Genomic DNA, 144,179 nt, shown 5'->3' with positions numbered 1-144,179 from the left:
TCATTAGTTTACGTGTGCCACAAGATGAACAAGGTTGAAAATCACTGCTTTATATGGAAAGTACATCAGAGGTGTCAGCATCTCTCTGGGTGGGACCGGTTATTGTCAGCATGTACCCCTTTTTCAGTCCTTAACATTTGGGCTACTACATACACCTCTTGGGTGGTTGTTGATCTTTGGTATAGCTCCTTCTGAGGGAGGGGTGACAACATGCAGGAGGGTTCCAAGGAGCATAAACGTGTTCCAATATTATAAATACTGGAAGTCTTTATTTGCCAAACACACTTCTCACTAACAGTTCAGTCTCCTACCCTAAACAACTGAACTAATGTAGCAACTTTGGAAATAATCTGGGAACGAGGCGACCAGGCCCATGTCAGATGGAGACAGTGGGAGGCGGGGGGCGGCATGGATGGACCCACTGCAGGACTGGTCCAGGAAGGTGCAGCCCCACAGAACCGGTCCAACAGCTAGGCTACGGAGCTTTGTCCCCTCCGGGGCAGACTCCAGCCTCTGGGCAGCGGCCGAAAGCCCCACATTGCGCCTGCGCGCAAAGCCTCTGAGCAAGGCGAGAAACTGACAGGTTAAATAGGCCGGGTTAGGACCAAGGCTGCTTTATGAGTCTGCGCAGGCGCAAGCCGCCTACGGACACTGGTTGGTGCGCAGGCGCCCTTCCTAGTTGCTCTTTAAGTCCTGTAAACAGAGGGGCCCACTGGTGACAACTTCTGCTTCCGGGTCACAATTTGACAGCGGCTCTCAGGACCCTGCCCAACCCCACGGTTCGGTGAGTGTGGCCATCCAGGTTCCTTAACCGGGGGCACCATGCCCAGTAACGCTTCCTCCACTCCCCGCTCGAGGTCCGCTAGCTCTCGAGCCTGAGACACCGTCCCGGCCTTGGGGAGATCTGGGAGGGGCTTGGTCCGCATCTGGGGCTCCCGTAGCGCAGGTGCGCGACTCTCTTAAAATACGGGCTCTGGGAGACCGGCTGGGGTTGCTGCAATCTTTGGGGAGCCCACATGGAAAGTGACACCACACGTCTCGCATTTCGTGCCCCCACCCTCCGCCCCGTAACCTCTGCGAGGCAAGGCTGCCGCCAGCCCTCCCCCAGCGGGTGCGGTGGGGGTTGGGGACAACTCTGGCCAGGCCGAGGGTCTTCCCAACTGGGCGGGAGCCGAAGCGTTCCAAGCACCAGAGCTGTTGAATGTCGCCTCTCTCCCATTTTGCTTCTAGCTTCACAATAAAAACCTCTTGGTGTTTTCTCTGGTTTTGAAGCGAAAGAAAACAGGGAACAGAGGGCTTTCAGCTCCAGCAGATGAAGGGGGTCACTTGGAGGTCGTTTAGATTACCTTGACCCTTCCTAACAGTGAATGTTGTCGATGTGCCCCGGAGCTTCACTCTTCACCAGGAATTTGGAGGCAGCAGCAGAGGACCTCTGATCATATTCTGAGTTAGGAGTTAGTCCCAAGAGCGCAGCAAAAATGATTGCAGGGTTTATTTAGCATCTTCAGATTATCATGACCCAGAATCAGTTAATAGAACCACTTCAGTCCAAGCCTTCCACTTTAAATGCCCTGTCTTCTGCCCCCACTCTTGGGATCGCAGACTTAAAGGCCCCCCTCTGCTTTCCCTTTTTCCTTACAACAGAAAGTATAAGATGCAGACCCTTGTCTCTGAGGAGTTTAGCATCTGTTGGAGAAATTTTGCCAATTCTAAACTATCTAGAAAATTTCAGAGACATATAAATAAGTGTGTAAGCTTATTCATAATAAAATAGGGGAGAAGAATTCCCAGTTGTAATTATTGATACCTATGAATTGAGTATTTTTAACTTGCATTCTAGTAATTAGTACTGTCTATATTTTAAACAGGTAAATGGCTAGTGATTAGAAAAATAAAAACTATTAGAGTTAATAGTATGTTACTTAATGTATGAGGGGATATGCTCTCACAAAAGGCAAAAATTACATAGTATTAAATGACCAAAATAATTTTAGGACTTTTCCCTTGGTAATCATCATATGCATAACATGTTTAATAACAAGTCTGGAATTTTTTAAGACCCAAAGTGATAAGCTTTACATTGGTTCAACAAATATTTATTGAGAACCTGCCATGTGCCAGGCACTTTTGAAAATAACACTATGCTTAACCCTAAGGAACTTATAGTTTAATAAGAACATGGGCTCTAAAGAGTTACACATAGAGAGCTGATACTACATACCGTATTTTCTGTACAATTTTTGATATATGTGGTCTGTCTGGGAAAAGTCCAGCCATTATTAATATAATAGAAATGGTTTGGGCGACATCAATGTAACCTGACAGTCAAGGAGAGTGGACTGGAATGTGCCTGCATGAACAATGCCAACTTCACTGTACTAGTCAGTGGGAGCAGTAGACACTGTAGAGTGAGTATGTGTACTGTGTGGCTGTCACATTCAACATGACTGAGCGAGTAGAGCAATGAATCTGCATCAGATTTTGTGTTAAGCTTGAATATTCCTCCATGGAAACTATTTGAATAAATCAGAAGGCCACGGCTATGGGCGACTGGTGATTGGCAGCTTCATAACAACAATGCGCCAACTCATGCATCACGTCTGGTGCAGAGTTTTTTGGCAAAACATCAAATCACCCAGGTGACTCAGCCCCCTTATAGCCCTCATTTGGCACCCTGTGACTTCTGGCTTTTCTCAAAACTAAAATCACCTTTGAAAGGGAAGATGAGATTCAGGAAAATAAATGGGGCAGCTGATGGTGATTGGGAGAACTGTGTGAGGTCCCAAGGTGCCTACTTTGAAGCAGACTGAGGTGTCATTATCCTATGTACAATGTTTCTTGTATCTTCTTCAATAAATGTCTCTATTTTCATATTACATGGCTGGATACCTTCTAGACAGATCTTGTATGCTTTTGCATTGAAATGTTCCACTGTGTTTGCCATAATTTTAAATGTTTCCCAACTAGTATGTATGGCTGTTATAGAGCCAAAACTTTTACCATAGTTGAATTTAAGTATATTGCATTACTTACTTCTTCCATCTTAGAACTGTCATGTGGTTTCAACATATATTTGCCCAAATCTATTTCTCCATCATCACAAATGGACAGTTATTAAAATTTTAGATTTATTTTGCACCCAAATCTGCTTATTTTCCTACAACTGCAAGCATGTGTTATTGGTGTGAACTTTGAATTTTTTTTCTAATTTTATATAGATGTACTTTTGCGTTCTTATTTTAGAATATTACCTCAAGCATTTCCCATTTTATTCTTTGCTGAAAATATTTTATTTTATTTTTGTTATTTTTTAAAGTATATTTTATTGCTTATGCTGTTACAGTTGTCCCAATTTTTCCCATTTTTCCCCTTTCTTCCCAGTACCCTCCTTTTCTCCAGCAATCCTCTCCTTAATTCATGTCCATGGGTCCTGTGTGTAAGTTCTTTGGCTTCTCCCTTTCCTATACTATTCTTAACATCCTCTTGTCCATTTTGGTCCTACCATTTATGCTTCTAAATCCCTGCACCATTTCCCCTATTCGCCCCCTTCCCCCTCCCAGCTGATGACCCTGCAAATGATCCCCATACCTATGATTCTGTTCCTATTCTGTTGTTTGCTTAGTTTTTTTTTTTTTTTTTTGTATTTTTGTTTTTAGATTCAGTTGTTGTTAGTTGTTTGTTGTCATTTTAATGTTCATAGTTTTGATCTTTTTTTCTTAAATAAGTCCCTTTAATATTTCATGTAAAAATGGCTTGGTGATGATGAATTCCTTTAGCTTTACCTTGTCTGTGAAGCACTTTATCTGCCCTTCCATCCTAAATGATAGCTTTGCTGGATAGAGTAATCTTGGTTGTAGATCCTTGCTGTTCATCACTTTGAATACTTCTTGCCAGTCCCTTCTTGCCTGCAAAGTTTCTTTTGAGAAATCAGCTGATAGTCTTATGGGAACTTCTTTGTAGGTAACCCTCTTCTTTTCTCTTGCTGCTTTTAAGATTTCCTCTTTATCTTTAACTGTTGGCATTTTAATTATAATGTGTCTTGGTGTGGTCCTCTCTGGGTCCATCTTGTTTGGGACTCTCTGTGCTTCCTGGACTTGTATGTTTATTTCCTTTGTCAAATTAGGGAAGTTTTCTTTCATTATTTTTTCAAATGAGTTTTCAATTTCTTGCTTTTCCCTTTCTCCTTCAGGCACCACTATGATTCAGATGTTTTGTCTGTTTAAAGTTGTCCTAGAGGTTCCTAAACCTCTCCTCGTTTTTTTCAATTCTTGTTTCTTCTCTCTGTTCTGGTTGAGTGTTAATTTCTTCCTTTTGTTCTAAGTCATTGATTTGAATCCCGTCTTACTTCCCTTTGTTGTTGGTTCCCTGTATATATTTCTTTATTTCACTTAGTATAACCTTCATTTCTTCCTTTATTCTTTTGCTGTACTCAATGAGTTCTCTGAGAATACTTATCACCAGTGTTTTAAACTCTGCATCTAATAGGTTGGCTATCTTTGTTTCATTTAGTTCTTTTTCTGGGGTTTTGATCTCTTCTTTCATTTGGGCCATATTTCTTTGTCTCCTCAATTTGGCAGCCTCCCTGTGTTTGTTTCTGTGTATTAGGTAGAGCTGCTTTTACTCCCTGTCTTAGTTGTGTGGCCTATGTAGCAAAGGCACCTGTAAATTGTGTGGGGCAGAGTCTTCGGTAATTGCCAGGGCAGGGCCACCTGTTTCACTGTTTTATGGCTTTGTGTATGTTGGGCGGCTTGGAGAGGGAACAATGTCACTGCCTGGCTTCTGATGATTTGCCCAGCACTTGCCCCATTTCCAGCCACTTCACCCACTTCCTGTTTGCTATTGGAGCCCTTCCTTCCAGCTGCTGCCCTTGGGTTTGCATATGTTCTAAGACCATATGGGTCCTTTAAGCAGCCAAAATCCAGCAGTTTCTTCTGCTGCCCCATTCCCACTGGTTTTTACAGCCAGAGGTAATGGGGGTTTATCTTCCCTGTGCTGGAACCCTGGGCTGTGCAGTTTGGCCGGGGGCTGGGATCACTCACTCCCAGGATATCCCTCCCAATTTTTATCCACTACACTTGAATGTGAGAACCTCCATTCTACTGCTGCCGCTGCTTGTTGGAGGCACACTGTCTCTCTGCATGTTTCCATGACTCTGCCCCTCCTACCCATCTGGATGAATGTGACTTCTTTAAATCCTTGGTTGTCGAACTTCCATATAGCTTAATTTTCTGACGGTTCTGGTTGTTACTTGTTTTCAAGATCTGGATGTAATTCTCTGGTTGCTTGAGGAGGCGAAGCCCGTCTACCTATGCCTGCATCTTGACTGGTAGTTCTGCTGAAAATATTTTAAACTATTTCACAGATGCCTTGTAATTAAAAAATGTATTCGTTCCATAGCCTTTCCCCCTCTTTTCTCACAGGTAGCAATGACTTCCATGTCCTTTAGTCAGTCAATCAACCAATGTTTATTAAATATGTACTTTTTGTGAGACTCTGGATGGCCTTACATGGGAAAGAAATGGAAAACAAGGACCTCGCCTTCCAATTGATTATAATTTAGATGAAGAAACCATATGACTATAACTGTACTGCAAAGCCAAATATAACAAATGATCTAAAGGTGGTGCTGATAACAAAGACCAGTAAAGAGTAGGAAAAGAATGTTTTATGGCATCTTCAGCCTTTAAAAAAAAACCCTTCCTTGTGTGCTCTTGTTTTAAACCACACAGAACTCCATGTGGGCCTTGGGGCCTCTTGGGGAAATCTGTGCTAGACTAGGTCAGAGAGTAGAACTTGGGTTCTAAGGTCAGGTCATTTGTGCCTAGGTTAACCCAGTTCCCTAAGCAACAATCATTAATCTTTTTCTTTATGATTAAGGAAAAATATTAATTAATCATTGATCTCTTTGAAATCTGCTTTTAGTATTGGGGAGGCCTCAGGGGACTCCTACCCCTAAGGACAGATAGCTCAGTGATACTGTGTATGCCTAAAACTTCTTTGTTTCAGGCAGTTTGGAGCATGTGAACATACCCTGAGCCTTGATGAGTTCCAGTATGTGGTATATTATGCAGAGCATTCAGAGCAAATACTCTCTCTCAGAGCGCTTAATCCGAACAATCGCTGCCATTCGTTCCTTCCCACATGACAATGTAGAGGACCTCATCAGAGGGGTGAGTGTGCCGTTATTGACATGAAAGTCCTTGGGGAGGTGAAGTAGGAAAGTTCCCGGGAACCCTAACAGATTACAGATTTACACCTTTGACTCAGATCAAGATGACAACATTTTTATAATCTTCTTAAATGTATTAACTTGACCATTAAAATATATTTTCCCTATGTTTTGCTTCTCTTCCCCTCTCCTTTTCATTTTGAGCATCTGATATTTTCCTTCAGGAAATATATTCTAGATAACCCTAGTCTCATGTTCTTTGTAAAATCTCTGTCTGGATCTGGTACATATGGAATCCAGCAAGCTCAGTCTTCTATACACGTACTAAGGGAGGAAGGAGACCAGCAAAGCTGAAGTGGTTTTCAAATCCTTGTGGCTTATAATGATCACAGTGGAGAGATATCACCTGCCTTCTGTCTTAACAACAGCTACCACTTCTAGTTCTGTAAAGAATCGTATCAACCCCTAACATGCATGGTAATTTTTGACTTAAGAAAACACCATAATATTGATATTTAACCACTGCTGTTTAGTATTTCTGTTACATGACTAGTGTATCCTAGAAGGTCTTTGATAATTTTTTCTGTATATTATTCCCGTTGAAGAGAAGTTACAGGGTAATTTTTTGTCACTAGAAAATGCATCTAGGTGGTTACTTCTGTGCATTCTTTTTAACAACTTTAGAGTCCTTATTTATTGCCTAGAGCTGTGTACCTGTTTCAGAGTTGTGTACCACAGCTGTGAGAAGAAAGTCATACAGTGTTTGCTTGTTCTCAGCAAAAATGGTATCAGAAGGCTCAGCAGTAGAAATTTTGTCACATTGTAATTCTAGCTCCACTGCTGAGTCATCCAGTGACTTTGGTCTGACTGCGGTATCTCCATCTCCTTTGTCAGCTTTGAAAAGAAGTACCAGCAGGGGCGAGATGGCAGAGAATGCTGCTACTTGGAAAATGTTTGTAAACAAAAAGATAATGTTATGATGACCTTGCTATTAGTGAAGGTCATCTGTTGAATGGCAAAAAGAGTGTTCCCGTTCTCCCGGTTTTGGTCTGACAGACTCCGTTTCCTGACTTTTTCAGAGCACAGTGGCCACAGAAGGCTTTGCCAGCTTTCCTGCCTGATGATAAGGTTCCCGCTGCTTTTATATGTCAGGCTATGTCCTCAGTGACGTCTGAATGACCTTCTAGCAGGCTACCTTGTGGAGAAAATAACCTGATTTAAGGAATTGACAGTTGCTTTTATTCTTCAGTATTTTTGCTTGGTTTGGATATTAGCATTAAAACATTACTTAATTAATAGTAATAGAAACTGGAACCACTAGTCCGTTTATAGGACAGTCAGAGTTAGAACCTTCTCCCCCCTCCCTGCCCCAGGGGGTGTTCTGAGTTTCATCCTGCTCAGTGAGCCAGAGCTGAGGGCACTGACTGACCTTTCCTTCTGCGGTAGGGAGCAGATGTGAACTGCACCCATGGCACGCTGAAGCCCTTGCACTGTGCCTGCATGGTGTCCGATGCGGACTGTGTGGAGTTACTCCTGGAAAAAGGAGCTGAGGTAACGTTAACACTGTTACATTAATGAGTCACTAAAACATCAGCTTCACATTTTCTTAAACTTTGTTTCTTCTCCCTTCTCTTCCCACCTTCTAGCTTGTGGTAACATTGGCATAGCCGATATTGAAGCAAAATGTAATGGCAAATACATAAAATTTCCTAAGGATTTCATTCCCTTGCCTTTCTTTTTTAAGTAGTCATGGCTCCAGGAAGAGGGAATTTTATCTCCCCTTTCTCTCCCCAGCCTTCTTTCTGGGGTTATTTATATTTCTATTTAATCCTCTTATTGCTTTTTGACTGTCCAAGAGCTATAAGGGCAGAGGTCCCTCAACTCTGATTAAGTCTAAAAACCATGTGAGACCTGCTACGAGACATGTACTTTCAGTACCACCATCACTGGGTACTGGGAGATGCATATCACTTGGCAAACCCTTCCTTGGAACTGGGCTACTTGTGCTATGTCTGTATTCTGTACCATGTTCAGTTTGACTCGTGGTGAGAAGTCTTTAGTGTGTACATGCTGAGGCGCTGATCTGAATCCGATCTGCCCAGAAGCTGGTGTGCAGGCCCCAGACACGCTAGCAGTCAGCCCAGAGCAGCTCCAGCACCAGATCCCCACTAATTATTTTCTGTTTTCATATATCTTGCTTCTGTCTTCTTTCTGATATGAGTATCTTGACATAAAAACCAAACATTAATTTATGTTGTCATTAGCAAGAAGTGGCATAGTCTAATGAGTGATTAAAAGAATAGACTCTGGAGCCAGACTTCATGGATTTTAATTCCAGCTGTATGACCTTGAATAAGTTAAACCTTTCTTTGCCTTAGCTTCTCCACCTGTAAAATGGGGATGATAACAGTATCTTCTTTAGAAGGTCATGAAGTGTTTAGAACACTGGCATGTAGCAGTTGCTAACTGCTTGTTAAATAAACACATCAGCAGTCTGACTCTCGGTGCGCAGTCTGGAACGTGCACGTGCTGAGGCACTAATTTGCATTAGATGCGCCCGGAAGCTGGCATGCAGGCCCCAAACACGCTGGTCCGTTGGCCTAGGGCAGCCCCAGCGTCTGATCCCACACGGCCATGGTGTTCTCTGCTGTCATTATCATTCCATAACTTCGTGAGTGACCCCAAAATGAAAGCCAGTGATTAATGTCAGTGATGAAAGTGAAAATATCTTTGGGGGGGGGGGTAAAAGACAGTTTTTAGCTAAATAGAAGGTTGAACTCAGTTAAATATTTCAATTTTTCTTTATGGGGAAAGGTAATATACTATATATAAATTTGGGTCTTGAAGTCTTTGTAGCCTTCAAAAATTATAGGTGATGCTGATTTTTAGCAAACCAGCTGTTTTTCCAGAATTGGGAGGTTTGTGCTCTTTTCTCCACATGCTTTCGTCCAGGTTTCTGTTGTGACTCCACAGCATATTTCTGCACAGGGCTGACTTGGATTAACAAGTTGGGTGTCTCTGGATGGCTATAGAGCACAGCAGAGCTACATGGGCAGAGCTTTATTTGGCCTCATTATTTTTCAGTCTGGTTGCCCTTAGCCGCAGGATAGAGTGAGTCGGGATAAGTAAAATAATCCAAAATCTTTACTCTGGCTGGTACATTCAAGCTGCTTTCCAATAGATGCCTTTTAGAGTAGTTACAAGGACTTAGACTTCATCTTCTCTTTCTTTAGCCCTTACTCTATGGTAGATATTCTAGTGAATAATAAATAACAACAGCAGCAAACACATAAATAATGCAGGCCAGCCAAACAATGCACATAATAGTGCTGGTTGTTTGGAGACAGTCTTTTCCTACTTGTTCCTAAGCTCCTATCATTCCTCCACCTTGATCACCAAGGCCCCCTGCGAATTGCTTGTTGACCCTCTTGTTCAGAACATTGCAAGCAAAGGTAGTGGATAAACACACAAGCTTCTTTGCCTGCCTGTCGCCCTCAGTAGTCTATCTGCTCTAATCTAGCTCCTCCCTCTCTGCAGGTGAACGCCCTGGATGGTTACAACCGAACGGCCCTCCACTATGCAGCTGAGAAGGATGAGGCTTGCGTGGAGGTCCTGTTGGAGTACGGTGCAAACCCCAATGCGCTGGATGGCAACCGAGACACCCCACTTCACTGGGCAGCCTTTAAGAACAATGCTGAATGTGTGCGGGCCCTCCTAGAGAGTGGGGCCTCTGTCAATGCCCTGGACTACAACAACGACACCCCGCTCAGCTGGGCTGCCATGAAGGGGAATCTTGAGAGCGTCAGCATCCTTCTTGATTATGGTGCAGAGGTTAGAGTCATCAACCTAAAAGGCCAGACACCCATCTCGCGCCTGGTGGCTCTGCTAGTCAGAGGACTTGGAACTGAGAAAGAGGACTCTTGCTTTGAGCTCCTCCACAGAGCTGTTGGACACTTCGAATTAAGGAAAAATGGCACCATGCCACGAGAGGTGGCGAGAGACCAGCAGCTGTGTGAGAAACTGACTGTTCTGTGCTCAGCCCCTGGAACTCTAAAAACACTCTCTCGCTATGCTGTGCGCCGTAGCCTGGGACTCCAGTACCTGCCAGAAGCAGTGAAGGGCCTGCCCCTGCCAGCTTCTTTGAAGGAGTACCTACTACTTGTAGAGTAGCGTGCAGGAGATGTTTGCACCGTCATGCAGGCCACTCAGGGTGAGGGTTTTCCCTGCACTACTGTCTTTGCCTTGGGAAACAGGAAAAGCAGTTGTTTCTGTTGTGTGGTTTATATTTTGAGGCAACATCTCACAACAGTAACCTCCACACCACCTCCTCTCCCCAAAGCAAGCAACCAACCAAACAAAAAAAAATCTCTCACTTTTGTTTTGTTTACTTGGCTTTTTATATCGCATCCTGCAAAAATGAGGTTCTCCCCACTCTCCTTCCCTTTAGAGAGAAAGTCAACAGTGCAACTTAATTTCTCTAGGAAGATGAAAAGTACAAAGTACGTAAAGAATGTGTTTGGCTTTTCTTTGGGGACATAATTAACACTTTGGAAGAATCCTCTAGAAGCATTTTAATTGATCTGTGATGAAGTTTAAGAAAATTCCAGCTAACATTGTGACCCAAAGATGAAATTACTACAGTCACAAATAGTATGCAGATTGAGAACTGGGCTGGATGGTACCCCTAGAGTGCCACATCATGGGCGTACAGAAGGGACTGGCCCCCTTTCTCACCATCAAAAGAAAAAATGAAGAGGCAAAGCGATCTTTGCCTCTTTTCCATGGTTGTGCCCAAGGATTACAATAATTCAGCAATATTACTTCAGGAAGATTGTTTCACTGCTTTCCACATAGTGGGAGAGTAGGTTCTAAGCAGTCCCAAGAACTTGCTTCTAATGCAGTTCTTTCTCTTTCTGAAGGCCAGTTTGCTCTAATGGCTTGGCAGACATTTCCTGTACCATAGACGAAGGGGTTCGCTGTAGTAGGGAAGGAACTGGACTGTCTTTCCCTGTGGGTCTTCCTCATTCCCTAGATGAAGGTCACTCTAAGGGCTTGGAGTTATTTTCCTTTCAATTGTTTTGGAAAATTTGCTCTTTACTGATCTATACAAGACATTGGTGGAGGGGATGGAGTTGGGGGCTGGGGAAAGAGAATTGTAAGAGCTTTTTTTGAGGTGGGCCACCTACCCAAAAAAGATCTGTTTTAGTGAACAATATTTAGCCAGCAATACTCCTTTTCATGTTCCTAAACTAGATCAAGTTATCAGTGATTTTAAATGACCTGTATGCATATTTGAAAAACCTTTTTTTTTTTTAAAAGGAAAAAAAAAACCCAATTGGGAACTACAAATAAAAATAAACAACCTGCTGACATAGCTGATTTAAAGAAGTGTGTCTGCTTTTGCCCTTCTGCTATTGATGTTTTTGCTTACATAAAAAATAAACAGTTCTAAAAGTGATTTTGGCAATTTCTACTGTCCCTCCTTTCTCATTATTTAATCACCGTGAGCTCCAGTGTCCTCCTCTCTGAAACGGGGCTGTCACCAGCCTCCCCTCACAGGCTGTTGTGAGGATTCAGTGACAGCAGTGCTTGACATATATTGTTAATTCCTGTACAAAGAGCATTTGGTTACTTTAATTTTGGGCTCGGACAAGCCTTCTCAGTTTCTACACTTAGATTGTTTTTTAGGGTACCGCAGTAACACTTTAGACAGCCAGAAAGAGTGATGTACTAGAGGTAATCCCTTCTTCCACCCCTCGTAAGCCTGGACCTTCTTCCTGCTTCATCAAGCAAGGGAGGAAACTGAGTTGGGAGGAATACGTATGCCCGTGCAGAGAGCCAGGATCTGGTTATTGGAGGCTAAAGTCTAAACCTGGCAGAGACAGGGCACCATTCCTGACCATTTAGGGTATAATTTGTAGTCCCAGCGCTGAAGGCCAACTGCATTTCTTGGGCACTTGGCTAGTAAGGAAGAAGAAGCTATTGTTATGGAACAGAAAACAAATTAGGCTGAGTTAAGAACTGACATCTTTCCAAAGCAGTATTTCAACCAAACCAGGTCCTGGACGAGGTGTCTCAATTTCCCAAGCTTCCCAAATGTGCATTCCTCCCCACAAATGGGGTCTGGCTTCATCCAGGAAGGAGTACAGGGGCAATAGCTGGGAAGTCAGTGGAGTAGAGATCATGGCATGTTTGGAAAAAACCAACTCTGGGTAATGGGTATATGGGGTATATGATCAAGGGATGAAATACAACTTTGGCTTAAAGGAGATTGGAGCATCGTACTGGCTGCAGAGGATGCAGGAGCGACTAATGAGGGAGGAAGATGAGGACCAGTGTACTATGTTCTAGAACCCTGTGTACAGAGCCAGGAGCTGCTGTGGAAGTCCATGGGGTGGTCACACGGGCTGCATTTTCCCAGGGTTCTGTTTGGGCAGAGTCTGGTTGTACTACATTCTGCTTGTGAAGATGATAACAGGAGATCCAAAAGCACAGTGACCAGTTGGCATTTATTAGTGTAGTTATTGTTTGTCACTGCTGCAAAAGTAGTATAGGAACCAAGACTTTGTTATCACAAAGAAATAAATAAAGCTTATTTTTAGGAAAATTCTAACCGAGTAACTGAAATCTAGCAGTCGTGCTAGATGAGCCCAGCCTTGTGATGAATGAAGCTGGGGTAGAAGTCATGATAAATTCTACCTAAAACAAGCTTTCAGTCGTTGTCCCTAGCCAGAGCTGATCTTGGCTGCAGTTACAGCAAAGAAGGAAACCTAATGAAAACTGAGCTAAAACACTTGAGAATACACAGACTTGGATCTATCAGGGGTGAGCTGACTACGGTCAGACAATCCATTCCCCTCACTCCAAAGACATTTAGACAGGAGCTTCTCCAGACCGCTTCCGACTGATGTGCTCCAGGTGAGCATGCTCTGAGGTATCCAGGTCAATCTCGTACTTGGCTAGGATTTTGAGGATGGGCCTCAGCTTCAGCCACCACTGTTCCTTGGGGATGCGGTGCCTACAGAGGAATGCGGTATATGATTTAATCTTTCATCAGAGCAATCAACTTCTATCAAGGGTTTATGGTGAGAAGTTGAACAAAAGAGCCTGGATTTAGGGCACAGGCATCAGACTACAGGTACAACTACAGGTTTTACTCCTAAAAGGAGGACTGAAGACAGTGAGCAGGGTGGAGAAAGTAGACCTTGAAATTACCAGGGAGGGAACCACTCCAGTAGATGTACTCACTCAAAATCGGTCTGGTCCTTCAGCTCAGTCACTGGTTGAAAGACCAGGGACCTCTTACGCATCCCTAGGACGCAGCCTGAGTCTGGAGAATTGGCAAAGATCCGCCCTGCAAGAAGGGATGGGTCAGTCAGGCTTTATACTGGGGGACCAGCCTCCATGGGGACTTCACCCTCTCACCCTACCTACCGTTACGGTAACTCTCTTTGATTTTCCCGGTGATCCAGTTCATCGCCTTGGCACCCATCTTAGTCGCAAAATTCCTGTCAAATGGAGTTGGGCTTCCACCCTAGAAAAAGAATCATAAAAATTACAGGGGGAAGGACTCTGATTAAGTAGCAGAGATATCTGAACACACAGAGAAAAAGGAAAGAATGGGCCCCAGGTTTGCAGCCAAAAACACGAATCCAGAAATCTAATTATGAAAGGAAGTTCTGAAATAGTTCTGGGAACCAAGGTGAGCTGGCCCTGCATATCTGACTATTTTTCAGGCTTAAGTTACTAATTAGCTAAAGGGCCTCTTGTATCTCCACAGCTGCCAGATCCTGTTCATGCACTTCTAGTCTTATCGTCCTTTGGTCACTTCCCTACCTCTCTTCAACCTGGTAGCTTTTGTCATTCCTCATCATCAGTGATATCAAAGTGCTCCTTGTGGCCCAGTCTGGATGCCCTTGGTAGCACCTCAGAATAATATAAAACGTGTAGTTTTTTTTTTTTTTCTGAACTAAGAGAAAGTGGGTGGGAAAATGGGAAGGAAAATCAGGAAAGAGGTCTTCATACTTTAATACACTAGTACCCCATTTCTGCAGGGGCTGATGAGCTCATTCAAACTGAGATACTAGAAATTTGTTTGTGGGTAGAGAAAGAGCAAAGGTCAATTCTTAAGTAGCATCAGCTGGGAACATTTGGGACGGAGCAGGGGAGGCCTCAGACCACTAGCACCATTAGTGAGCGAGGCCTGTCTTAGGGAGGGACTGAACGTGGGGATTGGGTGTGGGTGGTGGAAAGGAATTCCTTTTCCCTCGAAACCCAGTTAGTGGAGATGGAGCCCAACAGCAGCGAGGTGCCGATCCTCGTTCCACAGATTCTGTGTGAAATGGTGCGGTGGGAAGAGCAATGGGCTAGGCTCATTCTGGCTCTCATCCACGCTTAACGAATGGCCCTGAAAACCTTATTTCTCCTCTCTGGGCATCATTTTCTTCATTGCAATCAGTGGGTCTCAACTGGAGACAGTTTTGCCCTCCAGGCGACACTGGCAATATCTGGAGACATGTTTTACTTGTTATAACTCGGGGTGTAGGTGCTACTAGCATCTTGTGGATAGAGTCCAGGAATGCTGCTGAACTATCCTGCGAGGCACAGAAGAGCCACCATGACGAAGAATTGTCCTACTCCAAATGGCAATGGTGCTGAGGTTGAGAAACCCTGCCCCAAATGAAGAGGATGGGCCACGTAATCTCTCAGGCCATTTCCAGGGTAAAGATGTTTCGGTTCTATGACTGTAAGACTGGAAGCTCCTGCTCTATGGCGGCACCGGCAGCCTCCAGCAGATCAGAGGCCAGTGGGAGCCACAATGGCTGGTGGGGGGTATGGCTGTCTGGTGCAGGTCATGGCTGGGGTGTCTTCCCTACCTGCTGCATGTGGCCAAGCACATTCTTCCTGCTGTCGAAGATGCCCTTGCCCTCCTCGGAGTACAGGTTGAAAATAAAGTCAGTGGTATAGTTCTCATTGCACTTCTCATTCCTGCCAGGTAGAGACCAAAAGCCCGTGACTTCGGTTGTTTCCCCATCCCTCCATCCCACTTCCGTTTGTAGGCTCTGTCCTGCCCTTTCCTCCCCTCCTGTGGTTCAGGGTCTTTCCCTTTGTATCTACAGATTCCTCAGGATCCCGACCATGGATCCACTCAGTGGGCTAGGGCCAAAGCCCAGCTCCTTTCTCTCTTCATTTAGGAACGAAGTGTGGATGAGGTACCTTAACACCAAGCCCCTTTTCACAGTTGTTTTCATCTTTTGCACCAGATGTTCGACATTCGCCTGAAATGAAACCATAAATCCTAAGCCTGGCTGGGGGTGGATGAGGTTCCCACAGGTGCCATGACCCCTCCTCCACACCAGCCTCTCCCAGAGAAGGACAGGCACGGGAGATGGCTGTCGACACTCCTGGGCCTGAACTCTGCCTGATCCCTTTATGAGGTTCAGTGCAGACAGACATTCAAATGAAGACTCCAGGTGAGACAGGCAGAAGTGAGAAGAAAAGTTGGACACAGCTGTGGTGACTATCAGTTTTCAGCCCCTGTTCAGCTCTTCTCAATTTCCCTTTCTAGAAATTTCTGCTTCCCTCAGAGGGCTGGCTCTGCTCTCAATATTGGTCATTAAATGAGTTGCTCGTAGGCACAGCAGTGATTCACCTGGGAGGACCCAGTTCCTTCACTTGGGCTTTGAGTTGGGGGTAGGAGAGAAAGTCCCGCCTCCTTCAGCCAGCTGCCCCTCCACAGCATGGCTCCTTTCTCCTCCAGGGAACTGGGATCTTGGAAAATAAGGATCATCTAGTCCCTCTGTGGAACAGGAGTCAGAGCCTAACCCTGGAGGTGAAAGGGTATCCCCTCCTCAAAAAGGGAATGAGAAGAGTCCACTTCGGTAGGTGGGATGCAGTAGAAAGTTCACCAACTTTCTGAATCAGTTATGAGTTTAGAAAAGTTTCTAACCTCTCTAAACCTTTCTCATCTGTAATATGAAAGAAATACCTCCCTTGCATGTCTGTTGTGAAGATGAAATGAAAACCACACACACAAAGGGCTGAGGAGCATGCCACCCTTCAAAAGGATGCTTCCACAACAGGCGCTGTGGTCATGGGTGCAAGGTTACACTAGAGGGTGCCTGCTCAGTGCTCTTTCCAGTCTCCTCGCAGGACTCTGCAGACCAATCAGCTCTGTCCTCACCTTGAGCTGTGGGGACGGTGGGGACAGACGGGCAGGGGAGGGCCACCTCGCAGGCTCTGGGTGGCTGCCTACCTGCAGATCTCGAATGGTGAAGGGCTCCTCAAAAATGTAGGCAGCATCGGCCCCAGCTGCCAGCCCTGCCATTGTGGCCAGGTAGCCACAGTAGCCACCCATAGTTTCAATGATAAAAACCCGACGCTTGGTGCCTGCTGCTGACTGCTTGATGCGGTCACAGGTCTGCAAAGACAAAGGGTCACAGAAACACAGGGTCAGGGATCTGATTCTTGTCACTTCTGTGGCCCTTGTTATAACCCAGCTCGAATTTTCTCCTCCCCAGGCCAGCAGGACACCTACACCCCAAGTTCTCGCCTTCAGAAACGGCCGGCACATCTGCCAAGCACACTTCGGGCATTCTCTCTTGGGAGAAAGGTGTACCTACAGTTTATGTTGCTCGGAGTACAGAAACTAGGTTGCGTGACCTCAGGAAGGAAAGAAAAATTTGGTATGCAGGGGCCTAATGCATTCCCTGGTGAGAAGACACACAAGCTGGGGACAATAAACACCTTCTGTGTGGTGAAATGAAGTCTGTGCAAATGCCGGACCCGAAGAAGCATTTTTCAAGCACTGCCACTTGGTTGGCACAAAAACATAAACCCTACTTTCCAGGATCAGACTCGGTCCGGGGTGTAGAGGCCTGGCAGAAGCGGGGGCAGTGCTGCAGGGCCCTCACCGTGCAGATTGTATTGAGTGCGGTGTCAGCCCCCACGCTGAAGTCTGAGCCGGGGACGTTGTTGGAGACCGTGGCGGGGATGACCACAAACGGGATGCAGAGCTCGTCGTACAGCTTCCTGCCCTCCATCAGTTCCAGGCCCCCTGTGTAAGCCTGAGAAGAGAGCAGCAAGGGTGGGAATGAGGGGAGAGGGGGAGAGTGGGGAAGGGGAGGGAGAGAAGAAGAAATGGCAGAGCACTCACCTCAAAGCCCCCAATGATGACAAGGCCCTGAATGTTGAACTTAGTGATGTTGGCACTGATCTGTTCTAAATTCTTCTTGGGCAGAGTCCTGGTTGATTGGGGGGTAGGTGGGGTGGGGGTGGGGAGGGAGGATAATGAAATTTGGGGAAAAGACAGCAAAATTGAGGGAGAGAAAAGTTAGAGTTAGAGGACACTTTACTTATAATGTCTTAATTTGTGCCCTCTTCCTGACCCATCCCTGTCCCATAACACTCCCTGGGGTTCTAAATTGCCAGAGCTGTTAAAAGATGTTGGATGGGCATGTCTGCCCTTAGTGAGGCAACTGTGAACTTAGGGAGTAAAAGTCCCAGACAACAGCAGTGGTCCAAGCAGACGCTGAGCTGATGGACTGACACCCACATTCCAAGGGACACCTATAATGCCACTTACCTTTTAGTCCCAAGTTTAGAACCACCTTGGCCAGTCCAGCCCCCAACGTAGCTCCAGCCAGCTTCCTCGATCTACAGGGAAGGGTCACACAGGTTTGCATTGTGAACGGACACCACTTGAGTTCTGACCCCACTTGACACCCCTCTTTGGAAGAGGAACACCAGGGAATGGTTTTTCCCCACTTCGTTGAACATCTCCCACCCATACTGCACATTCACAAATAATGAGCACCTACTTATGTCAGGCACTGGGCCGAGCTTTGGGACAGTGAATTCAATGAGATGTGCTGCTTGCAAAGGCTCATTTCAGTGGCCCTTGCCTGTTTCTACCGTCCTAAATTTAAATTTCTACTTCTGCTCAGATCCCAAGAAAGAAAGGTAGTGAGGGACAGGGAAGAGAACAGACAGGTCACCCCTGCTACACTTATCCCCCCAGCACTGCTCTCTGGCCCCAGAATACCACCCCCTTTCCTTTCAGTCCCCGTACCTGACCCTTGGCCAGGCCCTCAAAGCCGTCATGCACAACCAGGACTCGGTTGCCCAGGATAAGGCCAATTCTCACAGTGGAGCGGACGGCAGCATTCATGCCTGCTGCTGGGGCCCCCACATTCATGACAGCCACTGTGTGCACGCCAGCCTGTGAAGGAAGCCGGCAGGGAGGAGGGGAAAGAGGGGGGCAGGTCAGTGAGGAAGCTGAATGGGGTCCCTTATGGTCCTTGGATCAGGACACCTGCCTGACAATACACACCCCTCTCTTAGGGAGCATCCACAGAGCTTGCTCCCTCATATTATGGAAGCAAAATTCTTGACTACAAATCAATAAATAAACTGCTATCCTTGGTCCCAGATACCATTATATAATGAATAAGAGACCTTTCAGAGTAACATTTCCCAAAGTGAGATCCTTGGACCACTTGCATCAGAATCCATCTAGGGAGCTCGTTAAACCTGCATCTTCCCGGGCCCTACCCCAGTGCTGGGTCCCCTCTGGGGAAATGACCAGGAATCTGCATAAGCAACCTGGATGATTCTGATATGCACCGAATATAGAGAAACAGTACTCCGGTGGGAGAGGTGGCTTAAATGCAGATGGGATGAGATATCACCCAGAGAATATGTAATACATAAGCCCCCTTTCCCATTCCCTGCGTGCAATCTTGTCAGCCCTGAGTTGGATGCGAGTCTTGTGTTAGAGATATTCAGGGCACACTAAGAACATGAAGCTGGCATCTGAGTAGCTAAGAGAAAATTATTTTAGCAGGATCAGGAACTCGGCACTGAAGGTGATGGGGGGTGAAGGAGGGGGCAAGGCTGCAGGCAGTAGGAACTGGGGGAAGTACTTCATAAAGGGAGACTTGGGTAGGGAGAGGGCCAAGTAGGGAGAACAACTTGCCAGTACCTTAGATACTGGGGGTCTGACATGAGCCAGAAGCTTGTATACCTCCCAGTTGTTCATGAAGCTCCTGGAAAAAGTATGAAGAGAGAGTAGGGGTTTCTTCAGTCCATTCCCCAGGCCAGCAGCCAATGGGATCTGGTCTGAAGTTTTGGTCCCAATGTGAAACTCCACAGGGCAAACCTCTAAGGACATAAGTGGGTCAAGAGCAAGGTTGGGGCAGGGGTGGCAAAGGGGGCACTAACTCATCAGCCATTCCTGAGCTCTCTTCTCCCAGGCCCAGCACAAGAGACTGCCACTTATCTGGAGAAGCTCCCAATCTAGCTGGGGATCACATACAGAAATAACAGATCCTAAAAGGCCCATCTCAGGGACGGTATTCTTGGGATGAACTGAGCTTCCTGGTCACCTCACAGCTAGTTCTCTTGGGGAAGAACATGTCCAGAGACAGTAAGAGGAAGACGCAGAAGCTCATGGTTTGGGCCAGGGGTTCTGTGGCTTGGCTTTGTCTGGCATGTCACTGCCGGGGTGCGCAGGCATTCCCTCACCGGCCTCGCAGCTTCATGGCCTCATCGAATTTCTTCTCATTCATGGCTGTGGTCACGTCTTTGGTCTGAGGGGGAAGCACAGCAGTCACAACTCCAGGGCAGGTTCTGCACAGTTGGACTTCCATCCCCCATGGAGACACTGACCATCTCTGGGTTTGTCACTAGATCCTGCCTGCCCTGTACCCCACCTTTTCTATGCCCCCCAAACTTTCACAGAAGCAGTCTTTTTGTTTTTCCTTTAATTTTCTGAGTAATGAGCAGCACTAGAACAAGGCTGATTCAATGCTCTGTTTTTACAGTATGGGAGGAGTGGAGCAGTGCTCAGATAAAATAGCATCTTCCTCCATTCCACGCCCCGGGCCCAGCCTCAAAGTAGCCTCTAAACTAGTGAGTGCTACAAAGATGCTGCAGATAACCCAGTTAGGGAGTTCCAAGCAAGTTACAGTTCCAAGTGTGGCTGGAGCCTGTCTGGGCTGCAGGTCACTGGGACTCCTGAGTCTCAGAGAGAACCAAGCCCGGAGGTGGGGAGCCAGGTCTGAGCATTCAGGCCACCTTAGCTCTTAGCCATAACATTCGCTCTGGGGTATCAGTGTGATTCCTCTGTAAGAGCCACAACATTCCTTGAGCAACAACAGTTTCCAGGTCCTGCATCAGACCCTCCACATATCTTCTCTTCAATTCTTGTAACAGCCCTCAACGTGAGTATTCGTACCTCATGTTGGTTCAGAGAAACACATTCAGGGTAAAAATCAGAGAAAGATATAAGCCACCTAGCCAGATCTTAATGATATTCCCCTGCTTTTAAAAGAAGGTTTGGAGAGATGTTGTATTTCTCTTCTAATCAAGACATAATAAAAGGGTTTGAGGTCGAATATCATGAGATAATGGGTCTCATTTCTAGGCAAGATATAGAGTCTCCCATCTTCTTTTTTTTCACCCCATCTTCTTTAGGAACATTTCACAGATGGGGAAACTGAGGCTTAGCGAGCCAGGTACAGCTGCTATGCAAAGCCCACTGTGGCCCTCACTCCACTGTGCTGCCTTTCTTTCTGTGCCTGTCCAAGTGGCCTTGGGAGCTCGTCTCTCTCCCCATAAGCTCCAGCTCAGAGATGAGATTGGAGCTGTTAGGAAGGGGTAGTGGATCAGGACTTACCACCTGGACACACTCCATGAGGGGCAGGCGCACAGCCTGGTTACCAGAGAGGCTCACCACACAGGCCGGGGTGTCCGGGGTCCCCTCCAGTAGCGCCATCACTGCTTCCACACCCATCCTGCTGCCCTGTAGGAACCCAAGTAGCAAAGACCGTCTGGTTCAGGCCTCCCAGTTTGGCCTGGCCTGGGGAACCAGGGCACTCAAAGCCCTTTCCAAGTCACAGGGTTGACTTCCACATTTAGGGACTGTAACCAGGAACTTAACTGGCTTTACCTCTCTATCTCCCTACCCAGGTTTCCTAAAGCCTCATGACCCTTCATCCTCTTGCAATCGAACCCCAAGGATTCTACCTGACTCCACAGAAACATGTCCACTATGGTAGTCAAGAGGATCAATGACACTGGATAATATTCCCTTCTTACTGATAAAACAAGGAAGACTATCACCTGTCTCTTCCAATGGAAGTAGGATGAGAGGGTTCAAACTGCATGTCTGAGGTTAGATCTTAACAACTTCACTAATGCTCATAGCTCTGAGACATCAGGCCTCACCATTGAGGGAGCATTTAGCTGCCCATAATTTTTGGCAACAGAAAGAATTTCTGAGTGTATGGATGGGTCGAGGCTACTGCAGTCCAGAAGCTGGTGGCAGGAAGTGTGGCCAGTGGCTTCAGCCCCTGTGCTGGTGAAGCACAGTTCTACAGGGGAACGAAGGGCTACCGAGCCCCATGACTTACCAGGATGCGGTCAAAGGCTGATGGTGTCCCACCCCGTTGCACGTGCCCCAAGACAGTGACCCGGGTGTCATATCCCAGACGCTTTACCACCAGCTGAAGAGACCAAGAGAGGAACAGAGAAAGGGATATACGGAGTCAGACAGAAAATAAGAGATGCAGATAAAACCACGGGCACTTTATCTTCCTATCTTGTAATGAGCCCTCGGTGGGAGGAAACCAAGGGCAGGAAACCCAGGGAGAGATGTGCTGAAGGACTACGGGGTGACTCAGAAATCACCAGGGAATGGGGCTCGGGGCGAGCAAGGTGTTCAAGACCTCTCTGACTTCATTCATACTAACGTCCTTGACGTCTTCAGAGGTGATGGGTTTCCCGTTCTTGTCAATCGCCCCCTCGGCCACAATGATGATGTTGAGACGAGAGCCACGGGTCCTTGTCTAGTCAAACACAAAGAGGAATATGGTCAGTGGAATGAACCGATGGAGGAGAAATGCATCATCAGTGAAACAGGGTGAGGGACTTTTTTTTTAAGTGCAAAGAAAAAGTGCCAGTACCTCGCTGAGCCGGCGACAAAGGTGTTCTTCCCAGTCATCATCTGGTGGACATTCAGGAATAAAAACCCAGTCAGCGCCACAGGAGAGAGAGGTGACAAGGGCCAGGTACCTGAGAGGAGAACCGGAGCATCACACTCCACCCGTAGCCTCACCTGGGCCCAAAAAGTGTGCCAGTCCCGTAGCTGGTGCAAGGACTGAGGATCCTCAGTTTCATTCTCGGGGTGAGGGTAAGAGCACCCTTGAAACAGCTTCTCAAGGAGAGTCTGTCCCTGAAGAGCACTTTCCACTTGTGCTCACCTCCCACAGTGGCCGCCAACCTCAGAGCACCGTGTGTTCCTTCACATTGCGCGTGTGCCTGTGCACGTACACACATGTACACACAGGCACACATGGGTTTGTATGGGAGGTGGAGTGGAGTACAGAAGCGGACTGTGTGCACCTCCAGGTCTGAAACACCTGGGAGACCCCTCTGGACTCTCCAGGGAAGAGGAAAGGGCCACTGCTGGGTCCACAGAATAAATGAGTCAAGATGGGGATCTTACCCACAATGCCGGCCCATCACCTCTAGCACAAACGTCCTCTGGTGGCTGCAAGAGACAGACATGTTACACAGTCCAAGTGTCCCTATGGCCCAAATCAAGCTGCCACCCACATTTAAGCCAAGTAACCTCTCCTAGAGGTGTATTTATGCTGCTAGGCCTTCCAGCAGGTTTCCTGAGAGAACAGGAAGACCTAGGGGAAACACTTTAGCCACATGGTGTCCTTCCTAGGTCTGAGGAAACACAGCAATAAAAGGTGTCAGTACTGAGGCTCTGTTCCAGGAAGGGATGGAGCCCGGGAGAAGGAAAGAAAGGGAAAAGAGAGAAGAAGGCTCAACTAACTGAAATCCACTAGGATTCCCCTGAGGTAAACCCTTCCACCCTCCCATTGTCCCACGTGGCCTCCAAGTCCCCTAACCTTCAAGCTGTGGTGGTAATGACCTCTACAAGCTCTGTGATGTGGCTGAAAGGGTAGCTCAGGTTTGGGGCTCCTTGGATTTGTCTCAGTCTGCACACTCATCATCTGGGAGACCCCAGAGTTATTAAAGACCTCAGAGATACATGTTTGGACAGTGAGCCAGACAGAATCAAGAGGCAACTCTTACAGGATTTCAAGAACAGTGCAATTTCAGTGCTCTAGGGATAATTTCTAGTTAAACATGTGTTCTAACCTCAGAAAACTGGTCATTACTGTTACCACAGCTTGAAAACTTTAATCTTCTCTAGACTGTAGCCCTTAAGCCTGTCCCAGCTGCCATCCTCCTCCTCCGTTGTCCACCCCCAGCCCCCTTACCTCTGAGCAGTAGTCGTGATGGCATCTACAATCTCTATGATCCGATGCAGGGCAGAGTCAGTGCCAATGGTCATATCAGTGCCGCAAAAGTCATTGTCAATTGAGCCAACCAGGCCCACGATGTTCAAGTAGCTAGACTTTGTAGCCTCCTCAGCTGTGATCTTACCTGACAATGGAAAGCAAACCAGGAGCTCTGGGTGAGGTGCCCAGCAGGCCAAAGATCATGTGACCAGATATAGAGGGAACTGTAGCCAGAGGGAATTGTAAGCAATGGCAGAAAAAGGAGGGCCAAGACTACCTATTTTGCCTGGGTAACGACTTTCCCCAGTGGGAGGTGAGGGGTGTGTGTCTGCGCACACAAACAATACTGATGAGAACAATATCTCACCCGCCTTCTGAAGGTCACTCAGCAAGCTGCTCCACTCAGAGCGGAAGGTGTCTGCTCCAGTGAGGCTGCCGTCACCCCCAATGACACACAGATTGGTGATCCCACGCTTCACCAGGTTGTGGGCAGCTCGGAGTCGTCCCTCTCGGTCCCGAAAGTCCTTGCACCGGGCGCTTCCGATCACTGTGCCTCCCTTTGGGGAAGAGATAGCAGTCATCTTACCAGATGACATAGCCATAGTTGGGCTCAACATGCTAAGACTTCCCCTGTTCCAACTCTGTGACGGACTGACATGACCATGTGGCTCCCTAGGAAGTTTCCTGACATCTTTAAGAGTCATTTGTCCTGTCTAAAGGAAAGGGAAATAGTGCTGGCTTGGATGTCATAGTGTCTTTCCTATTTCTGCTACGTCTACCTCTTTTGGAAGGCTGCTAAGATCAACCCCTCTCCTTGAAGGCTTTGTTACCAAAGTGCTTTTCCTCAAAGAGAACAAGGGAATTCATATATGCCTATTGGCTTTTGAAATAATCTCCACCGTTCACATCTTTTTAAGTGTAAGAAGTAGCAGTGACTTTAATTTTGGGGACTACCCCCTACTGGTCTGATGTTATTAGACTGTGTTCATCCGATGTGCTTGGTGGTATTTTTCCCTCTCTGCCGCACTGTGATCTCTAATGGTAACCAGGCACTGCCAGTCTTCCCACTTTGCTCCTCGGGATCTATGGTGCTAATGGTAATAGCCACAAAATCCAGGTATTCCACTGGAAAAGTAGACTTAATTAAATTTTTTAATTAAAAAAAAAGATTTTATTTATTTATTTTTAGAAAGGGGGGGAGGGAAAGAAAAAGAGGGGGAGAGAAACATCGGTTGGTTGCCTCTTGCATGCATACCCCAACCCAGGGACTGAACCCACAACCCAGGCATGTGTCCTGACTGGGAGTTGAACCAGCAACCTTTCACTTTGTGGGATGATATCCAACCAAGCCACACTGGTCAGGGCAGTAAGTATATTTATTTTCAAAAATCACATAAGCTCATGACATTTAGGACTTTGGGGACACTGATGGAGAATTCTGGCTCATTCTCAGGTCACTTTATGGCAGACACCATCACCTGTTAGAACTGTCACTAAGCACTGCACATTACACTTCTTCCCATGGACTTGTAGGGCACTGCGGTAAAGAACGGAGATACAAATGTAATTTGTAGATTTTTTAGTAAATCAGAAAATGGGTATGTAATGGCTAAAGAATGTGGCAGAAAGGGTCATGGCTATGATAAGGGTACATTTAGTTTAGTTTAGTTTAGTGTTGTTTTTTAACTCAGAATGGCTTTCTGGGTTCCTTCCTCCCTAAATGGTCTGGCTTCAGGTCACCATCACATGACGACTGGCATATTTCAGCTCTACTTCTGGCTCTGGCTCCAGTCCTCTGGTAAGGTTATTTTCAGGGCCAGGCCTTCCCTGTGACCCCAGAACAGGACTTACTTATACTCCAATTTCCCAAGTCATGCCTATGACCTTTATAAAAAGAGCAAACTGTCCTGGGATCACATCCCCACTCCATATCCCACTCCAGGGAGCCAGGGTGATATTTTCAAATGCAAAGAGTAAAGGGCAAACACAGCCCCTGCCGGGGCACTGAATCCCTTTCCAATCAAACCATATGGCAGAAAATGTGGGAAACCATGAGCCCAAAGCAGAGCGGGGTGAGACAAAGACAACACAAACATGGCACAGGTGTCCTCTAGAACTTACCAGCTGAAGCATCATTGAAACACTCTCCCAGGTGGCTTCCCTGATGTGCTCTCCACCATCCACCAGGCCTTGATAACCCTGTGGGGCACATTACACCCATTCAGTCTCTGCTACGCTTCCCCCTAAAGTCCCAGGATCAAGACAGGAGGCCTGGGAACAGGTTCCTAGAGAATCAAGTCACTTGCTCCCATTATGGATTCCTGGATACTCGTGAGGCCACTATATTTAATATGGTCCAAGAAGGCCATGTTAAATTTTTCAAAACCCTCTTCTAGTTTCTCCCATTCTTGATGTCCTTCCTAATAGGTGATTGTAAATCCTTTTCTTCTTGGCTCATCCCATTTTCATAAATCTACTTCCCAGGGGCGCTAGATAACACAGTTTTGGCAACAACAAAGGAAAAGAAAGGGGGATGTTGGAGGGAGAGAGGAATGTGACTTGAAAAGACAAGAGACTATAAAATTTCAGAGAAGAAAGACAGCTAGACCATACCTAAAGAAGAGTGAACAAAGAACAAGAGGAAAAGAAAAGAAGGGAAACGAAGAGCAATTAGAATCTCAGAAAGTTAGGCAAACTACAGAAATCTAGTGAGACTCTTTCCTCCCAAGGCTCTTTCTCTGGATATACTCAATTTGCTGTGAAATTCTAACTCATTTCAGCCTCTCTCTCTGTTTTGGGGAAGGTGGAGGTGTTGTGAGAGGCTCTGTTCTTCTTGCCAACACAGTAAAGAATTATAGATCGGCAAGCCTATTAGTATATAAGCGATGTTTATTAGTGGTACATTCTCATGGAAGAGAACAGGCCTAGCCAAGGTGGGTGAGAAAGGCACAGGTGCACAGTCTCTTTGTCCTGAGGACTTAGATAATTTGTGGGGTGGGGTGAGGGAATTACATTAACGGTTTGGTGGGAGAAGGTGGCGCATAATCTTCCAGTTACTTCTTTCTTTAAATTGAACAGGCTGAACATGAGGACCCAATCGGCAGATTCCTGGGTCCTACCATCATTACTGAAGCCAAAAGTGGGGAGGAGTGGCCATGTAGGTAGGAAACCAAGACAAATCAGATATAGCAATGTAACTGGGAGGTAAGAAAAGAGAAAGTGGGGAGAGGGATAGGGCAGGTTAAGTGTACAACAGAGAAAGAAATGGAAAACAAAGTGAAGACCAACCTCATGGACAAAGAAGACACGGGCACCAGTAAAGATACCAACTCGGACCACAGCCCTGACAGCAGCATTCATTCCTGCAAAGAGGAAAGAGAAAGGTTAGATAGAGGTTACTCCTGAGGAAAGCAGCCCTGAGTCCAAGATATGAGACAATTCTTTTCCTAAGCTTTTCTCTGAATCTAGAATACTCCTCTCATCCAAGTCTTCTGGCTCCCCATTAACACTGAATTACTGCTTTCAATGTTAATATAGCTCCAGATACCCCCTTCATCTCCCCTCCTCCCAAATTCTGTCTTTCCTAAGACCTTTCCTTGCCAGGGCAATCTGGGGAATAATAATCTTGAATGCTTATTGCATTGGACATTGCTAAGTGCTTATCAAAAATCATCTCAATTAATCCTATCCACAACCCTGGAGTTGCCTCCACTTTCCAGAATTTTGGAAACTGAAGTTCCAAGAGGTCAAGGTCACAGAGCTAGTACTTTTAGAAAGCTCACATTTGAATACAAGTCCTAAAATGCCTAAACCAGCACTATCGATCTCCATGCTATGCCCTCCCACTCCCAGTGGCAGTACTAAGTTTTTCCTTGCCTTCTGCACTGAATCTAAACACACATTCAGCTTTGATAGGCTTTTGGGGACAAAGCTATGACTTTCTGAGGCTAAGTGACCTGTCACCAGAAATACACAGCTTTTTAGTGTCATTTGGGTTGGTGTGTGTTCCAATGTGTACCACACAGTTGAAATTCTCTGACTTATAATGTGAGGAGGGACTCATGGTGATGTTCAAGGAATCACAGTGCCATAAGAGGTCAACTTCTTGTGAACCATTCCTCAAAATATTCCGGTACATATTTTTGTTTCAATCTAAAATCTATTTACACGGGCCTTAACCCTACCTGGGGAAATACCATATACCAGTGAGCACTAGAGAAGCCAGTGGTTGGAAAAATCTGCAGCACCAGACTAAAATCCATCATGAACTATTGCATAACCTAAAGTTATCTGGAAAGAAATAGAATCAAAAAGACCAGAAGATCTGTTTCTGGTTGTTGTTGTTTGTTTTATTTTGTTTTGTTTTGTTTTTTAGGCTGGCAAAGGTTGGTATTATATGGCTATAACCTCCAATTTAAATTAGATGTCCATTCACTCATTGAGCAAATATTTAGTGAATACCTAGCATGCTCCTGGCACTATGTGGGCACTAGGGATACAGCAGAGAAGTGTACAGAGTCTGGGGATACAGACATAAAGAAAGGACTTGGTAATGGTCCTCAAGACATGTTCAGAATTATGATATGGTAATAATATGGGTCCCTACAGAGGAGATTTGTGCAGTAAAACAAGGAGACAGAGAGTCTCAGCTTCCAGAAGGAAGGCTGGGAAGGCTATATAGAAAGACAGCAATTGTGCTAAGACCTAAAGGACAATTTCCTTTTAATCTTTCTGTCAGGTGGACAATTTGGGCAAAGTGTTCTAGGCAGGGAGAACAGCACAAATAAAGGTGAGTTTTAAGAACCATAGAAAAAAATAAAATATAAGATAGGAAGTGATGAGCAATGAAGCTACACAGGTGGGCAAGCACCTGTATGCCACATGAGAAAGTCTGGCTTTTATTCTGTAGGCCAGTGTTTGACTAAGCATCTATGGGTGATGGTTTCAGGGGCACGGGCATTTCTTTTGAAAGAAGGCCCACAGCTTTCATTTGATTCTTAAAAGGGTCTGTGACAAAAAAAAAAAAAAAGAAAAGAAAGAAAAAAAGACAGACAGAAAGAAAGACAGGAAGAAAGAGAGAAAGAAAGAAGGAAGGAAAGAAAAACAAAGAAAAGGAGAGGAAAGGAAAGGAAGGGGAAAAAAAGTTGCAGACTATAGAGAATCGTCAAAGAATTTTGAGAGTAGAGGGACAGGATGAGAGCTACGTATCAGAAAGATGGCTCTGCCAGCAAGGGCAGATCGAAAGCAGCGACACTAGGATTAGATGGCTCTCAGGCAGCCTAGACAGAAAATGATGAGATCCTGGCCTGGGAGACTGACATTCGTTACAAAAAAGAGAAACTGGACAGGAGATACCTAGGAAACAAAAGCAATAGAACTTACATCTAATCAGCAATGTGATTAGATTTTGAAATTTTGGAGAGGAAGAAGGAAATGCCCATGACTGACTTTCACAAAGGGTAAAACTGGGGTGCAATGAACTGAGCAGAGGCAGGTTTTGATTTGGGAAGATGGGGTGGAAGTGACGCAGTCATATTTGGATATGTTGAGCTGAGTTCTTGTGGGACATCCCTGTGGGCTTGGAAGAGACTGTCTCAAGAGAATATGTGGAATTAGAAGGGAAAAGGGCAAGGAATGGGGCCTTGGGGAAAACCAACATTGAAGGAATGGGCAGGGGAAGAAGGAATCCATGAGGAAACTATAAGGAGAAACCAGAAAGACAAAGGAGACCAGAACTTAACAATGTCTTCAAAGCCATAGGTGACAGTTTTAAGAAGTGGAAACAGTGTCAAATGCTCTTGATAATTAAAATAAGAACTGCAAGGTTGGGCTTGCCAACAAGAGGTCATTGGTGAGCCCTGATATCAAAGCTTATTTATGACATCACTGAGGCAAAGCCTCTTGAAGGCTAGAAGTCTAAGTTCACACTCCCACACTGAAGAAATCAAAACTGAAAAATCTGTGAAGGGAGGGGGCTTCTCAGAAGCTTTAAGAAGGCCTGTGTGAAGGGGAAGGGTCTAGTCAAGGAATAGTATAAATGACCCATGGACATGAACAACAGGGTGGGGATTGACTGTGGGAATGGGGGTGGTGGGGTAGTGGAGAGTGATGAGGAAAAAACTGGGAAAACTGTAATAGAACAACAACAACAAAAAAGATAATTTAAAAAGAAAAGAAAGAAAGAAAGAAAGAAAGAAAGAAAGAAAGAAAGAAAGAAAGAAAGAAAGAAAGAAAGGAAGGAAGGAAGGAAGGAAGCCTGTGTGAATGAAAAAAACAAGGTCAGAGTCAACACAAAGCCATCAATGCTTTAGGATAAAGTTAACTCAGTAAAATCACAACAGATATGAAACCATTGTTCACATTTTAGACTTTCACTATGTCTATGGGTTCTCTGTTGGATACTTGGAGTTCTGAGGCATGAATTTGTAATATTAAGAAATAAGAAAAAAAACACTTTTCTGAAATGTATGGCATGAAATGCTGTTTCTTGCTCTTGAGCTGAGTAAAAGTAGGGGAGAAAGATTTAAGAAAAACAAATGACTTAAAAGGTTTTGCATGTAAAGCAAACACAGACAGTGGGCACAAAGTACCCAAATTCATTGGGCAGAAGAAAAATACCACATGAAAAGAGGATTCTTTCTCCTCTTTCTTCTCATCTTCTTACCTCAACCCTGCCAATCTCTAGAGGTTATCCTTCCTGACTCTAAGTTGGATATCTGAGTGTGTTCCTAGAAATCAAGTTTTAGGACCCCCTTTATGTCTCTGGAGCTGTGTCTCAAACTCCTAGCTCCCTAAAAATCACAGACCAGGATGTACAGATAAGGGAGTCCCAGTAATTGTTTGGACTCTCCTAGTCAACCTCATGGCCTATTCTGGCCCTAGGCCAGTCCTGGCCAGGCTGTTCTTGGCTGTTCCATGTTGCCCAAAATAACCCTCCATGAGCAGCTGTCTGACATATTAGAAGCAAGACAAGGATAAGATTACAGGTACCACGCAGGGAGTATTCTGGGTACAGTTAGGAGGGGCTCTGGAGAAACTCAGAAGCATGTAATTTGGGGTCTCCAATTACAGCCTGTTGGAGAGAGGCTTTGGGGAGAAGAGCTATGGGTAATGGTTCTCTATGAAATGAGACAGAAAAGAAACTAATAAGTGACTTGGTTGTGATCTTTTTGAAAGCAGATGCTAAAAAGCTTCTTTCTACCTTAACTGAACTTTGAATAAGGAAAAAAATTTTTAATTCCAAATATGAGGAATAAATGTTTGTTAGATGTGAATTATACTTTCTAATGACTATGTCATTGGAAATTATAACTCTTGGAACAGCAATCAGAGAGATTATACAATCCCTGCTCCTGTAAACCTGTAAAAATAGGATGAACATGAATTTAAAATGGATTGCCTGTCTGAAGACAGAGGTCTAGGGCAGATGACTGAGGTCCTTTCCCACAGAACATGCCAATTTCATAAGGCCAAATATGGCAGAGTATGGAGGGACTGGTACTGGCAAGGAAATTAGGATTTGCTACGGAATCAGCCCAGCTTTTGAGCTCAGGATGTCTCACTCCTGGCCACTCTTTTTCCTTTAAGAAGTTATTGGCTTTGCTAGGGCTCAGGGAATGACAGAGCTGTGGCTTCCATTGATTTTACTGAACCCAACCTCACTTTCCTGTGTGGCCCTGGCCTTCAGGGAAAATACATTTCTATGCTCTCTGCCTAGGAGAACTAGGCACCATTAAACTTATATCTGCACAGAACGCTTCTGTATTTGAGCTGCTCCTTCAGTGGGGACCTCTCAGCTCTACTTTGCGAGTTTTCTGCGTTGCTTCCTTGCTTCCCTAGAAGTTCATCCTCCACCACTCTCGGTCCCTACAGCCATGCACCCGTGATGTTATGTGGAATCACAGTGGGGTATCTCCCTGGGTACACTGATTCTGTCATAGAATCCCATGGGCCTTGCCCTAGGAGGGCCCTCTAGAAGTCAGCTTGTCAACAGCCCCTGCCTCCATGGAAGAGGATCCTTCCCTTAGAGCAGCTGATGGCTATCTCTAAAATAAGAGGGTCTCTCTTCTCAGGATCAGATGCTGGAAGGGCTCTGCTGCTCTTAGACCCAAGTTAAACCCCAAGCCTTTTTTTCCCACTTTTTTTCTTAAACCCTTTTTCTCTTTCCAGAGAGCTCTTTTTTTCCATTATTTCATAACTCTGTGTGACACACTTAGATTTTTTAGCAGGTCCTCGCTTCCCATAATGTGACACTCCAATTCCACAGGCTATCCTACCAAGATTTTAGGATCAACTCTCAAAGTTTACATTGAACAACTCAGCACTGGCGAGGAATTCTTTCCAGGGAAGAGAGAAGAGACAAAAGCCAGGTCACCAGTCTCTGTAGCCTCAGTCAGGGTTCTGCATCCCAAATCTGGCTGCTATCCCTACACTCAGGCCTTTGTGCCCTCCTTACTCAGCTTCCTCATCCTAGTATTCTCCTGTTCATAATACATATCACAATTATAATTAGTTAAATATTAGTTTAAAAATATACTTAATGTCTAGCTTTACTAATATACTAATAAGGAGGATCATAAGAGCAAAGACAATGTGTGACTTTTTCATTAATGCATCCTTAGTGTTTAACATCTGGCTTGGTACACAGCAGATGTTCAATTATTCACTTTTTATTTGATTAGTAATACAGTTATTGAGTGCTTACTTTGGACCAGGCACTGTTCTAAGCACTTCGGCTGAATGAAGAGTTCAGTTTCTTGAAATTTATCTTCTCTATGAAATTTTCCCTGGTTAATCCAACCAGGGACTGTCATTTCATTATATAAAGGGATTGTACTTGGTTTAAGGCACACGTGATTATTGTTATTTATGTGTCCTACATAAGAATTCTCGTAATATTTGATACCTTTTCTCATTAAACTGTAAGTTCCCAAAGGAAATCACCTTCTCTGTAACATATGAAACAGGGCCCTAAACAAAGTGGGTGCTTAGGGCGAGTGGTGCAGAGGAAAGGGAGACGAGCTGAAATCTCTTCCTCATCAGTCTCCATGTACTGGTAGCCCTTTCAAAGAAATTCCACCTCTCTTCAATGTATCAAACTAGAATATATCAATGTATTAAATTAGAATATACAAGATCACCAAAGGAGCAAAAAAGAAGTAAAATTATTCACAGATTGCCTGTCTCCCACTTCATTTTTCCATATACCTGATTTTTCTGACTCCCGGGTTTCCTGCTCACAACCTAGAAATGGTTTCTCTCTGGGTTTCTGTCCAGCTGCCCTCCCCCAGCGCAAATCTGCACTGAAAAACTGCTGTTCAAGGGCTCAGGGACGGAAGGGGAGAGAAGGCCAGAGGAAACAGAGAATGAAGTAGAACTGTGCCTAGGAAAAGGACATGTGCTGTAGAGTGAGGTGTGTGGTCAGTGCAGGAATTCTGCAGACATCAGAGTCGACACTGAAGTTGTAGATGCAGCCCCCCCCAAACCCCAATTCTGGCTCTCTCTCTTTTCCCACCATTTCCAATGTATTTGAAGTGAAGACCCTTACTCCCTTCTCAATAATTCTAAATAGTCGGTCCCTTTCTTTCCAATGTTTTGTGAGAAAACACGGGTCTTTTAGGTATCAAAGGACCAAAATGGACCCACATCTTCAGAGAAATTTGGAAAGAACTTTTATGAAGATATAGGTAAATAAAAGTAGAGAAAATAAAATCCAAAGCATTTGAGGACTTAGACCTGACAGAGATGTTTAGGAAAGCCCTAGATTCCAGTGTGAATCTGCAGCAGGAGGATATTAAGGATAGTTTGTTCTATAGGCTAAGGGGAGTCAAGAAACTCAAGGGGGCCTATCGGCTGTGTTTTTTGTTGCTAACCAAGCAGCCCCCCCCCCCCCTTACCTTGGGCATCTCCACCGGAGGTTAACACGGCGATGGCTTTGCCAACCCCCAGGGTTTTGGCTGCATGATGCTCTTCATGTGTCATGATCCACTCTAAAATTCAAGATAATGATCAGTTAAAACACGGCTGGATCAAGGTGCTTTGAGCTCAGGAAATGTCTCTGTTAGACTGAACAGAGGCACCTCAGCCAGGCTCTCCCACTATACCAAGTCTGGGCTTTGCAGCTAGAGAGCTTGAACTTCTTCCAAAAGAGAGCCACACCCTCACAGAGTGACAAGCTGAAATGTCACATTAATAAAGCCTGAGACTGCAAAAGTCCTGGCTAAGTGCTCCAACTGGAGCCTATTTGGAGAATAAGCAAAGGTCGAAGAGAAGGGCAGTTGACCAAACAGAAATGAGAAAGGAAGGAGAAACTTAAGTTAGCCTTAAGGATTCCTTCCTTTTAACAAAGGGAAGGGCTGTTGCAGAGGATGGGAATCAGATGAGAACCAGCAAAGTGGAAGCAGGAAAGTGAGGGTAGGTTGGGTTATGGTTAAGATTAGCGCTGGGTGTTATGGAATTGGGCTAAGTTGAAACTGGAGTTTGAGGTTTAAAGGCACATTAGAGCTTGGGCAAGTTAATAGTGTCAGGCTCAGGAATGGTTTGGGACTTTATATGGCTTTTTCCATCCCTCTCAGGCTCATCATCTCCTGAGCAACTCTTGATCCTTTGTCTTCAGGCCTTGGCCCTCACACTACATACTATCATATGAGAAGAGTAACACAAAACCATTGTCACACATACACAGACATGTACACATGACACGTGAACACCTTCCTATTTTTGTCTCTCAAAGGAACACACAAGACATACTTCTGTATCCAAAATGCCAATGGAATCATCACCACTCTCCCAGTTAGCTAGACTAAAATCTTCTATTTTTCAATTTATTTCCTCCTTACTCTCAGAATCAAAAGTTACCAAATCCTATTATTCTTCCTTCTTATTATCACCTGTCTCTTCTATTCTCACTGCCTCTTTCCACCTGAATTCCCTACCACAATAGCTTTTCTTGCTTGCTCTCTCTCTCTCTCTCTCTCTCTCTCTCTCTCTCTCTCTCTCTCGTGTTTCCCTTCTCCACTCTGTCAGACACAAAATAAATTTCCAAGGGAAGATCATAGACACCTGAGGCCTCAGCGAAGAGTGGATTCACTCACATGAACAGTGGCTGATGACTGTTAAGCACAGATCATGCTTCTGCTGTGAGTCTGGGGAAATAAGATAGCTGCTGATGAAGACATAGGTCACATAAACACACAGATCCACACATGTGCCAATAAAATGCATGTAATGAGACACTTATGAAGACATACATACACAAACACAGAGCATTATTAAGGAGACACAGATTCACAGACATGCTTCATATAACCAGTGTTGACAGATAAAGTCCAAACTTCTTGGGTTGGCATTCAAAGCTTCCATGATCTAGCCCTTGCCTAGAGCTTCAACCTTTGCTCCCATGAATTGTTTCAGCATCACTTGGACATTACTTGGTTCCTCCCAATTTCTGTGCCTGGACACACTGCATTCCATTTCCAGGAAGCTATCCAGTTTCTTATTGATCAGTGGGCCTTTTCCATAGATCAATATCCCACTCCATCATTTAAGACCAGTCTTAGTCGCACCCCTATCAAACCTATTAAGCCTGCACTGTTACCACAGGTTAAAAAGGACCTCTTTTTGGACCTCCTCCAATAACATATTGTCTGGAACTGGATCATTCATGTAGCACTTATTACTACTGTATGTAGCACCTTAATTGCTTATTATGTATTAACAAGGTCAGACGAGATCAGGAGTCAGCAAATTACAGCCCACAGGCCAAATCCAGCCCTTCCCATGTTTGTATGGCAGCAAACTAGGAAAGGTGTTTACATTTTTAAACAGTTGAAAAACAGTTTCATGACATGTGAAAATGATATGAAATTGAAATTTCAGTGTCTATATCACTCTCATTCTTCCACGTGTTATCTATGGCTGCTTTTGTACTACAACAGAGTAGACTATTACAACAAAGGCCCTATGGCCTGCAAAGCTTAAAATATTTACCATCTTGCCTATTCCAGAAAAAGTTTGCAGACTCCTGGAGTAGATGATTGCTCAAGTCATTTTCCCTATCAAGACTGAAAAATCCCCCAGGGAGGGACCATGTCCATTTTTTAAAACTCTCCCACAGCCTACCAACACCTAGCGAAGTCTATGCACATAAGAGGGGTTCAGTACATACTTGTTGAAAGCATTAGTGAACTAATGAACAACACAAAATGCACAAAAATATATGAAAAATTGTCAGTATGTTTAGATACAGATACAGCTTCATATTCCCTGTACTTCTAACACAGATACAAAGAAGACCTAAGAAAGCATGTAGTGCCAAATACTGAAAGAAATATAAACACACATGGATAGAGGCACCCTCCTATTTAATTCGTGTTGTGTCCAAATTTCTACTCTTTTCAGAAAGGTAGGCTTAGGTGGCCGTGCAAAAGGAAGCAAAAATTTGGAGAGAAAAAGAACAAAACGTGAGTATGCTGATCCCTTTTCCCCTGGGTTTTTTCTTTCTCATTCACTCTGGGAACTCATGACTGATAGAAACCCACACTTGGAGGCTTCTTCCACTCCCGAGGCTTCAGTGAGGGAGAGAAATCACGCTAACAAGAAGGTTAGCTGTACTGATTGCAAAAAAACTGCTTAGGTTCTTCTGCATGTCTAAGACAGTTACACAGGCATAGGGCACAGAAATGCACGCGGATTCAGATATAAGCATCCTTTGCAGATCCACAGTGACACACAGTAGAAATAAAGACCTATTAAAATCTAAACAGAGAATCACGTTTGCAGAGAAGCGGGAGGAAAGGTGAAAACGCAGAGGCAGCATCACAGGTGCACTGATTCGAATTGGATGAGTGCCAGGATAGGAGCTGGGCAGCCAAGGGCAACGAGGTCCTAGCACCACCCATCCATCCCTGATTCCCAGGGAACAGGGCTGCGCTTGCAAGCGGAGGGACGTAAGCCCAGGGGCCAGGGCTCCTCACGACTGCTCTACCCATCCCCCCTCTCGGCTTCTGCTCCGGATGCCACACCGCCTCTTTCCCTGGCTGCTCCTTTTCAGTTCTTCCCGCGGTCCCCTCCCAGAACGTTCATTTCCACGCCGCTCTCAGCTTTTCCCCTCGCTCATTACCCAAGGGCCCCTCTTGCCTTTTTGTTTTAGCTCTTCTCGAACACGGCTTTCTCGCACACTGTCCTTGGAAAAGGGGGAGGGGATCTTGGCGAACATGGGGAGGAGCCAGGTGGAGGCGACAGGGAGGGGAAAGAGGAGAGGCTTCCCAACCTCCACTAGTTGAGGCCTGCACAGACGCTCCGCCTCCCCTGCTCGCCTTTCGCCTCCTCTCCTGCTCCCCTAAGAACGCAGCTCAGAAGTGACATTGGCTTAGTTTCTTCACTCTCTAGGTCCCTTTATCTGTCTCGGGAGCCATCAGCTCCTGTATACCGTGGGAATCAGAAATTATTTACTGGCTTACCTTGTCATCAGAGACAACATTTCTCCTAGCCCGGACTCCCCGAGACTCCTTGCATTCAAGCATCCTCAGCAACTAATAACTAACCTCTCCCTCTGGTCCTATCCCTGGTCTCCCTCTCTACCACTCTTTGAACAAACACCTATTGGAAAGCTGTGTGCCAGGTTTTAGGTGCTGAGGGATGAAAAGATAAATGAAACAGAGTCCCTGCACTTAAGGAACATTGAACACTGGTATTTACTACAGAGGGACCTCAAATACTACTTTTACAGGTATGGTACCATTCTCAGAAAAATACAGAAAAGCTAGCTAGGGATGCAAGTACCAAGAGGAAAGACCCCTGCCGGGATAACCCCGTCTGGAGTCTGCAGCAAAAGAGAGTGCAGGATTCTGGTGGTGAAGCCAGCACGTCTGTTGGGCTACAAAGCAAAGAGGATCCACCCTGGAAACAGTGGTCAGGTACTCCCAGAGCAAGAGGTACATCCTTGACTCAGATCCTCTTTACTCCTTTCTCTGATTCACCCATGCCTTTGTTCAGTGCCTCTTCACAGTGGTCTCCTTGCTGCTTCTACTGTCCTTCCTCTTGCTTACTTTTTTTCTGCACCTGCATCCTCTGGCCACAAATGATAATAATGCTAGTGATTAGGAGATGAAACCATTTGGCTACACAGAATTAACTGTTGTGCTGCAAATGTTACCATAAAAAAATTGAAAAGATGGCCCATAGAATGAGAGAACAATTTTGCAAATCATATATCTGATAAGGAACTGATTGATATCTAGAACATATAAATAATTATTGCAACTCAATAATAAAGAGATAATCACCCAATTTAAAAATGAGTAAAAGATCTGAAAAATAACTCTCCAAAGAAGATATGGAGATGTCATATAAGCATAGGAAATGATGCTCAACACTATATGTTACTAGGGAACTGTAAATTTAAACAGTTGAGATACCACTACAACCTATTTGAAGGGCTAAAAAAATGAACAAAAAAACCTGACAATGCCAAATACTGACAAGAATGTGGAGGAGCAACAGGGACTCTCATTCCTTGTTGGTGGAAATGAAAAATCGTGCAGTCACTTTAAAAGACAGTTTGGCATTTTTCTTACAAAGCTAAATATAGTCTTACCATATGATCCAGTAATTACACTACTAAGTATTTACCCAAATGAATTGAAAACTATATTCACAAAAAACTTCACACGAAGCAGCTTTATAGCAGCTTTATTGCTAATTGCAAAAAACTGTAAGCAACCAAAATGTCCCTCAAAAGGTGAATGAATAAACAAACTGTGATGCATCCATACAATGAAATATTCAGCAACAAAAAGAGAAAATACAGAAAATCTATCTAGGAATGGGAGTACCAGGGGGCAAGACCCCGGAAGTAATATGACCCATTAAGACAAGAAAAGACATGGGGGAAATGTAAATACATATTGCTTAGTGAAAGGAGTCAGTCTGAAAAGCTACATACTGTAAGATTCCAACTATATGACATGCTGGGGAAGGCATAATTATAAAGAGTAAAAAGATTGGTGGTTGCCAAGGGCTTGGAGCAGAGAGGGAGGGACAAGTAGGTGGAGCACAAGGGATTTTTAGGGCAGTGAAACTATTCTGTATGATGTTATAATGGTGGTGACACAACATCATGCATTTGTCACAACTTACAGAACTTTGCAATACAAAGAGTAAACCTTGATGTAAACTATGGACTTTAGTCAATAAAAACATATCAATATTGGTTCATCAATTGTAACAAATGTACTACACCAGTACAAGATGTTAATAATAGGGAAACTCAGCAGAGGAGAGGATCTATGGAAACTATACAATCTGCTCAATTTTCTATAAGCCTAAAACTGCTGTAACAAAGTATATTAATCTAAAAAATATATTTTGTTCAATGAAATATTAAAAATTGTGATATTCAAAACAAAAAAGATGAGCAAGAGTTTAAATAGGCATTTCTCTAAAGAAGATATACAAATAATAAATGCATGGAAAGTTTCTCAACACCATTAATTGTTAGGGAAATGCACATCAAAACCACAATGATATTTCCTTTCACACCTATTAGGGTGGCTATCATATAAAAAAAGAAGGGAAATTTAAGTATTGAATAACATGAGGAGAAATTGAAACCCTTGTATATTAGCCAATATGGAAAACAGGTTGGCAGTTTCTCAAAATGTTAAACATAGATATGTTCATAGCAGCTTTATTCATAATTGGCAGAGAGCAGAAACAGCCCAAATGTCCATCAACTGATGAATGGAAAAAATAAAATGTGTCATATCTATACAATAGAATGTTACTTGGCAATTAAAGGAATAAAGTACTAGTACATGCTGCAACATGGATGAACCTTGAAAACATTACACTAAGAAGAAGAAGTCAGTCACAAAAGACCACATATGTAATTCCATTTATATGAAATACCCATAATAGGTAAATCTATAGAGATAGAAGGTAGAGTAGCAGTTAAACAAGGAGTGACTAAAATGAGGACAGGAGTTTTTTTTGTGTGTGTGTGTGTGGGTGGGTGATGGAAATGTCCTAAACTTAGAGTGACTGCACAACTCTATGAATATACTTTAAAAAACCCATTAAAATGTAAACTTTAATTTTAATGAAGCCATGTTTATCAATTATGTCTTTCATGGAACATGTCTTTGGCGTTGTATGTAAAAAAGCATCATCATACCCAAGGTCTTCTAGGTTTTCTCCTATGTTATCTTCTAGGAGTTTTATAGTTCCACATTTTATATGAAGTCTATGATTTGTTTTGAGTTAGTTATATGAAGGGCATAAGTTTTGTATCTAAATTAATTTTTTTTTTTTTGGATATGAATGTTCAGTTGTTCCAATACCATTTGTTGTAGACTGTCTTTGCTCCATTGTATTGTCTTGGCTCCTTTGTCAAAGATCAATTGACTGTATTTATGGGGTCTATTTCTGGGCTCTCTATTCTGTTCCATTGATCTATTTGTCTATTCTTTCACCAATACCACACTGTTTTGATTACTGTAGCTTTATAGTAAGACATGAAGTTGGATAGTGTCGGGCCTCCAACTTTCTTTTCCTTCAATATTGTTTTGGCTATTATGGGTCTTTTGTCTTTCTATATAAACTTTAGAATCAGTTTGTTGATATCCATAAAATTACTTCTTGGGATTTTGACTGAGATTGCGCTGAATCTGTAGGTCAAATTGAGAAGAAATGACTTCTAGACAATATAGAGTCTTCCTATCTATGAACATGGAATATCTCTATTTATTTAGTTCTTTGATTTCATTCATCAGTTTTGTAGTTTTCATCATAAAGATCTTATATATATATATATGTTGTTAGATTAGCCCCAATTATTCCACTTTTGGGTTTCTAATGTATTGGAATTGTGTTTTTAATTTCTAATTCCACTTGTTCGTTGTTGATATATAGGGAACCAACTGACTTTTGCATAATAACCTATCGTGCAACCTTGCTACAGATTTTGTACATAGATGATCATTTGTGAAAACACATAGTTTTATGTCTTCCTTCTCAATCTGTATACTTTATTTCCTATTCTTGCCTTATTGAATTAGCAGGAACTTCCAGGAAAATGTTGAAAAGGAGTAATGAGAGAGGAAATCCTTACCTTGAACCTGATCTTAGTGGAAAGTTTCAAGTTTTTCACCCTTAAGTATGATGTTAGCTATAGGTTTTTTATAGATATTCTTATCAAGTTGAGTTTACTGAGAAATTTTATCATGAATGAGTGTTGAATTTTTGTCAAATGATTTTTCTGCATTTATTGATATGATCATGTGATTTTTCTATTTTGGTTTGTTTATGTGGTGAATTATAATAATTTATTTTTGAATGTTGAGTCAGCCTGTCATACCTGAGATAAATCCCCTTGGTCATAGTGTATAATTCTTCTTACACTCTTTTGGGTTTGATTTGCTAATATTTCCTGCAGCTGTGTTCATAAAAGATATTGATCTTTTCTTGTAATGTTTTGGTTTTGGTATTATGGCAATGCTGCTATCATAGACTAAGTTAGAAGGTATTCCTTCTGCTTCTATCTTTTGAAAGAGATTATAGAGAATTGGTAAAATTTCTCCTTTAAATGTTTGGTAAAATTTACCATTAAACCTATCCAGGCCTGCTGCTTCCTTTTTTGGAGAAATTAATTAATTATTGATTCAGTTTCTATAATAAAAATAAGCATATTCATATTGTCTATTTCTCCTTGTGTGAGTTTTGGCAGATTGTGTTTTTCAAGGAATCGATCCATTTCACCTAGGTTATCAAATTTGTGGGCAAAGAGTTGTTAATAGTATTCCTTTATTATTATATTAACTTTCATGGGATCTGTAGTGATTTCAGGTCTTTTAATTTCTAACTACAATTATGAATAATTGGTGTCCTTTCCTTTTTTCTTAGTTAGCCTGGCTAAAGGCTTATAGAATTTATTGTTCTTTTAAAAGAATCATCTTTTGGTTTCAATGACTTTTTTCTATTAATTTCCTGTTTTCAGTGTTATTGATTTTTGCTCTAATTCTTATTATCTCTTTTCTTTTCTTACTTCAGATTTAATTTGCTCTTCTTTTTCGTTTTTTTTTCCTAAGGTGGAAACTTAGATTATTAATTTTATATCTTCCTTCTTTCCTAACATATGCATTCAATCATAAGTGCTGCTTCTGCTGCATTCCACAAATTTTGATAAGTTGTGTTCTCATTTTCATTTAATTCAAAATATTTTTATGTTTCTCTTAAGATTTCTTATTTAGAAGCATATTGTTTAATTTCTACATACTTAAGGATTTTCTAGTTATCTTTCTGTTATTAATTTTTAGTTTAATTTCATTTTGGCCTGAAAGTAGGTATTGTATAATTTCTGTTCTTTTAAATTTGTTACAGCATGTTTTATAGCCCAGAATGTGTTCTATCTTGGTGAATGTTCCATGTGAGCTTGAGAAGAATGTGTATTCTGCTGTTGTTGGGTGAATTGTTGATGTCAATTATATACAACTAATTGATGGTGTTACTGAGTTCAGCTATGTTTTTACTTATTTGTTGTTTGCTGGATCTGTCCATTTCTGAGAGAAGGGTGTTAAAGTCTCTCATTCTGATGTGGATTCATCCATTTATCTTCACAGTTCTATCAGTTTTTGCCTCATGTAGTTTAATGCTGTGATGTTTGGTGCATACACATTAACAATTGCTGTCTTGGAGAACTGACCCCTTTCTCATTATGTAATACCCTTCTATATCCCTGATAACTTTCCTTACTTTGAGGTCTGCTCTAAAATTAACAGAGCTACTCCTTTCTTTTGATTAATGTAAGCACAGTATGTTTTCCTTCATCCATTCACTTTTAATCTACATGTCTTTATATTCAAAGTGGGTTTGTTGAAGACAACATATAGTTGGGTTACATTTTTTGATCCACTCTGACAATCTGTATTTTAATTGGTGCATTTAGACCATTGATATTCCAAGTAATTATTGACATAGGATTAATATCTGCCATATTCATTATTATTTTCTAGTTGTTGCCTTTATTCTTTGTTTCTATTTTTGCCTTCCACTTTTTTTTCTCTTTTGTGGTTTTCATTGAGCATTTTGTAGGATTCCATTTTTTTCTCCTTTCTTAGTATATCAGTAATAATTGTTTACTGTTTTTAGTGGCTTCCCTAGAGTTTGAAATGTACATTTACAACTAATGCATGTTCACTTTCAAATAACACTTCATGGTTAGTGTATTATACAATAACAATATAATTACAATTCCTTCCTCCTTTCTCTTGTATCATTGCTGTCATTCACTTCACTCATATATAAACACACATAAGCTTATATACATAATATATACATAAGTATAATCAAATACATTATTATTATTTTGAATAAACTGTTATCTGTTAGATTAATTATGAATAAAAAATAGGTTTTATTTTATCTTCACTTATTCTATTTTTGTTCTTCTTTTCTTTATGTAGATCCAAGTTTTTGACATATATTATTTTCCTTCTCCCTAAAAAATTTCTCAGCATTTCTTACAAGGCAGGTCTACATGCAACAAATTACCTCAATTTGTGTTTGCTGAGGGAGTCTTTATTTCTTGTTTACTTTTGAAGGACAGTTTTGCAGGGTACAGAAGTCTAGGTGTTTTCTCTCAATAGTTTAAGTGTTTCATTCCACTCCCTTCTTGCTTGGATGATTTCTGAGGAGAAGTTAGATGTAATTTTTATCTTTGTCCCTTCATAGGTAAGATCCCTACTCCCTGGACTCTTAGCATTTCCCTTATCTTTGATTTTCTGTAATTTGAAAATAATATGACTAGTTGTAGTTTTCATGAACATTTATCTTGTGTGATGTTCTCTAAGCTTCCTGGATCTGTGGTTTTATGTCTAACACTAGGGGAAATTCTCAATCATTATTGCTTCAAATATTGCTTCTGTTCTTTTTTCTTTTTCTCCTCCTCCTCCTATTCTCATTATACGTATTATATACATGCCGTAGTTGTCCCACAGGCCTTGGATATTTTTTTCTGTAACTTTTCAGTCTTTGTTCTCTTTGTTTTTTGGTTTTTGAGGATTGTATTGATATACCCTCTAGCTCAGAGATTCTTTCCTCAACCATGTCATCTACTAATCAGCCCATCTTCATTTCTGTTGGAGTATTTTTTTAAAAATCTCCAGCATTTCTTTTGGATTCTATCTTAAGATTTCTATTTCTCTGCTTACATTGCTCATCTGTTCTACATGTCAATTTTAACTATCAGAGACCTTAGTATATTAATCACAAGTGTTTTTAAATTCCCTACCTGGTAATTCCAACATTCCTTCCATGTCTGGTTACGATACTTGTTCTGTTTCTCTCTCTCTCTCTCTCTCTCTCTCTCTCTTTTTTTTTTGCCTTTTTATATATGCCTTATAATTTTTTCTTGCTAACCAGATGTGATGTACTGTGTGAAAGGAAGTGCTGACGACAGACCTTTAGTAAAGTAGCCCCGAGGTGTCGGTGGAGGGGAAGTATTCTACAGTTCTATGATTAGGTCTCAAGCTTTTAGTGAGCCTTTGTCTCTGGACTGTGAACTTACCAAGTGTTTTTCAGGAGTTTCTTTCTTCTCCTTTAGGTAGGACACAATAGTTAAAGTGGGCTGGAGTTGAGTATTTTCCTTCCTCGGGTTAGTTAGCCTCTGATAATACCTCAGCAAGTTAGGCTCTGGTTAACTAGTTTTCCCTGAGGGCAGGCTTTCTTAAGAATGGAGTGCTCTGGGATATTTCCAAATGGCTCCTTTTCTCCTCCCCCTGCCAGAAACCTGAGATCTTCCTCTGACATTTACTGCGAGAATATGGTCAAGCTTCTGGAAGAAAAATCTCACAATATTTTGGAGACCTCCCATGACTGGGTCTCCCAGGTTTTAACTCCCAGAGTTGCCCATATTGAGCTTCCAGGAATTTATCAATTATAGTTCAGGTTTTCCTTCTCCATCACTGATTCCTGAAGAGGTTTCTGCTGGTGGGTCTCTGCTCCAGTAAGCTGTGATAAACTGTATTTTCCCATCTGTCTCTCCAATTTTGGGGTCAGCAGTTTGCTCTATGTCCTCCATTCTCTTAGAAATCCAAGAAGAGTTGCCAATTTCTCTGCCTTTTACATCTGCCTGTTAGAATGAAGTGGTGACTTCCAAATTCCTTACATGGGAAACTGTAAGTTCAAATTATACATTTTAAAAGGGTACAATTTGTGGTATGTAAATTTTACCTCAATAAAAAAGATGTTTTGAAATTTTGGAGAAATAAAAACAGAAAAAGCTCCCACGCATTCTACGGTTTGTAACTCCGACAATATAGCTGAAAGCAGAAATTGGAGAGGCAATCCATCTCTTTACCCACTACCAACTCCTGTGTTTTCACTGAAAGCGTTAATGAATTACAGCATTTATTAGTATATCTTAATTAGGTGAAGGCAAGGAACGTCATTCAGTTACTCACAGACTCATCTCCAAGACACTTGATTATTTAGAGCCCTTGTTCTGTTCAGGCTCAATCATACCCATGAGTTCTTGGAAAACTAAATGAACACAAATCAAGGGTACATCATCTCAAAAGGAACTTGGGAACCTTCAGTTCAGTTGGGGTGGAAGTCCCAGAAAAAAAGAATTTTCTCAGTAGTACCTAGGTCTGTCCTATGGTCATCTTAGTGCAATTTCTGAAAAAAGAGGATGTTACTTTCTCAGAGTTAGACTAGTGAAATCCAACACTAGTTAATGGAAGAAATATGCCACATTAAGAAATAGATATAGGATTTCCGGCAAAGATGGAGTCCTAGACAGACATGCTGCATCTCCCTCCACAACTGAGAAGGAATACAACTACCTCAAAACTAGAGACAACCAGAAGTGCCAGAAAATTGAGCTGCATGGAAGTCCAACAAACAAAGATATAAAGAAGAAATACTCATCCAAACAGGTGGGAGGGGCCGAGCCAGGGTGGAGAGGACGCGGTGTATCGATGGCAGCAGTGGCAAGCTAATGGAAAGCACAGTCACACATTTTAAAAAGTCATGGGGGACACCTGGGGAGCATTCCCAGCTCCTCACCAGACTGCTCAGCTCATGGTTCCAGTGCCAGGGAAAATAAAGTCTCATTGCTTCTGACTGTGCAAGCCAGTGGGGGTTGGGGCAGGGGAAGAAACTACCAGTCTCTGAGCAGAGTCTGCTTGTTTAAAGGACCCCCACGGTCCTAGAACGTCCTCAGACCCACCCACTCTGGGAGGGATGGCTAGGGCAACAGCTAGAGAGGGGCCAGTCCCATACAGAAGTGGGAGAAGTGCCTGGAAAAGAAGTGAGTGCTGAGCAAGTGGCATTGTTCCCTCTCAGACCTCTCCCCTACATACAGAGCCACAATGTGGTGAAACGGGTCACCCTGTACTGACAAATATCTAAGGCTCCACCCCTTACAACATAACAGGAGCAACAGCTCTACTTAAGACACAGAGGCAAACACAAGAATCTGTCAAGATGAGGATACAGAGAAGTAAGGCCACAAAGGGGGAACGGATCAAGGTTCCAGTAGGAGACTAAGCAACAAGGAGAGAGCCAACCTAACAGACACAGAGTTCAAAACACTGGTGATAAAGATGCTCACAGGCTTGACAGATATGTCTAAGTATGGCAAACACAGAAGGGAAGAAGTGAAGGCTATGCTAAATGAAACGAAGGAAAATCCACACAAAACTAATGGTGAAGGGAAGGAAACCAGTGTTCAAATCAATGATCTGGAATATAAGGGAGAAAAACAGTCAACCAGTACAGAATGAGGAAACAAGAATTGAAAAAAATGAGAGGCTTAGGAACCTCTGGGACAAATTTAAACGTGCCAACATCCAAATCATAGGGATTCCAGAAGGAGAAGAGGAAGAGCAAGAAATTGAAAGCTTATGTGAGAAAATAATGAAGGAAAACTCCCCAAATTTGGCCAAGGAAATAGACACACATGTCCAGGAGGCACAGAGAGTCCCAAACAAGCTAGACCCAAAGAAGACCACACCGAGACACATCATCAGTAAAATGCCAAAGGTTCAAGATAAAAAGAGAATCTTAAAGCATCAATAGAAAAGTAGAGAGTTACCTACAAAGGGGTATCTATAAGCCTATAAGCTGATTTTGCAAAATAAACTTTGCAGGCAAGAAGGGCCTGGCAAGAAGTATTCAAGGTGATGAAAAGCAAGGACTTACAACCAAGATTACTCTATTCAGCAAAGCTATCATTTAGAATTGAAGGGCAGATAAAGTGCTTCCCAGAAAAGATAAAGCTAAAGGAGTTCATCATCACCAAGCTATTATTATGTGAAAGTCAAAGGGACTTACTTAAGAAAAAGAAGATCAAATTATGAACACCCAAATGACAACAAAATCACAACTATCAACAACTGAATCTAAAAAATAAAAACAAAATCCAACTAAGCAAACCAGAAGAGGAACAGAATCAAATGGGGATCATTTGCAGGGTTATCAATTGGGAAGGGGAAGGGGGAGAAATGGGGAAATGGTGCAGGGATTAAGAAGCATATTGACTGGTACAAAATAGACAGGGGGAAGTTAATAATCATATAGGAAAGGGTGAAGCCAAAGAACGTATATGCACAACTCATGGACATGAACTAAGGGGGGTGGGATTGCTGAAGGGAAGGGGAGTACTGGGTAGAGGGGAGCAAAGGGGGAAAAATTGGGTGTACTGTAACAACATAATCAATAAAATACACTAAAAAAAATCTGAGTTAAAAAAAAAAGAAATAGCTATAAATGTCTTCCCAATAAGAATTTTGAGAAACCCTTATTCATTATTAATTCATTCATACATATAACATATATTTATTGAGGACCCATATGTGCCAGTCACTGTGCCAAGTACTAAGGTATAATAAGCTTTCACGAAATTTATAATCTAGAGGGACTATCAAAGGTTCATAGTAAGTTTACACTTCACTGAACCTGGACATAATTGAAAAAATCAACAACCAAATTAACAATTGTAATGTATCAAGTTTTTATGACACAAATAATTAGTTGAGGGTAAATGTAGTAAAAAAAAATTGAACCCGGACTGTATGAACTTGGTAGTGTTTATTTAATACTCTTTGAGAAAAAGATAAGGGTAAGACACAAATATTCTAGCAACAGAGAGAAATGATATGATACAACAGTCATAGCTCCTTAAAAATTGACTTTCCTTAATTTTATTCCTCCAAGATCATACATTTTACTTTTTCCTAATTTTCTGTTTATCAAACACCTTTTAAACTTCAAATATATTTTCCCAGGAACCTTAACAACTTGAAAGGGGTAACTTAGCTAGCTATGATTGATGTATGAATCAAAATTTTGATGTATAATTTGATGGTGGACTGATGATGAGAATGTTTGAGATCTATGCAGTTCTAGAAAATGTGGTATATGTCCAATCTTCATCTCTCCAATGGGAGAGGCCAAAAAGAATTCCTTAAGGCAGGATGTTGGCGCATGAAGCCCACAGGTGAACACAGTATGTTGACTAAGGAAGAATAGGCTGTGAGGGGGTCTAAACATTGCCATACAAGCTAGGGTGCTTACAGAAAATCTCAGGAGTAAGGTTCACAGCTTAGCAGAGCTAGAGGACCAGGAATCACAAGAGCAAAACAACAAGTTAGGTAGTCAAAAAAAGAGATAGTGCCAAATTCTCGAGGCAACCAAACTAAGCCAGTAATTAAATTTGTATCCATTCCAGTATTGTTAGCATTGCTGGTATGGTTTAATAGGGCTGGAAAAGGACACTCTGAACCATTTTTCCAGAGGAGAAAACTGAAATGGCCCAATTTACACTGGAAAAGAACATGGGACCTTCTGATAGGCTTCTCAAGAGGACTTATATCCATTCTAATGTCTCAAGTATAGGAATTACCTAGGATATTGCGGGAAGTCTAGAACTTTGTCCTGAATATCACCAGCTTTCTTCAGTTATTGAGGCTGGTAGCTAGAATTCAGGGTTTAGGGAAACCTGGCTGAGTGTGAGGGGGGTAAAAAAGGACTGAACCCACAAGAAAGTCAGATGGACCCAGAAGGCCATACGGTTAAAGCTGACCATTCCTTCTATCTTGTACTAGCTGCTGGCAGTCTTCCTGTTTTTAGCATGTAAGGTGAGCTAATGTGTACAAAGGAGGGCCAAATGATATCTCAATTTTATGTCATACCTGACACCCAGCAATGAAAAGTATATTCTTTATATTGATTCTCAGTGTACAGGAAGGCATTTAGAAGATTCTCTAGGCTTCTCAGAGTACTCTAGATATCAGTCAGCTATTAGGGAGTTGGCATGAAATCCAGGCAAACAGTGGGGGCAAAAATTACAATATTATAAGAGAAGGCATTCTGGAGGAGAAAAGTATAAGAATATGTTTAAAGGGAATTGTGCAGCAGCTAGATAGTAAACCAGCTGATATATTTTAAAGTACCTGATTCATATACTCTGACCATTAACCCTGTATGTAGTGGATAAGTAAATGAAGATATAGAAAGCTTTGGACAGTATCCTGCAAACCAGGATAAAACTGGACATTACAGTCAGGAAGTTGAGTAGTTATTAAGGACAGAAGATCGCTTTGACAATGATCACCAAAGCCTGGTATAGATCGGGCCAATAAAGAGGATGTTGTATGCCATACTTATGAGACCATGCACTACCACTAGGATGGTATAATGACTATGAATGTGTACAGATCTACATTTATAGCACTGTGATGAGAAGATGAAGATGATGCCGGTTATGGTAGTGATGGTATACCAGGACATTTAGGAATGAGAAGTAGGCATACCTGTCATCCAGGTGTGACTCTTATCAGGGAGAATAGGAAATAGCACATTATAGGTTTCATGTATTTAGTCAACAAATACTGAGCCCCTATTATATGCTAGGCACTATTCTAGACTCAAGAGTATCTCGAATTGGGGTGAAAACGTCTATCCTCATGAAGCTTATGTTCTAGTGATGAAAGCAGATAATAAACTAGTCAGAAGTGATAAATGCTTTGAAGAAAAACAAAACAGGGCAAAGAAGCAGAGTGGCAAGGGTGTTATATTAAGTATAGTGGACTGGAAAAACCTTGCTGAGGTGACATTCTAGAAGACTGAACAAATGAGAGAGAAAACTGTAATGCCACTTGGAGGGACAGCTTTCAGGTGGAGAGAACAGCAAATGCAAAGGTTCTGAGGAAAGAAAAAAATCAGGAGCATCATACCAGAGGATCACTAAGATTTCTTTGGACTAGAATCAGAATTGCAAATGGACTACCATGCTGTGGTGAATTGATGTTGTGAAACATATTCAGCAATTAGGTGTGGGCTTCTCTCCAGATTGAAAGAAATACCTACCTGGTTTTCTCAATTCTACACAAGCCCTGAATCTCATCTAGTCGTTACCTGACTAATATACTATTATCTGTCTTTCTCCATTAGAATGCAAGGTCCATGAGGAATGACCGTAGGCATAGGTATGAAACCATGGTCTGCACTGGAGAGTCATCTTTAACTCTAGCTGGGGTAGGATGACTCCTGGAGACAAAGCAGCCTCCACCAGCCACTAATGTTAAAGTCACTGACAAAGGGCACTGGATTGAGACAATCAGTTCCAGTCCAGTAGTCCTGGCTGGGTAGCTCAGTTGGTTAGAGGATTGTCCCAATATACCAAGGTTGTAGGTTTGATCTCTGGTCAGCACACATACAAGAAGAAAACTATGAATGCATAAATAAGTGGAACAAAAAGTCGATGTTTTCATTCTCTCACTCTCCCCCTTTCTCTCTCTCTCTCAAATCAATAAATTAAAATAAATAAATAAATAATAATAAAGAAAGGAAGGCAGGAGGAAATGCAAATCTTGGGCCCTACCTGGGACCTACTGAATCAGAAACTCTGGGGGTGGGGTGCAGCAATGTGGTTTAACAAGCCCTACAGGTAATTCTAATAACACAATAAGGCTTGAGAACCACTGCTCCCAGTTGTGGAGGTCCAAGTACACTATCACTTGAAGAAAAAATCTGCATGTCTCAAAGGCCTAGAAAGCTCTTAAGGAGTCATTTCTACTAATTAGGATCAACTTCTTGAGAAAGCTAGCTCAGGGAAGAGGTGACAGGTAACAAAGGTAACAACATGATTCCTACTGTAGGTCGAAGACACTACTTTCAAGTTTTCACTAGGACAAAGGTAAACAAACTATTTAGCTGAGGTATGCAACCTCCATCTTGGACCAGATCATCTTTTCCTTTCCTTAAGGAAGTAAACTTTTGGGGATATCAGAGCAGAGAAGACAATCATTATGTAAGACAATCCTGGGAGTTTTCTACTTCAGATCTGCTAATACCCCATCCATAATAATGTGGAAGGCTTAACTATTCAGTAACTATATGATCCAAGGAATATACCTCTAGGCTCTCAAATCCATTTCCCTGAGTTAACTGAGAGGTAGTTTAATAGGGGACTGCCAGAGTAGGGTGCTCCAAGATGACATATAAGATCATCTCTATTAATCAATGAAAGATAAAAAAATGTTCCACAGGTTTAGTGGTATCCTTGTATGTTTGACTAGAAGAAGAGCAGATATCTGTAAGGCTATTTTCCCATTCAATGATCTTCCCAATTCAATTGACATTATAAGAGCCCTGAGAGTTTTAGCTTCAGGAAAACAAAAATTCTCAGGAGCTGGTCCGGGAAGGTTGGGATCTGAAGCTTAAGATTGATATTAAGGCAATCTTGGCAGAGACAGAACTCCCACTGATTTTCCTTCAGCAAGAATGCAGGTTCTTGGATCACTATAACATAGCATTTATATATGGAGAATCTTGTCTCTGGTGCAGAAAACAAGTATACCTGCTTAGAAGGAACTTGGGCTGTGGGGAGCAATCATCTCTACATATCAGTTGCACTCACAATACGAGGGTAACTTTGCACCTCGGTCTGCATAAGCCTCCTATATTTCTGTATACTGTCAAAAGAACAGAAGGGTGGTGGGGGCATGGGCAATGCTGGTGACAGGTAGCCTAGATGAAGTAAAGAATATGATAGTATGGTCTGTGTTTCCCAGGAGAAGCTGTAGCACAGAGGACAGCACTATCTTCGCATCATCCTCTATTTGCTGCCCAGTAAGAAGTAGGCTCAGAAGTCACAGGTTACCAACCAAGGCTTGCTGCCCACCAGTGAATAGGAATGGTTTATGCACAGGGGAAGCTTTGATAGCAGTTGAATCTGCTGGTTCCAAGCCTGGCCCAAAGGCTGCCTCTGAGCCTTTGTCCTAGAGGTAGATGCCCACCACTCATGGCTATTTGGGAATGCCAACCATCTTTCTTTACAAAGGCTATGGGATTAGGTGACTCACTCCCTTGCTGTGCCCCAGTGCAGGACCAAATGGTTTCCTTATGTTGGGAGTTGATCCTCCATAGGTCAGAAACACACACACAAAGCCTGCCTCATCACAGCACAGGAATAGCTATCTACACTTTTGGGAAGGAGCTGGAGAAAATAACAGCTGCAGCTGCTTCCCTGTCAGGTGTATGACTAGAAACAAAATGTGTTCCATTCTTCTTGAGGACTACAGCTCAGCATCTCCATGTGTAGCTTCACTTAGAGCAAGGAGCAGAACATCTTGGAGAGAGTCCCTGTGATTTTTCCAGGCTGGCAGCAGCAACATAGGAATATCAGGCCAGGATTTTCTGGAGTTTTGGCATCAGTAGCTTTGGGCTCGCCTTTGCCAATAGAATTGCATTGCCTAGATGTGAGAAATGAAGCAAGGCAGTGGCATTATCCATCCCACTAGAGCAGGTAACTACTCTTTTCCCTTTTAATCCCTCCTCAATTCAGGAGCCAAAATGATCTTTTAAAAACACAGATATGATCCTGTCACCCTTTAGTGATTTCCCATAGCTCAGGAGTGGTAAGACCTAGAAGCCATAGCATGATTCCTTTCCGGTGCAATGTTTATAGTTCACTCTCTAGCTACTCTTCCCCTCACTCATGTCATACAGACTTTCTCTTCTCTTCCAGCAAGCCAAACTCCTTCTCATTTCAGAGCCTACCACTCCTTTTCTCAGAAAGCTCTTCTCTTCTCTTTACTTGGCTAATGCATACTCATCTTTCAGGTCTTCCTGAGAAACGGTTTCTCTGACATCTCAGTCCAGATCAGGTCCCTGTTTTATACTGATTATATGGTTGGTAGGTATTATTTTCCTTCATTGTACTAGCACCATTTTAATTATTTAACCCTGTGTGTGATTATGTGATTACTATCTTATTCCCACAAAACTATAAACTTCATAAGGGCGGGCAATGTACCTATTTTGTTTACAGTGCCTTACACAGTATGTGCACATTTTCTTGGAAGGAACAAAAGGAAGGATGGAGAGAAGGAGGGAGATAAGAAAGAAAGAAGGAGGAAATGAAATAGGGAAGCAGGCAGGGAGCAGGCAGAAAAGGAGGAATGGAGATCCCAGTGAGACTAATTGGGAAGATATTTGATTCTTCATCTCTAGTAGGAAAGCTGGAAGATGCTTAAAGGCAGAAGATGAGCATCAGAATTTTTTCCATGGAATAATGCTCAGTTCAAACCACAGAAGTAGGTCCAAATGAGTCATCAGAGCATAGTGGGTCTGAGGTGAGTATTAGGTATCAAGCAAAATAAAAATAAGAAAAACAGGGAAGATGAGAGCAAATAATACATAATCTATACAAATTCAAGGAATTGTAGGACAAGGCACCAGCTGGGCTTATGTCTTGTACCTAGTGGCTTTTTATGCATGGGCAAAGAAACATCTGATTAAAGGAACATAGACCGCACACATATTTGCTATATGTGGACAAAAAAGGGGCCACATAGTAAACTTGACAAATTCAGAAAATGAAAGTTACCACATAGGATGGTCTGAACATAAAAATTCCTCAAAGGGGCTTATAGCAGGTAGTCACATCCTAGGCCTATAGCTTTCTTTCTTTTTCTTTTCTTTTTTCTTTTTTGAAGATTTTACTTATTTATTTTTAGAGAGGGGAGGGAGCAAGAAAGAGAGGGAGAGAAATATAAATTGGTTGCCTGTTGCAGACCTGTCCCACAACCCAGGCATGTACCCTGTCTGGGTATCAAACCAGTGACTTTTCAGTTCATAGGTCAACCCTCAATCCACTGAGCCATACCAGCCAGTGCTATAACTTTCTTGATAAAGGTCAATCTTTACTTAAGTAAAACTGTCTATTGTCTTTTTGCATCTAAGATAATATCCCTTTGGAATATCAGAGTAATCTCTTTTTCAAGATCCCTCAGGGCATACCCACAGCACCAGAGCAGAGACCACAGAACTCCTCATTGTTATGTTGTTCCCTGAATATCATCTCTATGTGCTGTAAATGCTCATTGTTAACTATCCTATACACACCAATGTAAAAGAAGTACAGTAGTCCCTCTCTATATCGCGGTTCACTTATTGCAGCCTCACTGTATTGTGGGATTTTTAAAAATATTATATTTAATTATTTATTGCAGATCTTTTGCTATATCGCAGGATTTTGCGGTAATGTATACGTATGTTGTTAAAGTTATGTAGGTTTAAGAGTGTAGAATATGTTTAAGAACATAAATAGTGTTTATAAAAGTGTGGAAAAGGTTAATAAGGGAGTGGGAAAGGTTAATAAGGGACTGGGAACGGTTTGTAAGTGTGTGGGAAGGATTTATAAAGCCTTAAAATATATATAATACTAAAATAAGTGTAAGGTTCCTACTTCATGGATTTTCACCTATTGCGGGGGGTCTAGAACATAATACGCGTGATAAGTGAGGGAATACTGTAAGCATTTCTCCGTTTTACTCTTCATCCAATCTCAGAGATTTCCTCACTTTGCTTTCTCCTGCCTCCCTAATCCATCACCAATAAATTTCATGTAACCCTCCTCCAATACACCTTTCCATATTCCTCCCCTTTGTTTAACCACATGCCTCACCATTTTCCAAAACAGGTGTGATTTCCATGGTGTCTGGATCATCCATAGTATCTAGACTCTTCAAAACATCTGTCTCGGGTGGTGGCTTTTGTATGAGCATGCTGGAAGTTGAAGCTTCCCCATCTGAGAAACAATATCTTTAGGTCACCCGCAAGGTGGGATTCAGGAAAGGGAGTGCTTCTTATTCACTTTCATTTTCTCTATGCCTCTCGGCTATCCAGGGCCTTTTTCTCATAAATTCAGTGGAAAGGTAGAGAAGTGATGACTCTTCTAAACAACTATCCTACCTCAAAAAGGTTCTATTCCTTTGACACAAATGGGAAAAAGCAGAATATGTAACTAGATTCTTTGAGACTGGGATAGAAAAGCCAGTTTTCTTCGGAGTCTTTTATTTTACAGGTTTTGGAATATCAGTTACAATGGCAACAAGAACTCCCATAGATGAGCTCAGAAAGACTGAAATAATTCACAAAGGACAAGAAACCAACTACCAGCTCATGTACTAAAAATCTCATTCTCCCCTAATTACCAAGTCCTCCTTATCTGTAGGGCTTATCCCCACATATCAGGCCAAAAGGTCACCTGATATTTACCAGGAAAAAAATATGACTGAGCAACATGTATTTTATCATAGTGGGGGTGGAATAAACAAGGCCAGTTGATGCTTAAAGCCTGCATTTACACGAGTAAGTCTCATATCCTCTATTGAGACTCTCTTCAAGAGAGCCCATTCTGTCACTGGAGTATGATCAGGAGACAATGGTACCTGTTCTCTCAGGAGTCCTGACTAACTGGCGAGACTGAATCACACACATGAAAAATTTCAGATGCAATTCCTCTTTACGCATGGCTATCTCCTAGAAATAAAGAGTTTAATACAAATGAACAAATTTGTGAAATGATTAAGATGGACAAAAGTGGCACAGACCAAGTATGCTCAATACTAATAGGCCTTACAACCTGACAGTCTAAAATTCAGCATATGAAGTGTTACAAATAACCTGCGTTTATACTTTTGACATGCAAGATCCACTGAGCTCAGCGAGCATCTCCTTTTCCCAGCTGCTAAGAGTAGCTAAAAGGCTAAGGGCCTCCAGAGGCTGCCATTCCTCAATTCTGAGCTCAGACTGTGGCTCTCATCTGGGTCTAGAGTACCTACTAGGAAATACTTCTCCTAGACTTCTCGACAGGGCCTGGGTCCAGAGGCCTAACGAGTCGAGAGGCTTGGTTAAAAGTCTGAATGAACAAACATATTGCTTCCCATTATTTTCTCTTAAAAAAGTACGGCACAGATCCCAGGCTAATCAATTTAGTCACAGGAACAACACCAAGGCCATTTAGTTCTTCAGAGGGCAGACCCCCTTGGTCCTTTCCTCTCTTTACTCAGAAAAGTAGATCTCTGGTGGACCCCCCAAGAACTTTCCTCACACCTAAACCTGTTTTTCAAACTCCTCCAGAGTTCTGGAAGGTTCTACATGTTTAGAGTCTAACCTATACCAATCCCAAGCTTTTATTTGTTTTCTTTTTCTTCTTTTCCCAAATGACCAACCAAGCGTGATGTGGTGCATAGTATGCAGGACTACAAATTAAGAAACTTGTTTCCTAATCCCAGATCTGCCATGTGCTTTTTAACTTTGGGAAATGACTTCACTTCTCTTAAACTATAAGACTAAGCTATCTGCAAAATCCTGTACAAGTACTAACGTTCTGTGATTCTTAATAAAACACATTATTGCCTGAGATAGATTTAGCTTTCAGGTCTGCATCTGCCAACGTGGCCACAGGTGCCCAAGGGTGAAGGGGCACAGAGAAAGCTTCCACGGAAGCCAGAAGTGTAAGCAAAAATCACCCAGCGGAACCAGAAAACGGCAGGTAAGAGGATGGGGGGAACTGAGAAAAGAGAAGGACGAAAGGCACACTAACAGTCTAATCCGAGAACAAGAAAAAGCCCAACTGAAAGGGAAACAGAGAAATTATGACTAGAGCCTTATATGCTTCCTTGGTGTCTGAGGCCTCGCCATACTGCGCAGGCGTTCCGCGAGTCCTTAACTGTGCTCTTTGACCTCCCGCCCAACCCCCTTCCTCCGCAGCCACCAAGCGGCTCTTCCGGTATTGTGGAGGCGGTTCCGGTTCGCGGCCGTTCCCGGGTTTTGCGTTCCGCGCCCGGCCGGAAACCCCTTCGTATAGCAGCCGGTTCCGGTTCGGTGAGTGGCGGCGGGAAGCTGGGGGAGGGGTGAGGATGGAGGGAGCTTGGGCCGGGAGGCAGTGCAGCTCTGGACCCGGCAACCTGGGCTGGCCTAGGCGAAAGTGGGGACAGCTTTGGGGACGGTGCTTTTTCCTCTGCCCCGCCCCCTGGGACCACCTCCCCTCCCCCCTGATGTCCGCGGGCGGCGATCTGACCGGTGCCGGTTAGTTAGGCTCCCAGAGGTCGTTTCTTCAGGCCTTTTTCTCTTGGACGGTGGGGAGACGGTCTCCCTGCCGTAACGGCAACCCCCATCTCAGCGTCCAGTTCCCCTTATGGGGGAACCGGCCCGTTGGGATTTCGGGGCTTTCCCGCCAGAGCAGGGTCATCTCTCACAGGAACGCTCTTTTCACCGGGAAGCTCTGCTTCCTCTTACACTTACTTCATCTCCCGCCTTCCTTCAGACCTGAATGATATGGCTCGACTACTTCTGCGTCTCACGTAAACATTTCTCCAACTCTTTTACTCTGTGGTATCTCCCTGAGATGTGATATTTCCAGTGCTACCACCAGAGAGAAGCGTCTGGACCCTCCTGCCCAGGTTATGAAAATCCCCTTAACTGCCACTTACCTGGCTCATCGCCTTCTGGTAATTCCCTTGAACCGTCTCTTGCTTGGTGTACCCTAACGTGGTCTCTCTGGATATATGCCCAGTTTCTCTTGAGCTTGGTGATTTCTGCTTATCGGTGCCTCTGCAGTATTTGCACTTATCTTGTTGGCAAAAACTTGCTCCTTTATCACTTTCAGGTCAGCCTTGTTAAAGTCATTTCACTTCACGTTGGTACACTTAATTATATTTGGGGTGATGGTGCTTCTTATACAATTTATGTAAAGCCTTTTATAGGCTACCACTACTTGACTTAAGGTCCTTGTTCTAATTAGATATTCTGGATGGAATAGACTGCATCATCTCCTAAATCTTTTTCTTTAAAAATATAATCTATGTTAAGGACACGTATTGAAAGATAACTTACAGTAAACTTGAAATTACTATTACAGGGAAACCTTAAGCATGATTCCTTAACTTTCTTCCAATTGAGAGATTCCCATCCTCCCTCTTACCCCCCAGGTTCCACTGTGGAAGCCTCATTCGCTTTGTCTTCTGAAGCCTCATTCATTTTTATCTGATTCCAATTAATTATCCCTACTGCAAAGATGGTCTTCGTATCACCCATCTGATGAGTTAAATCTACAGGGAACAAATGGATTGAAAAAAACAGGTTCTGCTACTTCAGGCCAGGTGATGTAACTCTTAACTACTGCTTTGGAAGTCTTTTCTTTACCTGACTCCCACACCTCCCAATTGCACCACCTTTTTATTTTCTTGCTATAAGTCTCCATTTATGGATGTGACTTCCTCCAGTAGACAGTAAGCTTCTCAGCAGCAGGGACCAGTTCTTATTTTTTTAATCCCCAGTACCTTGTATGTAATTGTTCAGTAAATGTTTGTGTGTGAAAGTTAGTGCTTAAGGTGTTAGAGTGTTAAAAGTGTTCCAGGCATTAAAGACTAATTGGAAGAAATTGCATATAAAAGTATCAAAAACAAAAACATGATGATATAAAAAAAAAATTGTATCATATACAGAGTTTTCCAGAGTTCAGATTAGGGTGATTCACACGATCACTTCCACACCCTTTTCATATCATAAATTGTTCTAACTGCATCTTGGTTCTGGATAAAGCCAATTGTACAGTGGTTCTCTACAGTATGTATTTTCTAGTAACTTTATAGCTCTAAACAGTCTCTTTTATAATCACCTCTTTGCATGTATGTAAGCTTATAAATGTTTTATCATACTAGTTACATTCTGTTGCTCTAAGGACTTAGCCCGTTTTTTTCTTTCAGATTTCCTATTCTGTTTGGTTACTAACTTGAATTCATCTGAATATATGTAACTGCTTATGTTCTTTCAGTAAAATAAATGACCAATGTGAACTAGGAAATGCTTGCAAGAATTTGGTGGCATCCAAAGGTTCCAGATCCAGCATTTCATGTTGAATCTTGGGGTTAAATATCCCTTCTCCCAATGTAACTGCAAAGTGGCAAAAAGAAAGTACCATGGGCACACTGGAGAAGTTATGTGTATTAAAATGTAAATTGGGGGCTTTAATTATTAAAATCATGAAACAGCAGGGATTCCCCAGAGTTAGCTAGGCATTACTTTTATATGCTGAAGTGTATGAATCCTTGAAAGGGGATATGTTAAAGGATGTGAAGGCTTGTGATGTTTGTTGAAAGCACATTGGTTTGAAAGTCAGGATACCTGGATTTTTGTTTTCCCATTACTCCATTTGTGTAATTTTAGGCAAGTCACTTAACCTCTCTGGACATAATCTCTAAAATTCTTTGATTTCTTGTTTGTTTCCCTAAAATTCTTTGATTTCTTGTTTGTTTCCCTTTTTACATCTACCTTAGTAGTGCAAAAGAAGTTAAAATGGGTGTTCTGCTGGGCAACAGGCTTTAAAATTGGCCTTCTTAATACAACAAAAAGACTAGTGATGACAATTATGAAATGGCCTGATGGAGTGAGATGTGGAAAAGCCACTGCTTAGATGATAGGATTCTTTTCCCCTTAATCTGAGACCCAGGGACTTCTGCTTTATTAAAAAAGAAAGAGGTGGAAAGAGTAATTGGAAGAATTCCCAGGTAGAAGCCTTTTGTTAAGTGAGCATTTGCAAACGTATTTAAAGCCTAAATTTAAGGCTCAAATTCTTTGGGAATCCTCTGGCAAGTCTAGGTAATCAAATGATTACTCTATTTAGTCTGTAGCTGTGCCAGAAAAAGCTGAAGCAGTCTTTCTTTGTGTGTGCTCTTCGTTATTGTGACCATAAAGAATACCTGTTATCATCAGCCTGTCTCCTTAGTAGGTTGAAGCCCTGATATTGCTAAGTACTCAATCTTTTTAAAAATATGATAGGATTATGGATATTATAAGTGTGAGTATTATCATCTATTCCTAGTCTCTTCTTGGAAATCTGCCAAGAAGCATGTGTACCATGGGGATGTTTATTAACCTAATTCCAAGTAGATAGGCTTTTAACTTCCTTTTTCTGGGAATATTAGATCCATCAGAGGAGAAAGTAATTTCATATGGGCAAAAGGGCTTTGGTTTTTAGCAGTTTGATTAACAATGGGGGAGAAAGTTCTTAGTACAACTGTGAAGTATTCCTTGACTGTCCTCAGAATGTCAGTAGCTTTATGTTTGGCTACTGAGTAAGATGTGTATGGAAGACAAGTCTATAGGACCACCACAAGATCTATCACTTGTTTATGAAATGGTTTAGCGTGAGGTAGTAGGAGCAATGGAGAGGGGATAATTTCTAGGTTGTAATTTCAATGTAGTCACTAACCAACTTGATGACCATATACAAATTAATATCCAATGGGTTGGCTTTCCCAGCTTGTTTCTTGCTGTAGTATTCTGTGGTTCTGTAGTGGTCCATAATTGTTTAGTATAGCATGGATTGCAGAAATGTTTGGAACTGTCTCAGGCCAGTTTTAGTTCTTATCTCTTCCCATCAAGTCAAATCTTACCGTGTTATGTTTTTCTCAGCTAAAAACACAAATATCACTTCTTTGTGGCTTCCTGTTTTATGATCAAATTAAGGAGATGTTTCAGTGAGTAACATTTCTGTTTTCTGTCTTATTTTATAGGATTTTGTATCTCTGCTACAGTCAGTGATGTGAAAAGACCTGACATGGGTAAGACTATGAAGTAGTCATTCAGTCCTTCTAGTTACTCTGATTAATTAAGCTGGAGTAAAAGAATGGGTTTTCCTAACATTTTTTATATTTGCATTTTTGTGCTTAATAATTTTAAAGACGATCTCATACTAATTATGTAATACAGTATACCAAACAATTTTTATTTTGGCTAACATTGTTTATAACATTTTTCGTAAGTATTTTCTCATTCATTGTATTGAAAAAGCCAAATACATACTAACAGACATTTACTATGTGCCAGGCCTTGTTCTAAGTATTTAAATATATTCATCTAATTTTTTTACAATCACCTTACAAGGGCACCTGTAGTATCTACAAAATAGGTATTATTATTATTCTCACTATATCAATGAGGAAACTGAGACACAGAGATCAAGAGACTTGCCCAGGGTCACATAACTAACTGGCAGAGCCAGGATTTAAATTCAGGTAGCCTGGTTCCAGAGTCCTTGTCCTTTAGTGTACTGTGTTATATTGGGTTGGCCAAAAAGTTCATTTAGTTTTTTCTGTACAATGACTCTAGTAACGCTTAGTTGTCTTTAACTTCATTTAAAACAATTTTGTTAGGTTGTATTGTGACAGCTGTCATGTCAACATGCATTTTTTTAAAAAACTTATGAAATTGGTGAATTTTTGTGTAACCATCTTAATATTGAAGATAGAACAATATGCAACATTTTCAGCATGTTATGCTTTACTATTTCAAGAAAGGTAAATACACAACTAAAACGCAAAAAAAAAATTTGTGCAGTATATGGAGAAGGTGCTGTGATTGATTGAACATGTCAAAAATGGTTTCTGAAATTTCTTGGTACTACTGACGTTTTAGCCAAATAGTTCTTTTCTGTGGGGCTGACTTATACATTGGAAGACGTTTAGCAGCACCCTGGCCTCTGCCCACTAGAAGCCAATAGTGGGAGATAGCTGACATACTCAAAATATCCAAATCAATAAAATGAAAAATGTGTCTTATTTTATAGAAAAAGTCTAAATGGACTTTTTGGCCAACCCAGTACTTTCTTCTATATGATAAATAATTTGATTAAGGTAAATTTTAAATTTTATTTAGCTAGTGGCACTGACTGGAACATTTTGCACTATTCATAGTACTTCATGTCTGTAAAGGGGATCAGTATAAGGTCAGGACTAGTAGCCAAAATGAGAATAGGTTGAAAATCTATACAGTTAAATCTTATTCTCTCTGCTCCTTTTCAATTCACATTAGTCTTACCTCTAGTTTTTGTTTTTTCCTTTTGCTTTGTCTATCTCCTCTCTCTGTCTCTCTCTCTCTCTCAGTCATTTGTTTACCTTTTTTCTCATTGATGATATTGTAAATCACTGAGTTCCCTTATTCTTATTTGTTCCTATTCTACCTCTTTCATAACAAAGTAATAAAGATTTCAAAAAATGTTTTTAAAATAAGATTCTGCCATAATATTACAGCAATTGAGCTGATGTCTGTTAAGAACCACATGAGAAAATGTTGCTTTTTGCAGAAAAATTTTTTTGATGATTTTTTTATTTTAAAAAATATACTCATTTTGTTTTGTTTTTAAAGATTTTACTTATTTATTTTTAGAGAGAGGGGAAGGGAGGGAGAAAAAGAGGGAGAGAAACATCAATGTGAGAGAGATGCCCTGGCTGGGAATCAATCCAGTGGCCTTTTGGTTTGTGGGCCGGCACTTAATCCACTGAGCCACACCAGCCAGGGCTCATTAATTTTTAAAGCACTCCTTTGAGTTAAAACAGAAGAAATAAACTAATGTTAACAAGTGTTTGTTTTTTGAATGATGAAATTTTCCCCCCATTTTCTAATACTTAAAATTTATATACAGCTAAAACATCAAAGAATTTCTTTTGGGAAAATTTCATTATTTTTAAAAGTTCGAATTTAGCTATTGTTATACTTGTACAAGTTTTGAACTATTTGGTAGATGATCTCAATTAATTCCAAATGAGTCAGTTTTTGCACATGAGCCCCTCTTTTTGACAGTTTTGAGATTCCTTGCCAGTGGTTATTTATGAAGGAGTTGTTTTATTTAAACGTAGGGCTGGTCTTTGGGAATCATTTTTATTAGGTGAAAAGATTGGTTCATAGCAAACTAGTTATTAAAGAATTCTGTGAGTTGAACTAATCTGACTCTTTTTCCAGATGATATTGCTGATAGGATGAGGATGGATGCTGGAGAAGTAACTTTAGTGAACCACCACTCCATATTCAAAACCCATCTCCTGTCACAAACAGGTTTTCCAGACGACCAGCTTTCACTTTCTGACCATCAGGTTAGGAATAATTCTTCCCTTAATTAATGAGTTACTTTGACTTAAGTTTTCATTTGTTGTAGTATAAATGCCAAACTCAAAAGTAAAATTGTATATATAAATTTTTTAGAATTAATGATTCTAATGTTTGGAATTCTGTTTGATATATTATAGTTAAGACAAGAACTAAGCTATGCATGAATTCTTTGACAACAGTACATTTGAGAAAACTCTTTATTATTTCTCTGAACATTACAATTACCACTACCGAGATCTGTGTTGTTTTAAACTAGAATCTTAAAATTGCCGAACATTAAATGGTGTGTGTATATTTGTAAATATATAGCAGCTCAGAGATTTCTCTGTGCTATAAAGCTTATGTTCTCAAAGGACCATTCTTAGAAGTGCAGAATTTCAGGCTTCACTCCATATCTGCTGAATAAGAATCTACATTTAAAAAAATTTCCAGCTGATTTATATGCACATTAAAGTTTAAGGACCATATTAATAAAGCAGCCTTTCTCAGTAGGAAAGCCATTACAAATTTGTAAGAGGCAACTTTTTGCTGTGTGAATCTGGCCTAAGCATAGCAGAATGTTTAGCATCCTTGGCCTCTGTGTGGTAAATAGCTGTAGCATCTGTTCCCAATAATTATTTTAATAACTAAATATATATTCACACATTTCCAGATTTATACTGTGGTACAGCACCACCCTTGATTAAAAACTCACTTTTCAAAATAATCAAAACCAGGTCGATTTTGTCTGCCTTTTCAATATATGATACAACTGGTTTTCAGAACAGGATATGCTAAATGCACATTTACCTTCTAATGCCTATTTTTTCTCCTTGAAGCCTTATCATTTCATCAGCTTGTGTGTTTTCCTTATTAGTTTAATTTGTTTAATTTATAATATATATAAATATAATTATATTGAATTCTGATATGTGTCATAATCTTGTTTAATGATACATTTTCTTTGAAAATATGATTTAAGAAAAATCTTCTGTTTTGTTTAGATATTACCTTCCAGGCAAGGAAATTTGGACCGATCCTATACATGTTCTACAAGAAGTACAGCTTATAGTCCAAATTATTATTCAGGTATGACACATTACTTGGAGTCAAGACATTTATACCTTTCAGGTTTCTTTCTAGCATATCATTTGTGTTTACCATCTCTAAAATTATGAAAGCATTGTCCAAAACAAAGTAGCATTTTCTCCACTAAAATGTCATTTTAAGTAGTTGGGGGTGTGTGTGTGTGTGTGTGTGTTTGTTTGCTATACTTTACTGATCTAGTCTCAACTAAATATTTTTTAATGGAAAAGTTTTTTTTTTAATCTAATCCCCGTTTTACTCATATGCCATTGTAAAAAGTACTACAGCTTTTTCGTTTTAGATATGTATATGTGATGTAAAAGATAATTGTTTTGTATTGATATAATGCTCAGAGCTAGCCTATTTCTATTCTGCTTGAAACCATGAATTCTGAAAACTTATTTCTGCCCAAGTTTATCCCTCCATCAGGGCAGGAAATGTTAACTATATGTCTCTATCTAGCACCTGCCACAGCCATGCTTGCATATTCAAGGGCTTGCCTATTTAACTTGTGATCCATGACAGAAGTCAGCATTCTGTAGGTTCTTCTAGCCCCTGGTCTGCCTGACTTTTCATCTTCCCTTCCTAAGGTTTGGATTTCCAAAGATCTTCTAGCTGTGTCTTGGGGAAACGGAGTTCTTGTTCATTAGCATCCTGGCAGTATGACCCAGGAAGATTATAGTGTCTTCCCAGGTCTTTTCACTCCTCTTGCTTCACTTTTCTCTCGTTACCACAAATACGGAATATTAGTAATACCATTAAACCTGCCTTAATGGAATTTTTATAAGGATAAACAGATAATAAATATGAAATGCAAATAATAATTATTGTTACTTGGCTTCCTCAGGATTCTTTGTCAACAAGATGAGATCTCCTCTCCTAAAAAGATGTTAGTATGATGCTCTTTTAGATTTATATTATATCTAAATGTCATTTAGGTGGGTGGTAACTTATCGCAGGCACTGGATTTCCTCTCCTGAGATGGGAAATGGTCCCCACATAGTATGTACATAATTTGTATAGAAAAATCAGTTAATTTGATTCAAAAGTAACTTTGCCATTATTATTCAAAAATCCTGGCCCTGGCTGGTTTGGCTTAGTAGATTGATCCCCCCTCAGCCTGTAATTCAAAAGTTCGCTGGTTTTGGGCACATGCCTGGGTTGTGGGCCAGGCCCCTGGTTGGGGGCATGCGAGAGGCAACAGATTAATGTTTCTCTCCCTCTTTTTTCTCCCTCCCTTCCCCTCTCTCTAAAAATAAATTAATAAATAGATAAGAAAAATTCTTCCTGATGAGCAAAGAGCCTGAAATCTGGTTTGATAGCTCATTATTAATCCTAGGGGAAAGACAGTTGAGTGGATAATGAAATCAGATCATTAATATTTCCATTTGAACTCAGGTTGTGTTTCCTTGTAATGTCATATGCTGATATACCATTGGACAAAATATTTGCTTTTAGTTAAAAATAATTGCTCAATAATAAGCAATTATATGAGAAAATTATACTCAAAATCTCCTGACCATAATTCAACTCTTCCTTAACTCTGTTGCCTTTTCTTATTTTTACCTCTGTGTGCAGTCATAGTATACATTGTATGTGATGGTACATATAATCTTTTTTCTGGCCCAATATTTTTATTTTTATTTTTCATCTGTTTATATGTGATCCATCATATTTACCCTTTTCTGTTGATTTCTAATCTATTGAGTTGATATGCACATTCACAATTCTTTATGTTCAATTCCAAATCCAAAGGCTCTGAAAACTAAAAAGTTTTTTCATAATTATTTGGCATCACAACTTGACCTCAGTTTATTCCTTTGCAAAACTTACATGAACTAACATGAAACTATATTTTGTCTTTTATCTACCTCTGTAAATATGAGTATATATTTTACGCATGTATATAAAATATGTTTGATTACACTGTACTGCTTCAGATTATCCTTGAAAGTGTTATGTAGTATATTCCAGGTTATCTTTCTAAAATTCCAAAATTTTTAACTCAGAAGCAACCCAAGGGGCTACAGTTTAGGATAATGGGCCTTTGCCTTCATTTGCTTTATGGTTTAGCTCTCCTTCACCCTTGCCATTTTCAGCTATTATAAATCATATGATTTTAAAACATTTATATATGTAGTGTTTTTTTCTTTTAAGTTTCAGTAAACCTGTGATGCTCATAAAGATATAATCTCAGGTCATCTCAAATCATCATATTCTTGACTATGGCGATAGTTAATCACATTTTTGGCTTTCTTGTCAGTTATGTGAATCTTGGGAGTTACATTTTTCCTATATTTGTCCTTATACTACAAGTTGATCCCCATATTGAAATCTAACACTGACGGCCTTAGCCAGTGTGTGGCTCAGTTGAAGTGTTGTCCTGTAACTGAAACGTTGCAGGTTTGATTCCATGTCAAGGCACAGGACCTAGGTTGTGGACTTGATCCCTGATCCCTGGTCTGAGTGCATGTTGGGGTCAGCTGATCAATGTTTCCCTCTCACATTGATGTTTCTCTCTCTGCCTTCTCCTATCTAAAAGCAATGAAAAGAAAATGCTCTCAGGTGAGGATAAAAATATTTTTACACCTATGTTTTATATTTTATAGCTCATTTAAAGGCTTATCTTTTTAGGAAGAGAAAAAAATTCCAATAGTTACTGTATTCATGATGTTGAATAGAGACTAGCAACAGTGAATAGTAAAGCCACGTTGAAATGTGGATGCTGAGCTATTAGATTTATTCCCTAAATTATAGCCTGAAGCAGTTTGCCTCTACCAGGTTTCATCTAGGCCCTGACAAAGCAAACATGGCACATCACAGACCTATAAGGTCACTCTCTAACAGTCAGAATTAAAAAAAATATTTTAAGATTTTACTTACTTTTAGAGAGAGGGGAAGGGAGGGAGAAAGAGAGGGAGAGAAACATAAATGTGTGGTTGCCTCTCGCACGCCCCCAACTGGGGACAGGGTCTACAACCCAGGCATGTGCCCTGACTGGGAATCGAACTGGTGACCCTTTGGTTTGCAGGCCAGCACTCAATCCACTGAGCCACACCAGCCATGGCCAGAATTTTAAATCTTGAGTGCCAAGGGTCTGTACACCTTTTTCTTATGTCTTTAATTCAAATCTTTTTACCGTGTACTTTCTAAAAGTTTCTTTGCCATATCCATTCCAACTCCTTGCACATCCTACAGAATTTTGTCTGTGTTATCTCCTTTGGATGTGTTCTTTTCTGATAATTCCCACATTGATTTTTGTGGTCAGTCACTTTGGCTTTACCTCTTGATTGGGCTAGACATGAGTCCCAAGTTTACCTGCCTTAGTATTCTTATTCTGACTGTATTGATATCTGTCTCCTCTCTCACCTTGCTATCGTTTCCTCCACCAAAATGAAAAAAAACACAGGAAAGTTCCAAACTTTAGAATGTAGGGTCTGGAGCTTCCTATTTACTGCTTTACTGGATCTCCCTCTTGATATAGAGTAGCCTTCTCAATGGCATGTGACAAAGAGGCACATCAACCTTTTCAAAAATATGCTTCTTAATCCATTTAAGATTAGACTAGTAAAAACATTGATTTAAAAAAAAAATTGTTTTTGGAAAGCAGAGAATATATAACACTTCCACTTTAGTAATTAGTACTGGTCAGACTTCAAGGCCTCTTGATTTTATTAGGAGTGCAATTGAAAAGAAAATTAAAACATTTTAAACTCTAAACAAAGAAAAGTAGAGTAAAATGATTTTGCTCATGCTTAGAATCATTATCAGTGTCTTCTCCTTGGAAAATATGTTAAATTAGGTTGCCAAACTGGCATTTAGTAGGTAAGATGATTTAAAGCATCCTGCTATTTATTTATAATAACCAAGTAAATTCCAGTGTTAACAGAAACTACTGTTGGTTGCTTTCCTAGTAAGTGGTTGGCTGATACATGTTTTTTAAGATATAAAGTTTATTTCATTATGTCCATAAAAGCATTGCCTGTCCTTGTAGAAAAAAGTAGAAAATACTCAGCATGTTATTATTGGAACACAGCCAAAATTAAATTTTTGGTGTATTTCCTTATAGTTTTATGTGTGTTTATATTTGTATTATAACTAATCTTATTTGTGGCATGGGCAAGTCCATTTCTTAATAATGACAATACTAGGCTAAATCATTGCCAGAAAATGAGGTCCTGCAAGCCCCTATTGGTCCTTCTCTAGCTTTGTTTGATGACATCAACAGTGGAGGGTTCAGTGGTTTCATTGATTAGGGATGGAACAACCTTATTCCTGTAAAACAGAATGCTTGATCCTGTGCCTCTCCCTTGCATTTTAAAGCTCATGTCTCTGTCACATGCCATTGAGAAGGCTACTCTAGTTTATCTTTAGTCTCAGATTTCACGAACCTGTCAGGGTAATTTCCATTTTTTGATAGACGTCTCTAGTTAGATCATTCCCTAATCCAATTTTAGCAAAAATATGTGAGAGACAAAAATTTTTATTGTTACTACTTTGCATTTAATTTAAAGGTAATTTTCTGGTCCTTTAAGAGACTCATTTTCATTAGCCTCATGTCTCTATCCTTTAAGTAATGGTAATAGATGCTAAGCATAGGTAATGATTACTAAGGAAGGAAGTTGTAATTCATTTTGAAAGTAAATTTAATTATTAGATTAGGTTCATCCACTGGTGAATCAACTGGTACTAATACCACCCCTGACTGCTGCTTTTTAAATATCTTATTTACCCTGAATCCTGATAATCCTCATCAACTGAAAAAGAAAAAACAAGAAACCAACAACACAATACAAAACTTATATTTTTGTCTGCTGCCTTTTTGGAGAGATTATGAAAAGCTACATTAAATATTTTGAATGACAAATATATAATGTGCAAAAGTTCTATAGTAATATGCTTTGAAAGAGGATTTTCAAAGTGATGTTGACGGACCAAAATTTAGGAAGTAGAGAATTATCATTCTTCTTTTTCCACTGGTGACGCTAAGAGTTCCGTAGCCTAACATCTGAAGTTATTTCGAAGACCTTGTTTTAAATTGTCCAGTCCTGATGATTAGGGAGGAGGGTATAGAAATTATTCAACTCTTAGCTGAAACTTGGACATTTTTATTACCCCTACTTTTAGGCCACAAGTCAGAAAATTCAAATAATAATAAACAATTCTCACTTAGTCTGATTGCAGCAGCAAGCATCGGAGTATTGATATGTCTGTTGATTATGGCATTAAATGACTGAAGGATACTATATCAGAACCAGATGCATATGATGGGTCATTCCTGCCATAAGCTGGCCAGAATAAGCAGCAATTAGGTTACATCTGCTCTTAGAGTCTCTGAATTGTGAACATGGTAATTAAAAATGGAAGACACCAGTTGCTTATTAAGCAATAACTGTTGTTCATTTGAATTACAATTCTCCTTGGCCCTCCACCTGCTTTCTTACTGGTCTGGCCTACCTTCTTTCAGGCCCAGGCCTGGGAGTGCTTGCAAGATATAGTTGGGGTAAAATGTTGACTTTTGGTGGACACCACGGAGTCACATTGATGCAGATAAGGCACATGGCTGTGGCAGGATTCAGCTCCTTCAACAATTTTCAGGTTAGTATGGCTGAATCAATTATAGTTTGTAGAAGTTCCCTTACTGCAAACTTATGCGCAGTTGAGACTGGAATCTTCCATGAGAGACATGGTAATATGCCACATTACTTTGGAATACACTATTGGATATGGTTGCAGTCATATGGAGAACCACTGTATGTATTTGTTTAATTTATTCAAACTTTTATTCCTTTAGATAACCCTTCCTCAGACAGTTTTCTTGGCTCAGGAGACTTAAGAACCTTTGGCCAGAGTGCAAATGGCCAGTGGAGAAATTCTACTCCAGCATCAGGTTCAACTTTACAAAAATCAAGAAACAGCCGAAGTCTTTACCTCGAATCCCGAAAGACCTCAAGGTAGGTATTTTGGCTGCTTAATTCACAAGCCCTTCCTGCAACATAAGAGAAAATGGCTGTAAGGTAGTTGGTACGTTGGCATTTTAAAAGAGTAACACCATTTTTGAACTTTAAACCATAGCAATATGGACAAGTTCATTTTAAACTTCCCACTTACAGTTTACTTAGTGCTGAATTTTGGTGACAGCCAAATCTTATCATTAGAGAAGAGATTTTTGAGGGCAGCCTGGGTGGATATGAGTATACCGGGACCCTTCAGCCTCTATAGTTATTGTGAATCTGAAAGTGAAAATCAGTTTCTACCACGTCAGTAGCAAAGAACCTAGCTCTCACATAACAGAGACCTGACTTAAACCAAGGCAGCTCTTCACCTCATGGCCTTAGTCAGCTAGACCTAAGCTACTTCTGTTAGAAAATAATCACAAAGAACTTTATCTTATTTACCCTGACTTTGTAAGCCCTACCTATTCCTTCATCAAGTTTATACTGGTTGTTAAAGGCAGATGAAATTTGGCTTAAAAACTCCATCAGGTGCTTTATTATATCAGTAAAATATTTCTTCTTTAAAATAGTATTTATGACTTAAACTTTACTGTGGTGATGGGTTTTTAGGAATGTGATATTTAATTTTCTTCTTAGTCAAGGCTGAGCTTTCTGGTGTTGATTAAAATCAATAAGATGGCTTTTATTTTATGATTATCAGCACATGGACTCTAGAGACATGTTTCAGTACTCCCAAGGATCATCTTCCCACTTCTTAATATTTAAAAAACTTATACCAGAATTCATTAATACATTCACATTGTAAAAATTAAAACATCGCTAATAAAGGTAAAGATACCATGTCCAGTATCCACAATCTTATTCTCATCCCCTTGTGTTTCCTTCCAAACCTTTTCCTATGCTTGTTCTTTTTTCACTCTCTTACTCATATATTGCATAATATATATGCCACGTATACTATGAAAGTTATATTATTTCCTCTTCATTAAAGATATTCTATATGTATCACTTGGCAGGTTTTTTTTTTTTTTTTAACTCAACAATGTCATATTGTTATTTTTAAAGTAACATTTCAAAAACAGTACATGTGCTTTGTAAAAATTTTGTAAATACAGATAAGCAAAAATAAAAAATATCTTGCATTCCCGTCAATCAGAGATCTCCTGTGTAATATCTTAGTACATTATCTTCCCAGATATTTTTCTCTGCATTTATATACATTTTTTTTCAAAAACAAATTCATACTATGCATGCTGTTTTGTAATCTTTTTCAATCACCTCCTTTTTTCCATTCAGTGAATTTTATCTTGTACTCTAACTAAATTATATTCAAAATTTCCTAGTTGACTCAAAAGTATCCTTTACAGATAATTTGTTCAAACCAGGATCTAATCTAGGATTGCATCTATATTGTAGTTATTGCCCTAAGTCTCTTACAATTTTGAACAGAACCCCCTTACCTGAAGACATGTTTATTGATTTTAGAGAGAAAAGAAGGGAGGGAAAAAGGGAAAGAAACATCGAAGTGAGAGAGAAACATTGATTGGTTACCTCTCATATGCACACTGACTGGGGCCTGAACTGACAATCCAGGCATGTGTCCTGTCAGGGAATTGAACCCATGACTTTTTGGTCTAGGGATGACGCCCAACCAACTGGGCCACACAGGCCAGGGCAGAACAGTCCCTACCCCTTTTATTAATGACATGACTTTTTTTCTGTATAATGTTCCACTTTTTGGATTTGACAGATTTCTTCCTTTGTCTTCTGTCTGTATTTTTTGTAAACTAGATTCTTGACTTGAATAAAAGCTGATGCTATCTTATATCGTATTAGGAAACCTACATTGACCTCTGGTCCAAATAAGGGCCAGGTAACAGTCTAGTCCTTATTTGTACAGTTCGATTTCTTTCCCCTTTGTGACTAGAATGTAACCTAATGATGCTACTTTGGCATTATATGAATGACCAGTTTCACATCACACTCATGGTTATTAATCTCAATTGATAATCCTTATCTGGTAATAATTTTTTTAAATCGAGGTATAATTGATGTATGACATTAGTTTTAGGAGTACTACATAATTATTCCATATTTGTATATATTGTGAAATGACCACCACAATAAGTTTCATTAACATCCGTCACCATACATAGTTACAAAATTTGTGTGTGTGTGTGTGTGTGTGTGCTGAGAACTTTTAAGGTTTAATCTTTCAAATAAGCAATACAGTATTATTAACTATATTCACCATGCTATACATTATATCCCCATGACATTTATTTTAAACAGGAAGTTTGTACCTTTGAGCCCCCTCTGAGCTTAAAATAATTTATTAGAGTTAATGAAATAATACTTTCCTAATTTTATTTTATTTCTCTACATTTATTGATTGGCACTCAGCTATAAAGGAGAGCTCTTTTTCCTCATTAGCTGGAGCTATTTGGTTACCTTGAAATACATTTCCACTGGGAAGGCAGGATATATGATCAGATCTTGTTTTTACTGCCAATTTTTAGAGTAAGTTGTTTTCTTTTTAATAGCCACTTCATGTGGTTTAAATGAATTTTTCTTTTTCTTTTAGTATCATTATGGATTCAGTGTGTTTCAGTCCACTACAATCATTTTTTTAAAAACCCTTACTTGTACAATCATTTTTTTAGTGCTTACATTCTTACAACTTTTGCCAGTGGGAGCTCAAGCTTACTTCTGCATCTGACCCAACCTTTTAATTGTTGGTAGCACCCTTGCTCTGGCATTGCAAGATGCACTCATACTGTTTCTTTAGGAAAAAAAAGAATTTCTTCATTAAAACAAATGCAACATACTTTCTAGGAAGCATAAATACAAAGACATTGAAGGGAATTCATTGTATCTTCACCAAACAAATAATACTGCCCTTGCTATCTACTCCTGGCTGTGTCTGCCTATCCCAAGAAAATAAGTTAGTTCCTTAAAATTTGAGGCCTTCCTCCATTCTCCACTCGAACACATATACAAACTATTAGAGTTTAAGAGTTAGAGTATATGTGCTTTTTTGATTTTCATTTGGCCTAGTCTGATTCATTTGGACCCAGACCACATGTACTAATTTAAAGAGTTGATTTTATTGAACTCAGTTTAGTCAGCTGTGTATCTCTATTTTGCATCCTCAGCAAAAAGAAAAAAGAAAAAAAATTATTATGTTGATAGCAAGTACCTCAGACTTGCTTGGTAATGATAAATGAGAAAGAGCACATTGAAAAAGGCTTTAAATTATTTACCTATCCTTAGAGATAGATAAGACTGGATTTGAATTTACAAAAATATTTTACCTGCCAATTGTTTCCATTATTTGGGGTGCAAATAATATAAAGAAAACAAAAACGAAATTCTCCTTCAGAGGAGGTAAATAGTGAGGCCAGAAGGAGAGTTCAGGAGTGATGCAGCCTAGTAAACACCCTTCTGCTGCTTTTAATGAAGAATGGGAGCCCTCTGTTGGTGTTTTAGGAAAATTTAAAATTCAATTTAAAAGCTTAGTTGAGAGTCTTAGGTTTTATCCACCCCTGCATATTCAAACTCAAAATAATTCCCTTCAAAGGGCTTGAGGCAGGGTGCTGTAGCTAGTAGAACTCAGGTTTCTGAAGAAGTCGTAATATGATATGCTTTCTGTCATATCACACAAGTCTCTAGTTCCTGACTAAAGGAACTTATTTAGATTGTGAAGCTAAGACATACAATTTTAGGTGTTTGATAATTATATAGTTTGGCAGTCTTAAGACCTCTTACATGGCAGAATCTGATATAGCAATCCATGTATTATTTCTCGTATATATCCCTTAAATGGTACATCTGTCATTCTACCTGTTAATTTTTTATTTTTGTTATTTCTTGAATGTGAAAATAATCACTGGGTTAGATTTTCTTACCGTACTATTCTTTTCTTACAAACTTTTTTTTTTAGTGGATTATCAAACACTTTTATGGGAAAGTCAAACCATCACTGCCATGTATCTGCATATGAAAAATCTTTTCCTATTAAATCTGTCCCAAGTCCATCTTGGAGTGGTTCATGTCGTCGAAACCTTTTGAGCCCCAAGAAAATACAGAGGCGACATGTTAGTACGGCAGAAGAGGTAAGGAACACCTGCAACAAAAGCTCCAGGTAGAATCTTTCCCTACCTTCAGCCATTTGTGCCCTCCCAATGTAGATGTGTATTAACTGTTCCAGTGACTTAATCTTTTCTATGTTCTTTCTTTCTTTCTTTTTTTTTAAATGCTGTCATCTGTTCTAATGAAATTAAAGAGATATTTTAGTGTAGGATTTATTTATTTTTACCATCTTCTGTTCCTGTTGGACAGTAGATATAATCTTCATTATTACCCAAATAGTTTCTCATACATCAGACTATCTTTTCTCTCTTTTTTGCCATCTCTTCTCTCATTTTTTGGACCCTTTCTAAACTTTTGTTTCATGTGGCAAAAATTTTAACCTTGCTGGATTTGATAAAATACCCATGCTTACCTCTTACTAGGACAATTTTTCCTCAATATAAAAGAAAAATCAAGAAGCTGGCTAAATAATTTACATCCTTTTTATTGTAAGTAAAAGGTACTTTTGAGATCATAGATTTTCCCCAAAAGAAAGAAGTTCTCTTGACACTTGAGTTGTTGTATTCATTTAGTAAACCTAAAAGAAATAGTGAATTCTGTAAATACATTATAGCATATAACTTACACAATAAGAAATGTGCTTATACCTGTTAAATATTTATTATGTATCGATAGTTGGCTTTGGACTGATTGCTGTGGAGATGCAAATGAGTAATAATGACGTTACATTTATATAACTTTAGAGCAGTGGTTCTCAACCTTCCTAATGCCGTGACCCTTTAATACAGTTCCTCATGTTGTGGCGACCCCCAACCATAACTAAAGTATAGTGATTAATCACAAAAACAGTATGTAATTATATATGTGTTTTCTGATGGTCTTAGGCGACCCTGTGAAAGGGTTGTTGGACCCCCAAAGGGGTCGTGACCCACAGATTGAGAACCACTGCTTAGAGTTTCCAGTGTGCTTTCTACATTATTGTTTTGAATCCTTTTATCCCTGTGATTTCGGTAGAAATGAGATAATATCCACATTTTATAAATTTGGAAAGTAAAGGTCAGAAGTCATACAACTAGTCATTGACTAGCCTGCAACCCAGGTCTGAAGGATTCTAGTCTGGTGTGCCTTCTGATTCACAACCTGGTGATGTGGTTCCTTCCCATTGGAGCTTACAGGTCGTGGAGTCAAGAATAATTATATAATTTGGTAATAAAGATCTCTTAGGTGGCAAAACTTGATTATTTGTGACTTAGTAAAAATGCTGTACTTTTTTTTTAACTTGAAGTTGTAGGGAATCTATACTGTTCAAGCAGAGGGTGGTAGAACTAGTAAATCATAGTAGGGAAAAGGATAGGTAAGAAACTGGCAAGAGCTGGTGATAAGAGCTGAGCAATAGTTATGAAAAAGACTTATTTTTCATTGAACCTTTTGTATTAGGTTGGCCAAAAAAGTTCATTTGTTGTTTTCTGTAAGATGGCTCTAGTAGCACTTAATTGTCTTTAACTTCACTCAAAACAATTTTGTTAGGTTGGATTGTGACAGCTGTCATATCAGCATGCATTTAAAAAGAACATCAAAATAGGTGAATTTTTGTGTAGTCATTTTAATTTTGAAGATAGAAGAAATGTGCAATATTTTTGGCATATGATGCTTTATTATTTCAAGAAAGGTAAAAACAACTGAATCGCAAAAAGAAGATTTGTGCAGTGTATGGAAAACGTGCTGTGACTGATTGAACATGTCAAAAGTGGTTTGCGAAGGTTCGTGCTGGAGATTTCTCGTTGGATGATGCTGTATGGTCAGATAGGCCAGTTGAAGTTTATAGTGATCAAGTCGAGAGATTAATTCAGAACAGCCAATGTCATACCACGTGGGAGGTAGCCCACATACTCAAAATATCCAAATCAATAAAGTTATTGGCGAAAATGAAAAATGTCTCTTTTATTTTATGGAAAAAACTAAACGGACTTTTTGGCCAACCCAATACTGTTGTATTTAGTGTCGTGTATGTATTAGTTATTACATACATATATATTTTTTAATTACTAGAGTTGTGGGTTTATGCTTCTGCTGGAGCCTTGGAAGCCTACTGAGTAAGAGAGGCTTGCGGGGGGAAGGAGACAGCAACAACATGGCAGCTGGATATAGGCCTTCCAACACTGCCCTGCCCTGGGTGGCTGCCCCTGGGATCACCGAGATTCTTTAGACTGTCTGTGTTCATTGTAAGCTCACCATTCACTCAAAAGCCAGCCAGTGCTTTGGACCACTCAGCCTCTTCTTTTGCCTTCACTGAGGACTTGGGCTGGCTGGGCCATAGGTTGGGACAATGGAGGACATAAAGATAGGGTTCCTCTTCTTTCTGCAGTGTCAAGAAGATGCCAAGGATTGAACCTATTCTATGAAACAAGAGATCTCTAAAGAAAATTTTGCCTCACTTGTTTTTAGGTCTATATTCTGCTATGAAAAGTGGTAGTACAGAAACATGGCATAACCCATGTAATATGAATAAGAAAAAATATTGGACCAAACTTTGTTAAATCAAACTTTCAACAGATTAGATATTTAGTCTTGATATTACAGGTAACCCAGCTTAAGATATAATACTTTTCCCCTTGAGATTAAATAGTTTATTGGTTGGAGCTTATACGCTGGAGAAGTTACTTTCCATGGAAATGTTAGGATCTCCAGAGGAGATGGAGTTGCTAATGTTAAAGAAGGAAAATTATGTATTAATCTTACTGCTGGATTTGTCCATCACCTTCAGGAATATGAAGCCATCTGCAAAATTAACATGATTATGTTACCACTGCACTGTTGAGTCTTATAACAGGGCTTTGAAGAGGATACTTGAAAAGGAATTTGGAAATACTCAAGTGCTGGCTGTACTGCCACTTGACTGATGGCTGACTCAAGGGCAACATTAAAAACTACTATCCAATAGGGTAACCACTACCTGCATGCCCTATTTAAATTAATTCAAGTTACATTTTAAAAGTTTAGTTTCTCAGTTACACTAGCTACATTTTTTAAAGGTATTCATTAACTACATATGGCTGGTGGCTGCCATATTTGGCACAGCAGATACAGAACATTTCTATTATTAGAAGGTTCTGTTAGTGCAGTTAAAGAGGATGTGAAATTCTGTTTAGGAAAGAAAATACTATGGGATGGTAAGAATGTTAAGTGGTAAGTATACAAGCAGTTTCTTTTCAATTATATGTTGCTTCCAGACATGCTTTTCTGCCACATACTTAGCAATATTTTAAGGTGTTGGACTTTCTTAATACTGACAGTGATGCTTTTTTCTTTAAAAAAAAATAACTTTATAATAACTTATAAATCAAGAATTTTGGAATTAAAAAAAATTATTGAATTATGCACCTTTCATACTTGGAATTTATATAGTAAAAAAATATCACTTTAAACAAAATCTGGGGGGACTTACGAAGTTATTTAGGTAATTTATAACAGTAGGATTTAGTGGTTTGCTAATATTTATTTTGTGTTCTCTGTTAAACTTTTATAATTTTACAATTCATTTTTATGATGAAGCCAATTACAGAAGCATCTAAATGCAAGACTCTTGTCACATTTTTTTTCTCAACAGAAATCAGCACCTTAATTACCCTGTACTGTTTTAAACTTTCCTTGGTTGGTCCTTTATTAGGCTTAAAACATAACAGCCATCTTTGTTTAACATACTACCCAATTATTGCTTCCTTTCCTTTTAACTTCCTAATTTGCTTACTTGATACAAAAGTTTAATAAATAATACACAGCAAAAGATGTTTTCTTTTACTTTATAGTACCAGATGCTTGCAAAAAGGATATGTTCGCAGTTTCAAGTGACTTACCACTTCTACATTTTCTTTTGGTAAAGCCAGATGTTATATAGTTCTTTGGAGAGTTGTCTAGAGTATCTTGTCTTTGTCTGAAATAGTTTTTAATGAACTATAATATACCCAGTATAGTTTTTTGTTGCTGTTGTTTGGTTGTTTTAATGAAGTCCCCAAAAGAAAAATACTTTGCATCATTTTTTTAAAAGATAAATTCTTGTGACCTCCAAATTAACATGTAGAACAATGAAAAGTTCTTAAGCTTTTTCCTGTAATTTCTTTTTTAAACCATAAATTAGTTTAAACTGAAAGTATGAGGAGGCTTGAAGAGACTGCAGATAAGTATTTAGAATATGGAACTTTTATTTGTTTATTTTATGTTGTCTAATGACTGTGAGGTCCTTTGGGCTCATACAGAAGCTTTTCTTTTAAGTTGTATTTATTAGGAAATTGTGTGTGTGTTAAACTGATTTTAAAGAATCAATTCTCTACATTGATTTAATCTAGATTTCTCATAATTTGTATTACTTCAGTCACTTAATGGTACCTTGGTTCTTCATAAGTATAAAAATTGATTCAAAGAAAACATTTTGCTATGTGATGTGAGGGAGGAGGGAAGTATTTTTAATTTTTATAGTTGAAGTCTTTAGGACCTTTCTGTCTCACTGTTCTCAGGGTTCTCTTGAGGTCTTTATATGATGAGACTATATTTTTACATTCCCTTTGTATGCTAAGTAACCTGTTACAACAGTTTATCGGCTTTTCTTTCCTCCCTATGATGTGATAATGCAGTAAAAGCTTTTTATTTTAATTTAATTTTTTAAATTATATTTTATTGATTATGCTATTACAGTTGTCCTGATTTTCCCCCCTTACCCTCCTCTCCACCCAGCACCTCCACTCCCTCAGGCAGTCCACTCACCATTGTTCATGTCCATGGATTATGTGTATAAGTTCTTCAACTACTCCATTTCCTATACTGTACTTTACATCCCCATGGCTATTCTGTAACTTCCTATTTGTACTTCTTCATCCCCTTACCTCTTCACCCATTTCCCCACAACCCCTCCCATTTGGCAACCATCAAAATGCTCTCTGTATCCATGATTCTCTTTCCTTCCAGCTTTTTAGATTCAATTGTTTATAGATTTGTATTTTTTGCCATTTTATTGTTCATAGTTTTGACCTTTTTCTTAAATAAGTCCCTTTAACATTTTATATAATAATGGGTTGGTGATGATGAACTCCTTTAGTTTTTTTCTTGTGTGGGAAGCTCTTTGTCTGCCCTTTGATTCTCAATGATAGCTTTGCTGGGTAGAGCAATCTTGGCTGTAGGTCCTCGCTTTTCATTACTTTGAATATTTCTTGCCAATCCCTTCTAGCCTGCAAAGTTTCTTTGGAGAAATCAGCTGACAGTCTTAAGGGAACTCCCCTATAGGTAACTAACTTCTTTTCTCTTGTTGCTTTTAAGATTCTCTTTATTTTTAACCTTTGGCATTTTAATTATGTGTCTTGGAGTGAGTATCTTTCATCCATCTTTTTTGGGACTCTCTGTGCTTCCTGGACTTGCATGTCTGTTTTCTTCACCACATTAGGGAAGTTTTCTTTTATTGTTTTTTCAAATAGATTTCCAATTTCTTGCTCTTCTCTTCTCCTTCTGGCACTCCTGTGATGCGAATGTTGTAATGCTTCAAGCTGTCTCAGAGGCTGCTTACACTATCCTTGCTTCTTTTTAATTCTTTTTCCTTCTTGTTCTGATTGGTTATTTTTTTGCTTCCTTATGTTCCAAGTCATTGATTTGATTCTCAGCTTCATCCACTCTACTGTTGATTCCCTGTAAATTGTTCTTTATTTCAGTCAGTGTATCATTTGTTTCTGACTGGATTGTTTTTATGCTGTTGAGGTCCTCACAAAGTTCCTTGAGCATCCTTATAACCAGGGTTTTGTACTCTGCATCTGACAGATTGCTTATCTCCATTATGTTTAGCTCTTTTTCTGGAGTTTTGTTGTGTTCTTTCATTTGGGCTGTGTTTCTTTGTCTCCTCATTTTGGCAGCCTTCCTTTGTTTGTTTCTATGTATTGGGCAGAGCTGCTACGAGTCCCTGTCTTGTTAGCATGGTCTAATGTAGTGGGTATCCTGTAGTGTCCAGTGGCACAGCCTCCCCTGTTACCTAAACTGGGTACTTGAGCTGTGCCCTTCTTTTCTTTTCTTTCTTTTTCTTTTATTTTGAGGTGTGCCCTTCATGTGGGCCGAGTACACCCTCCTCTTATAGTTGAGCCTTGTTTGCTGTTGGCAGGTCAATGGGAGGGATTTACCCAGGCCAGCCAGCTGCAAGGAGTGTCTGTGAGCACTGACCACCAAACTCCACCCTCTGTGGAGGATCAGCTGTGCAGCGGTGGGGTGGTGGTTCTCCCAGCCAAAGCTTTTTAAAATCTACTTTGGTGAGACAGTGGAAATGAACTGAAATGACTGGTTACTTAAAGAGTTAATATCTCTTCAAAGGGATGGGGGTGGTGGAAATGGGGACATGTATAATAATGTTAACAATTAAAAAGAGAGTTAATAGCTCTTACAAGCTACAGACTAAAAGAATCTTCATAAGTGAGTTTAGGTTATAATAAAGAGGCATTTATTTTAATTATGGATTTTAAGTTTGTTTCTCAAATAGTCATATCTTCTCCAATAGAATAGTCAAAAACAAACACACGAACAAAAAAAACAACAACAAAAGAATAGCCAAAAATGAATTTGCTCATTGATATTAATTTATACATTGTAATTGTATTTTTTTCACCATTATAATTTTTTGTTCTGTCACTGAAGTGACTGCCCAATATTGTAGACAGTTTTATTACAAATGCTAGAAAAGAGGACTACCATCATTGTGGACATAATATTAATGTCTAAGTGATAAAATAATTGGGTTTCTTTTCTTTTTTGGTTTTTTAATTGTAAAACAGCTTTTATGGAGACATAATTTAAATCCCAACAAGTCTTCTAATTTCTCCACACCTTCCACAATACTTGTCATGGCTCTCCTAGAGGGTGCGAAGTGAAATATTTTTAAATTGATTATGCTGTTACAGTTGTGCTGATTTTTTCCCCTTGACCCTCCCCACCTCCTGGTACTCCCACTCCCTCAGGCAGTCCCCACACCTTTGTCCATGTCCATGGGTCATGCATATAATTTCTTTGGCTACTCCATTTTCTATACTGTACTTTACATCCCCATGGCTATTCTGTAACAGAGAATGTTACAAGTTTATTTTTTCTGTTGGGTCTATTTTTTTCATCAAATGGTTTCAACTAGCTGTGCCTTGTCTTACCTCTAAACTATTTAAATTTAAGAATAGCTTTCCCTTTAGGAATTGTCATGACTCATAGTTCAAGGTGTATCTTGTTAGATCAGTAACATTATACTGTCAATGAAATTTTCTATGTAGCAAAAAATGAATCAAGAAGAAAAAATTTAGTCTGTTTACTTTTGCATAGATCATTGCTTAGTACATCCTGACTTTAACAAACATTTGTAACTTAATAAAGTGCTAATGCATATTTTGAAATGGCACAGTGCAAGATGCTGTTAGCCCTGGCACAAAGTATAATTATTTTGTGAAGACTAGTGGTTGTATTAAATTATATATAGGATTTAAAGGAAAAAAATAGAGGGCATGTTATTATTTTTTGTATATTTTATTGATTATGTTGTTATAATAGTTCCAGTTTTTTCCCCAGAGGGCATATTATTTAGTGAGTGCAGCCCATTGCTTTAGGGCAGTGATTTTCAACATGTGTGCCACAGAATTTTTAAAACATGCAATACCTGACTATTCAGACAGGGGCACTGACCTCTTTTCCCTTAAATTGTTGAAGAAATAAATGGCAACAGCCAACACAACAATAGCTGTCCAGTGTAAATGCATTGTCTTGAGCCATAAATATATAGGTCATATAATAGGGTTGCATCATATTGGTCATGTTGCATAATAAGGTTGTGTCTGATTGGTTAATTTTTGGTACCAGAAAGTCTCATATACAAATACAGGCACTTGATTTTTTTTTAAAAGTCACTTGGGAGTAAAAAGGGTAGGTAATTACTATTAGGTTTGCTTTTTTTCTTTCTTTAATTTTTTTTTTGTATGCCACAAAATTTTATTAATTAGTTTATGTGTGCCATGAAATGAAAAAGATAGAAAATCGCTGCTTTAGGGGATCTATATGGAGTAGATGCTTGACCATGGTTACAAGTCCTCATGTAACCTGGTTTTCTGCTACGTGACCTCATTTCTTACTACTCTTCTGATTTACACTGACCTTTCTACTCCTTGAACACATCAAAGTACATTCCTGTCTCAGGGCTTTTGCATTTGTTGTTTCTTTGTCTGGCATATTCTTATAAATTTCTTTGACTTACTTCCTCCCTTTATTTAGGTTTATATTGAAATATCACCGTTTAAGAGAGGTCTTACCTGTCCCCACTGTTGCCCCTTCATCACTTTCTATAATTTTGTTCATACTCTTTATCTATAATTTTGTTGATACTACCTGACTAGTTTTGTTGTTTTTCAATCCTTAAACTGTAATGTAAGCTCTACAAGGGCAGGAACTTTATTTTATTCAAAGCAATCTCTCCAGTGACTATAGCATAGTTGGTATTTAAGTAAATAAATGAATAAATGAATTTTATGGAGCTTGTGCTTTTCCCTAAGTTCAGTATTAAGAGTTAAGAGAAATAAGTATGTGTTGGAGATAAAAACTATCTCTGAAAAGTACACTCTTTAAAAAAATCTAATGCCATAGAGAACTGTTAGCAAGATATTACATTCAGATCTTCACTGTTCTGGTTACTTTCTTGTGATTTTTTCTAACAGGTATCAAGAATCAAGGGTTTTTTAAAATCTTAATTTAGAAGTCCTCAAATGTTTTATTACTAGGACTTATCAATTGACTCAAAAATGGTTGCTTCTTGGCCTTCTGGTTTCATATCCTGTAGTTTCTCTGCATTATTATTTATATATATGCCCCATAATTTTCCAAAATATGCTATCTGGCATTTACTAAACATATCTACTTTATAGTTTTCTAGAATATCCTTAATGAGCCATAATTCTTAATTATAAATATCTTGAGGACTCTGCCTGAGCTCTGGCAGGGCTTTTGGGAATCTAGATGTTACCTTCGGAAACACTTGCCTCATTGGATGTGTTAAGGATTTTTATTTTCTTTTATAGACAGTTCAAGAAGAAGAAAGAGAGATCTACAGACAGCTGCTACAGATGGTCACAGGGAAACAGTTTTCTGTAGCCAAACCCACCACACATTTTCCTTTACACCTGTGAGTCACAGAAACATTATTTCAAATGAATTTAATTCTACATGTGTTATATAATATTGAAACTATATTCTTCTCTTGCTAGATCTCGATGTCTTAGTTCTAGTAAGAATACTTTGAAAGACCCACTGTTTAAAAATGGAAACTCTTATGCAGCTCAGATTATTGGCTCTGATTCTTCATCATCTGGATCTGCCAGCATTTTGACTACCCAGGAACAACTGTCCCACAGTGTGTGTTCCTTATCGTCTTATACTCCAGATGTTTCATTCGGACCCAAAGATTCTGATCCTCTCCATCAACTCCAACACCACCACTCTCTTCCACATCAGCCAGATAACTTACCAGCGTCAGATGCACAATCCAAAGGTAAAAATGGTATTGTATAACTATATTTTCAATATACTTTAAATATATTTCCTATATACTTTAACTGTATTTACTAATAGCCAATTTATTGGATCTGTGTGAATTGTAATACAAGGTTGTAAGGCACATGTATCTTAATTAACATATTAATACCTTAAATACATATAATTCACTTAGCCATGCTATGACTAAACTTATAAGAAACTTTTTTCTTATATGGAGATGCAAATTATTTCATAAAGTATTTAAAAGATTTTATTTATTTACTTTTAGAGAGAGGGGAAGGGAGGGAGAAAGAGGAGGAGAGAAATCAGTGTGCAACAGCTAGGGACCTGGCCCACAACCCAGGGATGTGCCCTGACTGGGAATTGAACTGGTGACCTTTTGTTTGCAGGCCAGTGTGCAATCCACTGAGCTACACCAGCCAGGGTTCATATGATATTTATTTATTTATAAATATTTAATTTATTTTTTTTAGAAAGAGAGGAAGGGAGAGAGAAAGAGAAGGAGAGAAACACCAATGTGTGGTTGCCTCTCGCATGCCCCCAACAGGGAATCTGGCCTGCAACCCAGGCATGTGCCCTGACTGGGAATCAAACCAGTGACACTTTGGTTCGCAGGCCAGTACTCAATCCACTGAGCTATATCAGCCAGGGCATATAGTATTTAAAATATTAACTTCCTAAGCAGAGTCTCAAGTCAATGTATGTTAAGCCCAATTATTTCAGTACTTCCTCTGTTTCTAGTACTTTACAATGAACAGTACAGCTGACTCTTGAACAATGCAGGCGTTTGGGGGGGGTTCTGGCTGCCTCCACCTCGTGCACTTGAAAATTCATGTACAACTTTTAGCTCCCCAAAACTTAACTGCTAATGGCCTGTTGTTAACTAGAAGCCTTGATGATAATATAAACAGTTGATTAACACATATTTTGCATGTTACATACTGTGTTCTTATAATAAAGTAAGCTATAGAAAAAGTGTTCTTAAGAAAATCATATGGAAGAGAAAATACATTCACAATATTTATTTTCAAAAACTCCACGTATAAGTGGACCTGTATAGTCAAACCCATGTTGTTAAAGTGTCATCCGTATTCTGATGTTCTAAGAATTTTGGAAAATCTATTAAGTATTGAAGTAAAAGTTCTTAATCAGGTAATACTTACAAAACCTGTGTAATAGATTTAGAATGATTTTAGAGTGATTGCTAGCAAGTTTTTTTTCATTAACTTCCAGCTAATGAAAATATTTCATCTTTTAACATTAATTAAAGTTTTGTTACAGTAATTTTTCTCTTTGCTTAGTTTCCCTTTCTTTAGGTATGTATTATGTGTGTATTTTTGGTATGTATTTAGGTATGTAACTTAAAATTTAAGTTAAATTAGACATTAGGGATCTTTTGATAGATTCATCTCTAAGACTCTCCTTCCTCAGGTCATTTGATTTTTTTCTAATCTATTTCTCACTTTCTTAAAATTCTCACTGGGGAACTAAAATTGTTGGCATTATTATGTAGGTACACATATTCATGAAAACTTGTATTAAATTTTGTGAGGTAATTTACTGAGAACTGTCATTTTTAAAAAATGCCCTTAACCTAAGAAGAAAAAATTATATGGCAGATGTTTAGGTACACCTAAACTGGGACAAATGTACTACATTGAACTGTTCGATTACTTTCCTTGTATTATTTAATAAGTATTTTAAATAAGGTTTTAATCATAGTGCTTTAGAAGGACATGATTCTTGCCTTTATCACACAGAAAATAAATGTTAGAATGATAGAATTTGTACTTTTTGACTCTGCTGCTTCTCTTATAGCTATTTCTTTCTGCTTTCTTTTCCCTTCCGCTCTTCCTCCTCTTCCCCTTCACCTCTACCTTCCCCTTTGCTCTTTCACCTTATTCAGTCTCATGATAGTTCATGAACTAAAGACTTTTGAGATATCTTGGCATGTTCTTGTTCCCCAGAAATAGAGAGAGGACACACAGGGGACAAGCACAGCCCAGGAGTGGAGGCTGAACCTATATATACTTATATTTCAGAGTAACGGCTTTATTTGTGAGGCACACTTAGTGAAGCCCCATTCTTGGCTCAGTGAACATGGACCTGCTGCCTCTCTTTCTCTTCCAGCTTAATCTTTATCTTTATACTGTGTTTTGTTTTGTTTTTTTATAGAAATAGAACATCATAAAGTATGGGAACTTAAACTACAGACATCTAGAATGTATAACTTTGTGAAATTTTATCAGTAATGATATGCTCTTGTGTTTCTTGTTTAGGATCAGACTCTGTGATTTTACTCAAAGTGCAAGAATCCCAAACTCCAACTCCCAGGTAAACTTTGGAAAAAGGACATTATTAACATATTTTCCCCCTCTCTTTAATTATAGTTTTTTTTTTTTTTTACTAAGAGTTACATAATATAAAACTAAAACTGCCTCAATTTGGACCTTTCATGTGTTGCTTGAAGTATTTCAGTGACTTTCTAAGTGGCCTTCCCTTCTCCAGCCTCCATTTTGTTCTTCATTCCACCTTCCACTGTGTTCTCAAATCCATTCTTTGCATTGTTGTTTAGTCCATCTTTCACTCTGTAACCAGAGTGATGTAAAATGCAGAGCTGAGCCCTGGCTGGTGTGGCTCAGTGGATTGAGTGCTGACTTGCAAACCAAAAGGTCCCCAGTTCAATTCCCAGTCAGGGCACATGCCTGTGTTGTGGGCCAGGTCCCCAGTTGGGGATGTGCGAAAGGCAACCACACATTGATGTTTCTCTCCCTGTCTTTCTCCCTCCCTTCCCCTGTAAAAATAAATAAAATCTTAAAGGCATCACTATCTTAAAAATAAATAAATAAATAAAGTGCAGAGTTGATCATTCATTGAACTCCCTCAGGTGTGGCTTATCAGACAGAGAATCAAACTGAAACTTCTTAGTATGGTATACAAAACACTTTCTTCATAAACCTCGCTTCCTATCAGACAGTCTTTTCTTTAACAAGTACTTATTAATAGCATACTGTGTGCCAGGTGCTAGTATAGACTTCGGGGATAATAGCAGTTAACAAAATGAAATCTCTTCTCTCAAAGAGTTTACATTCATGGTATTGTTCTAAGTTGATACAGTTTCTCTTGCTCTCTACCCTTTAGCTGCTAGAGAATTTGATTCACCCAAATCTAAAATATTGCCAGGATGTGGCAGGGCTGGAGTGAACTGGAGGTTAGGATGGGTGACTTGAAATCTACACACTTGTATTTAATTGAAGAGTGTACAGCTCTAGTTAGTAGCCTGCAAATACTGAATATGAATAATCAGGTAAGATACTTCCTAGTATAAAGAAACCAATAAATTTATTTTTGTGGTACATTAAAGTAAAATTCAGATAAAAATTTTAAATTATAGCATAGCCAGAGTAACCATTTGTTAGCTATGTATAAATCTGCTTTAGAGATGTATAAGCATAAATTATGAGATGCCAGAGGAAGTTGATTTAGGCTGCTTTTTCTCTAATATAAATAATGCAGAGTGCTATAAAAACTCAAGTACACCTAATTGAACATAATTAAAATATTGGAATGTATTTTGAAAATAAGTAGTTAGAAGTATCTGCAATACTAATTCAAAGTGATAACCATATAGTGATTATATTATATAGGTTACCCAGTATTTTTGCTTTAAAGTACACTAATAAAATTTGTATTTAATAGGGAAAAAAGGAGCTTTCATTCTAGTTGTAAGGGATATAAGGGGAGAGCTGGGGAAGAAATAGTGAACGAATAAATAAATAAATAAACAAATAAATAAACAGACATATATGCCTGGTGGTGATAAGAGCCATGAATAAATAAAGCAGGGTAATAGATTGGGAAGTGTTATTTATCTAGGGTGGTCATGGCAAGTCTCTGATAAGGTGACAGTTGAGAGATATGATGGAGACGAGAGGAGCCATTTGGAACTATGGGGCTCTTTCATATGTTTGTTATGTGCTAAACTATAATATGATAAGTATTTTCTTATCTTCACATTCAGTGTTCTTCCTGTTGGTATGTCCTTCCTACCTCAACTTGTCCGTCTGGCAGTAGTTGCTTTCTTATCTCTTTAAGTCCCGTTTCAGATGTGCTCTTCTACATGAAACTTGACTCCTCCGGGAGATACTGAGTACTTCTTTCTCTGTGATCCAATCGATTACTACTTAGATTGCTATGTCTGCCATATATTGCCTTAGCAAGTTAATTGCTAGAATGGTAATAGCATAAGTTTTCCATAGGGAAGGTTAGCAGTAATAAAATTTTTTCTCATCTTTGCCCTCCTACTTCTTTGCAGCTCTTCTTTATATTCTAAACTTTAGATATATTTTTAAAAATTCTCTATTTGTTATAGTTTCTCAAGGACACTTTACAGTTTGGATTCTTATTCTTCATACTTTTTTTTTTTTTTTTTTTGAGTCAAACCTGAGTTCTAATTTTGTTTTTTCTAGGTTTCACATAACTTTGGACAAGTTGCTCTTCTGAATTTTAGTTTCCTTATCAATAAAATGCCAGTATTAATACCTTACTGTTGAATTGTTTTGAAGATTAATTTAGAGGTAAAGCACTTATAAAAGTGTTCCACATGTAGTACACAAAAGTAGGTGTTCTTTCTTGGGAGAAAGTTGATCTCATGTAAAGGCTGCTTTCAGTTCAGTAATGGTTCTTTACTGAGTGCCTTTCCTTTCTGGAAGATTTTTCCTAGTGATAACTGAAGAATGAGATGGAAGGAGAAATGGTATATTGAGTAAAATGGATTGGATAGTGCTGTTTGTGGATATTGGAGGTTACTCTCATAGACTGGGTTGATTGGCTCCTTATTCTCTTTTTAGTTCTCACCCAAGGACATGCCCATTGATTTTAAAGAAAGGGGAAGGAAGGGAGAGAAACATTGATAGGTCTCCTCTCGTGTATACCCCGACTGGGGACCAAACCCACAACCTAGGAATGTGTCTTGACTTGGAATTGAACCTGTGACCTTCTGGTTCCACAGGATGATGCTTCAACCACCTGTGCCATACCAGTCAGACCTTGCTCTTTATTCTTAATCTCCTATCAGCAAGGAAGTTTTGCCCTTATTTCCCAGAATATGCCATGCCATTTCGTGTGTCTATGCTATTGTACATTACGATCCTTCTGCCTGGAATTCCCTTTCTCTCCTTGTCCACTTGTTAAACTTTTATTTTTCTTTCTAAAATCTAACTCGGGTGTTAGTTTTTCTGACTTCTGCAGGTAGCGTTAGCCTTTCCCTCTAGTACTTCTGTCCCTGTACCCTGTCGGTTACTAATGCCTTTGCATATCACCCGGGCCAATCATAGTGCCTGACACATGATGGGTACTTAGCAAATAAGTCTTTGTTAAATAAATGAATTTCCTAGGAAGCCTGCATTGCTCTCTTGAGTAGCTCGAGTACTCATCATCTTCATTTTGATTTAATGCTTTGATTTATTAAAAGACACTTCACAATAATAGAAAGAACACCAGTCTTTGGGATTGGTTCCATTCCTGGCCCAATTTCCTTTATAGTATGAATAATAGTTCCTTATTACCTATTATTGAGGTTTAATTAATATATGAGGATTATTGTGAGACTTAACTAATATGTACTTTATTATAATACACCTAGAGCAGAGTTTTACACATAGAACATTAAGTAGATGTTCAGTACATAGATGTAGTTATTATTACTGTATGCTTCAATTATATGAGAAATAATACATGATCTCTTTGAAAAGAAAAGAGATTTTGCTTTTCCCCCTGCATTTTACTTTCCTAAGCCAGGAGATACCTAATTCCATTGAAGAGAAGTGCTTGTCCCTTACATTATTCCTTTATTTAATAAATACTGAGTCCCTGCTATGTGCCAGGTTCTATTTTTGATGCAGAGGATCCAGTAGTAAATTAAAAGACAAATTTTGTACTCAGCAAGTTTATATTCTGATATGTGAAGTAGACAGATTTGAATAGTGTGACCTAATAGTGTGCATTACTGGGTAATTCTTGTCAACTTTTTTTATTGCGCAATAAATGTGTTCTTGTGTTTTTAGTATCCACTGTGTAGCTCCTCATTGTTACCACTGATCTCTGTGGCTTTCTGTGTTGGTTGTTATGTCATTTGTTCACTGCACCAAGGGGATAGGCCACCTCCTCTTACGTTCTCCCTTTATTAGCCTCAGTGATGGTGAGGAGGCAATAGAATAGCATTTTCATTGCCAAACCCCAGCCTAATCATGATTAGGAATACTAATTCTCAAGAATTAGGCTAAGGAGCAAGGGATACCCTCTGAGCCCTTGTTTTTACCTTCACTAGGACAGATTGCAGAGATTTAAGAATTGAAAGGGACTCTAATTGCCAGAATTTACAAATCCCAAAACTAAGTCTTGTGGAAATGACTTGCTCAAAGTTGCAAAATCTAATCTGTGACAGCTCCAGGAGCTCTAGGTCTCTCAACTCCCAACTTGATGCTCTGTGTCTTTGTTCTGCATATCTGAAATTTTCTGTGGATCGAAGTTCACTCTTTCATTTGTTTCTGTGAGAGATCGTTCAGTGAGGACTTGGCAAGATGAAGTTTGAGAAGAGCAAGAGGCCCTAGGACATACAGTTACCATGCCTGGAGCTCTGCTAAGCATTCCTCACTCGGGTTGTCAGCAAGGGCTGCATGGAATAGGACTGATCTCTCATCTTTGAAATGGAGTTGTGTTGCTGATGCTCCACTTTGGTTCATTCATTGACTCATTAGCTTTTTGATAGGGATTGTTTGCTGGGGATTTTCAGTATCTACTTCAGTTTGGTTGACTATATATATTTTTATTGTTGCAAAATACTGTTTTTTTCTATTACAGTTTACATTCAATTTTATATTCATTTCAGGTGTATAGCATAGTGGTTAGACATTTAACTTAAGAAGTGATTCCCCCAGTAAGTGTAGTACCTCCTTGACACCATATATAGTTATTACAGTATTATTGACAATATTCCATATGCTGCACTTTACATCCCCATGACAATTTTCTAATTGCCAATTTGTATTTCTTAATCCCATCCTCCTAACCCTCCTGCCAACTGGCAGCCATCAGTTTGTTTTCTGTATCTGTGACTTTGTTTCTGTTTTGTTGGTTGGTTGACTATATTTTGATTCAAGTAGGCTGTCAAGAAGAAGTCTAAAAGCCTGTAAGATTTGATTAAATCAATGAATTTGTCAATTTGGACCATTTGGGAAGAGTAATATTCTAGCTTAATGTATTACCTTGACAAGTGATGTACTCTTTCACATAATGTTGGTCTCTCGTGCAGTAAGGAGCTGTGCTAAACTTAATTTCTCTGTTGCACTGTGGGTCATCTTTTTGCCTGTAGTACAGGTATAGAAGAAAATAGAAAAGTAAGAAATAATACTATGACAGAATATGTAGAATAGTTTCTTGACTGGAGAGTGTCCAAGTATAAAAACAGTTTTGCTGAAATCAGTAGGATGCAACACGAGAGTGGTAACTTTACATGTCAGAATATCTCCTGATGCAAAACCCAGAGCTGGCAAAGAGCATGAGTCATAAATAGTTTCTCAGCCATGACAGGAAACTTGTTCTATTGGATCTGACTTCATCTGTTTAGGAATTCCTCTTTACCCTGATGCCCAAGGGCAGGCCACATCTGTCAGGCAAATTACTGCTATGTTCTTTCTTAGAGGAGCTGCATTTTATGCACATATGAAAAATGTGCCTAATACCATATTAGTGCTTTTGCATAAAAGCAAGGACATAACCCAGTCACCTGTCTGTAAGTTCAGAAATCTCACCCTTATTTAGTAGTGGTCTGGAGCCAGCTCACAGCAGCTCACAGGAGGTAATGGAATTTTGAGAGCTAGTTATTAAACAAAGCCATTATTTCAAAATTAAATTGTATTGAAAACAAAGGTAATAAGTATTCAAAAGTCATTGCTTTTACTCATTGTATTATTACCTATGTTTTCAAAGTTATTGACATGTATCGTAGCTGTGTGGTGGAAATACTATAGAATGATGTGCTACTGCACGTCTCTTCCTAACTCTGCATTCAATGGTATCATGTAGGTAGGTTGAAATGGACCATGGCAAGAGCATTTACATTATGGAAAATTCCCACACCACCTATCAGGGCTTGACTTAAGAAAGTGATGGAGAAAATGTCAATAATGCAATTAAAAATGTGTCGTGTCTGCAGTGAGTACATTGTGATTAGCACAATAGATTGAAGATAAATTCTTCCAATAATATCTGATTCAACAAAGAGGCTGCTCACTTTATTATTGACAAATGACTGAAGTGAAGTTACATGTGGCCCTGTTTCACTTTAATCTTACTTGCTAACATAAATGAAACTATCAACCACCGTGCATGTTGGACTTATATTCATTTGTCAGTTGCCACCAAAGGTTGCTATGGATGCAGAAGTTTGCTAAAAACCAAGGAATGCATTCTGTAAGACTCAATTGTAGTGCAGTCAATAAAATTATTTCATTATAAAAAAATAATATGAATGCAAATGACTAATTTGTATTTCTTTAGTCGCCAATTACAATTTTATGTAATTTAGGTTCTTGTTTTTATTCCATACTTGTAAAGCATTCTTGTAAATTATTTAAATGATTGTTTTTCTTGGTAATGATACTTGGATTTTCTCATAAGCCTCCTGCTCATTTGTCACATGTTTCTTTTCCCACCCATAGTCCTACTTTTTTCCAGGCAGAGCTGTGGATCAAAGAATTGTAAGTTATTATTTTTGTATTATTTTTTTCTTCTCTATCACATCCTAATTTCAGTTTGAAGAAATCAATTAACCAATCATCTTACCTATGTTTAGTTAGTAAAAACTCTATAAAACAACTTTTAAGTTATTGGGTTTTAAACTTATATTGGTGTTAGGACATTTCTGTGCTCTGGTTTTTTAAATCTATAACAATTGTTAAAGCTAACTTGAATTGGAAAAATATTTCAAAATTAACAGTTATTTAGAGAAGAAAATAAATGCCCTTATTTTCACATGGATAAAACTAATTTATTGACCAATTTCTATTTCTAGAGCTTATAAAATCACTAAAATATTTTAGTCCTCAATTTTAAGAACACACTTTTAAGTTATCCAAAACCCCTGGTCTTGATTTTTTTTCTTAAGAAAAGATAAACCCATATTATTCCTTTTGGTTCATAAATACAATATTTGAATTACAACCTCAATGATATTTTATATTTTCTCCTTTGGTATTCAGTCTCACTTTTGGATTTCCAAAATGAAGCTTAATTTTCTCCATAATTTTAGAAGTGTGTTAAAAAAAAGCTGGGGAGGACTACACATTCACAAATATCCACAAAAGTCATCTGCTCACATATGGCAACAAACTAATAATTTTTATCATTTCCATAAAAACAGGAGAATTTCAATAACACCATGTGGTTTCATCCTTTTTTAAAATAAAAGTCGTGTTAAGTTACTGTAAGGATTTTAGACTCTGTATATGAGGGTTTTATATGTAGTGCTCAATGTACGTGAATAATGGGCTGATGTTAAGAGAGTGGTCTGCATTTGTGTCACGTTCCTTTTCTAGAACTAGTGTTTATGATTCTCGAGCACGGGAAAGATTGCGCCAGATTGAAGAGCAAAAAGCGCTGGCATTACAGCTTCAAAACCAGGTAAAAAAATTGGGATAAGATTATAATTAAATAGCATATCCAAGTTGAAACTAATTTGGAAGGTTACATGTATGTGGGGTCAAAGCTACTGTAATCGCAAGATAGTGTTGTACCATAGCATTGTATGATAAGTGGTAAATGTTCTTGATCTATCCAGCTAGTACTACTCAGTTTACATAGATAGATAACATATTTCTTTATCCCACTTATTCTGAAGTTCTGTCTTTCAGAGATTGCAGGAACAGGAACATTCAGTACATGATTCAGTGGAACTGCGCCTTCGTGTACCTCTTGAAAAAGAGATCCCTGTCACAGTCACCCCAAGAACAGGAAAAGATCGTAAATTAACTGATAGTGAAGATGAATTTCCTGAAATCACAGAGGTAAATTATATAATACAGATTTCTGCACTAGCAAGTGTTGTGTTTAGAAAAAATGCTTTGGACAAATTTAAAACATAAAAGTAATAGAACACGTAGTATTTAAATTGTATTGCATATGCCAGAAGGGAGGATATTTGGGGGACTGGGTGAAAATGGTGAAGGGATTGAGAAGCACAAATTATTTGTTACAGAGTAGTCATGGGGATGTAAAGTACAGCACAGGGAATATAGTCAGTAATCCTGTAATAACTATGTATGGTGCCAGGTGGGTACTAGAATTATTGGGGGGTAACACTGTAAAGTATATCATGGTCCAACAACTATGCTGTACACCTGAAATTAATATAAGAGAATATTGAATGTAAACTATAATTGAAAAATGAAGCTTAGTCCTGACGACTGGTGTGGCTCAACTGTGGCTGGGTGTCGTATTGCAAAGCAAGAGGTCTGCGACTGGGTTCCTGGTCAGGCCCCATGCTGAGGTTGTGGATTCAGTCCCTGAATGAGGTGCATGTGAGAGGCAACCAATCAATGTTACTGTCCCTTTCTCTACCCCTTCCCCTCTCTCTAAAAATAAATAAAATATCTTTTCAGAAAAGGAAAAAGAATTTAAAAAAATGAAGAAGTTGTATTGCATACTCCTTTCATTTGTATTACAGCCCAATCTTGGCTTTATTTTTAAACAGTTATTGAACACTAAGGAAAGAATTATGGGTGGCTTTTAGCAACTTCCGTGAAAAGGCATTTAATAAATTTGTGTGTCATTTCATGTGCAGTACGCTGAGCTTACTATTTTTTAAGTAATAAAAACTTGGTATAAAATTTGGAAAATACGTAAATCCTGTGTACATTTTAAAGTAATCTGTTTCTTAATCCAGTCTTTTGTCTGAAAGACTCACATAGTTGGTGAGTGTAACACATATAGTTATGTTGAATTTCATATTTTACATTAAAAAAGAAAAAAAAATTTAGGAAAATGTATCTAAAAGAGACTACCTTAGCTCCCTGCCTTTTGGGAAACATTCCGTTTCTCAGGAAATTAGATCAAAAATGTAAAATATAATTAGGGTTTTTCATAAACTTAGAAAATTTGATAGCAGGAATAATATGCAACAAAGGCCTGAACTGTTGTGCTGAAAAAGAAAAGGGAGGACAAGGTGGGATGGAAGGAAGTAATCGAGATTAATGATAAATAGTCTGAGGATTGCGTGGGGCTTGGTGAGAGAAGTGGTGTGTCTCGTCCATGTATGTTTAAGCTCTGACACCTCTTGGTTCTCTAGGAGATGGAGAAAGAAATAAAGAATGTATTTCGTAATGGGAACCAGGATGAAGTACTGAGTGAAGCGTTCCGCTTGACCATTACACGCAAAGATATCCAAACTCTAAACCACCTGAACTGGCTCAATGATGAGGTAATCTTGCACCCATTTTTATATTCAAATAGTAAGTGAACATTAAGCGGAAACTAAAGGCATGCCTTGGCTGGTGTGGCTCAGTGGATTGAGCGCTGGCCTATGAACTGAAAAAAGGTTACCGGTTTGATTCCCAGTCAGGGCACATGCCTGGGTAGCAGGCCAGGTCCCCAGTTGAGGGTGTGTGAGAGGCAACTGATTGATGTTTCTCTCGCTCTCTCTCCCCCTCCCTTCCCCTCTCTCTAAAAATAAATGAAATTTTTAAAAAATAAAATATTAAAAAAAAATACATATATATATATATACACATATATATGAAACTAAAGGCATTATCTGTTTCTCAAAGTAGATGGCCTAGATCAGATTCAGCTGTCACATGCTTCTCAATTCTCTGAATAAGTAGAGCTGTATGTTTTTTTTAAAAAGTCAGGTCATTTTTATATACTTTAAAGTCTGAGAACTTCTGATTTATGTATTGACAGTTTGGACACTGAAGGAGAGGACAGTTACTCATTAGTATTGTCACTGTAACTCACATGCTCAGAGAAAATACTTGATAGCTGATCTAATTGTAGCATAAAGGAATACTTTCCATGTAGGGTTCCATTTCTACATCCACTTCTATCTCTACTTTCTAAGTCACTTAGGTTATCATTTATAAGCTTTGTAAAATAGACTATTTTTAAATCTGACATTGAAAAATTTACATTATTAAATAGTTGATATATTGGGTTAAAAAATAGTTATAGCCTTTGTGAGTTGTAATTATTTTGAGTAAATTGATTATACTACAGTCTTTAAACTGACCTGTCCTAGTCCTGTACCTATAGGAGTTAGTTTTATTTTAGAAGGATATTTTCACAGCAAAAGAAGAAAAGTTGCTTTTTTTCCCTAAGTACCTGCCTCCTTTTTTTAGACCCACTGGCGGCATTCCTGCTTGATATTTTTGGGTGTATTTAAGCTTCCCAACTATGGAGGATTTTTGGATGATTCAGTATAGAAAGCACTAAGTAGATATCTATATCCTGGTCTGGTATGCTAAGGACCTTCCAAATATTGGGTTGGCCAAAAAGCCCATATGGTTTTTGCTGTAAAATAAAAGACATATTTTTTAATTTCGCCAATAACTTTATTGTTTTGGATATTTTGAGTATGTCAGTTATCTGCCATATAGTAGAATGTTGATTGTTCTCAATGTCTCAATTTGATTGCTCTCAACTTCAATTGGTCTACCTGACTATGGAGCATCGTCCAGCTAGAAATCTGCAGCACAAAACTTCACAAACCACTTTTGACACAGTTAGTTACAGCACCTTCTCCATACACTGCACAAATCTTTTGCATTTCAGTTGCATTTTTACCTTTCTTGAAATAATAAAGCATAACATGCCAAAATGTTGCATATCTTTTTCCATCTTCAGTATTAAAATGGCTACACAAAAATTCATCTGTTTTGATTTTTTTTGCAAATGCATGCTGATATGATTGTTTCAAATGAAGTTAAAGAAAAGTAAGCACTACTAAAGCCATCCTATGTAAAAAAACAAATGAACTTTTTGGCCAACCCAGTAATAATTCTGGCTAACATCTATTGAGCATTTACCTCAAGTTAGGCACTGTTCTAGGTGTTTTATGTTTTCAGCTCATGTAGTAGTCACCACAGCCCTTGGAGGTAGATTCTATAATTTTATCATCTTTGTTTTATAGATGAAGAAGCAAGGCATAGAAAGATTAAGAAACTTGCAGGGTTACGTGGCTAGTAAGTAGCAGAGACAGGATTCATACCCAGGCATTGGGTCTCATGTATTATATCACACTGCTCCAGAGCCTTAAATTGGATCCTGTTTTAGGATTAGAGGTACGGAATTTGAAAGCCATGTATCATGTCCAGCATGTTGATTTTTTCTGGGGCCAGCTGGACTAGCCCTGTTCTCTTTGCCACTTGTGAATTTATAAGATGTAAATTTTTATCAAATCCATGAATAATATCTTTGACCAAGAATAGAAAGAAGGTATAGTTTGATACTGTCTTGCTTTAGGGGAAACCACCCTTGCTTCTTTTGGCTCAGAATAGTGATACAAGAACATTGGATCAAATGATAGGGGGAAAAAAAAAAGAACTTACCAAATCAAGGAGCAAAATGAAAATCAAGGACAGTGAAAAGTATCCTCTTGCCATTTTTTGCCTGCCACTGCTAAATGGGACAGGGTCAGTTATTCTACAGGAACGGAGCCTGTTGTAAATTATGCCAGGCCTTCTAGGGGGCAGCAATGAGTAGGCTATGAGCTGAGTTCTTGCTGTTTACTGTGGCACTTACCTCCGTGAGATCTCTTTACAGAGGCAGCATTCATCAAGGCATAGTTTCCATTCCTTGGGCCCATCAGAGGTTGGATTTTAAGCAAGCAAAATTAATGGAAATTACATTATTTTGAAGAGATGAAGGGAAGGAAAGATTCTTCTTCTACTTTGTCTCTGTCAGGCCTACCCATAACGTGTAGGGAGTGCTTGTCTTCTGAGTTCAGAACAATGGTATCCTTGAAAGCAGGTTATCAGTTCACATGTCCAGGATGTGAATGATGATGAAAATCATTTTAAAAAGCACCATTTTCAAAGTACCTTACTTCTCAGGCTTTTAAAGTTGTTGCCTGTTAGAAGCTAACATCCTGATGGGGAATTAATAAGTATCCTTAAGTATTTGTACTCATTTAAAAATACTTAATTCCATTTCTTAATTGTGAATGCTCAATCTTTTTTTGCAAGTAATATGTCCTCTTTTTAATCCTAGTCTCCTTCCCCCAAATAGATGTTTTCATTAATAACCATTTACCTTTCTTTTTATATCTATCCTGTGAGTTTTATAGGCTGTTAAAACTTTCTCCAAAATAAGGTGATTGACAAATTACTCTTACCATTTTTTAGACAAGGAATATAAGATCCTAGAAGTGAAAGGGATCAAATTGAGTTTATAAGGAAAATAAAGTGTAGAGGTTTTATATTTGGGTTATGTACAAAAAACCATTTGGCCACCCTTTTTCTGGTCTCTTTCCTAAAAGAAGAGTAAGCCACAGTGCCTGTTCATATAATAGGCTTTTGTAAAAACAATCCTCACAAAGGATATGTTTACTGATTTTTAGAGAAAGAGAGAGAGAGAGAGAGAGAGAGAGAGAGAGAGAGAGAGAGAAACATTAATGTGAGAGAGAAACATTGACCAGTTGCCTCCCATATGCACTCTGACTAGGGATTGAACCCGCAGCCTACATATGTGCCCTGACTGGGAATCAAACCCACAACCTTTTGATGCATGCTTCAGCCAAGTGAGCCACCCAATCAGGGCCATATAAAAGGCTTTAAAATATGTTTTTATGAATGAATTTTTGTATGGGTGAATAGTTAAATTCTGTATAGCTTCGAAGACTAATGATTGACATTTTACCTTACTATTAAGAAAATGAAACTTCTCAGAAATGGAATGTGGGAACTGGCTGTCTTGTAAAGAATACAAAAAGAAAGCTGGTAACATCAGAGATATTGTAGGTTGGGGTTTCTGTACTGGGTCTGGTGATTATCTGATTAAGGGAAGGACAACAGGGTTAAAGAGAGAAGGCATTAGTTACGAAAGTAGATAGAAAATTATAATGAAGAAACAAATGGAAATATTTTTAAATGGATATCAATACTGGAAATTATTTATTTCCTGGAGATTGAATTGGGTCACTTCTGGAATCCAACTCTTAAGATTCTAGGTTAATTATCCTGAGGAGAAAACTGCTTTGGGCTTTGTTTTTCTCTTTATGGTTTGATGGCTCTGCTGCTCAGAGGACCTAAAAGTTGTTTTATAAGGCATTAGATAGACTTAGAAATACATGGCATACAAGTAAATGGATCTCACTTCTACTTCTGATCATGATAGAATAAAACAGATTAGATTAAGCCTTTCAACTGAACTAGAACATTAGATAAAACATGGAAACAACAATTTTCAGCCATTGGATTATAGCGATGAGAAAAGGTAAATGAAAAGGATGAGTCTATGATTTCCCCAGCTTACTGGGGTGATATGTTGAGGGCAGAGAGCTGGTAAAACCTAACAGTGCCTAATAAGCTTGCTGAGAGGAAGAGACAGAGTTCAGAGTTTGGGAAGACCAAAGTGGCTAAGATTTGTGAGGTCAAATACTGGAGGAGTGGTTACTATAGAGAGAGAAAGCTCCAGAAGTGTGCAGAGGACCCTCCTTGAATCTTCCGTTGAATACCCATCTGTATATATTTGGGAAGAAACTACCAGAGACTAGGAACTGCCAGGAAGAAGGAATCAGAGCAAGCCTCAGAGCTAATACAAGCGCCAAAAATAGTTTATGTGCCAACCAGCAAGAATGGAAAAGTCATGGGGCATTGATGGACTGGAGTCCTCAAAAGAGTATTGCCTCAGGATGGGGGCCAAACTGGCCCTAGAATAAAGGCTTCTCTGGACCTATGGTAACAAAGCTTGAAACTTCCAAGTAACTTAACAATACCACGGAACAAAGTCCGACAATATTTAAAGAAATACAACAAATTCTAGTAACAAAACCCAACAACAACATGAAATTCACAGTGTCCAGCATCGTGTCAAAAATTTTCAGGCATGCAAAGTGGAAGGGAAATTTAGCTTATTGTGAGGTGAAAAAAATTCATGAGAAATACCCAGAAATGAAGAAAAAGATAGAATTAACACAAAAAAGATACTAAAACAGGTATTATAAACATGTTCTGTACATTCAGGAAGGTAAAGGAAAATAGACGTATGAGAAGAGAAATGGAAGATATAAAAAGAAAAACATAGGTTGAATTTGTAGAAAACTATAGTTTCTGAATTAGCATATTCATGATATGGCATTAACAGTAGATTCGACATTGTAGAAGAAAAGAAATTAATGAATTTGAAGATACAGCAAAGGAACCACCCAAGTAAAGCACAGAAAAAAGAGTAAAGAAAGATGACTAGGACCTCAGTGAGCTGTGAGACAATATCAGGCAATCTAAGCATATAATTGGAGTCACAGAAGGAAAGGTGTGGTATAAGTGCTGTCACAAAAAATTAAGGAACAGCCCTGGTTTGTGTGACTCAGTAGATTGAGCACTAGCCTGTGAATCAAAAGGTTGCTGGTTCGATTCCAGTCAGGGCATGTGCCTGGGACAAGGTCCCCAGTCGGGGGCATGCTAGAACCAACAAATTGATGTTTCATCGATGCTTTTCTCCCTTCCTTCCCCTGTCTCTGAAAATAAATAAATAAAATATTTTAAAAAGAAAAAAGAAACAATGGTGGGAGATTTTCTAAATTTGAAAATATACAGCAACAGAGCCAAGAAATTCAGCATACCCCAAGTAGAAGAAACACCACAGTAAAATATATAATAATTAAATTACTGAAAACCAGTGATAAAGAGAAAAATAATAGAGTGACATAGGTAAACATGGCTCACACCTTGAACAACCACATCTAAATTATGACTAAAATATAGAACAACCACCACTCAAAACAGTCAGAAATTGAGTTGAATGGAAGCCTGACAACTATGAAATTAAAGAAACCACAACTATCTAGACTAGAAGGAGGGGCGGAGAAACAGAACGGTCAGTCCCACGTTTACATGTGGTGCATAAAAATTCGGGAGGGATATCTCGGGAGAGAGGAGTCCCAGCCCCATACCAGGCCCTCCAACCAAGGGTTCCAGTGCCAGGAAGATAAGTCCCCATAACTTCTGGCTGCAAAAATCAGCAGGGATTCAGTTGGTGGAAGAAACTTCTGGAGTTCCAAGCAGTTCCCCTTAATGAACCCACACACAGACTTATTCAAACTCTCTCTCTGAGCTCCAGCACCATGGTAGCAGCTCAAAAGGCACCAGTGGAATACAGGGAGGAAGTTAAGTGTCTGGCATCATAGCAAGAGCTGGAGGACAGCTTTCTCCCAGACAGAGGCAGGCAGAGGCCATTTTCCCTTTTCTGAGCACCCCTCTCCACCGCCCCCAGAGCCAGAGAGCAGGCAGGCTGGTGCAATATCTGAAACTCAGTCAACCTGGCTGACACTCTTTGTCCCACCCTGAAGATCCCCTGGGACTCTGTCCCACTAAACTTACAGGTCCACCCAAACTGTTAACCGTGACTTTTCCATATGAATGTTTGGTCTTGGCTCATATTTCACAACTTCCTAAATCATCTCAAACAAGCAACAGCCATCTCAGGGAGACCCCAGTCCACATACCTCATGCTAAGTAACACTAGACCAGCCACTAGCAGCAGCCAGTTGAGATTCACAGCTCTGCTTTGCCTGGGAATCTCCAAGCCCAGCACACATAGCAGCCATCTCAGATTTGCTTTATAGCTCAGACAGGGTGGCCCCGGGCAGAAGACAGGTGGGGGCTGACCTTGGCCTGCACCACCCGGGAAACCCCAGAGTCTGTGCATCCAGTGAATAGTTACAGACCACGTCAGAGCACCACCAACCTGCTCCTGCACATCTGATCCACCACGGAGGGCAGAGGTTGGTGGTCAGTGGTCACAGCCAGTCCTTGCAGCTGACTGGCCTGGGTAAATCCCTTCCATTGACCTGCCAACAGCAAACAAGGCTCAATTACAAGAGGAGGGTGTACCTCAAGTACCCAGCTTGGGTGATAGAGAGGCTGTGCCACTGGACCCTATAGGACACCCACTACATTAGGCCATGCTACCAAGACAGGGAGTCATAGCAGCTCTACCTAATTCATAGAAACAAACACAGGGAGGCTGTCAAAACAAGGAGACAAAGAAACATTGCCCAAATGAAAGAGCAGATCAAAACTCCAGAAAAGTAGCTAAATGAAATGAGGATAAGTAATCAGTCTATCAGATAGAGAGTTCAAACACTGATTTTAAGGATGCTCACAGAACTTAGTAAGGACCTCAACAGCATTAAAAAGATCCAGTCAGAAACGAAGGATACACTAATTGAAATAAAGAACAATTTATAGGGAAACAACAGTAGAGTGGATGAAGCTGAGAATCAAATCAGTGATTTGGAACATAAGGAAGCAAAAAACAAGCAATCAGAACAAGAGGAAAAAAGAATCCAAAAATATGAGGATAGTGTAAGCAGCCTCTGGGACAACTTCAAGCATTCCAACATTTGCATCATAGGAGTGCCAGAAGGAGAAGAGAAAGAGCAAGAAATTGGAAATGTATTTGAAAAAAATAATGAAAGAAAACTTCTCTAATATGGTGTAGGCAAAAGACATGCAAGCCCAGGAATCACAGAGTCCCAAACAGGATTGATACAAAGATGCTATTCCAGGACATATCATAATTGAAATGCCAAAGGTTAAAGATAAAAGAGAGAATATTATAAGCAGCAAGAGAAAAGAAGAGAGTTACCTACAAAGGAGTTCTCATAAGACTATCAGCTGATTTCTCAAAAGAAACTTTGCAGACAAGAAGACTGGCAAGAAATATCCAAAGGCAGGAAAAGCAGGGACAGCTATCATTTAGAATAGAAGGGCAGATAAAAAGCGTCCCAGAGAAGAAAAAAACTAAAGGAGTTTATCATCACCAAACCATTATTATATGAAATGTTAAAGGGACTTATTTAAGAAAAAGATCAAAACTATGAATAATAAAATGGCAATAAGTACATATCTATTAACAATTGAATCTAAAAAACAAACTAAGCAAACAAGAAGAACAAAGACAGGATTATGGATACAGAGATGGTTTTGATGGTTGCCAGATGGAAGGGGTGTGTTGAAGAATGGGGGAATTGGTGAGTGGGGTTAAGAAGTGTAAGTAGGTAAGTTACAGAATAGCCACAGGGATGTATAGTAGAGTATAGAAAATGGAGTAGCCAAGAACTTATACACATGGCCCATGAACATGAACAATGGTGGGTAGATTACCTGAGGGGGTGAAGGGTGCTGGGTGGAAGGAGGCAAAGGGGGAAAATTTGGACCACTGTAATAGTGTGATCAATAAAATATAATGTACAAAGATAAAAATAATAAAAGCAACTAGAGGAAAAGAGACACATTAAATACAGAGGAACAAAGACCTTTATGAAACCATGTAGACCAGAAGACAATGTAGTTACATCTTTAAAGTACTGAACTAATATTTTAAAACTTGGCAACCTGGATTCTATACCTAGCAAACATAGCTTTCAGAAAGCAGGCTGTACAAATGCTGAGAGAATTCATCACCAGCAGACCTGTATTACTAGAAATATTAAAGGGTATTCTTCAGGCAGAAGGAAAACATGAGGTATTAATTTCAGTTTACACAAAGGAATGAAGAACAGTGGAGATGCTCTCACTTTTTAATATCTCTGAAAGAAATTTGATTACTTAAAGCAGAAGTAAAACAAGGTACTGTAGGGTTTATAACATGTAGAAGTTGTTTCCAAAAGGCAAAAGCATTGGACTCTTGGAATACTGTATTTCTAACTTTACTGACTGGGGAAAAGCCATGAGAAGACCCATAGCAAACGTGGGTGCAGGAGGAATTAAAGTAGAATCTACATAGCAGACTGTAACTACATGAATGACACAGCTACAGGAAGACTAATTGCCTATTTTGTTAAGGCTCCTCTCTGAAAGGAAAGAGATGTCTTAGCTATTTAGTATCACAGTAGCCTTGTGTATAGAGAAAGTATTCTTCCTTGATTAATAGTGAAGAAGAAAGAAGATTTTATAAGGAATGTACATGTCTACCCAGAAGATATCCAGCCATATAATATGAAAAAATAAACATTGATAGAAAAAGATACAAGATACAAGAAATATTGTACATAGGACAGTGATGCCTCAGTCCCCTTCCAAGTAGGCACTTTGGGACCTCACACAGTTCTCCCAGTCACCATCGTATTTTCCTGAATCTCACTGATGGTTTGAAATCACTCCCCTTTCAAAGGTTATTTTAGTTTTGGGAAAATCCAGAAGTCACAGGGCACCAAATCTGGGCTGTAGTGGGACTGAGTCACCCAGGTGATTTGATATTTCCAAAAAAACTGCGTAAGACATGATGCAGGAACAGCACATTGTCGTGATGAAGCTGCCCATCACCAGTTGCCCATAGCTGTGGCCTTCTGAATCATCCAGATAGTTTTGGCAGAGGAATGTTCAAGCTTAACACAAATTTTGATGCAGATTCATAGCTCTATTCCTCAGTCATTTTGAATGCAATGGCCGTACAGTACACATGCTCACTCAGGGCATCTACCGCCCCCACTGACTAGGACAGTGAAGTCGTTGTTCACTCATGCGCTTTCCAGTCCACTCTTGGCGGCCAGGTTACATCAATGTCATGCAAACGGTTCTCATTATATTAACAGTGGCTGTTAATATAGGTCAGACAGACCTTGTGTATGAAGGTCACCTGATTTTTGTTGCAGGATTAGGATCTAGAATCAGAGCACATAACTTAATCTAGCATTCTGATTTTCAGAACACAGATCTTTGATGGAAATAGGGAATTGGTAGTGGTTATACCTTTCTCATTGTTTCCAATGAGGAGGTAAATTTAAGTGATGCTCAGTGAAGAGAGGAAACAGCTTGCAAAATATTAAGTCCATCTAGACAAACCTAGCACAGGGAATAAATTTTCCTTAGGGAAAAAAACTGATTGCATAAGAAGGGAAAAAACTAGGCAAAATGAGATAAATTAGTTAAGGAAGTATGATGGGTCTACCATATGCTGTGCACTCTTGCATGTAGAATAAAATGATCAGAGTGGAAGTTTTAGTGTTTCTAACGTGAGTCATTGGTAGATTCCACATCATTATAGTGTACTTATACTTATTTAAAGTGTTTCTTAATAGAACTAGTCCTTTTAATTAACCAGGGATTTATGTGGGATAGCACAGAGAATAGTATTTAACAGTTGTCCTAACTCCATAAAAATAGGTATTACCTGTCTTTTTCTAAAACTTTAGCAGTAATTCTAATAATTTGTTGCTTAAATTTGCATGTGAGAAAAATTCTGGGTACATGTTCACAGAAAGGGATGCAATACACATTACCTTCCTGAAGTCAGCTGTTCTGGTTTTTATAATATTATTAGGTTAAATCTTGGAAGTGAATGACCTTATGGCTCATGATATTCAAGTGTTGCTTCTTGGTTCTTCTTTTGGGCTTTTGGATGGCTAGGGTAGATATAATTTAAAAATCAGAATGGAATATCAAGGTGAAAAATCTAAAGGAGTAAAATAGGAAAAACAGCTTTGTTTCCCCTAAAAGTTATATTGGTCTCTGCTCAGGAGCACTGTCATGCTCAGGACTTCTAGAACATTTTTTTCCTAAGCCAGTTAGAAGAGTTCAGAATGCAAAATTGGGAAGGGTTAAAAGTCAAGACTAGCCCTTTGATTGCCACGAATAATTCAAAATTTGGATCAACGTGAAAAAAAATTATATCAATATATAACCTGCAGTCCCCAAAAAGAGAACAAAACATAAAATATGACTTATTCCATTGTTATTTATATTTATAGCCATCAAAAAAAAGGCGCTGATACTTTTGGGAAAATTTGTCAGCGTCAAGCGACATTGGCACTCAAAGGGCTAGTGTTAGTGAGATGTTTTACTTCTAAATGCATGAGAAAACAATAGTTTGGCTGGTTTACTGGGTAAGAAGGAAGATACAAATAGTAGTGGCCATTTATGTCATTGTGGTAACTTACAGGAAAAGGATTGAATCCTTAGTTTGAAAACATTGTAGCCTTTTCTTTTAAAGAGCAGCTTTTTTTCAGCTTCAGCCTGGCAGGTCTTCAAATAAAATAACAAAGGAACAAGACACTATAAACAACCGTCCCACCCCCAAACAGGACTGCATAGACAAGCAGGCGCTCATGGCCAAGGCTGTGAAGGCAGCAGGAAGGGCAGCTCCTTAGGCACCAGGGGCCACAGCGAGCAAACAGAGGCAAGTGTGGGTCCCAGAAAGAGTGACAAGTGGACTAACACTGGTGGTCATCCTCAGATGCTGATATGTTAGCAAGACAAACAGTAGGCACAGGGCTGATTTGCTACTTTTAGCTTCCTATTTCAAAGGGAATTCAAGATCTTTTGGAGCTAAGACTTTCACAAAATACAAGCAAATGATCTGACACATCACTGCTTCTTTTTCATCTTAGCAAACTGTGATCCCTTCTCTCATTTCTTTTTCCTTCATCTTCAGCCCTCTGTGAGATATATAGGATTGTTTTTGTTCTCTAATGCCTAGATGGGTTTTTTGTTTTTTTGTTTTTGGTATGATTGTGTCTTGACTGAACTATGGCAATTTTCCTCATTTGGACAGAGTAATAGCTAAAAAAACTGAGGAGAGAAACTTGGATCTAAATTCTGCCTCAGATGTCAGACACACATTCTCAGCTAATGGGAGGGAACATTGAGGCCACCACACTCCCTCCTACTGGGATACAGGGGAAATGAAAAAGAACCCACATTACTTCTTAGAGCTAATTAATAAGCTGACTTTGGAGGAGGCCATTTCCCTCAGTGGAGAAATGTTGGGTGGAGGCAGAGCTAAAGCAATGGAAGAGGGATTCTTAAAGGAAGCAGGCAGTGTTAGGTATCCTGATTGCTAGGTCTCTGTTTCTTTTCAGTTGGGTTCGTCTTTAGTTTTATAGTCTACTCTTTCAAAATAAAAATGAAAAAAAAAAAAAAAACAAATAACTCAGGCTAAGTCCAGCTAAACTTAATTGGTCTCAGCACTCTTTCCTCCTAAAAATTAGGATAGTTATGCGTAGCATGACATTCATTTATGTTAATCCTTTTTTATTTCAGGGTAATTATCCCAAAGGTCTTAATTACTTTTAATGGGCACCTTGTGGCTCTCATGTGCTTGACTATCCTGACTCTCTGCCTGATTCCTTCCACCTTTCCCTTGAGTCCTTACTGCCTGTTAAAATATATAACTCGTCTGCTCCGCGGAAGGTTTGGCTTAGAGTGACTGGCAGATCATCTGCCTGCTCACTTCACCCCTTGGATTGAAGGGTTTAGCCTCATAAGATGGCTAATATTGTGGGGTGGGTAGAATACCAGAGGAATCAGTGCCTTCTTGCTGACTTTCTTTCACTATATAATGCAGTTTATAGCCTAGAAATGTGCGCTTGCTTGGCAGAACCTCCTGTATTCCTGGCTGCCTTCATTCCTAGTAGTATTATTAGCACCATTATCCATGAGGGCAGTTAGATTGAAAACCTAGATTGAGAAATCTGTAATCCTAATTGTGTCCTGATTCATTATCATTATTTAAAATAACTGAGTTTTTAGTTATCGGGCATCACACTAGACAGAGAATCCGAGTCCTCTGGGCCTGCTGAGCCTATTGCTCAGTCTTCAGAGATGCAGGCAGAACAGTGTCTGTCTTCAACCTTAGCCTCCCCTCCCCACCTTGTTCTGCCTCATGGCAAGTGTGGTTTCCCTGCAACTGCCTAGGCATCCCCATCTATAGGCCCTTTCTCTAGTCTAGACCGTAGTCTGGTGTGTTCCTGGCAGTGGTCCCTGCTGCCTGCCCGGTATGTAGTTACCTACTGTTGGGCAGTAGCTCATTGCTCTGGCATCCTAGTGTGTAAATATTTGTCAAAGGCCGGGGGCATTTTCCCATTCCCCAAAAAGCATTCTGAAAAATGTGCCTGTTTTCTTAGTCATGTTTCCAAGCTGTGGATCAGTTAGCCCATTCATTCCTTGCAGTTGACAGACACTGGCCTGGCCTCATCTGACCACATAAAGTAAGGATGCAGTAACTTCCGGCCCAGTAACTTTCAAATTTTACTACCAAGGAGTCCTGGACCTAAAGGAGCCATAGACAACATAGTCACTGTTAGAAAACACAGAAACTGTTTCATTAACAGAAAAAAATTACATTATCTCCTATATCAAGCATTTTAATTCTTTCACTCATACTTGACATTGAAGGCGTAAATGGAATCAACAAAAGTGAGAAAGCTAACTGTAGATTCTGGGGAGAACTTTAATCTTCGTGTTTGTGACTTTACTTTCAGGTCTCACGTTACAGAGGTTTTTATTCTACATTCAAGTATGCCTCTATAAAAAGTGACATTGCTGAGAAGTTTATAGGTGTTTTGTCCAGTATAATTGATTATTTATCCTGTCACGCAGGTCTGCTTGAAACCAAAACAATTTGCCTGTGCAGGACAGCTTACTAGGCTAAAAGGCAATCTTTAGCATTGAAGCAAAGTTTTCTATCTTTGGGTAAAACCAGGTGACACACATGTAAGAACTGCTGAACTCTTGGTCTTAGCCTTTTAACACTACACTCTGACTAAACTCAGGATTTATTTAAATTGCTCACACAGTCCCAGTAGGTTAAAGAAACTACTAATATGCTTTATTAAATTGCTTGTCCTCCTTCATTTTTTCCCTCGAAGTCTCACCTTCAAGTATCCCTTCCTTCTTGTTATGCAGTCTTTCGACCTAATCCTCAGACTTCTGGCTGGCATCTGGTCATATGTCTCCCCAACCCCATTATATATATAATCTCAGCTTTTTGTTTTTACTGTTTATAACCACCTCAATCCTCCTCCCTTCTAGTCAGAATTGGATATAGGAATGTGAGGCTGTTGGCTGTTAGAGTCTAATTGAATAATTAGGAAACAATAGCATATGCTGTACAACAGAGCAGCTACTTTTCTTTCATATAACACAACTGTTATGAAAGGCCTGAGTCTCTATTTTAATACATATAATTTCTTCCCACAGATCATCAATTTCTACATGAATATGCTGATGGAGCGAAGTAAAGAGAAGGGATTGCCAAGTGTACATGCATTTAATACCTTTTTTTTCACTAAGTTAAAAACAGCTGGTTACCAGGCCGTAAAACGCTGGACAAAGAAAGTGGATGTATTTTCTGTTGACATTCTTTTGGTGCCCATTCACCTGGGAGTGCATTGGTGCCTTGCCGTGAGTACCCTTTTGTTTTTGATGAAATTTAAAAGAAATTCATATGATTATAGAATACACAGAGTAGTGAGTATTAGTTCTACATCTTCACTGGGTGATTAAAGAAGAGTAGTATTACTTGGCTAAAAATCAGATAGATCAATACTTAGAACTTTTAAGAAAGTTATGGAATTTCCTTTTCTGGAAATATTTAAAAAGGAGTTATAAGTCTAAGAAGCCTCAAGTAAAGCATGGGGAGAAAAAATGACATTTTTATTTTTACATTGCCATCCTCTTCATTATGCAGAGCAATTCGATAATTCCTCTGCTGGATCTGTCTTTTTCAGGCTCTCTGTTCCATCTTTTAAAAATGACATGTGTTTTCAAGGTATTTTCCTAAACCAAAACAATCCCCTCCTGTAGAGGGATTCCTATAGAGTACTTTTTAGTTTAATACTTTATTGTTTTCACTTCTACTTAGAGAGATGATGCTTGACAATTTTGAAACTATTTTTAAGAGTATCAATAAACTACGAGGCAAGAGAATCAAAATAAAACTAGCTCAATTAATCAAAACTTGCATAAAAAGTGACTTCTTAATGATTCTGCCAATTCAGATTCAGCGACTATTACTTTCTGCGTAATCATGACTTGCCTTGCATACTTGGTAACTTAATATTTTTTATGACTCTGAGAACATGGACATATTAGCTTAAAGTATTAATGAAAATATAAGAGATATTTCACAGTCTGTTGTGAATTACATTTGAAAGGCATAATGCCAATGGAAATTCTCTAGGTACAGAAACAACACCCAGAATCTGTTGCTGTCTTTTTGAAACTGTGGAAATGATCTCAGTCAACTAATGGTTTTTGAAGAACATGTTGTGTCTTCACTGTTGCCCACATTGTAAATGGGGGCCCTGAATACAGAAAAAGGTTTTAGGGCGATTAATGGGGCCACCCATTGATCAGCCCCCACCATAGTATGATGCAAAGTATTAATCAGTCAAACTTGTTATAATTTCACAGGAAATCTGGCAAAAGGTTCTGAGTTCTAGGGAAGGGGAAAGCTGAAAAACCAATCTTCTTCACATCATAAAGACAGATTTTTTTTTTATTCCCAGGTTGTAGACTTTAGAAAGAAGAATATTACCTATTACGACTCTATGGGTGGGATAAACAATGAAGCCTGCAGGATCCTCTTGTAAGTAAGGAGTTAAGGATAGAAGAGTTCAGTGTCGGTGTCTGTTATTTTCCAACTGTTGGACTCAGTTCTTCTATACCTTCAGTGGGCTGATTAATAAAGGAGATTTTTATATTAAGTAAAAATGGCTATTTTATGTCTAAGTAAGTTTAATAATAATGTAATAATATTATATAATTATATATATGCCCTAATGGAAACAATTGCTGTCCTAGTGCACTAAAATATAATGGGTATAAACATATCAATATAGAAACTGCTTAGAAATCATCTATTCCGACCTCCTAATTTTTCAGATGAAGATACCAAGGCCCACAGAGTGATTTTTGATTTATTTGGGCCCTACTAGTTAGCGGCTTAGCTGGGAACCAGAATGCAGCTCTCTTTATGCCCCATCTGTTTCTCTTTCCAAAATGCTTATTCCTCACTGTACCACTCCGGTAGGTAGGTTCCAGAGTGGTGAGCAGTTTGCACTTAAGAGTGTTCTGTATGAGGTATGCATGCAACAAATTGTTAGTTTGGATTGAATTTTTGCACAGGAGACTTAAGACTAAAAATAATAAAGAAATAGTTTGATATTGCTAGAGAAACATTATTCTTCCATTAAATTGAGTTCTAAAGGACTGTATAAACCAAGGAAAAGAATCAAAACGTGTTCCACAGGAGGAACAGTAGGTAGAAGGAACCTGGGCAGAGAGCATGTTTCTCTTGGGTTGACATGGTAGGCATGGATGGTGGAAGATCCAACGGGGCTTAGCAGTCTGTGGATACCCCGCCCAGCATTATATAGTTTTCTTTAGAAGCATACATGAAGACTGTTCCTGAGGATTGTCAGCTCCATTCGTTGGGTGGCAGCGGTCATCAGTGTTCTCCACAGCTCAGCTCATTCTCTCCCGATACCTTTAGGCAGTACCTAAAGCAAGAAAGCATTGACAAGAAAAGGAAAGAGTTCGACACCAATGGCTGGCAGCTCTTCAGCAAGAAAAGCCAGGTATGTTTTATCTTCATGAGATTAAAAATTCCTGACATTAGGATAGTTAACAAGGAAAGGATTTAACTGCTTAATTCCCAGGGACCTTCTCTATCTTAGTGTCCGGCCTGACTTTGGCTTGGTTTAGTTTCTTGGGGAAAGATAGAGTCAGCTGTGAGAAAACCGGTAATGTGTTTTGTATGCAGAGCTAGGTTTTCTCAATGCCCAGCTATTTTGCTAAGCTTTTCACTCCTTTGGGACATGTTTGCTGATTATTTGGCCTTTGTGGGAGGGACCAACTTTTACACCCTTAGATGTCACGGAAGTCTGAGAGATAGTTTCCTGTGCAGTTAAGATGAAGTACACAGGCATAACTGAGAAGCTATATTTTTTCTCTGAGCCTATGTTGTTCTGAGTGGGAAACAAGGGTCGTCTCTTCAAAATTCAGGGAAACCAGTAAAATTCTTATTCTTTGGGTCTTATTTATAATCTAATAAGAAGGAAGGAATCTTGGGAAGATGTCACTTTTTTGTTGTTCTTGATCTTGCAGGAAATTCCACAGCAGATGAATGGAAGTGACTGTGGAATGTTTGCCTGCAAATATGCTGACTGCATTACCAAAGACAGACCAATCAACTTCACGCAGGTGAGCTGAGGCGTCAGGGGGGAGGAAGCCCTATGTCCACTGTGTCTCCAGGTGCCCGGTATGTGTTATTCTCTCCACTTGGCTCTGCTTAGGTGCTCTGCTTTGTCCTATAGCTTATTAACACTGGTGGTTACTGCCATATCACAAGGAAAAGAAGGATAATAATAGGCCATGTCCTGGGTTCCCATATATCACATGTTGAAGTCAGAGAAGCCTGGTCAATAATAGAGCCTTCTTCTCTACCCATCTTCCCTACCTACCTCATTCCCTATAAGAAACACAGAACTGGGACCAGAGCACATTTTCCTCAGTTTCCCTTTATTTGGTTAGCAGTCAGGTTTTGCTAACCTAAACTAACTCTTTTATTTGAATTTAATGCTTTACAGGATTTTTCCATTGTAGCCCTTGGGTGGAACTGACTCTTGCGGTTTCCATAACTCTTCCTCTAAAAAGCAACTTAGATTTTCAGTCTGCAGAGCTTTCATCTTAAGATTTCAATGTAGAGGACTTGATAGACATCATTCTCAAAATTCTTAGAGACAGGAATAGCCTAGGGACGCATGGCAATGTCCAGTGAGACTTCTAAGGTCAAAACAATGGAAAAGAACAATGGCGGTGGCAATAGAAAAAGGTAATGGAAAGAAAAAAAATCACAAGTAATCAAGAATGAGAAATTTGAAAGACCAGAAATGCAACCTAGACTATTTTAGTTGCAAACCTCAAGGAGGAAAGGAGTATTGGGTCTGGATAAAAGCAATGGAAATTAAGGGTGTCTCTGTGTCCCTACAGCAACACATGCCATACTTCCGGAAGCGGATGGTCTGGGAGATCCTCCACCGAAAGCTCTTGTGAAGACTGTCTCAGCAGACATTGACATTGCAGGGGACCAGCTCTTTGTTGTCTACAGCCAGAGACCGTGGAGACAGCTGCTCCCAACCTTCTGTTCTTGTAAAGCCCTTGATCCTGGACCAGGCCCTGGCGAGATGCATTCACAAGCACATCTGCCTTTCCTTTTGTATCTCAGATACTATTTTTGCAAGAAACTTTGGTGCTGTGAAAGGGGTGAGGGACATCCCTAAGCTGAAGAGAGAGACTGCTTTTCACTTTTCAGTTCTCCCATCTTGTCTTCAAAGGAGCCAGCCTCACTTAGTCCCTAAATAGGGGGTGAGAGAAGCTTGGAAAGACTCTTGGTTTCATATAAAACTCTTGTTGTTAGGCCTTACTAAGAGGTAGCAAAGGACATGGGCAAAATGTAGGGATAAAAACCACCAGCATATACACGCACACGTACATAGACACATGATTTTCAAGATGTCTCATCAGGAAAGTGACTATAAACTGGACTTTGGGGCATGTGCATAAGTCCCTCCTCTAGGACTTTTCCTATTTATATGCCCCTTTGTGAAATCAGTCTGCTTCTAGAAGAGGCTGTTTTGTCATCTGTAGCTTCCTCCCATCCTGAGGCACAACATATGAGCCCTGAGTGGACCCCAGAGTTCTAGGCAGTCCTTTCCTTTAAAGCGGGGGTTTGCGTGTACTCACAACACATGATATGGGGGAGACCCACCCAGGGAGTGGTTTAGTGGAGCAACAAGGCACCACTTTCACTGCCGCCTACTTCTGACCAAGAAGAAGGACCTCAGTCTTTAGCATCAAATTCCAGCATTGGATGAATGCAAGTCTAGTTTGGTCTGTGGCTAGTTAGTTTAAATATGTTTCTAACCACAGAGAATTTAATATATATAAATATATATATTTCACAGGGATATGTTTTTTTTTAAGGCCGAATGTGTTCACCATTTTAGCCTGTAGATTTATTTTCATTTTCCAAATTTAGCTCCAGCACGCACAGATCCCAGCCCCTATGTGTAGGGTGTTGGGGACTTCCTAACAGAATATTTTGAGACCTGGGTGAACTTTGGCTTAGGGATAAAGGTTACAGAAGGAGGTGAGATTTTCAACTGGAAAACGGGTGGAATTTGGACTGATCAACTTGAGATTAAAAAACCGCTATTCCCTTTGTTCTTTTTAGCATCTCCCCCACCCTCTGAGTGTTCCTCAGGCTAGATAGTGAAATGATCCAATGCCAGTGTCATTTTTGTACTTAAGTTCCAAAATAGGAACATTTTATACTTTTTTCTGTATTGTAATAGATAGTTTTGTATGAAATCTTTTCTCCTCCCTTGTACCCCATCCCTTCCAGCATTGTGCTTTGTCCCTGGGCTTATTTGAAAATCTTACTCTGTTTTATACCAAGCTTGTTTAGTACATTTTTCTATGTTTTACCACAGGTTACAATTTGAAAAGAAAATATTTTTTTTAAATATTCCATTGTTAACTGAATGTTACTGTTTCACTGTTTCCACTCCAGCAACTAGATGTCCTGCCCTATTCATAACTGCCTGCCTTTTGGGGGGAAACCACCTTTTGTTTATTTTCTTTCTTTCCTTTTTCTTTTTTTCCTTTTTTTTTTCTTCCTTTTTCTTTTCTTTTTTTTTTTTTTTGGTGTTTTCTATAGGAAATAAATAGCTTCCTATATATGAGTTGCTGGGACCTTTCCAATTCTCTTTTAAAAAGCAATGACATTCAGCCTCACTGTAGAACTCCTGAACATTAACTCTTGGTACTGAATGTATTGAAGTGACAACTTGAAAGGTGATAATATGGAAGAGATTTGGACTATGAATCAAAAGACCTAAGTTTGGGCTCTCTCACTATTGTCTGAGGGAATCAGGACAAGATAGTTTTCTGTATTTATTGTTTGTTTGTTTAGATAACATCTGTTTTACCTCCCTCACATACTTTTTGTACAGACCAAAGCAACAAATATTTATTGCCATGTATAGCAGAAAATGAAACATGCACCAAAAGCACTTTGAAAAATACATAAGTAATTGTTGAGCCTGTCTGAACTTGACACCCCTTTCTGATCAATGCAGTTTTATACAGATAGGAGACCGCCCTTCATGGTAGGAGTGAGCCAGGCTGAGACCCAGGTTGTAGCCTAGGTGGCTCAATGGGACCCAAATATAGATTGTTAGAGTGGGCCATTCTTTCCAGAGGGCTAGCCAACAAGAGCAGGACCAGCACCTGGAAACTTAGTTTTGTCTTCATTTAAGGATGGGGTTTTGATGACCTGGAGTGGGGATGGGGTGAGGGGAGAAGACAGTCCTGTATTCCATGGCCAAGGGCATGTTTCCAGTATCTTGTTTAACCTGCTCTCAAATAATAAGCCTGTTGCTTTCCTTTTCTCCTGTTTTACCCTCTCCCCTGTGCTCAGTGCTCCTAGTCACCTACCCTAAAAAATGAGTACTTGAGGGATCATATGCTCTGGATGCCCAATATAGAGCCTTCATTGGTAGCCATAGCTCCCCAGTCACTCCTGGGCCCTGTACAGAGAAAGACTGTTCCCGCACATTTGAAATAACATGGTCTGAGGCACAGAGGTTGGTTCCATCCCATTTGTCATCTGGGAACCGCTGTTGGTCCTGGGAGTCCTGTTTAGGATTGAATGTAAGTACTTTTTCCTCATCAAGCCTGAGGCTGTAAATTGACTCTTCTATGTTCGAAGGGCTTCATATTTCTCTAGTACCTTCTCTCTTTAGCCCCTGTAATCACACTTTCCCTAGCAATATTAGCCCCAAGTTTTAGTGATCTTGGGGTAGAAACAGATGATCTGAGAGACCACATCCAACAACCCCAGTCCATAGCCTGTACATCATCACTTGGTCTTACATGCCCATAAAAGGCTCTAGTGGGTAGAGAGGGAGAGGGTTTGCGTAAGCGTCACAGCATTTTTTAATGTCTCAGCCTCTGATCCTCCTCTGCTGTCCCTTCAGCTCTCACATATGTCTTTCCAGGTTAAGAGAGATGACTAACACTTGAGCTTTGTCTTCTTTCTTGCTGCACCTGGATGGGCCAAGGTGAAGTACCAGCTGATGCTTTGACCCTATTACTTCCCATACCCAAGAGAGCTGGAAAAGGAGGTAAAAGGCTATTAAGCCCTGTTGACTCAAACAGGCTACATGCTGAGCTTGTGAGAAAGTTGCCGTATTTTCCTAGAACAATCTCTCAGAAGCTTCAAATTCATCCTAAAACTTTGGAAGAGAAAAGTAAGGCTTAGCCCAGTTCCTTTCTTACAGGCCAGGGCCTTATTTCACCAGTGCTGAATCCTACCATCTGTTCTATTAAGAGCCCATAATTAGAATTCCTGGCTTTGGAGGTGGGGAAGGACATAAAAGATGTGGGGTTATGCTGGTCAACCACAAAGATAAGGGGGAGCTTACACACGCGTTCCATGAGGGTCAGAGAAGGGAAACTAGGAAACTGAGCTAGGAGATAAACCTTGAAGGAACATTAATGTGAGCTGCCTCTCTGGCCTGTTAGGGATAGGGTAGGGATAATCCCAGCTGTGCGAATTAGGGCCAGATGTCGAGGGTCTTGTCAAAGTCTTAAGATTCTGAAATGTTAGGGCCATGATGCTGCTTGGAATAGAAATCAAAGAAGAGATTCAAAGTTAAAGTTTAAAGCCAGTGTTATCATTAGCTTGGTCTTAGAGTTAAGGGCCAGGTCAGTCTTATCCTAGTGGGACAGATAATAGCTGCTAACTTTTCTATTCTCAGCTGAGGAGCAGCCATCCACCGCTTGACTTCTGAAGATTGTCCTTCCACCCTTCACAGAATGGAAGTGCTGTGAGGGAGAGGTGTGAGCACCAGGAGTGGTCTTCAGTCTGCTGGGCGCCCCTCATTCAGTTAATTACCCTTCTGTTCCTTTCACAAATACCTACAGAGCATACACACCGAAATCCCATCTCCTTGAAGCCTCCCTTGATCACATTATTTTAACCTCTCTTTCCTGAAAATAATATAACTCCACATGGCATTTGTATAGTAATCGGCCTTTTACATCAGGAATGGACTGAGACATGTCGCCACCGAGGGCAGGGGAATGATTTGGTGGTTCTTTCCCAAGCCAGGAGTGTAAACTGTCCCTCTGGCCTGCCAGGGAGGAGTTAGGGATGACTCAATTAAACACTTATTTAGAAAGAAGGGGAAGGGTCTAGTCAAGGAAAATGTATAAAGGACCCAGGGACATGAACAACAGGGTGGGGATTGACTGTGGAAGCAGGGGGTGGGTGAGGCAGGGGAGAGCAAGGGGGAAAATTGGGACAACTGTAATTGAACAATTTTTTTAAAAGACAGCATTGTGGGACTTGGGGGAAGAAGGACCACTCACACAGTCTGCAGTGAGGCTGCACCTCCTTCGTGGATCCCAACAGTTCATCTCTGGTCCCAAACCTAATGCCCCACTCTGCCCTTAACACAATCTCTGCCCAGCCATTCAGCATGCCGTTTGGAAGTCTCAGCCTCTATCCAAATGGGCTAATCACAGCATTTTTTTTCTAACCACACATTTCTATTATGTACAGATTCTCTTTATCTTTTTAATTTCCAGTGATACTGTACATCACTTATACATTGAGATTGTGGGTCCCCTTCTGTCTGCCTTGTCCTGTAAATGGACTGTTTTACGTGCTGCCTGTACTGAGTCTATTAGCCAGAGGCAAGTTCTTGGAGAGCATTTGCCTTATATTTCCAGGGAGTCCTTATGCTAGGCATTTAATAAGCATGTGTTTAAGCACTGAGCTTAGGGGCCCTGAAGGGTGGAATGAAGATATAGTTTGACCAAGGAAATAAAAGCCACCTGTCCTCAAGGACCTTATAGTTTTTGGGAGGCCAGGAAGACACCAAACAATATACATTACTGAGATGGCAGACCCCTGGGCATGTAATCTGGTGTGAAGCTGGATGTGGGCTATGGAGAAGCAGAGGTGGAGGTAACTCGGGGGTGATCTTGGCTTTAGCTGCGTGTGTGTGTGTGTGTGTGACTCCCTAATTTTTAAAAGGTGATTTATTTAAAATAAATTCTGTGGATTTTGCTTTCTTGCTTTGACTGGAAACTCCCTGGTAAAAAAGACTCGATGGTGTTTGTCTCTCTAAGACTGTCTCTCTGTCTCTGACTGTTTGTTCTGTCTCTGCCTGAGTCTCTGTCTCCTGATCCAAGCTGAGCCAGTGATTGGATCCTCAGTGTGGTCTGGATTCCTGAGTCCACCCCTTAACCAGGAGTCTGAATACTGTTCATTCATTCATTTCATTCCACATACCTGGAATTGAATCCTGAACGCAAATAACATGCAAATCTGTGGCTCTCCGGCACTTTTAAAAACCAGGTCTGTCTATGGAGCTGGCCAGACAGCCCTCCTGAGCCAACACGCCAGTCAAGGCTAAACCCACCCTGCTCACAGCATCCCTTGTCTCCTCGCCCCTGTCCTGCACCCCTTCTGCCTACAATCTAACCTCAAAGACATGCTCCCTCTGCTCTCCCCATAAAGCTTACACTCCAAAGAATAAGACATAAGAAAGCACCGACTTCTGGAAAGTCTCCCAGCTAAGCTGGTGAAATGGTTTTATCTGTCTGTGTTGAGTTAGAAGAGTCCCTTGTAGTCTCCGGGACATTTTTGAGTTCTAACATTTTTCTAGGCATGGTTAAGGTGTTCCAGTCATTTGAAAGTGGTTGGAGTGAGGAGGAAAAGCTTGAAGCCACCCTGTATTCTGGTTCTTGAATGTAGGCTAAGGTAGCTGATGATTGCCTGGAGAAAATGCCCTCACAGTGGGGACCTGGGCCTGCTTGAGTCCAAGTCAGAGGCAGCCTCTATCCCCAGCTGCTCCCTGAGTGCCTTGCTTCATCTTAGGTGCTGTGGAAGTTACAAAGGCAAACGGGGTGAGATTCGTGTTGCTTAGGGAACTTGTGTTCCAGACATTCTTGAACCCGAGAAAAAATGTTTTGCTTCCTTGTGTTCCTGTGCCCCATTTCCCATCAGTCGTCCACTGGCCAATTATGTACGCCTGCAATGGCCTAAGGGGCCCTGCAGAGTCGACCTGCGCCCAGTCTCCAACACCATCCCCTACCACTGCCCCCAGGCTCTCTGGGCTCGGCCACATGGGCCGCCTTAGGTGTTTGTCTAACAAACTAAGCTTCTACTTTACAACCTTCCTACTTGCTGCTTCCTGTGTCTGGAGGGCTTTTCCCTGGATATCCTCCTGACTCACACCCTCACTTCTTCTGGGCTCTGGTGGAAGAATATCATTCCCACACCCCAATTCTTGCACTCCCTAGCTCTCTTACCTTCATTTTTCCCTCTAGCATTTAATGCCTAAGTATGTTATTTATTCAATTGTTTTGTCTCTCCCTCACTAAAATGTCTGTTCTGTTTGTACTGCATCCCAGGCGCCTAAAAACAGTCACAGAGGAAGAGACTGTTGGAGTGAATGAATTGCTGTTACTCAGCGGCCCTCAGTCGCGCTTCCCTTCCATTCTGATAGCCCCACCTTTTCACATCCTCATTTCCTCGCATCTGGTTTCAGTGTTTCCTCCCCCAGGGTCTCTGGCTTCAAATTCATCATCCACTTAGCAGTTAGAGCTATCTTCTCCCAATAAAAATAATAAGAGTAAGCTTTTTTTGAGGCCCTGGCCCCAGCCTTATGTGCCACGCACTTTATATACATCACTTTATTTAATCCTCACAAGTGTATGGTGTAGGTATTATTATTATCCCCATTTCTCAGATGAAAAAACAGGTAACACAGAGATTGAATAACTTGCCCAGTGTTTCACAGATTGTCAATGACAGGAATAGGGACTTAAAGCCAAGAGCATATGTCTCCAAAGCCTTTAAAAGCCTTCCTGTGACCTGGCGCTTTACACAGCCAGCATTGTTCACATCAACAGGGCAAGTGTCTAACCTTGACATCATGGGGCTCCTTCAGTGTGAAACCAGAGAAGAGAACCTTTGTTAGGTCGCGAAGTCCAATCCTCCATCTTTTCTCTCCTGAGCAGGACTGAGGTCCTTACTTCTCTTCACCTTAGTTTAGGAGGTCAAGGGGAATGGCAGAGTCCCTCTGCCTTTGGGTTCATTTCCTCTTCACTTCTCCAGAAAGGGATACTAAGGAACTCCCTTCCCCCCTCCCATGACAGCCCTTCCCTCCAACTGTCCTTGTTGCCTCCCACTCTCCTCCCCAGCCCTAGACTGCCTGTATTAGCAAATCTTCCTTTGAGGCCTCTGGTCCTAACCCAGAAAGGGGAAGGGCTAAGGATTGGGAGACTGGGGAGTAGGGAGACACTGAGCTGATCCAGATCATCCCACAGGCTCTCAGGAACCAAGGATGTGCAAGTGTAGGGACATGTGAAGACATTCCTGGTGCTCCAGTGTTCCATTTCAGCTTTTCACTTCTGGTTCTCAGGCTCCGTTTCCCTCAGTATGAAGTTCCCTTTGCCATTCCATTCTGGCTCGTTTGAGAATCTCAGGAATGCGCAGCCCCATGCCCTCCTGCTCCCCCTCCCACCTCCATGCCCAGAGCCCCCAGGGACGTGCAACTTATTGCCAGCTAGAGGGGAGGGGGGAGGGGTCCTCTCTTACTGGAGAAGAAAGACACACAGTCTCAAGCTTTCCTCCCGCTTCTCTCTCAGATTTCTTCCCCCAAATCAGCCTGCCACTTTCAGCTTCCTCTTAAAGAGATGGCCTTTCCCACCCTCACTGGGGGCCTTTCTTGATGGTAATTACTCTTAATTGTTTTCCCTGGGCTCTCAGTGACCTTCCTTGCCTGCCCTGAGCCAACAGTTCTGTGTCTGCTCAGAAAATGGACTGACTCAGACTAGAAGCAAACCCTTCAGGCCTCCCAGCACAGGCTTTCCAGGTCTAATTCAGCTTTGCTCCTGGATAAGCTTTAACAGAAGGCTCCCGCTGGGACACTCCTGAGGCAGCTTGCAGGGGGGAAGAGTGACCAGACTTAGGAATGCTCCCAGCAGCAGGGCCCCTCAGGAGCTCTGAGCATTTCAATTCCCGAAGACCTCAGCACCAGAAAAGAAATATCTGTTGGGTTTGGCTTGGGGGACAGGACTCCTAAATGGGGTCTCGGGACCCCATAGTTCTGTCTGAACCTGGTGGTGTGGAGCTTCCTAATTGTATTAGCCAAGCCCTCTTCCTCCCCACCAGAGGAAGTGCCTCCACCCAGCAAACCCCCAGCGCCATACATCATCCTATGCCCTGGCCAATGGGGTGAGGAGGCCTTTGCCAGAGCTTGTGACCATCAGGCGCGTGCACGCCCGCGCACACACGCGTGCGCACACACACACACACACACGCACACGGCTTTGTGTTACTCCCGTCTAGTGGGTGGTGGGGCTGGAGAAAGAGGATGAGGGTGAGGAAGGGGGACTGTAGGGAGTGGGGTGTAGATGCACACATTGTCCCTTTTTCCCTGCAGGGCTGCTGACCCCTATTCATTCTACCCGCAGAGGAAGGTCCTTAGCGGTCCAGAGCTGTTGAGAATCTATATACCCCTTAGAAAAGGATTTTGAGAAAAGAGGACATGGAATGTATTTATTCAGTAATACTAAGTGCCTACTATGTGCCAGACCCCTTCGTAAGGTGCTGAAAGTGCCCTCCATTTTATGGTCCAAGCACACAACACAACACTTTGCTGCAGCCTAAACCATCTTGTCCCCAGGGACCTGTTCCCTGGCACCCCTATCAGCCTGAGGCTCAGGTCTTTACACCCTGAATCAGTGCTCCTTGGCCCAGCGGCAGAGCACCTGCTCTAGAGGGCAAAGAAGCTTCTCCATGAATGGGGCCTGAGGAACAGACATGAGGATGGAGAAACGGCCAGTTTCATCCAACCAGATCTCCAGGGGAGTCTCAAAGACACACTATAAAAGATCTGGACTAAGATATTTCCTTTAGATTTAGGGATAAGATGGCTACACATTCTAGACTTGGGTCTCCACTTTCTTCTTTTCCATGTTTGAACCAAGGAACCAGATTTTAGGTTTTTATCAGAATGTACTTGGATCTAAGAGTGTTCATTTATCTATCCACCATATAGTAGATTTATCTATCTACCCCTCCATTCATCCATCCATCCAACCTTTCACTCACCTATTCTTTTAGGACTTGCTCTGTGCCAGGCACTGGTGGAGAGAGGGATGAATGTGGTATGATTGCTGGTTTCTCTGGGCCTATCCTCTGGTCCCCAGGGTGTTTCTCTCAGCCCCAACTACTTCCTTAGATCCCAGATTTCCCTTCTCCCCTTACACTGGGGGCCAGACTCCAACTGAGGAGGTATCCCAATGGGTAACTAGAAGTCCTGAATCAGAGGCCACTGGAAATCAGGACCAACCAGGGGATGGGGGCCAGGTTAGTGGTTAGAGGGATGAGGAAGGTGCCCAGCCAAGCCACTGAGTCCATCACTGGTTTGGCTCCTCTGGTGAAAAAATAGCAACTTCAGACAAGTGTCTCCCTGTGTCTTGAGCTTTGGATTGCTCCCAGACAGGAGTTGCTCCATTAAACAAACCACAGTGAAGGGCAACAGGGGCCCAGAGGGGACCAGAAGCGGGAGTGGAAACGTGGGGCTCAGATCAGGACTTGAGCCAGGCTTGTCCATTACAGGCACAATGGTGCAATGAGGCCTGCTGGCTGCGCTGGATCTATCAGCGTGCAATGCAGAAGCTGCAGGTGAGGCAGGGGAAAGAGAAGCCTCGCCCAGACTCGCAGACACACATAGTATAAAACTGAAATAGCCACAAGAGCAAATGGAGTCTGAGCTCTAGAATCTGTTACAGGACATTAGCTGAAGTCCTGTAACAGATTCTAAAGTACCCAGATGAGTAACAGGAGGTTGACAATAGGGTTGACAAGAGAAAGCTAATACAAGGCATCGGAGGGGCTGTGGGTATATTCTATTCATATATGAGTTTGGGCTCATATGATTCCTTTCTTCTGTGTTTTCTTCTTTATCCCCAAATCAGAAGGACTCAGTGGTTTGGCGTCTCTGGGCCTCTCCTCCCCTTTCCACATGTGGCCGAGGGCGAGTTAATGGGACCTGTGCACACAGAGGCTCACACAGCCTTGAAGACAGAGGCCCATTCATACCAGGACACTGTGGCACCTCTCTGCCAGGCTGGCCTGCGCTCCTGGTCCTGTAGGACCAACACGAGTGAGGGACGTGCGCCTGTGCACACGCTCCCTTGCTCTCCAGCACACCCGCACAAGGCTGCACTCAGCTCTGCTAACCCTTCACGTGCAGAGGGCTCTCAACTCTTAACTTGGGCTCTGGCCTTGCCTTTCCCAATCTCTTCTACCCAACCCAAGCCTGGACCCACCTGAATTAACCTTTGAACAACCTCCTCAGAATCCCAGGGAGCCAGCCTAGTGTGGGCTTGCAAAGCCTTCCAGTGCCTGGGCTGGGGCTGGGGTTGGGGGGACACAATCTCAGCCAAAGAACTAAGGATGGAGGCATTTCCTTCCAGTGAAGGAAGAGAGATGACTGTTAAAGTCTAAGTTCAAATCATAGCTCTGCCACCTGCAAACTGTGGGTCCTCAGACAAGTTATTTAATCCCTCTGGGCATCAGTCTCTGACCTGTGATGTGAATAGGGTTAAACCTGAGGTCCATAGATGAACCTACTAATGTTATGAGCAAAACATGTAGAATTCTATATTTTGCTGAAAAGAGGTTTCATAAGTTTAGCTAGCTTCTCATAGGTCCCTTGAACTCGCTCAGAACTTAAGACCCAGTGTACTGCTCAGATATTCCATAAGTCTTCACATGCTTTGTAAGTGATGCAGACTTGGCCTTTATAAGTCAGCTGAATCATCTTAGGTCAGTATTAACCTCCCCCTGTACCTGATGCCTAAAATTTTCCCACATGACCCCCACTAGTACACCCCCAGGTTGGGAAGCTCTACATCCATCACCTCCATGAAGAGCCGGCTCAGAGTCAGCTGAAGTTCTCTCCTCTGATGAACCCATTGCTGGGATGGGGTCAGATTGGCATCAGGCTGGAGGTTCAAGCCCAGCAAGAGGCAAGGAGAAAGAGAATGGAGGATGGGGAGGACATCAGGAATATTAACCATGATACTGGAGTCTGTTGAGTGTTTCCTATGTGCCAGGCATTGTGTAACTGCCAGTGAAGTGAATAATATCATTAGTCCCATTTTACAGATGAGGAAACTGAGGCTCAGGGAGATTGTCAGTTGCCTAGGATCGCTTGACCAGTAAGTGATAGAAACTAACACTGAATGGAGGTCTGTCTGACTCCAAAGTCTTTACTCTTACAAGGAAAGGAATGAGATGACATAGAGGAGGTGACTTCCTCCCTAGTGACATTTCAGGTGAATTGGGCACCACACTGGGGGAATGTGGGGCACAAAGCTGCATAAGGAATCCCCTTTTGGGGGAAGTGGTCAGAGCCAGCAGCCTGTCCAAGCCAGTTCTTGGGGGTATGAGGGCAGTGAGGAGGCTGGGCCAAAGGCTCTGACTGTGCAGAGCTTTCACCGAGACCTGGCTCAAAGGCCTCTTTGTTCACTGCTCTCACTCCTACAAGGAATTCTCCAACCCAGGGCCTCCATCATCTCCATCCTTAGAGATCTTGGGCTGCTCCAACCACATATAGGGGCTCTTCAGTCCCTCCCACCTTCTGTTCACCCAGAGACCAGACAGCTCCCATCACTCCATGGGGTCCCCAAGGCGGGTGGCTCAGGGGCCAGGAGCAGGACTGCGAGGGAGATCCAGTGGGCAGGAGGGACCACGTCAGGGGGAATCAGAGTAGAGGGGCCGCATGCCGGCTGCTCCCCAGAGCATCAAACATGTTTTCCTTCTTTTGAGACAGAGAATCAAAGACTAATTTGCTGTTTATTTTTATATTAAGATTTTTTGCAAATTCTTATTGATTTGCTGTTAGGGCTCAGAGTCTCCCCAACCTCTTTTGGATACCAATCCTCTATTCCCTTCTTCCCATAATCCTTCCCATTGCCTCATTCAGCCACTGCGGGATCAAGAGGAGCAGGATGGGAAATAATGCTGATTGGATTATTGATGGGTACCTCCGAACTTAATTCTAGCCCTTTTGTCCTCAGACTGAAGTCTAGAAGGAGTTGGAGGGTGCAGGAAGGCAGCCTAGCACCCAGGTGTTCTGAAGGATGGGGTCAGCTCCCCTAGGGGGTGGGGGATGAGGGACACCCCAACTCCTTTCCTAGTCCCCATGCAGATCTCCTGACTCAATTCTTCTCACTGTTTTTGCTTTGACCCTCCTGGATTTGGGCTCCACCTCTTTCCTGAGGGCAGGGACGGCAGCATCGTTTCCTTTCCCAGGCTTGGGAAGAACATGGCTTACAGCTGTGCAGGAGCCTCCATTTCCGTGGCCTTGTTTCCTTGCCCGCCTTTTTCTTTCAAGGGAGCACATGAGACCAATCCCAGACAGGCTTTGTTCCTCCTGCTGACCTGGTCTCTGCTTAGCATCACTTATTATTCCACCTCAGGCATCTTCCTGCCCTGGAAAAGTGGGCCCTCCCTGGCCTCAAAAATGGCAGTGGAAGGATGGCAGTGTTCGAGAGGAGAGGGGCGTGGGATTGGGTTCCAAGGGCTTAGGTTCAAGCCCCAGAGCTAGTATTTGCTTCCTGAAGGACCTTAGGCTTAAGGTCCCTCTCTGAACCTCTATGTCAAAGCACATTGAAAACCGTCACTACACCAGCATTAGTCATCATTAAAGTACATGGTGGAGGGAACATCCTGAAGAGACCACCAGAAGCTTTATGATGGCGTCTTGCCCACCTCTTAGACTCTAATCCGACCCAAAGATACCAGGGAAGGAGGCACCAGCCTGAATGTGGCCTCACAACTTTGCGAGGGTAGTCTCTATATTGCTGAAATACACACCTTTGGGTTAAATGAACAACCGTGGTTTAAGTTTAATTCAAGGCAAATTTCTAAAAGGACTCCCTTTGCTAATTACAAGCACAACCCCACCAGACTTCCAGGAGAAGTGGAACCCACGTTAGGGAGCCCGACCAGGCAGCCAATGTGGACTGCCATCTCCAAGCTCACCAGCTTCCTCCTGGGGGCGGCAGGGGTGGGGGTGGGCTGGGGTAGGGGCAGAGTGTGGCCCGGTGTGCTGTTTCTATGGTCTGGGCACACTGTTGCAGCTTGCTGGTTGAAAATGGGCTCTCCTTGGACAGCCCTCAAGCACTGCATTTTTTAAAGCTACTCTCAGCAGACTCACAGATGAGTTTATCTTCTCTGCTGCACCGTTTGGCTGTTTCTGTTTCAGGGAACCGCGAGCTCAATAAGCTCCACTGTTCTACCAAGCTGGCCAAACAGCCGCGTCTCTGTTCTCTCAGCCAGACCCTGGGGCCTGGAGTCCTGCCTCCGGGAATTCCAGAATTCAAGAATGTTAGAGCTGGAAGAGACCTCAGTCCTCACCTAGTCCTGCCCCAACCACTGTGCAGATGGGGAAACCGAGGTCCAGGGAGGGGAAGGCTTTCCTAAGTATAGAACACTGGCCTTTCCTTTAAGCCCAGCATCTGCCCCGGGCAGGCATCACTGGTCTCCCGGTCTGCTGACTGCCCGGCCACAGAGAGCTCAGCCTCTCCCAGGCAGCCCGCTCCATTGCTGGAACAATAGGAACTCTCTTCCTACTCCTGGGCAAAAATTGACCTCCTGCTTTCTTTTAAAATGCTCACTTATTTGTGCAGTCTTCATGGAGAGACAGGACCAACCTGTACAGAGCAACTGGAAATCAACTCATCCTCAAAGGGAGTAGAGCAGACCATCCCAGGTCACTTGTGGGATGAGAAGGCCCAGTTTCCTGATCACAGAGACTGGATTCAATTGCATTCTGTTGCTGAAGAGCTATGTGATGATGAGCATGTTACCTAGCCAGCTTAAGCCTCAGTTCCCTCATCTAAAAATAGGTACAATAGCAGTTTCCATCTCCAGAGGCTTTTGTGAAGATGCAGTGAGACAACATGTAAAGTGATTAAACACAGAGTGTATGGTCAGTATGCAACTGAAGTTACTACGCTCATGCCGTTGTAAGAACATAGGCTGTAGAGTCACATTGTCTTTGTTTGAAGCTCAGCTCCTTCACCTATTGTGTATCTTACTTGACTTTAGACAAGTTACTTAACTTCCCCGAGCCTCATAGCCTGCATACTTTTCATTGCAAGTTACAATAAAAAAAATTCCAACTCAACTATCTTAAACAATAATGGGCTTTATTAATTTCCATAACTGGAAATTCTAAGGTTGTGAGGGTTTCAGGAATAGTTTGATCAGGGCTTCAGCTTGGCCTCCACAAGTCTCTTTGTCTTGTTTTCCTGATAAGTTAGGTCATGTTCAGTATGGCTCACCTGTGATCCTAGGATCAGCAGTTCTAGGCACCCTTCTGGCACACATCACAGTCTAACATAAAAAGGAAAGAGAAGTTTTTTCTTTCCTCATCATTAAATTGTTTGAACTGAACTTAAGGAGTTCCTCTGACAAAGGTGACAGGATTATCCTGATTGGCCCAGATCTATGAGGGCCTGCCCTTGGAGCTGGATCTGGGGCCAGCTCTACTAAACTGCAAGTCTGCTACACAGTGGGGGTGGGGCGTGATGGACGGTGGAGTGTAACCACCATGTCCTCTACAGAGAACATTTATAAGGGCTACCTGTGATAATGCATGTAAAATGTTCATAGCAGTACCTGACACACAACTGGGGACCTGGCCTGCAACGCAGCAGGTGCCCTGTCTGGGAATAGAACTGGCAACCCTTTGGTTTGCAGGCCAACACCCAATACACTAGCCAGGGCAGCTAACGATTTTTTTAAATGAACTATTATTGTGATGAATATCCTGAGCATATGCCATGAATCAATCACTCTTAAAATGCATTGCTGAGGGCCGCTTTGGGGTCCACACCCAGGGGCACTGCCAGGCCTGCCCCTTCCTGTTCCACAGCACCCTTGTGGCTGCAGCCCCACTCCCTGTTTCTTTCCCTCTGGGGCTTCTCTTCAGTCTCATCCACTGCAGACACTAGTCACGGTAGTGCCAACAGTCTGCTATTGATTGTGGTTCCTGTGGCTCCCAGCCCTCTCCTAGATTCAGTGGACAGCTGTGCTGCCCCGCCCTTTGTCCTCAAAGCAGAGCTTCCTTTATAGTCTCCTCACATTTTAATTTCTGCCTCTGAAAGTTGCTTTAACGCATCATGGACAACAGCTCCAGTCTCCCCTTTGAAATGTGTCATTCAACACCAGCCCCAAGCCCCAAGGGAACTAATACATCACCTTCTGGTGGCCCCATAAATTATCCCAGGAGAAATAAGTCTTCCCACCCAGTTTCTATGTGGATCAATCCCAAGTTTCGATGGTGAAAACTGGGGGAGATTTCTTATAGCCAAGGACTTGGCATACATGGTTAATACTGGAATCTAGTCTTCTTCAATTGGCTGATGCTGTGATCTTTTCTTTGACCTTCTTGCTATAGCAGAGAGAGCCTCTCCTGCAGCTTTCAGGACAGAAGAAGATTCTGATGACTTTTAGGTCAACACTGGCCCATCGTCAGTGCCTGGAGAAATGTGTCTGAGTGGGTCATCTGCTCTTGTCTCCCCGGTACTGTACAACTTAGAGAGCCTACTTGGATACCCTCCCATGGATCTGCCCAATGACTCTGGGAGGTGTGTGTGTGTTGGGGGTGTGGGGGGCAGACTAATTATTTACAGTTGACAGGTAAGAGAACCGGCTGGAAGACTATACATAGTTTGTACAAGACCACCCAGCTAAGAAAGAGTGAGAAGTAGAACTTGAATCCAGGCCTCCTGAATCCAATGCCAGTTTTTTTCCACTTCTGCAGATTCACTTCTTGCCTTTGGACCTTACTCTTGGGGAGGATTACCTGGGGAAACCTAAATTAGGTTTGTGTCTTCATGCCTACCCCAGCCTGAGCCAGGTCGGGAGCTGGGCTGTGCAGCTGGGCAGGAACAGCCCCGAGAGACCAACTCTGACCTTCAGGCCTTCTCCCTCAGGGTGCTGGGCGGGTGTTGAGGGGGGTCACAGTAGGGACCCTGGGAATGGGACCAAATCCTCAGCTATATCTGGAAACATGTCTGTAGTCTCTTTCTGATCCCTTGAAGTCTGTATTACTCTGGGTGAACATTTTATCTCTGGGTTTTTTTGTTTGTTTGTTTGTTTGTTTTGTCCTTTGACTTCAGCCTCCTTCTCATGCCTCTCTTCTTTGCTTGCTGGACTTGATTTTCCTGTCTCCTGGCCTCTTTGCTTCTCTCTTGATCTGCAGAGAATCTTCGCTGGGTTTGTTTATTGTTAATTTTTTTTTTTTCTCTCTTTCTCTCCCTCCATTCCTCCTTAGGAACTTCCTGGGTCAAGCAAGCAGGGAGATGCTTTAGCAGGGCTTTCTGTATTCCCTCCACCTCCCCCATCCCCTCCCTCAGCTCCCCCTCCTCCTCTTCCTCTCCCCTCCCACCACTGCCTTCCACCAGCAGCTACCCTGCCTGCCCCTCACTTAGGCCTTGGCCCCTCGTCACCTTAGTCGGCTCCTGCTTGATGCTTGGGGCTGAGACAAGGTACAGGGAGCCCGTTAGAGCCACTTCTCTGGATACAAAAGCCTCTTTCTCCCCCTCAGAGATGAGGTTTCCAGGCAGGTTATTTTTATAGCAGGGCTCAGGCAGGATCCTTCAGAGAAAATAAACAAAGTCACACACACCAGTCCTTCACACTCTTCAGCCCCTTCCCTGGAGAGGGGCCCAGCCTAGCTGTGCCGACACAGGGACGCCCACCGCCCCAGAGTGGCCAAGGGGGCTGCTGCCTGGATGGGGAGAGGCCGGGAGGACCAGGCTCAGGGAAGGGCACCTGGGGGTGGGGGTGGGGGTAGACAGAGTCCTCTGCTGCTGTCCCCAAGAGGCTGGGAGAAGAAAGTTAAAACTCTGGGGCTTCATCACATAATCTGGGCCAGGGTTTCGGGTCCTGCGTCTGTAAGGGAGTCAGAGTCAAATACAGATTTAAGAAAAATTTCCTAAATGCCTACCAAGAGCTTTCAAACACAGCTCATCTATCTCCATCATTCAATCCAGTAGAACTCAGTCGGACAAGTTGCAGTTTTGTACCCATTGCTGTGTGCCCTGTGTTAGGTGCCGGAGAGAAGAGATTAAAGAGAGCTTTGGGGAGGGGGGCAGTTAGGTGTTTACTACAAGACCTTGGGGCAGGTATTGTTATGCCCATTTTGCAGATGCTTAAACAGAGATTCAGTGAGGTGAAGTGCCTTGTCCAAGGGAAGCTTGGGATCAGGGACTCTGAGATCTCTCCCAGCAGGTTCTGCTGAGAAGCTTGAGCATGGACAGGGGACAAGTCACGAGTCCACGTCCAGGTCTTTTGATAGTCCCCAATCCCCACCAGTCCCGACCTAGGATGGGGCACAGGGTTTTTAATCCTTGAAGGCAGGAAGGCAGCAGTACCTTGGTGACAGATCCCCAGAAAAGAAGGCCTTTCATAAACTGGGTTCCCTGTCGTCTCCTCAAAGCTCCTTTATGAGGAAGCCTCAGGTTAAAAGGCCTTCATAGAACACGCACATTCCCTGTTGGGCATGACAAAAATACACGGCCAGAGCGTCCCTGCCTAGCAAAGGCAAACAGAGCTCACTGCCGCCTGGGCAGCAGGCGGGTGGGCGTCCACACAGGCGACCCTGTTCATTGCCTGCCTCAGCAGAGCCTGTCCTGGCTGGGCAGCGTCCCCCTCCTCCCGCCCTCGGGACTGAGAATTCCAGATTCCAGCCATTCACACTAATTACCCTGAGAGAGGAGTGAGTCTCAACTGCTGCCCCGGCCCCGATGCTCATTCAGCTTTTTCATGACTAATTGTGGAAGGAAGGAATGTGTCTGTGGTTCAGAAGTTTCACGGATCAGGAGGTAGAGTTCTAGTGAGTTCTTGAAGAGTCACAGGAGCCCCAAATAACACATTCTGGTATCTGCACTTCCTTATCTTTAAAATGGAGCGAATACTACTCCTGGCGTGGCCTTCCTGAGAGCTATTGATAGGTTGCACTTAGCATAGTGCCTAGTGCTCAGGAAGTCTGAGCTATGGCCGGCCTTCCTCTCCCGGAACAAATTAAATATTCACTCATTCACCAAACGTTTGTGCCTCCTGCGTGTGCAGAGCACATGGGGCACTGGGGGCCCAGTCTCCTGAAGCCCGGCCTCCACCCTCCAGGAATCTACATAATATAGGCCGTCAGACCTCTGGGATTCCCAGGATCAAGGGAGAGAACCTGGTGGCCTCTCCAGGTCCCAGGGCCTTCCCGACCCAACCTGAACACGGGACATCTCCTTTGAACTCCCCAGTTCACTTCCCACCCTCCTCCCAGGTCACAGTTTAATATTTTCATTCTACCAGGGGCTGACCTCAGGGTGGTTTAATAGCCTTGCCTCCTGCGGTCCCTCTCAGCTGACACCTGGAATGCTTCTCTGAGCTGCCTGCCTTTCTGTCTCTGCTAATGAAGTTTTCTAACAAAGCTCTGCGTCACTGGAGTCTGCTCACAGAGGGGAGGCTGGACTGCAGCCTGGGGACCTGGGCTCTGTGGGAGGAAGGGGATGTGGTGGGGGGAGGGCCAAGGGAACACACTATTTCTTTCAGAAAAGGCCGAGGGCTGGGCCAGGGGAGGGGAGGGACCGCTAGCTCTGGGCCTGCTCCAGGGCAGTCGTGGGCTGGTCTCTGCAGCCATGCTGAGCAAGGGCTGAAGGGGCCGGGTCCAAGGAGCAGGGCATGGATCTCACGGGATGCACCTAGCACAGTGCCTGGCACAATGAGCCCCTGGGGCGGTGTGTGCTGGTGGCCTCTCTCTAGTCTGTCCATGGAAGCTGGCTTTGGAGATGGTGGCTTTGGAGAAGGTGCCTGGGCACTGGCCTGTCTCTACCCATCTCCTGGGGGGAAGCTTCCTGTGCTACCTCCACTTGGTCTTATCCATCCTGGGAAGACTCTGGCTCTTAGGCCAAATGTAAAGGAAGAAGAGGCAGCTCCCCAAAGAGCCCTGGAGACCAAAGGTAATGCGGCACAGGGTAGAGACAGCCATGACATAACCTGGGAATAGATGCTCTTCAATGATGCAGAGGGCTCTTAGACCTAGGAAAAGGGGTGCTGCCCTTAGGCTCCATGGAGCCCTTAATCAAGAGAAGCATATAGAAAACATGCAGGACAGCCACAATCAATCAACAAATGTCTATCATATACTCCCTGGAAAATGACTGCCAAAAAGGTTGCTCTTGGCAAGAACTAAACTCCACCGTCAAGGAAGTCACAGCCACCACAGTTTACTTGTTACTCTGTACCTGGTGATATGCCAAGAGCATCATCTCATTCAGTTCTCCCAACAAACCTGGGAGGAGGCCAATGTTGCTGTCATTACCCCCTTGTTACAGATGAGGCAGTTGGGTAACAGAGAGGGTAAGCAATTGGCTCAGGGACACACAGCAGGCAAGTATTAATGCTAGAATCAGGACTCAAACCCTGACCTTGAGCATTATACTGTACTAGCTATCCTGCCTGCAGGCAGGAGGAGGTTTGGGGGCCTGGAGGGAGCAAAACTGGTTGGAGGTGGGTGGGCAGAGCAGTGTGAACTGAGGGGAGACCAGATGTCTGGGCAGTGAACACAGTGGGTCTGAGGCAGTCAGGAAAGATGGATTGACAAGGGCCTTGAGTGCCCAGATGAGAAGCTGGCCTCTAATCTGTTGGCAGTGGGGAGTCACAGAGCAGTGGGAGTGGGACAACGAGAGTGGTGTTGGATGGTAGTAGGTTGGGCCAGGTGCAGATTGCGGGGGACAGACAGAACCACGATCAGGGAGTGCGTCCTGTCATTGGCGCTCCTTGGGCACAGAGCAGCCCCTCTCTCTGGCCAATCCAGGGAAGGACCATCCTGTTTAGATCAAAACCATGTCCGTCCAATTGCCAGGCCCAGGACACTCTGGGTGAGCGCTGAGACCACGTGTGCAGCGCCCTCAGATCTCTTGGTCAGGTCTGAGGGCCACTTAGCCAAGAACTGATTTAATACTTCCCTTAAATCAGCTCTCTCACCCTCTTTTGCTTTACCCGAGTTTACTTAAACTTAAAACTTTATGTTATGAGATTGATAGTATACCTTTACCTGTAATGCACATTAAAATACATTAATATATATACATATATATATACATATATATATATATATATATACATATATATATATATATACATATAAAACTTAGGAAATATTTGTGACCCTCCCCTGGCTCCCCCAGTCAAAGTGACCTCATTCAGAGATTTCACATTTGGAAAAAGCAAGTCAGAAATCACTCAGAGCCAGGGGAGGGGAGGAGGCCAGGCATTGGGGGGCCTCTGTAAACCAGGCCCAAAAGGGGTAGCTAGTGGGTGTGGAGCTCAGGGGCTGGGGCAACTGAGGGAGCTGCCTGGGGAAGTGAATGAGGCCTTGTTGAGAGCTGGGCAGCTAGGCAGTGGGCAGAGACGGTGCTGCAAGTGTAAAGTTCCCCGTAACTTTTATGGGTAGTTTCTTAATAAGTAGCTGAGCTGTCTCTCTGAGCTGGGAGATGGGTTCTCCCAGGCAACTGGGGCTGGGCTGGGCTGGGTGAGGGGCTGTCCTCTGTTGCATCGGGCTTCTGCACCCTTCTCACGGTGTCCCCTGTCCCCAGCCTGGATTTGCCCTTGTCCTTCCTTTTTGCTGTAACGAGAGTAGCTTTCATTTGCTGAGTGCTGACTGTGAGTTGGGATTGTACTATGTTCTTTCTGCACTTTGTGTCCTTCAATTCTCACGATCACTTTAGAAGACAGGTGCTAATATTGTGTCGCTTTAACAGGTCAGCACACAGGTAAGCACGTCAAGTTGCCCCGCTGTTCTGTGGCAGCGCCTGGCTACCTTCGGGCCCAGATCTCTGTGGCCCCAAAGCCCATGCTCTGAGCCACCCACACCCTGATCACGTCTACATCACCCCTCCACCCCCACCCCACCCCCCGGTCAGCACGCCGCCATCCCACATCGCCTCTCAGAGCTGCCCTCAGCCTGCGCCTCTCCTCAGCTCCCCTGTCAGAACTGGCACCACCTGGGAATACAGCGGGCTGGTCCTCAGCTCAGCTGACCTTCCTGTGAGGGGACTGATGAATGCTGAGAAGCCTTTTTAGGCGTTGAAAGCCATTTGGATTATTGGCTCCGGCTTCAGATAAACAGGATAAATAAACCTCAGCCAAAAAGGAAATGATTTCTGGGGTCTTTCTCTGAATTTTGCACATCAAAGCCAAGTTCCAGTTGGAGGTACAAACTTAGCACAAGCACCTTCCAATGGTGTCCCTTGCTTTGTTTAGTTGGCTATATGAATTGATAATACTTAAAAAAAAATTGTAGATGCTCAATGGTCTTCTTGAGCATGTTATAGGAAAGGAAAGCATCCCAAGAAGAAAAGTTCTCAGATGTCAAGAGACAGAAATAGTGGGTGGCCTTGAAGAATTCCACCTACACCCCGGCAAACACAGTGCAGCGCTCATAGCGCATCAAGCAGCACGTTGCATTAGCCCCACTAGGACTGGACAAATGGGCTTCACTCCTTTATTTCTTGGGTCTGGAGCTTTTGCAGGACCTTTTTGATCTGTAAATATATATTTTTCTTTCTTTTTTTTATCCTCACCCGAGCACATGATTATTGATTTAAGAGAGGGTGAAGGGAGGGAGAGAAGGAGGGAGAGAAACATCGATGAGAGAGAGACACATTGATAGGTTGCCTCCTGTACGTGCCCTGACCGGAGATCAAACCTGCAACGTAGATATGTGCCCTGACCTGGAATTGAACCCCCGACCTCTCAGTTTATGGGATGATGCTCCTACTAACTGAACCACACTGGCTAGGGCTGTAAATATATAATTTTCAAAAACTCCCAGTGTGGAAGTGGTCAGCTGGTAGTTATGACCCATGAACAGGAGGGTACTCTGATCCTCTATACAGAGAAAGTCCGTTAAGATTATTCAGAACCCTGGATTGACCTAGGACCTCTCTTAGCTTGTGTGTGCATGCAGATTATAAATCCCCCGAGGGCAGAGACCATAGGTCATGAATGTTCTTCTTTCAAGACAGAGAGGAAGGCAGAGAGGCTGGAAACCCACAGGCCTTGGGAGTCACAGGCTGCCATGTTCACACTTCACGCACTGAGTTAGCACCTGGCTCGTAGTGTCATGGACCTCTAGGGTAGAAGCATCCAACTTTGTTCTCCTCGAACACAATTAAAAAGATAAAGGTAGAAAGATAATACATAGCTAAGGAACCTCAACAGCGGATGAACAGAAGCACTGGCTAGCCATTGGATGGGGCAAAGCCCTGGCTGGGAGTCAGGCTTGAGAACTGGGCCCATTCCTCCTCCTGCTTCAGCTGTGAAGGCTGCTCAGAGGAAAAAAGTGTGGACCCAGGCCCTCGGTGGCTTCATCGAAGGACAGAGGGCGCTTGTTCCAAGTGGCGCCTTCGGGGTTGAAATTCCACTTCAGGTCTCAGCACCTAAAGTCATTTTTCTTCCTTATTTATGTTTCCCGTGGAAAGTCTGAAGAAAAACTTGTGGCGCATCTTTCGAGTTTGTGTTTGGAAGGGAGAAAATATGCTCCTTCTCTGCTGGACAAACATTGCAAACATTGGTGCTTTCACAACCCAAACACAAGCTGGTTTTCAAAGCCTCCCGCTTGGCGGCCCAAGGAGCTCGCGGAGGGAGGGGAGGGGTGCAGCCACCTGGGCTGAGGAGGTTTGCTTTGGGAGCAGAGCTTGGAATTTGTGAATTTCTACTCCAAGCACATCCAGACGGGGCAGCTGCAGCCCCCTTTGCACAAGCTCGCTCAGGCCACCGGGGCTCCATCTGCCTGGGGTGGGGGTGGAGAGCCAAGGGCCTCAGATGACCAGCTCCCGGACCCCATGGAGCCTGAAGCCCGTGGTGGGGTGTAGGAAGCTCAGCAGAGAGGATGCAGATGAGCAAAGACGGCTGCAGGGACTCTGGTCCCTCTCTCTGGGTGATGCTAAGGACAGAGGGTGGAGGTCATGTTTCTGCACCCACAAAAACTTTCAGGCTTCTAAACACTAACTGGTGAAAGCACTGGGCAGAACTTGCTCCTGTAGAGCTAGAACCATGAGATGACAGCTACACACTGTGGGCTGTCTGCATCTTTCACTGTGGTCCGTAGCAAGGGGTTCCTCCCTCTTTCCCTCCCTTCACTCCTTCCTTCCTTCCCTTCACTCCTTCCTTCCTTCCCTTCATGAGAGAATCATTTAATAAACTCCAAGCATCCACTAGCTTTAACAATTATCAACTTGTGGCCAATCTTGTTTCACCTCTATTTACACCTAGTCCCTTGCCCTCAGATTGGAATGTTTTGAAGCAAATTTCGGACATCAAATTATTTTATCCATAGACTTTTAAATTTATTATTATTATTAATTATTATTATTATTAGGTATTGGACTGTGATGAACATCAGGGGCCCTCCTCTCCACCGTTTAGGAAAAATGCTCACCCCAAGCCTATGTGTCAATTTTGCAAATCACTGCAGAGATTCGGGAAACCTCGGAAGTGCATTCAAAGACTTTACATTTAAAACCTCTGGAATATAGGATCATCTCTGCCTCCAAAGGAAAAAACCTTTTGATAGCTGGGAGCTATTAGCTGTTTCATCTGAGATTTATATTCTTGTTCTATTTGCAAAGCTACTTATTGAGTACATGGGGACTGTGCTGGGTTATTGCAGGGAAAACGAAAGAAGCCACCGGCAGGGCGGCTGCCTCCCAGGCATGTCCAGCCCTGTGGGAAAGAGCTCTGTGCAGAGGGAACGGAGCTTGGGTCTCAGCAACCAGTCCTGAGGGAAGGAGGACTCTTCTGCCTGAAGCTTTAGTGTGGTCTCTTAGTGGCTGTTAATGCGTTTGTTTAGGGTCGGTTGTACTGTCTTTAAGATAAGGACCAGCTCAATTTACACTCCACTGTCAAGTACTTGCTTGGGGGCAGGAAGCCTGTGAGTGGAGCAACTCAGTGATCAAAGCAGCTGCTTCCAGGCCTTCTGGGCTCCTGAAATTGGCAGGGAAGGCACCCGAGAGACTCAGCAGAGTGCAGAGGAGAGGGGTCCCCTCCGGGCTGGACAAACAAGTAGTCAGATTTTTAAATAAGGAAACATACTTCTTTGTTTTCTTTTTGTTTTTCTTTTGAGAGGAGTTATGGGAGCAAAGCCATTTCAGATGTAGAGGTCTTTGGAGAGAGCTTAGATGTCTTCAGATGTTAGGATCCAACCCTTTTATTGTTCCCCTTTCCCTGCCTTGTCCCACCCCAGTGTCTGTAGTCAAGTCCAAGTAGCACCTAAGGAAAGAGAGAGCGAGATGCTGTGCATGGGTATGTGGACCGGAGCAGCACCAGAGGATGCTGAGATAGGTACAAACAAACTCCAGAATGTACAACATAGTAAAGCTGGCATTTCAACCAGTGAGGAAAGACAGATTTCTCAATGAATGTCCTGGAACAATGTGTAGACACTCGGGGAGAGGAGGGGAAGTAAAGTCAGATTCACACCTCACACCTTATTGTGAAATAAATTGCATGTGGATCAAAAGTTTAAATGTAAAAAATTAAACCCTATAAGAACTCAAAGAAACCATGAGAATATTTTAAAGCCTATAAATGAAATCAGAAACTATAAAATAAAATGATAAATTTAACCATAAAAAATAAAAAGCTTTTGCCTGGCAAACTAAGTAAGTCACCATAGGCGAAGTCAAAAGACAAAAATGTCAATCCACGGAATGCTTGTAACTCTTATCATAAACAAGGTCTAACGTTCTGTACAAAGAGCACATACAAATCAAATGTGGTATAAAATACAATAGAAAAGTGGATACAGAATATGAACAAAGAGCTCTTAGAAAACAAACAAAACAAACTTCAGTCTTAAGAGAGGTACAAATCAAAACCACACCAACACACCATTTCTCACGTTTCAGATTGACCAAGACCAGGAGGGTTACTCACGTCCAGGGGGTGGCTGTGGGGCTGAGGTTTTGCCTTTGTAAACCACCATAGTCATGGTTGGCAAAGGCTTGGCAAAAGAGGCATCTTCATGCATTGCTGCTGGGAATGGCATACACAACGTGGAAAGGAATTTAGTAAGATCTGTTGAAAAATTTAATGTACATTAATTTTGACCCAGCAATTCTGCCTCTAGGAAATTATCCTACAGATAAACATATGCATGTACAAATGACATATATACCAATATTATTTCAGCACATGACCAGAAATAAACCAAATGCCCACCAAAGAGGACTAGTTAGGGAAATGGTGGTGTATCCATACAATAGAATACCAGTCATTAAACTAATGAGGATGTTTTTAATAAGTGTTGATGTGGATCACCATCTTCAAGATACAGAATATGAAGTCTTGTGTGGACCAGCGTATGGGGCAGGTTACCACTGTGCCAAGAGAGGGGAGGGAACTGTGGTGAAGCTTGAGCAAAGAAGCAAAACTCTTTGGAAGAGCATCAGTCTGGGTTGAGAAGTGTTAGAAGGAGCTTCTTCATTTCCAAAGTAGGGCAGGTGAGAAAGGGCTGAGCTGGGGAACTGGTCCATATTTTGGCATGTGTTTTTATATCCATTGTTTTCTCACTGTGGTATCAGTGTTTTGATACTATCACCGACAACAATCCCTTATTTAGGGAACAATTTTGCAGTTTCTTGAATTTTTGAATATTGCTCTCTGACTGGGATATAATCCTATAAGGGAGTTGTTATTCTACAAATTCTCCCTTATGTGGAGAAACAGGACTTGCACTTGAAGCTGACAGAATAAGGAAGTGGACTAGTTGAAAGACACAAGTTCTCTTTTGCCTCTGGTCAAAACTAGTGTCCCCTTGGGCAAGTCTCTAGTTTTACTGCCAGAGCTAGGCCTAGGGTGAGGCAAGGGATGCACTGGCCTTGGGTGCAAACTTTAAGGGGCACCCCCCCAAAAAAGAACAACAAAAGAAAGCCCTCAGTAATCAAGATGAAGATAATTTTAAGGCAATATTTAAAAAATGTAAATTAATACAAAAATCATGGACAAAATACCAAAATTTAAAATTAAGTATCACCAATGCTTCCTTCAGCACTAGGCTCCAATATGGCTCCCAGCTCTGCTCCCTAGTCAAGAGGGTTGGAGCACTGGACCTTCAGGTAGCCTGTTGGGTCCCAATGTCTTATGGTGTGCTTTTAAGTACCACTGAAGAATTAGGGAGTATTTTGCACAGTGCTAATTGTACAGCCCAGATCACAGTGCAGGTGGGTGACAGGGAGTCTTCTCTGAGACAACGGTGTAGCAGTAGAACTGAGACAGCTGGAGGAGATGACATCGGCCAGCTTTCTCTGTTTCCATTGGGCACAACCTCACCTACACAGCCATGGAGGACTGACAGCCTTCCCTCTGGCTCTTTCCCGAATCTTCCCTGGAAATGGGCTCATGTCCAGTCAGAGTACAGAGAGCCTTATTCAGATGTGGCTTGTGGCCTAGCGGTCTGCTGGCTAACAAAGCTTTCTAAGGCTATCTGGATTATCTACAGGACCCTGGGCAACCTGCAGGTGGAGGTGAACGCAGAGGGGAGAGCAGCAGAGGAACTTGCTCTGGTTGCCCCGGGACACTCCCAGTGCTGACCCTCACACCTCCTTTGCCCCATGATGGGCAAAGCAACACGTCTTGCTCTCCTGTAACCTTTCCCAAGGGCACCTTTGTCTTCCCCAGGTCTTCCAAGGTTGGCATGGAATGCCTAAGGAGAACTAAGAATGCAGAGCTTCAGAAGCCTATGACATATCAAGACAAATGAGCTAATAATCATATAGTTGGAGGTCTCGTTTCCAAAGTGAACCACTTGCATCTCCATCTCACCCGGGTCAAGGATGACATTCCTCAGCAAGACGCTGGAAATTGATGCTCCACAGTGGCTGCCGCTCTTTGCCTTGGGATGGCCTCGCTGCTCATGAGACCTGATCTCCTCAGAGCCTGATTTCAGACATGCTTTTCCTGAACCTTCACCGGCTGGGAGATGAGGACTCATCTCTGCAAATGTCATTCACCACTAGAAAGTGGCCAGGGCCTCTCAGGTCCTGTTGGATCAACAGGATAAGAGAGTCCGGCTCTTCAGGAAAACCCACCTTTTCTCTTTGGCCCTGGTGGCCCTCGGACACTTGCCGAGCTGCAGGATGGTGTAGCCAAAGACAAGTGGCATTGGAAAAACCAGCCACCTCCACCCTGGTTGGGAAGAATAGCTCCCTTCATGGGGCTGCTCTGGGATGGCAGGGTGATCCAGGTCCCAGAGGGAGGAAGTGAATCAGCTCTTCCCAGCCTTCAGTCATCCGGCCAGTTCAATCTTCTTTGGTGGTGTGGCATTTGGATATGTTTTGTCAAAAACTAATGAACATCTTGCTTAGACTTTGGAAGCAAACATAAGACCCAGCCAGTTCTCACACTTGCTGAGGATGAATAACTCCCTTTGGCTTCCCAGCTGGAACCAACAAGTGAATGCAGAGGCTGAAAAGTGAGTTGCTGACCCAGGCTGGCTGCATAGCTTGAGAGCAGCCATGCCCAGTCTTGGGTGCACACTGGAATCACCTGGGGGCTTGAACAGCATTGATGACTGGGTTCCACCCTCCCAGTGATTCTGGTTTAATCTGTCTGGGGTGCAGTCCCAGCATCAGGAGTTTCACAAGCTCCCCAGTATACAAGTGATTCTAATATGTAGTCAAGTTGGGAAGCCCTGCCCTAGACTAGTGCGTCTCAACCTTAATGTGCAAACAGATGATCTCAGGATTTGTTAAAATGAAGGTTCTGATTCAGTAGGTATGGGGTGGGACCTGAAATTCTGTATTTCTAACAGTCTCCTGGGTGATGTGAGGCTGCTGGTCTGCAGAACACACTTTGAGTAGCAAGAACGTGCTGTATGGTCTATATGGTAGCTACTAGCCACATAGGACTATTTGATTAGAAGTAAAACCAATTATAATTGAATAAACTTTAAAATTAAGTTTCTCAATTGCATTAGTCACATCTCAAGGGCTCCATCACCACACATGACTAGTGGATACAGTATAGGACAGCACAGATCTAGAATATTCTCGTCATCACAGAAAGTCCTACTAGATGGATCTGTTTCTGAAACCCCATTCAAGTGGCCATCTCTTTAAAGGTGGTTGAAGCTTTCTTGGTGACAGAGGTTACAAAACATTTCTTTCGTACTCTTCACGTAGTGCATAGACGCTGGACCTGTAGCAGGCGTTCAGTTTATCCATGATTTTGTCCACAAACTACCACCATATAAACACTGGCTGATTAACTGATGTCTACCAGGGCACTGATTAGCATTCTCAGAGACTTTTATCCAGGACACCTCAATAGGAATGCCAGTTTGGTAGCAGTTAACACCAGCTTTTACTGGGAATTTCTTCCCTACCTTTGGCTGGCCCATGGTTCAGGCAAGAAAATGCAGGGCTGAGGTGACCTCCCTTGTCAGAGCATCTGTCGCCATTAGTCATTTTAGCCCAAAAGATGGGCTGAGTTGCTCAGGATCAGCTGATGGGGACTCTTCATCTTCCAGGCCCAAGTAAGAGGAGACAAATCTGGACACATTTCTCTCTCTCGAGGCATTTTCCCTGGGTTTTGGGGAAATGGAAGTGCCGGGAGATGACCTGCTTTCTAGTCATGGGTTACTGCTCTGCCTTTCCTTAGGCAACTAGCATGGACTCAAGAGACAGATGGAGCTGGGAGAGGCGTGCTGAGTCCCAGGGGCAGAGGAGATTCCATCTGTCTTCACCACACTGAGCGGGAGAGTTAAACCTTCAGCCAGCTGACCTCTTGTTTTAGCTTCACAGTGCTTGATTTTCAGATTCAATTGATGGGTCATTGATAGTAAAACTAAATTAGGCTAGGATTAGGGTAAAGTGGTAGAGGAAAACAAACTAGAGTTGGTGCTTCTCATCACAAAACTACATGCAGCTACCTCACTTTTCAGGAGAAGTATCTGAGACCCACAGAGTAAAGCAATTTCATCAAGATCACATAGCAAGTTAGATACATAGATGGGTGTAAAATTTAGATTTCCTGACTTTAAGGCCAGTGTTTTTTTCCACTGCTTCATGCTCAAGAGAGTCGCAAGAATGTGTAAGCTAGTCAAGGAAAGAAATAGAACATTACATAAATTTTCATCTATAGTCGTCGGCAGCCGTCCGTCTCGAGAGACGATGGTGTAGCTTCTTAAGAGTCTATCTGCACCGCTGAGAATGGCTGTGCAGTCCGACTCGGGAGTGACACGGTATCTGTCTCCTCCTGTGTTGAATCGACATCTTGCGATGACGCTGGAGTGTCCTCTCCAGTGAAGCTGAAGCTACAGAGCCTGGGCAGGGTGATATGGAGGGTCTGCTGTTGCCCATGCAGCAGACCCCCCCTCTCTTCGCAGCTGAAGGGTCCAAGGGAAAGACGGAGTCAATACAGCTTGGCTTCAGGTGCGCCGCAGGAGTTGCCGGTGTTGACTACAACGTCAAACCGCCTTAGGGACTCCGGCTCCGGATTTTCTGTCGGGGTTTACTCCCTTAGCCTTTCCCCTGAAGAGGTATGCCGCAAGGCAGCGGAGGTTTTTTGGAGTCAGAGTTTTCCTTCTCTGTCATCTATAGTACAATGCACAATATAGACATTTTAAAAATGCTTGTTGGAAAGGATGGTAATGAAATTGCTTTGTTTCCTGTCTCCTCACTTCTACCCACCACATCCTACTGGTGGATGCACCTTGCATTCTTCTGGGATAACTAAATCTCCCTCCAACACTTACACATATCTCAGTAGTAAAGCAACATCTTTAATGAGTAACTCACTATGAGTAGAGAAAGGTGAACTGATGAGCACTTGTAACCCCAGGGAGTGTTTCCAAGCTGGTAAAGAAGGAACAGTAGCTCCTTTTGTGTGTCTCCACATATGCCACCCTGCACATTTGCAAGCTGTGCAGCCCAGTGCACCAAAGTGGTAAATGCTCTTAGTAAATGCATAAACTTACAACAGCCCACCTTTCTCCAAATCTCCATACCTCTTCCCCACCCAGCCCTGATCATGTTACACACAATTTCTCAGTATAGAAAACTATCTGATAGCTATCATCATTCAGTGTTATCTCCATTGAGAACTAGTGCTAGACAAAAATAATCACTGCCCGTTAGTTTAATGTAAAGGACCAACCCACCAAAGTGGACAGATACTCACAAGGCATTAATATTGAGGAAGCTAAGATTTGCTAAGTACTCTCATTTGATAAACATTAGTAGGTGTAATCTCACCAAGAGTAGCATATTAACTAAATTCACAAGTAGAATGTTAGGTATTTACAACTCTTCTAGAAGAGGAGAGGATGTGATGTTTGCTGTTAGGTTGCATTTGCCAAGCCATCATTCCTCAGGCCATTATTAGCTCCTGGAAGCTTTGCCTGCAATTGTGACCCTCTGCCACCAGGTGGAGACTCTGTCTTACCTGAGGACAATTTGAATAACCCAGCACATCTGGTTTTCTATTTAAATATGCCTTCCCTGACAGATTAGATCCCTTTATTACTACAGTTAAGTATAAAGATCACAGAGGATCCAGATAAGTAATTTATAAAGTTATACAATTCCAAGCAAGTAAAGAGACAGAAACACAGGTATAACTAGGCACCTTTTTTACTCATTTCGAACTGTTCTCCCTGACTGGTAAATAGCAGGTGGGTCTTATCCTGACCTGAGAAGGATCAGCTTCTCCCTCTCATGTCTGAGTTAAATTTTCTGGAGATTCTCTTCAAACTAGATCAAAAAGCCTTTCAGGTCATTTCCCTCAAATCTTGATCTTTTCACAGTTAAATCAAACTTGTCTTCCATTAAAGATGATAACTGCTGAGAAGGTCAATCGCTATCCTAGTCTTCCCAGCTTTAATGATAACCTTATAAGTTCCTTTTCTCCTTTATAGGGAAAAGTTGTGCCCAAGGAATGTGTCCATGTGTCCCTAGCACCAAGTTTCCTCTTCAGGTAATATTGAGAGTCTGTGAATGCTGAGTGTATGTTACTGATTTTAAAACAATTAAAAACATTTTCAACTCTACACCTCAAATTCCAGGCTATTCGTCAATTGGCCTAGATCTTGTCAACTGTAATCCAAACACATGGAATCATAACTATAAGATAAAAATGTTAACATGACTCAACTAAATAAAAAATCAAGAAGTGTAACTTCTGGCTAAGATGGAGGCCTAGGTAGACATGCTGCATCTCCCTCCACAACTAAGAAGGAATACAACTACCTCAAAACTAGAGACAACCATAAATTCCAGAAAATCGAGCTGCATGGAAGTTCAACAAACAAAGATATAAAGAAGAAATACTCATCCAAACAGGTAGGAGGGGCAGAGAGGACGTGGTGTGGTGGCGGCAGCAGCGGTAGGTTGGTGGAAAGCACAGTCACACATTTTAAAAAGTAGGGAGGGACACCTGGGAGTGTTCCCAGCACCAGATCAGACCGCACAGCTCACGGTTCCAGTGCTGGGGGAAATAAAGCCTCATTGCTTCTGACTGTGCAAACCAGTGAGGGGTTGGGGCGGAGGAAGAAACTGCCAGTCTCTTAGTAGAGTCTGCTTGTTTAAAGGGCCCCCCATGGTCCTAGAACATCCGCAGACCCACCCACTC

At 41.5% G+C, this 144,179-nt stretch overlaps 3 protein-coding genes and 1 pseudogene across 4 annotated transcripts; 3 read left to right on the top strand and 1 right to left on the bottom strand.

Moving 5' to 3' along the window:
• The first annotated feature begins 668 nt into the window (after positions 1–668).
• On the top strand, positions 669–11,480 carry ASB8 (ankyrin repeat and SOCS box containing 8). Of its 2 annotated transcripts, none has more exons than XM_090273070.1 (4): positions 669–784; positions 6,011–6,170; positions 7,616–7,720; positions 9,707–11,480. In XM_090273070.1, the coding sequence occupies exons 2-4, from the start codon at positions 6,042–6,044 to the stop codon at positions 10,337–10,339; spliced, it is 867 nt and encodes a 288-aa protein (XP_090129196.1). In that variant the 5' UTR covers positions 669–784; positions 6,011–6,041; the 3' UTR covers positions 10,340–11,480. The 2 variants fall into 2 exon arrangements, with proteins under 2 accessions (XP_090129196.1, XP_090129195.1); XM_090273069.1 differs by having other exon boundaries at positions 6,007–6,170.
• A 1,184-nt stretch (positions 11,481–12,664) lies between these two features.
• Positions 12,665–36,699, bottom strand: PFKM (phosphofructokinase, muscle). The gene is made up of 23 exons (XM_090273066.1): positions 36,625–36,699; positions 33,384–33,476; positions 26,776–26,849; positions 25,609–25,686; positions 23,855–24,044; positions 23,467–23,632; positions 22,677–22,721; positions 22,135–22,243; positions 21,922–22,017; positions 21,583–21,675; positions 20,847–20,972; positions 19,694–19,758; positions 19,152–19,215; positions 18,240–18,389; positions 17,754–17,824; positions 17,325–17,412; positions 17,083–17,235; positions 16,425–16,589; positions 15,386–15,447; positions 15,046–15,157; positions 13,604–13,703; positions 13,418–13,523; positions 12,665–13,187 (listed from the first exon to the last, which is right to left on the bottom strand). The coding sequence occupies exons 2-23, from the start codon at positions 33,466–33,468 to the stop codon at positions 13,043–13,045; spliced, it is 2,343 nt and encodes a 780-aa protein (XP_090129192.1). The 5' UTR covers positions 33,469–33,476; positions 36,625–36,699; the 3' UTR covers positions 12,665–13,042.
• Positions 36,700–60,360: 23,661 nt separating this feature from the next.
• Positions 60,361–113,909, top strand: SENP1 (SUMO specific peptidase 1). The gene is made up of 17 exons (XM_090273068.1): positions 60,361–60,404; positions 62,581–62,711; positions 63,711–63,795; positions 69,587–69,746; positions 73,693–73,864; positions 82,910–83,013; positions 83,096–83,379; positions 85,664–85,718; positions 92,105–92,143; positions 92,981–93,065; positions 93,296–93,448; positions 94,729–94,860; positions 108,578–108,781; positions 109,888–109,967; positions 110,874–110,958; positions 111,488–111,583; positions 112,373–113,909. Exons 1-17 carry the CDS (start codon positions 60,401–60,403, stop codon positions 112,433–112,435), a joined length of 1,932 nt encoding a protein of 643 aa, XP_090129194.1. The 5' UTR covers positions 60,361–60,400; the 3' UTR covers positions 112,436–113,909.
• LOC150011661 (serine/threonine/tyrosine-interacting protein pseudogene) lies at positions 76,168–76,659 on the top strand (annotated as a pseudogene).
• Positions 113,910–144,179: the final 30,270 nt, after the last annotated feature.

The sequence above is a fragment of the Furipterus horrens genome, unplaced genomic scaffold (genome assembly GCF_987537825.1).
Source record: "Furipterus horrens unplaced genomic scaffold, mFurHor1.1.pri manual_scaffold_4, whole genome shotgun sequence".
Lineage (NCBI taxonomy): Eukaryota > Metazoa > Chordata > Mammalia > Chiroptera > Furipteridae > Furipterus > Furipterus horrens.
Note: the sequence above shows the minus strand (reverse complement) of the source record. Positions and strands in the feature narration are given on the sequence as shown.

Bases quoted from the DNA above. Each gene is read 5' to 3' on its own strand.
- ASB8 (XM_090273070.1), top strand. From the start codon at position 6,042: ATGAGTTCCAGTATGTGGTATATTATGCAGAGCATTCAGAGCAAATAC. The intron at 6,171-7,615 runs GTGAGTGTGCCG...CTTCTGCGGTAG, and splicing joins TAGAGGACCTCATCAGAGGG to GGAGCAGATGTGAACTGCAC. The intron at 7,721-9,706 runs GTAACGTTAACA...CCCTCTCTGCAG, and splicing joins TCCTGGAAAAAGGAGCTGAG to GTGAACGCCCTGGATGGTTA.
- SENP1 (XM_090273068.1), top strand. The intron at 83,380-85,663 runs GTAAAAATGGTA...TTTCTTGTTTAG, and splicing joins GTCAGATGCACAATCCAAAG to GATCAGACTCTGTGATTTTA. The intron at 92,144-92,980 runs GTAAGTTATTAT...TTCCTTTTCTAG, and splicing joins GAGCTGTGGATCAAAGAATT to AACTAGTGTTTATGATTCTC.
- PFKM (XM_090273066.1), bottom strand. From the start codon at position 33,468: ATGACACATGAAGAGCATCATGCAGCCAAAACCCTGGGGGTTGGCAAA. The intron at 17,236-17,324 runs GTGAGTGCTCTG...CTCTCTTCTCAG, and splicing joins TCATCATTGGGGGCTTTGAG to GCTTACACAGGGGGCCTGGA. The intron at 15,158-15,385 runs GTACCTCATCCA...TCTACCTGGCAG, and splicing joins AAAAGGGGCTTGGTGTTAAG to GAATGAGAAGTGCAATGAGA.